Source organism: Nelusetta ayraudi, unplaced genomic scaffold, assembly GCF_046127955.1.
Source record: "Nelusetta ayraudi isolate G7.1 ecotype Tasmania unplaced genomic scaffold, CSIRO-AGI_Nayr_v1 ptg000136l, whole genome shotgun sequence".
Taxonomy (NCBI): domain Eukaryota; kingdom Metazoa; phylum Chordata; class Actinopteri; order Tetraodontiformes; family Monacanthidae; genus Nelusetta; species Nelusetta ayraudi.
The window spans coordinates 693,684-802,290 of record NW_027466186.1 but is presented as its reverse complement, the minus strand read 5'-3'; the positions used below and the strand labels follow the sequence as shown (position 1 = coordinate 802,290).

Genomic DNA, 108,607 nt, shown 5'->3' with positions numbered 1-108,607 from the left:
TAAGCATCCGGAAACATTTTTAGTTGTGTCAGCTGAGACAAAGAATACATGCAGCACATGTATTTATTTGCTAAAAAAAAAACCTTTTGATTTATCTCACGCGTCATCATTTTAAATAAATGTATTTTTCCTGTTGCGATCTCACTGCCATCATTGCGACATCTCTCCAGTTGGCTTTCAAAATGTTTGATGTAGCCTAGCTTGTTTTGATCCTCCATTCTCCTGTCTCAAGAACTGAGTAAAAACAATTCATACTGGAGCAGTCATTGTCTCTTTTAGTGTTTTCTGTTTTATTTTGAAAGTCTGGTCTCCCCTTGTATTTACTTCCTTCCTTTACTTCTGTTTTCCCGCCTTTTTTCTTGCCTCACGATTTTCACCTGTGTCTCGCTGCCAGGCTTGCCCTTGATTGTTCTCGCCTGTGTTCCCCTGCCCTCTTCTATAGTCTTTGTCTCGTTTGTTGTTTCATCATGGTAGTTACTGCTCAGTTGTCTGTATTGTTTCTTCTCATCTGCCTTGTCATGGTTGTTTGAATCTTTGTCCATCTCAGAAAGTCAGTTTAATTTTTTTTTGGTGTATTTTTTGTTTACCTTTCAGGACACCGTTAGTTAATTTTTGTTTATCATTTTATATCAATGGAATTCGGTTTCAAACTACCCAGAGTTGAATGCATTTAGGCCCTGCCTTCTTCTCCATATGCCACAAACGTTTTGAGATCGATTTATCGCCTCACAAGGAACCATGGACAAGTCAGTATCCAAGAAATGTCATGTAAATCAGGGGTCCATTCAAACACCTGGATTATGTAAACAAGTATGTTTAACCTGAAATTAAGGCGACTCAGGGTAATCTGTTTCCAGAAGAGAAATAACTTGCACTGAATCTGTTACCATGGCAACTTATGTGAAACAATTCTAGTCAAGAACTGGTTTACTTCAATGAACCCATTTTTTTTTTCTCTCACCTAACCATCAGACATGAAGAATCCCTGTTTAATTTTAGCATTCATTCAGTCATTCCAGGTAGTCAACGTTAACTTGATATAAAAACAAAAATGAAACAATTGTTTTCTGTAGTTTACCAGTTTTTTTCTGTAGTCTAACAGTTTGCGTCAAGGATCTTTGAGTTCAAAGTTTCAGACTGAAACTCCAGACTGATTTCTTTTTACATTGCTATTTTCAAACCTCAACTAAAACGGACTCAAGTGACATCACTCAGGGCAGTAGAACATTTATATAGTTCCCTCTGGACCCATTTACAACTATGTTTATTTTTCCCTACGTTTATGCTCGGCTTGTGTGCAAAATTAGTTTGAACATCCACCATCCAGCCTTAAAAGTAAAAAAAAATTTTTTAATCAAAAGTAATTGTTTTTTTTTGCTTGTTTTTTTATTTGCCAAAAAATTTTAATTTGAGAAAATCCATTTGCTTTAGTAACGATATGATAGAGTGTGATGTTCACTAAAGAAATTGTGATAATATTCATCTAAATGCACTTTTGTATGTCACTGATTTAATACTGTGGAGGAAGGCTTATATCACCCTGCAATGGAGAGACAAAACAGGAGACAAAATGCGGACTGTAAACACTCAAGTTATAAAAAAAAGTCATCCAAAATAGCGCTCTCAAAAAAAAAATCCCCCTCGTCCTTGTGTGCTGTATCACATACCATACAAGAACATGCGTGATCATCATTATCATCAATTTGTGATTAAGCAGAATGCGTTGCAGGTTCCCGTCCTTGCATCAATTTAACAAGAAGTGATTTATCGTGGGACCGACATAGTCTTCGTCTACTGCACAAGGTCAAGGCCAACTGGATAAAAAATTTGGGATGGGCTGCCAAGAGAGGAAGAACGCCACGATGGCCGCTTTCAATCTCAGTCACGAAAGGACATGGAAAATATGTGTGTAACGAGAGAGTGAACGTGTGTGTGTGTGTGTGTGTGTGTGTGTGTGAGAGAGAGAGAGAAGGGTGAGGGGACGGGGGGGAGGAGCAGGAGCGGGGATGTGATGATACACATCTGGTGGAAGGGAGAATAGGCAGAACAGTGTGTCGCTTTATCTCTGTGAAACCTGTCCTCACATGAGCAGTGAGGTGGACTGGAGCGGACGGCTCGTAAAGTTACACCTGCCTCCAAATGTGAGAGGAAGAGACACAGACCTGGGTGGCCCCGGACACCCGAGCAGCCTGTTATGGATGGTGATGGATGGTCCTCAGCGTGGGCGCGGATCCTGTGCGTGTGTGAGTGCGTGTGTGTGTGTGTGTGTGCGCGTGTCTATATACACTGTGCATAGAGGCAACAATACAGTTTTTTTTTTTTTTTCCAGCATGCTGATGAAATGTGGATATATTATTGTTCACACATATGACAACTTTTTTAAGTGAGCTAATGAGATTGTGAGATTTCTTTCTTCTTCTGTTGGTACGCGTTACCTTGAATGTCTGTCAGCACTCAGTCTAAATGTCTGGGTTGTTGTCTTCACCACACCACCACACCAGAGTTTCTGATTAGATATTTGCATTCAACATTCAGTTGAACAGATGTAGCCAATGAGTTAATCAGTGGTCTGTGTCTTTTTCCTGCTCTGGGAAAAAGATACAGGACAAGCACAAAAGACATCCAAAGACCTGCTGATGCTGCAAAAGTTTATCCACCCAAGACACGGTGGTAATGTGCCAACATTTCAGACATGCCAGAAACTGGCCCATTGCTGTGGAGCCAGATTGTCAGAACAGGAGTCAGATTAACCTTCATGGGAAGAGGATTCTGTTTATTGAAACTTTTCGTAAAAAAGCATTTCAAGTAAACTTAAAACATAAAAAAACATCCATAAAATATACTATTGCAGCCTCCCAGAGGCCTCTCGGCATGACAACGTCAACGGCAACAACATAAACAAACTGTGGCCGCCGTAGTCACAACTCGGGCAACACAGTAAAAGTTCCTGTTTTCAGCTGAGCTCAAGGTCAAAAGTCAGTGGAGAGGAGAGAAACAGCGGAGAGAAAGCTACCTATGCTCGCCAAATAGAGGAGCAGTGAGTGATGTTTGTGGGGACTGGATAGAGGGGCTTTTGTGCGGGGACCGTCACACCCTGGCGGGAAGTGCTCCCTCTGCACTCTGCTGCGGTGGATGGACGCTTACTGGTGGGAGCCGGCTTCAGGAATTTCATTAGTCGTGTTTGGGTGCACTGGATGAGACCTTTCCCACCTTTGCAGCAGGAAACCAGCTACCGGGTGCCGCCCTTCCAAAGAAGAAGTTCACAGAGTTTGAGACCAGCCACCCGGTCATAAGAATGTCCCACAACGCAAGTGGTAAAGTTCGTCTTCTGGAGTTATCCGTGTGGTTTACTATGAGAAAAAAAAAAAAAAAAAAAAACAGACTTGAGAGAGTGTGGAAACTTGTTTCTGAGACTTTCTCAGAGGCCCGTCTTGCTGCATACAGCAGCTGTACCCGGCAGTATACATTAAAGGCTACCTACTCCTGTGCACAGACCACACTAATAAACCAACTCAGAGGGCTGCTGTGACCCGCGGCTCACTTCCACAGGCTTTATTTTGACAACTGAATGGTCTCTTAGCTCTGCTCCACACTAAACAAGCCACCATTGATATGATGGGACTCTTTGCCGCACTGCTTCTATCTTGTGCACACACGCACAAACATTAATACAGTATATATAGTAAAAAGGTACATAAACAGTGAGGGGACAGTAGGCGCCTCACTTAGATCTACATTCGCTTTATATCCTTTTTTATGGCAAATATTTAAGTTTAAAGGTCGACCTTCAAAGAGGAGGCTGTGTGCGAAGAAAAGCCGGCTGAAGTCTCACGAGCTCATTTGAATGTTGTGCGTAGGCGAACAGGAAAATCAGTGCAAATTCAGTCTTTTATAGTAAAGGTCAAATCCCTGCCTTAAGGTGAGAGGAAAGAAATCACACAACTTTGGTTTTCATATGGTTGACTCTGGTGAACTGGTCATCATTGGCCAAAGTCAGGGAGCTCACAAAGTCTTGTCTCAGCTGGAAATAAATACAGTGCAATATACTCCAGACGAGTTACAGTTTATTGTCTCAACAATGTCCCAACACCAAGTTTGAGATTGATATTAACCAATTCTAGTTTCACCAATTGTTACAAGTGTTCTGTTAATGCCCCACAAGACGTTTTCCATTAACCGCAACACTGATTGTTGTCCTTAGCATTGTTAGCCGATAGCAGACGTACACAAGTATATCACATGACAACAGTTACGTAATAGCAGCATCCTTTTCTCTTCTGCGCTGTCACCTTCAGTCGTTAGCAGAGCCAAATATCTGCATCAATCTCACCGCATCCTCTCTGTCCTCTTCTCTTACGCCACCTGCCTTCATGTCCTTCTTTGCTACATCTATGTATCTCCTCATTGCTCTCCCTCTGGATCTTCTGTCCACTAGTTCCAGCCTCAGATTCCTTCTGCTGATATATTCATAGGACATCTCAAACCCATCTCAGTCTGGCCTCTCTGGCTCTATCTCCTAAACATCTAACATGTGCCATCCCGCCGAGGTCCTGATTTCTGACCCTGTCCATCCAGGTCACTCCAAAAGAGAAACTCAACCTTTTCATCTCTGCTACCTCTAGCTCGGCCTCCTGTCTCCTCCTCAGTGTCACAAATCTAAATGTGTAAAAGGTGGATGTTGCACAATGCAAATTCTGATGGTATTAGTAAACTTTAAAACAAAACCTCCTGGTTATAAAGTAGTATACCACTCCTGATGGATGGATGGATGGATGTACAGATGGATCATTAAAAAAGATCAATATAGTTGTTATATTTCGGGTGTTTCTATATTGTGCTGCCCTCACTGGAACAAGTGAGAGATCGAGATAAACCCCTTTTATTGTGAGCTTAGGGTTCGGCAACACAGCAGTCCTTTAAACATTTCACAGTGGAGAGGCGTCACAGTGCCCCTGTGGGAGTGAGGAATGGTTCGTAAACAGTGATTCACATGTGACAACAAGCCTACTGTGTGAGGGCTGCGACAGATACACATTACTCTTGATCTTCACATTTATTTGAATGCCTTTCTTTCTCTCGGCACCAACAGAAGGTCTTGTGATAGCAACTGTAAAGGAAACAAATCAAGCTATTTATAAGTATGTACACTGTATTTTTGAAATGTCATGTGGAGTCCTCACTGCTCTCTGATGAAACCTTAAAATAAGACTTACCCAGATTTTTTTTCATATCTAATAACATTTTTTTTCAAATATTTTATATCCAAGAACTTTGGAGAACTAGTTTGAATTATCCATGTCAAAAGGTCACAGCTCTGAACTGGAGCGTATGGGGCCAGACCTCACAGGGTACTGTCAAAAATACACAACCTGTGTCTAATTTAAATTGAGCTGGACCATATTTTAGACATTCAGCATGTTCTTATTGTGGGTTTTAAAATTGTCCAGCTGTTCAGTCTGAGCTCTGATTTATGGGGGCAAACAGATGGTTTCAGTTGTTGCTGTAATACCAGCTGACCAATGTAAGCCCACAGAAGGTCAGGGGATGCAACAGGTCTCTATGAATATTGTTAATAGGCAGTTAGCACTAACTTTGTTTACCATGCAGAATTTCCTGTGGCTGACTCAGCCTCTAGTAGCCATGAGCTAAAGCTGGCAAAAAAAAAAAAAAAAAAGTGTTATATCCAGTTTCTGGACAGAGCACTAGTTCAGTTTGTTTCGTCACATCTATTTTATCTTTTTTTAAATTCAAGATTTCATAACTTATGTCTAGTTAGTTAGTCACGAATGTATGGTGTACGGTGGTACATGGTGTCTCGTCCCTTGGTTGAACAGAACAGCAAGTATTCCTCTCTGATCATCTATGAATGTGTCTGTGTGTGGCCTGTTTACACAAGCCGTCCATAATCCCTTCCTGCAATAAAAACATATGAATATCCCCCTGAATCCTCTCTCTACTGAGAAAAACTGCAACAGGTAAGGAACAGAGAGCTTCATATGTCTTCACATTTGCCAGGGAGACTATTTGGACTCTTGAGGTGCTAAGCTGTGATTGATGATCTTGTAATTTTCACTGCGGTGGAGTAATGGTGAGTTCAGAGGCCCGCGAAGGAAGCGGCCTTTTTGGAGGTGAGCCTCTCTTTAAAATGTGGAGGCAAAACTAGACGTTTCAGTCAACGTTTTATTTCACTCAACCCTCTGAGGCCGTTGCGATGTTGAAATTCATTTGCGGTCACTGCAGTTTCTTTAATGTTCTTTCTCCTCATCCATCTAGTGTCGGAACACTGAGCAGAGCAACGAATGTGGCTTTCAAGGGAAGAGGCAAAACAAACACCATGCCTCATTCTCCAGCCAGGCACGGCAGTGTTTTCAACACGAGTTTGCCCACGATGACGGGCGACACGAAATCAGCGCCTCCGCTCTACAGTCGTTGTAACACTGCACGGCAAATATTTAGGTTGCAGATTACATCGTGGATGCGCCGTCCGATGAAAAACAATTGGCCGGCGGCGCGTTGCCCCAGAGGGCTTGAGGATATGCGTTGCGAGTGCACGGTGTGCATGGTGACCAAGATGTTTAGTCGCCCCCCCCCGAAACAAACAGGCTGAAATACGACATTCATCTCTGACACGAGCCTTGTTTGCAGTGAGGGTTTGGACAAGGGAGGTGTTTTCATTTCGCAAGGCGCTGCGGTGACTTATCGTGTGTAGAAGGAAGGAGAATAAGAGGGAAGGCGGGGGAACGTATTTACTCAAGATACAGCAGATTTTCATGGATAAGATTAAAAAAAAAAAAAAAAAAAAAAAAAAAGCTTAAATAAGCATGTGCTGCCGCGACCCTACCTCAAGTGGAGAACTCAAGAGGAGGAGCTTTGAAAAGCTGCTGCATCAAAGCCGGCCCGTGGTGTTCTGTATACATGACAGATGACAGACTTGGACAATTTCAGATAGTGAAAACACGTCCGAAGAGGAAACACGCGAACGCACGCGCGAGCGAATGTGCAAAACGAATGCGAGCTGTTTCGAGAGCCTCGCACAATGAGCGTGAGGCGAGCGCGGCAGACAAGCACCCCTGTGTGTTTGCGTGCCAAAAGACAGAGAGAGCACATATTCGGCAGGGTCAGAAAGGTTATATAAACACATTGTACGACTATGTTAGCGCACTAATCTCCGTCCCCTTCCCTGGAGAAGAAAGAGGGTTTTGTTGCAGCGCAGCGATGATGACGCCTCTTTGGCTCCTTCCGCCAAACACACTTTACCAGTTCAGCCGGCTCTCTCTGGCTCTCGTTGTGCAGGGCATCGTTTGGTTCTGTCTGGCAAACGCCGGTCATGCCTTTGTCAGTATGCACTGACAAATCCCACCTTGTTTTTTTTTTGTTTTGTGTGTGTGTGTGTATACACAGTCCTCAGGAAATGGGCCAAAACGTACGCGAGCAAGTCAAACACGCACTGCCTGCACTGGGAAAAGAAGGAAAAATTGTTTGACGGTATTATTTGGATAAACCGCTAGATGTTTCATTTTTTCCTCCTTCCACAATAACTGTTTACTCCATGACTTACGTTAAGCTTAAAGCCAAATGTGTGCTCTATGTGTGCAAACAGCATTTTGGCTCTAAGTCTGCGTGAGTACTTGCTATGCTTGGTCCCATAACAATTACAATGCTTGCAAGACATGCTTTTATTTTCCATAGAGTGCTTGGGCTATAACACAATAACCTCGGAAAAGAAATGACCCACCTTTTTTCTCCAACAAGCATACACATCTTTAGCACGATGAGTAAATTCCTACTTGTCTGTTTCTGTTTATGCAAAATGTGAACTAATCAGCCATGTGTACTAACACTATGGTAGGCTCCCTTTTACTCCCATAATCTTCAGCGCACAGTGCTGTGTTTGTTCCATTTTGTGGAAAGATAGAAATCTAAACTCAACACTCGTGGTGATTGCAATTTACATAACTGTTTATCACAACACGCAAAAGTCATTTTTTATGCACAAGTTTGTTTTTACTTAAAACAGCCTGATCTAACTCCATCGTCTAAAGTCACCAAATTGACGTCAGTAGAGTTAAAGTCCAAACTGTGGTCGTATGTCAATATGAAATTTCTGCGTTTTTCTCTTTGGTTTGCATGAACAAGGTGCTGATCCAACCCAAAACTTAATTGTGCTTGTTGCAAATACTCTAGAAAAAAAAAAAAAAGAGTTGATAAAATGCACTGTTTCCGCCCGGTCTCGAACCGGGGACCTTCTGCGTGTTAGGCAGATGTGATAACCACTACACTACGGAAACTTGCTTGTGGAGGGTGCCATTAATAGCCACACATACAGCTAGCACCTGCTGCCAAATGTCTTGATGTCAGCAGACGTTACTGTGACCCCAGTATGACATATATCAAATGTCTAACTCTGAAGTCACTCCCATTTGTAACATCTTATCCTTGGTTTAAAAACAAAAATTAAGTTTATTAGCAAGATGTCTACACATTGAGGACTTTCTGTCTATGACTTTCCCTTCAGAGTTGGCACATGTTGTATGTGATCCCACTCAGGGGGGAGGAGGCCCTTGTGGCCTTGTAGCCCACCGACATAGAGCAGAACAAACACAATATTTTGGTTTGACTTTTTGGGGAGGTGTTGTCAGTCTGTATTTGTTGCCATCACAGCCAACCCACACAACAGATTTCTTTTTAACCACCAAACTACTTTCAAGTGGTCCGTACAATTGTGTGTGTATTACCAAGTCAAAACAAAAATGTAAAAAAAAAAAAAAAAAACCAACAAAATCTGTCGTTCACTTCTAAAATCAAGAACATGCTGCCGTCTAACAATGTAGGAGTAGCTGCATTCCTTTTCTCTTTGACCTTGAAGGATGAAAGAAAAATTGTATCTATAAGCTTTAAGTTCTGTATGGTTAAGCACGGAACTAGCTTGCACATTCTCCTGTGCTTTAATGCTGAGCCTCAGAAGTACCTTACTACTACCGTACTTCTACCTTCCTCAGGATATGTTCAGGTACTCCCTCGACTCAGCCTGGCCTGCTCTGATCAAACTATTTCTCCAAGTACACCCATATCAACACAGCTCTCTCTAATAATGCAGGGCAGAAAAGCTGCCGCCTGAAGCTCTCTCTTCTCTCCACCTCCACAAATATCTGTGGGCTCAAACAGTGGGTCATTATGAAGGGTGATTGGTGAAAGGGCCCATTGATTTGCAGTGGGACTGGGTGAAAGTCATGTATGGGCTCAGGAAGCAGAGAGGGAGAGCAAAAGGAGCGGCAGGCATGTATGCATGTGTGTGTGTGTGTGTGTGTGTGTGTGTGTGTGTGTGTGTGTGTCTTTTGGGGGTACGCTTGGAAGTGTGGCGGTCCTCACGAACCCCTCCAAAACATCCACCCATTTCCTCTGCCGGCACTCACGGTGCTAAGCAGACCTGGCACCTCTCGGCTCTTTTGTGTGTGTGTTCTGTTCACGGTCCAAGCAAGTAATGGCTTCATAAAATTACCTAAAGAGCGGAAATGTTGCCCTTGTTCATATTTTCCACTGAAATGATCAAACCGTATTGCCTTTTACTCTGTGTAGAAGGTCGGGAATATTTGTTCTGTAAAACTTTGGACCCTCGACACATCAGCCAGAGTTGGCCCAAGGTAGTGATAATTAAAGAGGCTGAAAGGTCAAAATTCCTCCGCGGCCAAGGCAGGTGAATACATTTCACACGTGAGAAGGAACCGCTTCACCTCAGCCTCTTATGTTACCTTGTACTGTGACCTCTGAACCTGCAAGCTCAGTAACCTTGTTCCTTTTTCAACTCTATTTAAGTTAAGTTAACTCTATTTAAACCAATATTGTTCATAAAAACTCTGACATCAATAAAATAGTAAAATGCCAAACTGAAATATACCGGTACTCCTACTACATAGGACTGTCAAGAATAATACAGTATGTGTGCAGGAAGTACTGCACACACCCACAGAACAAAACTGTTGTGTGCACAGGTCTGGTTCAGCTGGTTTCTGGTCTAGGAAAGTAAAGAGAAGCCTTGCTAATCTCCACTAGCTGAAGTCCCTTTATTAGCATCATATTATCATTAACCATATGGCCTGGAAAAGGGGCTGCAAGAGGTTTTTATTATCACAAAGACATGACCCAAAGAAAGAGTTTCAATGCTGTTTGCCTCCTGTCACTACACTGTATAAGCACCTTCATCAAGGCCAGCCCTCATGGTATCTTTTTTTTTGATCTGGCAGTATTGTGTAATAACATTATAAAATGGTTCAATTTTGGCCTGGCAAGAATCCCCTTTGTTTTAATTATAAAAACAACAATAATAGTTTTGAAATGTTCTAAATATACCTGGAACTCTTGCAGGTTAAAAGCCATTTAATTACAGTTTAAAGGCATTCAAGTAGTTAAACTCACATTTGGCTGGCAGATTTAAAATAAATAAATAAAGAGTTGAGCTGAATATTTTCACAGTATTTAGGAATACTGTCAGCCTCCAAAAGCTGCTAATCAACCATGTCAACCTCCTTCTGTTTGTGCAATCAGTTGTTTTGGTTTCCCCTGCTTTGTGAAGTCTGACTGTAATTACGCTTAACAACCACCTTTGGGGAAGCTTTTCCATCAGCGAGAGCGCAGGATGTCCGGCCAGGTGTTACTCTCAAGTATGCAGCAGAATAAATGTCAGAAGGAGAGAAAAACACGTGGTTTTGTGGATGTTGTGATTCGGACTAATTGTCTCTGTCTACTTCGACCCGTTCTTCCAGACGAGGAAAAGTCCCACAGGGATAAACAAGAATCATAACACAGATGGGAAAATTAAAAGAATGTGCGCGATTCAAAGGACAAAAGGGCGGGCCTGTGCTTTCAGACTATTGTCCTACAAGTGTGGTTGGGTTCTCCCTGGCATAGAGGTGTAATAAGAGAAGGTTACATCAAGGGAAGATACATTTCAAGGGTCACGAAATTGCGATTAGAAGAGATAATACAAAAGACTAACGTGATTATCTAATCAAAGATCATCAACCTGTTATCCATTACACTTGATGTGTGGACAAATTTAATATTGGTGTACAACCTGTATTCGGTTTTATCATTTGATTTATGATCTCTTTATCACAGAGGTTCAAAATGACAATGACTGACTCAAGCCACCTTCACTCATCTCCACTCACGCACATTGATGACAATAAGTATTTCTGGAATCACAGAAGGGTATTGTGTGGCCTGTAAAGGTCACATGAGTTTAATTTCTTTTTTAAAGGAAATTTTATTGCTTACACCTTGTTGAAGTTTTTTGTCTTCCCTGGTATAAATGCTCCATATTAAAAGCCATAGGTGTTACAGAGCTCTGACAATAGGATTAATCAGATTTGACCCAGTTTCTTACAATTGTGTGACTTTAAAAAAAATATATATTTTAAAATTCTATTCGTAACAGGATCAAACAGCTACCAAACAGGCGTGTGCCAAAAAATAAAATATAAAATATAACTTGAGATAAATCCAGTGGAACCTATGATCATTGCATAAATTATAGTCAACTATTGTGTTAATCTTGCAATACAGCACATTTGTTGAAATTTCAAGTGTTAAAAGTTGCTGATCGATTTGTAACAGCTCCAATCCAAAGCTGCTCTTCATGCTTGCAAGCACGTCAAGATTGTGTTTCATTATTTTTACAGGGCTCCCTTTTCCTGATACCTGAATTTCATGGTGAAGCCTTGACTTGTACCCTGTGAGATTAGCTGGTCAAAATTCCAGAAGCAGTTGCAGTGTAAAAACTGCTTCACTGTCATTGTCTGCCTTTGGACCTGTGGCCTTGGTCAGAGGCTGTCTAAACACTTTGGCACAGTAAGTCAGCCTGATTAGACATGTGAAATATATGGACTGCAACAGGAAGATGGACTATGGTATGCGATTGCTTACTGAATGACTAAGCATCCAAAGCTACTTTGATCACATCTTTTTAGTAGACCAGCGGCGTTTCTCCAAACTCCCCGTGCATTCCTTATGCCCCTCCCACTGCCAACTGGGATCCCACTCAAAAATAGCTTATGATGTAGAAACAGGTGGCATGTGTTTACCATCCAAATACGGTCTGAAATTTTGATAGACCCAGAGACTGTCTGCAAACAATAACATTGGCGTTGGCAAACCATTTCTTCAGGGCTTTGATTTAGTACTCACATTGTGGAGCTACTGAATTGTAAATACCTGACAATTTTATTAGCGTAAAAAGAATGTATGAGTGCAGTGGCCGTTGTAATACAAACACAACTGTATGACAAAGTTATATGCTAATTTTGGATGTGCTCCACGGTGGAGAGAATTTAAAAAATAACTCCACCAAAACTTATACAAGGTATAACTTCACCACAACACGTTGCAGTCAATATGGTGAAATGCAATTTTGTCAACTTCAGCCCTACCTGGCTTTGCAGCCTGGCTAATTGGATTATCTTGCGAGAGCATAGCTTTGCAAGGCGTTGGTTATTGTGGTTATCGCATGAGCGTCCACAGGTATAGATCCAACATGACACAGTGACACAGACAGAGAGAACTGCATTCTACAAAGAGATGCTTATTCTTATTCTTCTTACTATACAACACAACAAAACAAACCCCTAGTGACCCCCTGTCAACCTCAACAGCCTGTCTAAATGATATTGCTGGCTTATATTTCTTGCTCCTGCAGAGAGGCATGCACATCTAGCAAAGATAATGATGTATTTTCACTGGAGCTGAAACTTGGGACAAAGCCTTTCATTCATTCATTCATTCATCCAAAACATGGACTCTGCTACGTTTATATCTCTCAGCAGAGATATCAGTCTGGTAGTGCGGCCAGACAAAATTGAAGTTCACCCACAGCGTGGCATGATTTGCAGGGGGCGATAGGAGGGAGGTCTCACATTCTTTCCAGTAGTTTAAGGGTCTGATGGGTCCATCTTTTCTTTTCCATTCAGTTCTGCAGACACACCTGACTGGCAGGCATTATCAGGTCACCCATCTTCAGACATCTGGCATGGGTTCAACCTCACTCTGAGTTTTCAGACAGGTTCACAGAGGGTTCAGCCCCCACTTATGTCACCAGTATGCTGACAGGGCGCTCTCAAATAAAAAGCAGCCCAGAAATAATTTAAATTTGGAGGAAATGTATATCCCTGTGATTCTAGAAGAAATACCAAAGTCCTCTCTGATAAAGTGAATTAAACAGACCAACATGTTTTTTTTTATTTTTTGTTTGTTTTGAGTTACCACACCAAAATAAGTCAAATAGACAGAAAGTTTTACCAATTGCCAGCCTGCTGGGGTATTTTCTGTAAATCAGGTCCCACTGACTAGGGTTACATAACTCTAACTGAAACTACAAGTCATAACTCTGCTGAACCTGAAGGTTGACCTTCGCCGTCATTTACCTTAACCCTGACCACAGCCCTGAGATACACCATGTCATAAAACAATCTGAGGTATTTGTAACCTTAGTAATGACTGGGGGGGGAAACTCCTAAGTCAATAGTTAAATTGACCAGGTACAGTATATCCAAATAACAAATGTTGTTGTTGTTGTTGTTGTTTTTTTTTAAAGGTATGTACAAAAGCAAAAATGACCTCCTCGAAGTTAGTAGGTTGAAGTTATTACATTTCACACACACACACGTGTTTCATTTAAATATTTAAATAACGCAACAGGGGAAATGAATGTTGTTTAGAAAATCCCAGTTGTGGTTTTGTAACGACCGGAACAGACAGATAGAGTGTGCTCACATAAAGAAGTCTAGTGTCTGGTCGTTTAATAGAGATACTCGTGTCGATAAGGACTTTAGGGCTCTTCTTAAACCGGGTCCAACAACAGGGGCAGAGCACAGCAGAGCTCTTCGGCGGTTCGACCTGCGCATCCACTTGTTGAGTTCACGACACTTCACCGCCGCTCTATTTAAAGAGGCAACAACATGGCACACGGTCTGGTCAGGCGGGAGTCGGTGGACACTGAGATGCATAAGTCCGGGGACAAGAGAAAAACCTTTGTCTTTACCAAGAAGAGGGGCTACGATGTCACCAGAAACCCGCACCTCAATAAGGTGAGTGGCGTCTCGGTTGAGACAGTAAACTCCGTTTGCAGCGGGCAAACGCTCAACAAGCTAGCGGGTGCCTTCAGGGGCTGTGGGAAACTGTACAACTGTAAACATACCGGCAACATACAGTATATCCTCAAGTGCCCCAACAGCTGATTATGATGGCCATGAGCTGTTACGCGACAACTCAACATTCGTTTCTAGAATTCTTTTGTCAGCTTTCAGTTTCTTAATATCAGCAGCGTTCGAACAACAGCTACTTGTTGCTAAGTGACTTGGCGTTAGCTGCTAACAGTTTTATCAACATAATTTCTTTAGTAAGCGTACAGGCTACTGCTATATTTTGTTTATTGATTGGACTGATATTTGTTTTTAATTACATACGTTTTCTTTCCGTCGGTCTAAAAAAACAACCCTGACCGAGTAATGAACGCAGCATTATCTGGAGGTTTAGGTATCAGCTTTAGCCCTGGTTATATTTAGATTTAAAGAGTCCAAACGCTGTGGTCAGACGAAGAGGGGCTTTTGTACACAGTGCTGCGTCATGTATTGCAACACGAAATGTACAGCAGTGCACTTTTTAGTGCTGTTTTAACACAATGAATGGCGAGTGAAGCCCACTGCCCCCCACAGTTGGTTCCCTCTGAATGTTACACGAAACTGAACTTGAAAGCTGATCTCCTGCCAAGTACCAAGCCAATATTACCTACAGCATGTACTGCATATTTCTTAGGTCAGAGCCTGTTGTTGTATTTTTTTTTTATACAGAAAAATGAGGAAGAAGGCGTGACATTTCAGTAAGCAGCGAAAAATGCGGAGTGGTTTCCTGGCAGATCACAAGATGAGCTGCTGACTTTGCATATTATGTGCGATAAAAACCCTGCCATTGTTTTCTGATAACACTGCTTCCACTCTTTCCTGTGGAGTTAGTGTCATGCGTGTTTTCCGAAGGCATGCCGAACAAAAGGCACACGCGTGGTCTTTTAGCCTTTCCAGTGCTTTCTGTGGGTTTGTGCGTTGGGATGGGGCCCCAGAGGTCAAGCCGTGGTGACTGGGACTCTGTCCATGGTGCTGACTGACCATCCAAAACGTCTGACTGAATTCACGGCCAAGCTAAAGTCAAGTTCGCCTCGACAAACAGCCTGTTGCATGACTGCCCTTTGTCAAAGTCAGTCTATATATAGAACACTTAACCAGTCTGTTTCTGCCCTCTGAGTTTTTTTCATGCTATGGTCGGGCCTCTATGTTTCTCCTCTGAGCAACAGAAAAACATGGGAAACTACAAATGCCCCATCGCTATCCATGTTGTAGACATCATTCGATTTTGTATCACCACAAACCTTTTTTTAAGAATAAAGCTGCCCTGACATGATAAGTGCGACTGAGAGCCTGGGTGGTGCAGACAGCCAGCTGATAAGTCACTCAGTGTGTGTGCGTGGAGAGAGGGGCGGGGGGCTGGCGACTTCAACAGAGGCCTATTTGTGAGGGCAGTTAATGACCCCACTCCTGAGACCTCTCCATACTGTGCGTCAGGCCCCTGTGTTTGTTTTCAAGTGTGCATGCTGTGATGGGGGCGGGGCTGCACACATGCAGTTAAAACTCCCTCTGCACTGTGTTTTATTGAGATATAATCTATAAGACATGAATGTCAGGCTTTGTTGCTTAATTGGGATGTGATGCATGAACTTCTTAGTATCAGTGCTGCATGTTGTATATTCTTTGATCAATCCCTCTAATCACTGTATGTTAATCTACATTTCCGTCCTCTGAATTTCTCCACGTGACAGTTTTGCTTTTTTGTTCGATGAATGAGGATGGACAACAGTGAAGCCTGTTTCTTAGAATTATAGTTTTGCAGTACAGCTAATCTTTTGAGATTTCATTAATAAATCCATCAAGTGTTGCATCCTTTCTGCTGTGATGAACACAGAAGCAAGTTTTCTCTCAAAGCCACATGTATTTCCCTGACTGTGATGAATATAGATTCTGTCTATCTGTCCTAATTTATATCTATTTTAAAAACATCACTGAATGATTTCCCCAATGACAAAATGTTTATTCTCTACTGCCATCTGGCCTTGAGAATTTCTACAGCCATTTTTCGAGATGTGTGCAACTTTTTAAATGAAGACGTGCTATAAGAAGTCTAATCTAATCTGCAGGAGTCATTTTGTGGCTGGATTGTGTTCTTTGGCATCAACCCAAGCGGCAATAATTGTCAGTAGAATATTGTACCATGACCATTTCAATTATTTGACTTCAAACGAAACCTCAAGCAACCTCTAAATTTGCTTTACAAATCACATTTTAAATTCCTTAAAAAAAAAAAAATCAGAAGGAATAATAATTTTAAGTGAATTGCAGATATTTTGTATCTTTTTTTTTTTGTACATATCTTTGTTCTCTTGTGAACCTTATCAGAATTGTTGGACTAGGTGACTAGGGTCTTGAAGATTAAGTGACTATATTAACCTGATATGTAAAGTTTTGTTCAAGCATGTATTTATACTTAATCTGCACCTTTCTTGGCACACTTCATGAAACGGGCCCCTGGGAGCAATAAACCTGGCACAGTAAACTGTTAGTTTACCTCTCATTTACACTTTGGGACCCTGAATGGACCCAGTGTACGACGTGGATGTTAAAGAGGGTCAGATACTGTGGGCTGACCTAAATGTTATGCAAAAATCAGATGATCAGGCACTTCAGATGGTGCATTTTAATAAACGTCTTTGCATCTTGAAAACAGGAACTTTTTAAAATTAGATTTAAGACAGATTTTCTTTGCCTCCAGCCAGTGGCATCTTTGTTCTTGCTTTACAACAAAAGCTTTTCTTCTCTCTGTAATGTCGGCTAGCCAAAATGAGGTCACAGTGTGTGTCATTACACCCAAAAGGGCTCTAAACTGGAATTGAAACTCTCAGCCACAATACGTGTCCACTGACCAATATGTTGCCTGCTTTGTGGATTATGGGGACGTGGTGGTGTATTTAAAAACACTGTCTACATCTTTTTACATTATAATGAACTACACATTTTATTAAGCACTTCAGTGCTGTCTTATTCTCCTGCTTTATTTGGTGACTATTTTTGGCTTGCCATCAGCTGGCTCAGGTGACCCAGAATGCAGGCACCCTTAAACACATACAGGCTAAAGACATGACAGAAAAAAGGGTTTCTTATGCAGCCAGGTGAACCGTCCACTGTCAGCCCTGTTCATGAACCGGACCAAGGAAATTAGAGGGGACGGTAGGAAATGACTGCTAAAGCGTGAAGCGACCTATCACAGGCAGCCTTCTGTGACTTGGGGATTGGCATATAGCTGCCCCCACCTACAGTTTTCAGTGAGCTCTGGGGATGAGGTGTGTTTACATCCCCCAGCTGGTCCACTTCAGCCCTAATAGGAGCCAGTCACAGCACAACCTGCTAATTGACGCCAAGGGAAGAGGCGCTGAAAGCCCCCTGTCCTCACGTCGACCGGCTTCGATTTCCCTTCAGCCTCACCCGCTGTCAGACCTCGCGCGTGCGGTGCTGACTCATGTGCGCAACGCGCAAACACACACACACACGTGAAAAGTAGACGTGACTCCCTCCATATAAAACGGGGGCTAGGTGGGATGGAGGCGGGACGGAACCTGGATGTTGTGGGTGTGTTTTTTAGTGCTTGCTGCGCGATAAAGCAACAAAGTGGGGCGCGACGTGCAGAAAGGGTTCTCTGTGGAGAGGAGTAAAAGTCTGGACACGCTCCACAGACGTCCTCTGTTTCCCTGCTTGATCTCACATTAATGAGGCATCTGTACGGATCTTGACCCTCAGTACGTCTCACTGACGTTGGTTCCGCTTTGAATAATAACAACAACAACATCAACGACCACCTTAAAAAAAAAAAAAAAATGCTCTTAAGCACACCAACCTGGATGCTGTTTCACACCAAATCTGGTGCTAACAGACACCCATTCAGTTATTTTGTTATTTTTTTAATGCGATGGTGAAGCTGTGAGACGTGCAGTCGGCGCAAGGCATTTAACTCACAAGCACAAAACACGTGACGCGTGTCCACTCCCTCGCGCTTTATCAAAACGCAGCCAAAATACCTTTGGAAAATTGCCGCCTTCTTGTGTTGTTGACCAAGCCCATTTGGACTCGACTCAAAACCTGAGAAGAGCTTAGCTGCAATCATGGAGTTTTTAATGTTTTTTTTTTTTTTTTTTTTGAGCATCAAATAACACATAAAAGAAGAAACGGAATTTGCTTGAAAAGAGTCAGGCAATGATCAAGACATTTTGGCGAGACTTAAAATACAAAAAGGTCCAGCTGGCCCCACTCAACATTCAGCTGGTGATTTCAATGGAAACAATAGCCAACACAATCACCATGAGAAGTGTGCTTGCAAAGCATCAACCGCAATAGTGGAGGTAAAAGTATCTGCATTATCTCTACAAGAAAACCCATACTGATCCTTTTGATGCCGCAGTCATATTGTACTCGTAGACATTTCCAAAATCACTAACATTTTGCATGATCAAGGCCCACTAGAGCTTAAATTAAGTACTCGTGCTGGGACGTCGCTGCAATTGGATGCCCCATTTGCAACCACAACTTCCTCATGTTACTTTGCGGGATGGTCTGTCTGATGCAAGACTGGAACCAGCCGTCTGTGTTCATGGCTTGCAAAGAACGACAGTGAATCTGATTCTGCGTTGAGGATGTGCTGGTGTGCCAAGTGGTAATAATCCTGATAGGCCTGTGCTGCAACTGGAAACCATTAGGATCTCATGTTAAATACACGCTGGTTTGGCTGCACCCAACTTCTGCTCTCTGGAAAGATTTCTTCTTGACCTGCTTTTCATTATCCTTTCACTGAGATCAAAGTGAATTTAGCAACAAACCAGCAACAACAACACTGACCCAAATGTATGGCCTTTAATTTTGAAATAGAAATGTTTGTGTTTGTGTGGTAAGGATTGTCCTCACTGGGCGTGTGCGAACCTTTTTGTTGGTTGCGGCATGGTGACTGATCCCATGCTTAGCATAATGAGTTCTAGCTTCCCTGTTCCACTCCCCAAGGCCTGATAAGTTTTTTTTTGCGGTACGGGCACTTGGAATTAGATTATGTCACAATTGGTAGAATGTGGCAGAGACAACACAACTTAATGCCCCGTCACTGAAAATAGACAGTGCAGCTCTGAACTTTGTTTCCCACTGCAGCAGACTGCAGTGACACAAAGACAAAGATTATTGTCTGCACAGTCATGACCAATAAAAGCTCTCTGGGGGGAATCGGGTTTTAAGTTGTGGTGTATCAAAGCAATTCATTTGTTTGTGCTGTCAGCTATGTTTCCCATGTGGCTTTGCAATATTTCCCTTTTTTTCCTTTGTCTCAATCTGCGTGTCACTATTCATGATATGACAATACACAGGATAAAGTAAACAATGAGTCCCTTCTGTTCCTAGTTCTAATTATGGTTAACCTACCAGTCATCACCTTTGCGTTTCATTTGATACTTTTTCTCAGAGCTAGTTCTCAGGCAAAATCTTCTTTGTTATCTGAGGAGAAAATAAGTTAATGTAGACTTTGCACACAAGTAGTCAGCCAGTACTTGTTAACGCTTGAGTAGCAGCATCATGTCAACGTTTCATTTTTACTCTGGAAATGGAAGCGAAGTTTCATGTAAAACTTTTATCCCAAATGTAAACTTCCCCCCGAGCAGTAGTGATCAAAGATGTCTTGTGGACGTTAATGTACAGCGTCACATTGTGTCTGATTGTTCCCCACGGGAAATCCTTATACTGCTTCTGTACACGTTTTTTTTTTTTTTTTTTGTCTTGTCTTGTCTTGTCTTGTCTTTTTTGTCTTGCGTGAAACTTTACAGTCCTGGCTTGCGAGTCGAGATTAGCACACCAAAACAGAACCAGGAAATTGACCCATTTCTCCCTGTTTATGTGGATATATGCTGTGACAGACATGCAAATCTTTAATTTTAATCATTCAGTTGATGTGGTGATGACGAGTAGTGTCTCCATAGACAGGGGTTTGGGGACGGACAACAAGCAGGGAGGGGCAGGGATATTTTCACAATGCCTCACTGTGTATTGGCCTATATTACAAGCTGTTCAGATGTGGATGACAGTGGCGAGTGTACGTGAGGTTTATCCTGATGATGTTGGCAGTCAGATTACAAGCCCTTGTTTAAATGAGCGCTAAAAATGGGACAAAAGCTTCTGTGTTTAGACGCCGTGCCGGGTAGTTGAGCTTGTCGGTTCCCCTCACTAAGCGGACCGCAGAGCTCCCCTGAATATATGCCTGAAGTGTGTGTGTGTGTGTGTGTGTGTTTGTGTGCACGCAGCCCCAGGTGTGGCTAGGTGTTTCACCGTAAGTGCACATCACTAGACATTCCTCTGATGGACTGAAGTGGATCAGCCAGACAAAGAAAAGGCACACCCTTGTTCCTTTCTAGCAACCAACCCCAACTTGAGCCTCTCTCTTACACACACACATACACACACACACACACACACACACATGCTCTATGTTTCAGAAAACCGTTTAAATTGGTTGTTAACCTGCAGCCCCTCAAGTGCTTTTATCAGGGTTGTTCAAGGGTGGCTGAAAAGAAACCTGTAATATGATGACTGCCACTGTCTGACACCCCCACCACACACACACTCACACACACAGACCACCACCGCATACACTCATTGTGTTGTTTATTCAGCACACTCCGAGGCTCAATTTAACGCCCCACCCCCACCCACGAGCCAGACAGTCTGAGCATCGTCACTTTTTCTCATGAAGATCATTTCAAGCATCCCACCATCGTCACCCATCTGCGGCCCAGCCTGTTTTCCTCAAGGATGCGTGTGTGAGTGATATGAAGAGCAGTAGGAAGCAGGAAGGCAACTCACTGTGGAATGTGTAGCAGAAACTAAAACTGCATTTTAATGGTCTCAAATAAGCCACCTTTGAGAAAAAGGGTATATGCAGTTGCAATTTTAGTGTCTTATAAGTCTAAGAAACTTCTAAATAATTGTCTAATTAAAGCATTCAAATGATTCTTAGACTGGAGAAAGCAGCCAAATGCAGCCGTTTACAAGTCTCCCTGTACAGACTAGAGACGCAACAACAATTTCACGTGACCGCGCAGTGAACAGATCTTTTTTTGAAAAACAGTGTTTGCAGGGACAGTTTCATGTATCTATTTACTTTGTCATTAATAAGGAAACAATATTCTGTCAAATTTTATTGTTGAATGACTACTGTTTATGAGAACAAGGTCATTAAGAAGAGACCTTGGCTGGGGTCTTTGGGTCTAAAATCCAACCGCTTATCTCAAGCAGGGCCAATACAAACACGAGAAGGAAAAACAGCAAACTTTAGGTGGCTGTTTTGTCTCTGAATTGAAAAGCTGTGCCCCTTATCGCTGGCTACAAGTTACAGCATCAGTGAAGACTCTGTTCTGGCTTTTCTCATTCACTTACCAGCACTAATGTTTGCTTTTTGAAGAAAAAGAAACTTTACGTTTTTAGTCTTGGTGTTGTTAAAGAGCTGCCATGTAGGTGGTCACTAAGACGGAGATTTTTATCATCGCAAATCTTTCAACGTGGCCCTCGCTTAAGGTTGACACTGACATTGAAAACTACTGGCTCCCCTGGTGAGGCCGCAGAGGCGTGAGGGCTAATTGAGCTATTTTGGGTCAACCCCTGAAATTGGATTGGCTCCTTGTTGAACTGAAAAAAGAGATTAAATGTAGACTTTCAGTGTTACGGCGGCGGGTCAGCCAGTGGACACGAGACGGAGTAGGATTTTTGTCTCATGGTTTATTGTTGTTTTAAGTAAGTGAAATCTTCCGATGACTAACCAGAAAAGTATTGTTTTTCCTCGGCTCCAGATCAGGGTTGCGCGGTACCTTTTGTCAAGAGAGTTAACAGTTCCTGTAAAGTCTTTGTAAAATAAAGGGTTTGTCTGAAGGTTTAATAGGTGCGAAAGATGGCAACTGAGACCCGAGGCCGAACAGTGTTGCCGCTGTCCTCAGATTTTTGGATGCTTTCCCAGCAACGCTCAGGCTCCTAAGGGACCGTGAGCTGACAGAATGAAAGGGCTGCCTCAAGGGGATTGGCTTTTGAAGAACCCCTGCACATCCACCACCTCCACCCACTAAGGGCTGCCCTCCTTAAGTCAACAGCTGCTCAGCTTTCAGGGCAGTTTGACCAATAAGTGTGTCTGTACATTCACAAGTTGACACCTCTTGATTTAAGGAGCCCTGTGCCCGCGTATTTGCTCAGGATGAGGAATTTAAGACCCGCTCTTTGGTGCGTGTCGGAGCTTAGCGTTGCTAGGTGGGGATCATGACTCGTGCAAGTGAGAGGGGAAATTAGAGGCAAAGTGTCTGTCTTGCCTCACATGGCAAGAGATGTTCTGTACTACTGCCATGAAAGAGTATCTTGCAGAAGAGAAGGGAGGACAACTAACAGGACATGTTTCATGAAAAGTTATACTTGGAATTGGACCTATGGTTTGTTGAAAATACTGCTGAAAGTGTCAAAAATAAAATTTAGTTTCTGAAGTCTGGATAAAGGATGACTCAACATATCACAATAACCTGGTTTTCCTATAAGTTCCCTATGGTATCCTTCTATTGGCTGACAGAGCTGCATTATTTTGTGTGAAGAATTTAGGAAAACTTACCCCATTGTTGTTTCACTGTGGTGGTTTAGCTGCTTCATTGATGAGTGTTCAATGTGTTCCCCCAGCAAAAAACATTTTTGTGTTTGATTTGTTCAATTATAAAGATAGTTTGTAATTGTAACATTTAGGGGGGGGAGGGAGCTTTAGGTTCCAAAAAAAACATAGCACATAAGATTAGTTTAGTTGTAATAGTGCTTCTTGGCAATACATTTTACACTGTTAGGAAGCTTATTTTCCTATGAAATCGTACAGATTTTGAAAGCAACACGCATTTGCTGGATTAACTGCGGAGTGTGTGAGTTGTGCCAATGAAAATTTAGCCAAATCTTATCTGCCAACTGCTTATTATGCTGTTGCTCTTGAATCTCTATTGCTCTTGTTTTGACCTCCTGCAGCCCCCAGGTACTGACACTCATGTGCCTGATTTGTCAGTGAGCTGCCTTTTAAAAACAACAGAAAAAGATAAAGAATAAATACAGGGAGCAATTTGCAAGACTAGAGGAGCAAAAATTATCTACAGGCATGTCAAAGAGTTTAACGTGGAGGTTACAACTGGCAGTAAAAGACCTGATTTCTGTACTTTGAATGCGAAGGGCAAAGACTTTCTGGTATTTTGAATGAATAATCGTTAAAAAATTGTTTTAGCATTTAATTGGCTCTTTACCAGATTTGTATGTCAATCAGATCCGATGGAAACATTCCATTGTCATTTGCAGTCTACCAGCTGAACTATTGCTGAACCCCTACATAACATCTGATGTCATTATTTGCAGCAATCAGACATGTTGATGGAGAAAACAACTATCTGTCTAATAGACGTGTATTGTCCCCGTAAACAAAGATTAAATGCCATCATCATCATCATGCTCGGCCCGCTAATGAATCCATTCGTTTCGGAATGCGAGAGTCCCTTACACGGCACATTTGTTGGGAGGCATTCGCTGGGAAAAGCTTAGTCAGTCTGCGAGATCCTGAAAAGAGACGGATGGGAGCTGATGCGTGCTCTTTCTCTTCCTCCGGAGAGGAAAGGATGGATTTAGAGGGCTTTTTTCTCAGGGCAATTGCTCTTGAACTCTGCCATGGCTGCCACTGCAGCAGGAAACAGATGGAGGGGGATCTGCCCTGTTGCTGAGAAAATGTACAGGATTTGGACACAGTGGGTCGATTTATGGCTTAATGCAAGAAACAAAGAGGTTCACCGGAAAAAGATCATGATGGTGAATGATGGTTTCAATTTTCTAATAAGAAAGGTGGTCTTAGAGGAGTCTTTTGACTCCATTGGTCTTCAAACATCCATCGGTGTGTGGAATGTCTCTGAAGTCCTATCATTATCAAGCACCAAAAGATAAATACACTCAGAGGCACGTTTGGTTGAGATTGTCGCCCCATTTCATAAAGAATGGTACAGTTTGTCCATTGGGGCTACGTTTCCGTTCTGCTCTATAAATTATTGACAGTGTCTTTGTGTGTTTCATGTAACACCCATGGCCTACAAATTCCTGCCCCTTTTCTTCATGGAAGATGGCCTGAAGTGAATGTAAAGAATTAGAACAGACTGTGTGTACTAGCCATACAAAGCATATGGCGTTTGGGTTTTTCAAACTCCATTCTAAATGCAGGCTTTCTGAGGCTTCATGCAGTTATATAGTTGATTTCTTCTGTCTGGTGCCGAAGGGATTAACAGGTGGTCTGGAGTTTGTCTCTTTGGCAGATGAGTTGGTTTAATTTCAGGCCTGTATGTCACTGTCACTGAGGATGGGTCATTCAATCATAAAATCAAACAAAATATTTGAGATGTTTCAAAATTACAATGGAGGCATGCCAAAAAAGAGAGGTGTTTCTAATGGCTTTCCTCCAACACTCCAAAAACATGAACATGAAGCAAACTGGGAATGCGAAATTGGCCATGAGATAGTAGGATTTCTGCAAGTAAAAATGTTAGTTTCAGTGGTTGTTTGTCTTTCTATGTAGCCCTGCGATAAACTGGCAACTACTCCAGGGTGTCACCTGGCCTTCCATAGACAGCTAGGATGCTCATGAGTGCAGGAGTAGCAGGAATAGAAAATGAATGAATAAACCAGTGCTTTGTTTATTTGACTGTTGGCTGGGAAATTGTGCAGATTTATTTTGTCAACTTTAAAAGGCAACAAATCAGGCAGTTACCACCTGCTCCCCTTACAGCTGAAAGGAACGGAGAACCCTCTGCCACTTCACTTTTTAACATTCTGGCCGGCTGAGAAACCTCGAGACTTCAGGAAACATCCTGCTGGTTGTGTTACTGGAAAAGTGAGGAGCCCTAAATCATGAGTTAAAAGAAATGTGGAAACCAGAGCAGTTTGTGTAAAATATGGGCACAGTGAGAAATCTGACAGTTCGGTCCAAGCCTAAGTGGTGCACTGGTATAATGATGACAGACATAGTGACATTTGCACACATGTGTTTAAGATTTAGTGGCTTCTATTGGTAACAGAGCACATTAGAAACAATTTTATTGTTAATCTTCCTGATCACATTTACTTACCATTGTACCAATACCTGCTCTTTATGTTGATATAAATGCTTATTATTAGAAAATGTTATTTTAAGGATCTTTTTCATGCTAGTAGTAAATTCAAACTTTTGTTGATGATTTCACACTTTGAATTTTTGAACAGTCTAAGTTCTGTTAACAGCTTTAACGGAACGAGAAGGGTTGTTTTAATGAAGCTATATCTGAACAGTTAATTGTTTGGACTACTGAATCACTGTGTCATTTATTTCTGTTTATAGATACTCGCATAAGTTAACATGTTTAAGATGTTAGGACTTACAACCCCTCACCTCTGACATGTGGCAGGTCTTCACGGCACGTTTTGCGTCACTCTGAGGTCGTTATTAGAGATACACTGTGGCCAGTTGGAAAGAATTTTCCTTCCTCTTGTGCCTGTTGAGACTGATCCCAGCGTAACTAGAGGGGGACTGGGCCATGGTGCACACAGTTTCTCAGACATGTAAATCCAAGCACTCAGTCAAGTGCACAACAGGTCCTATAAAAATGTACAATGCTTCAATGGCACACCTGTAGGCTGGCAGGAGGCAGGAATCCATAAATAATTTACTCACCCACTTCCTTTACTCAATTAGTATCAATAAAGAAAACATTCACTCTCACTTTATATTAACGGAAACACCAGACACCACTGCTTGGAATTCTAGTGCTCTGGATTAGGGTTCAAATCTTTATCCCTTCAGTGACACAGAAGTACTTTGATGCACTTCAACACTGCTACAGCTGTAGTATGTTAAAGAGAAAACCAGCGCTAGGTGTCTGAGGTCAAGGGTCAGCGAGCGTATGATTCCTGGCATGTGTGGAAATTCAGCAGTGAATCCAGGAGAGTTGGGTCATTTTGGGGTTTTTGAGTTTGCATTTCGGATGTGTGTCAGTACTCTTAGGAAAGAGCCTTTGGTAGATTTCAAGGTTATCTGTCACCTCTGGAGTTTTTCCACTCTTTGCTCTGTGGCGATTTACTTTAACAAAGGCAAAGCAGATGTTGTATCTTGATACAAATGGACATTTCAGACGCTGCTGATATGTTGTGTACATTTTATGAAATTGTGGGAGCCATGGGCTGACATTTGTTGGTGACTCCCACTGACAGATTTCAATGGGTTTAAGCTGTCTTACCTCACTGACCTGACCATCCAGTTTCAGACACATCGGTAATAGAGCCATTTCACAAAGCCAAGCTACACAGACAATACTCTATGTCATCATCCCTGCTGCAGGAGCAGTTCTAAGACCAGAGAGAACTGAAAACATTTGTAAGGAAGAAGAAAGTGGGTCAGAGAACCTAAGGTAGCTTGCTGTGGAGGTGATGAGCATTGATTTAAAGGTGTTTGGCTGCACCATGGCAGAAATTATGATATTCATTGGCAGGACAGGAGAGGTGGCTCTTAAGGTCAGTTCCAAGTTGAATGTGGGCCAGGAATTATTTATGCCTTTCAGCACTCGAGAGACACTACAACTTGGCTGCTGCCTGCTGCACGACCAAAGATTGAACTTTTCTTTGGGAAAGAGACGGACAGAGTGCCAACAGAGTAAGGTGTTGGGCTCAACAGTGATCACCTACTATATGTAATGAGTCTCATTATGTTCAGGTATTTCATGCCTTTTTGTTGTTGTTGAACCATTGAATGTAGAAGGTGGCATTATATAAGGTGGTCATTTGAGCTTCTGCTTTGAAATCAAGTGTTCATTTGATCTTCAAGGGCTTCTGTCTGAGAAGATGTTAGCATATCGGCAAGCAAAGAACTCAGAAAAACTGCTAGAGATATTTCAAATCATCAAAATGCACCTATAATGCACTACAATCTTTAAAGGGGAATTTAATTTGATTTTCTTCTGAATGCATGTAAACCCTTTTCCAGTAATTTCACCTTAAAGCACAATATTGTAGCCAGTAGTGTGCCACACCTACAACTCAGGGCCTGCAACCACAAAAAACACAAAAAAAAACTCTAGCCTTTTTAAAGGTCAAATGAATAAAAGATGTTGGGTGAAAACATATGGAATGTGTTCTGCGGCCACAGCAGGACGTCTCTGCTTCATGATGGATCGCCGTCTTGCCACTGTTTCCACTACACTGCCGATACCTATGGAGTTTGTAAGTATAGGATGACCACATCTGAACAATGAGTGCAGTGAAAGGTCTCTGTGAGACGTGTGGTATGATGCCCTCAAATGACGGGGTTTAAGGTTACCGTGAAACGTGGATAACATGACTCGCTGAAACCCGAGAACACGTACGGACGTCTTTGTACGGGCTGTCATTTAAATGACTGACTCTGACACTGATCCTGAGACCACCCATAGCATAATATTCTATCTTTCTGCGCAACAGACGTACTTGAAAGTGTACAAGTGCAGAAACACACACGCTTTCTGCTAGCCTGTCTCTCTAAGTGGTTAGAGATGGGAGATGTCAGAGGGGAGATGTCTGAAAAGCTTGTGATCATTTTTCTGAGAAAAGACAACTAAGTTGACAGGAGAATGGAAGATGACAGGCCAACAGTAGTCGAGGGGGTTTGTATTTGACAAGGACCAATTCAACCTTCAGTTCCATTTACATTCATGTCATTGCAGACGAGTGGATACATATGGAGAAAAACGGTGTTGAGTTCCCCCTTTCTTTTGTTCTTCCAGCTTCCACCTTTGGGCACTTGTAAGCTAATGTGCAATTTAAATATAGAGGCATGAAAGCACACCATTGTCTGTAAAACTGAGTTCCTTCCTGTTGTGCAACCAAAACAAATAGAGGATTGCAATGTAAAAATTTTAGTGCCTGTTAGTTTTTTCTTGTATCAAAAAACAACCAATATCTTGGGGAACACTTCCTGATATCATGCTGGTCTCCATGAGTTTCATCATTCTTAAGCCAGCCGTTCCTCAATAAGACATCTTTGACTGGGGCCAAAAAAATAAGCTTTTATTCACAGTGATGTTAATAACAGAATATACAGAACATAGAGTGTCTTAGGAAACTGGTTATAAGAACATTTTACACTGTCCTTAGTACTAAGGTCCTTCAGGTGCTACATTTAAAGGTATTTAATGTAAAGGCATAGTCCAACGCTAGGCCATTAACGGGTGCTCCATAGCAATGTTTGGCTGTATGTTTGACCCAGATGCAGACACATTGCAAACACCAGATGTAGAATGTAGAATAGTTAAAGTGGGCAAAGAGCAGCCAGCTGTTTGTAGAAGTGGGCTATTGAGACGGTGTGGAAGAGCCAAAGCCGGTCAAAGATCAGGGGAAAGAGAATTCCTCAGGGCCGAGCTTTGTCTGTCAGAAACACTGGAGAACAGTGGCAGCAGAGCCATAAATCTTCTTGAGAAGCAATTGCTACCATAGGTGTAGTCGAAGCCGCATAGAGTTCTTCTCTGGTCAGCGATGAGGTGAAATTAAGAACAGGTGCTCCAAACACTAGATCCCAGGGGAGAGGTCGCACCTAACAATTACTCATATACATTAAACAGTGATTTATATATGAAGGGGAGAGGAAGCAGTAAATAATCAAAGAAATGATTAAAGGAGGCAAGTCACTAATATAATAAGAAGCTGATGGCCAAGTTTTCTGTCATTTTAAGGACCCAGACATGACCCACCCACTAGTGAAAAGAGCAAATCACTTCCCCTGCCAGAAGATAAGCTGTGACGATTGAAGCTCTTATATATCCTGTTGATTATAACTCATTTTAGTCTTGGTCTCATTTTGGTCTCGGTTTTAGCCTGGTCATGATATCAGCATGGTTTGTCTCAGTCTCGGTCTTGACTTTAACGAGTGTCTTGACTTGTCCTCACAGTCTTAATGAAAATCTGCCAGTCCACATGAAACCGCATAGTGATAAAAAGTTTTAAAGTTTTCATCCAATCTCCAGCCTGCTTTCAACACATACACCCACTCCTACTTTCTCTGTATGATAATAAAAGCTACCTTTTTTAGTCAGGTTTTAGCTGTAATCACTGGAAGGGAATTTTACCAAATCATTTGCCTCGTCACGTTTAGGGCTTCACTCCAGCAGTCTTTAGTTGGCTACCCTTGAAGAAAATCACTCCAAGAGTTGGTGGGAACCCGATCAAGCTGGGTGACTCCCACGGCCAGAGAGAGAAATTGCTCTGGCTGGTGTGGGGGAAAGTCTCTTGGGCCCTAAAACTCATTCATCAAACGTTGTTTTCAATTCAAAACCTCTGCGTATTTTCACTCGTGTCCTTTTCAAACATGCATCACTGACACAGAGCATAATTTTTTTTCAAGACTTTGCTTTATGGGTACATTTAGCTGTTCTTGTTTATACAATATTTAGCTGTAAATCAGAAACAACAATAACAGAAATGTCACACGCACGCTTCATCAAAGGAGAACTCGGTGAACCATCGCAGGTTGAGTGTCACAGAAGTTTGGCATTGTACTTTGTCATCATTTCCCCCCCTTTATATTGTGTTTGGCCTGACTAGACTTGCAAGACAGTTTAGGTCTTGCAAGGTAGACTTCCAGTCTCAATCACACGTCTTGAAGCTCCCATTCACAATTTTCGATCAACAAAGTAACAGTGACTTTTGAAGAGAAAAGGGCAATGGGTAAGGTGAAAGTTAAGTTTAATAAAAAAAAAAGTTTTGAAACACGATTTGAAAGGGTTTGTGTGGTGATTCACCAGTGATTAAAGGAATTTGTTGTTTGTTAAGATTCAAACACTCTCAATCAGAAATAAACAGACTTCTCTGCGTTGGTTTATATTGGTGAACTGCTCGTAGTGTTGTGTGAAGAATTTGTACTTTGTGTACTTCATCTGTTTTTACAGCGACACAATAAGTGTCGTCTCAAAAAGTGCTCCCACTGCCGACAGCTAAATCTGACCAGGGCGCAGCCTCTGATGGACTCTCTCTTTCTCTATGTGGCAGCGCCAGTGAGATCCATGTGGTGGCAATGAGTGTTGTGTTGGTTTTGTTTTTATATAACCAGCCTAATTTTGCTTGTTGATGGCAACCAAAAACTCTGGCTCGGTCTGCATCCAGTCCTCCCAAGCAGCCAGACGCTGGCGGGCCGGACCGGTTTGTCTTTGACCTTCATGAAAGCGCCTCCCTGCTCCTCTTTCTACCCCCATTTCCCGCCCTTTACTTTGTTTGTGCCACTCTTTATCCCGCCGATTCTCTCATCTTTGGATCAAATCCGCTAATCCTCACTGTGATAACTTTGGGATCACCCCGTCATTCCACTGTGCGATCCACGCTCTTCGCCACCACCGTCTGTTGTTGCAGAGTCTAGACACACATGCCGCTGTTGTTAAAACAAGGGGACGCCGCGGTGTGCTGCAGGACATTGAGGACGTCACGGAGTGTGGGCCAGCTTCTGCGGCAGATCAAACAGATTTTTGTGCCGTGGATCAGGGTTTAGGGAGGCCTTTTGTGAGTAGAGTGTACCGCCATGGCGTACAGAGATCAATGCATCTCCGTTCTGTGGCAGCACAGGTGCTTGCATTTCTTTAGATATATTCCGATTGTCCTTCTGAAACTTTGGAATGGCCTCTGTGTGCGTCCTCGCACGTTTTTATCTGCGAGTGTTTATAAACACTGGGGCCAAAACGGAGATGCGTGAGTCACTTTTTCCTCCAGCTGTTGGCCAGAGTCTCTACTGCCGTCAGCCAAAGCAGCAAACTCATCTGGTAGCTTCCCGAGATAGCGCGTTTCAAAAACAGCGTCTGCTGACTCGTTGAATTATTATTGGGCTCCCACATGGACTCTGGTTTCCAAAATGGACTTGCTTTGCATGTCTGGGCCACGTACGTACCTCTGGGTCTAGAATAAAGACGCTTGAGTGTGCATGTTGCGGACCCCCGAGGCAAGAGGCCCCTTCAAGTTTGGGACCAGAGTAAATCCAAGTCTTACTGTTTGGCCTCTTATCTCCATACTTTTCTGCTGAATACACAGGAGTGATGAACTTGGATGATTCTTTATTCTGCACATCCACGTTAAAATCCGTGCAGTGGAACACATGGCAATGAGAGTGGGGTCGGGTGGACGGCGCTGATGGCTGTGTTTACAGGAACCTCAGCCTCAGCCGTCCTCAGTTCCCTGTTTGGTCAGCTGCAGAGAGAAGTTGTGACATCATCAGCAGAAGTGAATCCAGATATGCTGCTCTGTGGTGCAGAGAGTGTGGCTCACCGCAAACTGCTCCACATTGACCTTCTCATAGTCCTGTTGAGTGTTAATTTTAGCCCCCCCACAGTTTTTTTCAGAGCAGGTATTTAAACTTTTGCAGATGATGTTCTGACCTCTCACTGCCAGCATCTCAACGGCCTTTAATCTTTGTTTTGATCTACACAACAGTGTTGCACAATTGTTACTTTCACAATGTTGTGTAAATTTGACGAGTAAGCCACGCCAACTAAAACTGGATAGACTTCAAATATTTGTGTGCAGAAACTCATCTTTGTAAGGTCGTGTTTGACACTGATATCGAGAATTGCATCTACAACAAAGGAAGAGGTGCACGTTGCACGGACAGATTGAATAAGTGGAAACCGCCAAGATTTACCAGAATATTAGGCTTGAAAGCGTTGTATGAGAAATAATGACCAAGATTATAGAATGTGAAGGCTCACTGCAGCTGTCCTTTTCAAATCTTTGGCAGCTTTTTCAAGTAGACATTCCCCTTGTCATCCATGATATTCAGATGGACATGAACCAGGTTGTGATTTCTTTGATCACATTGTATGTTTGCTCTGCTCCATATAATCAAAGCAGCATATCGACGATACAAAAAAAACCTTTGAAAATTTAGAAAATGGAAAATATAAGGACTGTAAAAACAGTACAATCATACATTCTAATTATACTCCTTTTTTGGCACGGCATCTGAAAGTGTGCGTGGGGGTAGCTGGGGGAAGGGGGGGGGGGGTGGAATGTTTAGATTGCAAAAATCTGCTAACCGACCTCATGGAGGGAAATCTGTCCAGTGTGGTCAAACTAAATTAGATCACTACTCCAAAACAACTTGGCTCAGAGATCATTATTGATTATATGGCAGTAACACTTTTAAAGTGCACATTTCTGCTCACTGGTGCAGTGGTGATCATTCCCGTTCTTGCATGTTTTCCTTTTGCATGAGTTCTGCCCAGATTTCCCACAGTCTACAGACATGCTCATATAGGCTAACTGGCATCTCTCAATTATCCATTGTTGTGAATGTGGATGGCCGTTTCTCTTTTTGTGATTACCATTTGTTACTATCGGTCCTACTCACTACCACTCAATAACAACACTGTCATTTCTTCTTTCTATTGTCTATTTAAAGTCAGGACCTACTCAAGGTGTCTGCCTTCTTTAAAAAAAAAAAAAAAAAAAAAAAAGCAGATTTTCCTGACTGACAACCCAGTGCTTGTTATTGGAAACAGCTGGCTTACAAAAGCATGCTCACGACCTGCTCCAAGGTTAAAACACCCTGATGTAACTTAATTTAAACTAAAAACTGATTTGATTTTTTTTGTTCTGTTTTGACTGCCAGAAGCGTTTTTCACACACGCCGTGTTTGCACAAATACAACATAATTGCAAGACAAGATGAATGAAGGGGCAGCGTGAGATGCGATGGCTATCACTGTAAACCACTTTCAGCAAATTGTTATGCTGATAAAGGCCGTCTCTTGTCGTGTTTCAGCTCAGCCTCCGATGAAAAGAAAGCCCTCGCTCTCTCCCACACAGCAGTGAAAAGAGAAGTGCTCTGTGGCCACACACACAACCCTGGCCGGCCGTATCTCAGTGCCAAACATTTGAGCCCTCTTTCTACTAAGGGCCTGTGGGCTTTTGTCTCCATGTCTGATCTGCAGCCGTGGTTGAGGGCAGTTCAATAGGGAAAGGCCTCCCTGTCGTGTCAGGCTCAGGTCTCTCAATGGGAGCCGTTTCTGCCAGAGCAAAGGGCATCTCCATTGAGCCTGCAGCTCAGACAGCATACAAGGAGAAAAAGAGAGGGGTGAATGTTCAAAAGATTTTTTATTTGTAAGTGGGATTAGAGTGTTAGAATGGCAGAGAGCCATGAGCAGGACGGTCCTCAGCTCTTGTCTAACCTGGGAATCTTGCAGACTGCCGGATTTCATCATTTTAAAAAGTTTCCCAGAAAGCAAGAAAGTTCTGCTTTTTTGGCTCAGATTATTCTTTGTCAGCACATGGACAAAACCGTCTGTCCAAACCAGTTATTTAGCCACTTTGTGAGTGAGCCGCGGACCAATATATTTGTTGCACAAAAGAGAGAAAAGACACAGCTTAGGAAATTATTTCAGTTTCTTATACTAGGAAAAACAGATTTGAGCAAGATCTTTATTTAGGAAAAATGACAGTGGCAATAAAAATCTGAGACGTTGGGCTACTTTTATGTGTATCAGGCCATTGTTAAGGACTGACTTTTAATATTAAAGTGAATGTAAATGCAGCAGTACTGGCATTAAGTCTATGGGATGTCTTTAGATTAAATCGCAGTGTTTCAAACCCAGTTTGCTACGTCTGATTTATCTGCATCTCTGGTCACATATTTCAAAATGAAAATGTCAGACTTCTTTTACGGCTTTCACCAGAATTCTGGAGTATTTATATGTGAATTTGTTCAAAAGTTGTTTTTAGCACAAACATTTTCAAACCTCAACTCAATTCCCTTAAATTGTGTACATTACCTCTATACTCTGCGCCAACGTAACCCCTAATGGTTTGTGCAGTGAATGAAAACACATTCATATAATCACAACCGGGTGGGTGCTCACTTTGTTCACATTCTATCCTCACGTACCGTCATTTGTCAGAGCAGAAGCTGACAGGCAGACATCACGACGGAGTGTGATGATTTGTCACAGTTCAGCATAGGAAATTGCATCTCATTCCTGTAATGCTTTCCACACAGCTGGTGAAATGCAGGAAACCTTTTTGAAGATTGGCAGGGAAGCGTTTCAAAACACTTTTAATCCAGTCTTACTGCTGCAGGTGTGAGCTGCGGCGAAAGTCGGTGCTTGTCACCCTGAGGCGAGGACAAGTCAACTTAATGAAGGGTGTGGCTCTTCTGTGAGCTGTGTGTGGTTGCGGCACGCTGAAAGTAAAAGCCTGAGGCAGCAGAATGTTCACATTTCTTCATCTTGGAGCCGCAAATGTGGCGACAGACCCGCCCTTTTAAGTGTCCGAGGCCGTGCCGAGGAAAAGAGGCAGAAACGGCAGTTTATCAGGCTGGAAGGACTTTGTTCTTTCATCTTCCTTGTTTGGCCTTCGAGCGGACTAATTAGCTGTTTCCTCCCTAATGGGCTGGGCATGGCAGCAGCTAGAGGGTGAAGGGTGGCACTGGCCGGTGGGCAGATTACAGGTTTGGGTTGTTACCACGGCTTCTGGAACATGGCGCTGCGGGTATTGCATGTGTTGGCAACGGGTGCGGGCACTTGTGATGTGGTTGCAGACATGTGGAAGCTTTCTAGCGTTTATCCTGCCCAACCCAGTTCAGTGCCACTGAGCAAAGAGGTTTGACTGCTCAGCGTCAGAGCGGTCAAACCTTTCTGTTAAATCTGTGTTTAGGAAGAAACACACAACAATGCTTTGTGCGTATATTTCCTTGTGTCCTTGTAAGCTTTCATCTTTAGGTCCTGAGGCATGGACGCATTAACTTCTCGATCCTCGACCCTGCTTCCGCCTCTGCTCCTCAGTATCAGGAGGCAAATTTACTGCAGAAAAAAAGGTTCTCCAGTGGTCTAGTCGTAGAGTGTCTGCCCTGATACTGGTAGGTTGTGGGTTTGGTCCCCAGCCGGATCATACCAAAGACTGTAAAAATGGTACCCATTGCCTCCCTGCTTGGCACTCAGTATTCAGGGTTAGATCACCCATTGATTCCCCGGCGCGGCACTGTTGCTGCCCACCGCTCCCTCGGGGGATGGGTCAAATGCAGAGGACAAATTTTGCATCCTTCGGGACAATCAGTGGGACTTTAACTTTTAGGTGTGAGGGTCTTATACCACACAGAGAACATCAACTTTTTTCATGTGTAGGATCAGATGACTTGTCAAAGTTTTCTAACTGGAGCCCAACCGGTGATTGTTAATTGAGCTAAGAAGGTGATTTTTGCTTTTGGAAAAGCAAAAGTGTTGAAATAACTTTCAACACTAATTTTCTGCGAATATTTCTTAAAGGTTAAACTTTCTTGCTGTAATGCTGCATTAAAGTTTCACCAGTAATATGAAATGACAACATTCTTCCAAAACCCGAGTTTTCCATGTTAGGTTAATACCCAAGAGTGGCGCTTGATGGACATGTTGACTCCTTGGGAATGGTCCTAGGGATTCGAGAAGATTGGCAGCTCTGTTGGCGGGTCGAGGACGTGGGCGTGGCAAAGTCAACATTCAAGTTAAAAGTCCAAACTGCCATCAAAGGTTCCCACGCTTTTGTGCTAATCTTCCCCTCCTTAAAATGCCCACCCCTGCCCTTGTCTCCCTCTGTCACCACCACTCAGCCATGACCCAATCGACCGTATCTTCAATCACTCACCCTACAGGGCCGAGCTTTTCCCCTTTTGGATGGTGGGGCTCCCTCCTACTTTTCAGTGGGGGATGTTAATTGGTTATTTTTGGGCTCGACTCCATTGATGGTATCGATTTCACATGCAACAGTGGCAGCCTTTCAGTGTCCGTAGAGTTGTGTGGCTAATTATTCTTAATGAGGCATACAAAGCTTTCATGGGTCTTCATGGTTCATTCGTATACATTGGCTGTCATGGTATAGTGGATGATCACTTGTGGATTTCCTTAATGTAAGTTTCTGTTTTGTTTCTTTTTTTTTCACAAGGCAAATTGACTTGGAGCAGAGTTGCCCAAAACTTTTTCAGAACGAGCGGAAGCTCAATATAACGGGAACATTTGTGTTTTTATTGGAAATATAACTAAAGGGATTGATTTCAATTCCTTGTTAAAACAACACATAAAACAGAAATCCGTTTTAACAGGCTTTATTCCAGAATTGATTTTCCTTTTTATAAAATATCAGCCAACTCACCAAATGTGAAATTTGCTGACAACTTGCCAGATTGAGAAGGGAAAATCTAATACATTTCTAGAGTTAATGTGACTAGTCTCACACATGGAGCTTCGCAAAAGAACTTGACAGTGGGATTCTGGCAAGCGTATTTGAAATAATGAAAGAGCATTATTTTACAGTCTCATATTAGTCTCAGTTAGCCTCATGTATTTTAGGAATCTTCCCTATTTCCTTCTCGGTCGGCCGAGGCAGATGGCAAAAGCAGTGGTACTGTAAGGCCAGACGAGTCTGAAGTGAACAGCTGGCTCTCTTGAAAAATAGAAAAATTTTACTTGATAATTGAAGAGGGCTGCAATTTCGAGCAGCCTCTTTGGTCTGTTAAAGTACAGAGTGCAGTGAGGCGATCAGGACTCGACGGTCTAAAATAACCGATGCTCTTTTGAGACCCGCTCAGAAGATTTCTGACAGTTGTCCAAACAGCATCACGCCAACTGGTGACTCGCAGTGACTACCAGTATCATGTAAACAAACAGCACATTTCTTCGGATGTCCTGCCAAAAAGAAAATACTTTGCCTTTACGTGTTCGTTCTCATCCCTCTTGACAAACTTTGTGATAGAATTGAAATCAAATGTTACTCCAAGTGTGTTTTAGCTATGTTGTATACTTCTTCCTGCTTAGCAATATTGTGCTGTGTGATCAAGAACCTTCTTTTATTCCAGCCTTTTTCTTTTTTTGCATAACCAGCAACACAGAAAGTGTCACAGGCCTGGAAAGGCTGTAAATTGTGGTAGTCGAGGCCAATCACCCGTGGATATAATCCAAGTGTTTATGGCGTGGCCTTGCTTCTGTCCCAGTAGTCAGCAACAGTAGCTGGAATGTGGAGGATGAGGCGGGTTGGCGGCCTTTTATGAGAGGAGACAAAATAAAAAATGAGCATGCCTCACTTGAAGAGAATAGAGGAGAGCGCTGATCCCATTTTTAATAGAGGCTCAGCTCTTGTGCTTGATCACTGGACAAATCGTTCTCTCTCCCTGTTTAGCTCAGACTCTCACTATTTCCAACGCATTTTTTATTTTTTTTTTTTGGAGAGGTCGCATGAATGCACGGCACATTTCCTGAGTGAGATCATTGTTTCCTGTGTGTGTGAAAAACCGTCTCAGGTCAGAGGTCAGGTGCTCCCAGGTTACAGCCCGTGACGGTCAACGTGTGCTTGTTTTTTAATATTCCCCTGCAGGGGCCAGAGGACAGGTGAGAGATGAAAGCCAAAGCAAAGGTTATTAGTCTGGACTTTGGTGTGAGTGCGCGTTTGGGGATGCGTGTCAGTGACAGCCGCCATCGCACCCGCATGCGAGTTTCCCTGTGAGCCTCTGCCGCTTGCAAGTGAGCCCCTCTGACAACAAACAGGACATGTGCGATGCCCCGTTTCTCTCACCACTCAGGAATGTCTAGGGGGAAAAAAAGGACGAGGAAATATTTTCCTAATCATGGAATTGTTTAAATTTCAGAACTTTCAAAGCATGGCCACACACATGATAACAATTGCCAACGACGGAAATGAGCCACAATGGACATATACCAAAAATAGCCAAGGTTTCTTACATAATTTCCATGCTGGCAGGTAAAACCACTGTATTAAACCTCTTTCATAACTTGTCAAAGAAAATAGAATCACTCCCAAATACTGAATTACTCCATTTTTTCCCCCCCGTTTCTTCTGGTTCTCAATTCAACAGCAGTCTGACTGGAACTGTACTTTTTCAAAAGAGGACAAAACAGTCTGTCAGAAGCCTTGCAAAGACTTATAGCATTGTGTGTCTTCCCTGCACAAGTTATGTACACTGACATGGGATTTTCCACTATATATTGGGTTCCTTATGTAAGACGACTCATGCTTGTAATCATCTGTCTGTCTGGACATTCTCAAAGCTTTTCTTTTTTTTTTTAAATCCTACATTTTGTGTTATTTTAACTTTTCTTTTTACATTCACAAAAAATAAACAATTTACTCTTTCTGCCTTTGCAAGTCAAATGGAAGCTGGGGCTTTCTTTCCCGTTGATTCCCTTAAGTTGGTCTTTTTGAGCTGGCAGCCTTCTCTGCTATTTCAGAATCAAAATAGTTTATGATCCCCAGTGGAAATTGCTTTCATCACTGCAATCCTTTCAAATAAAAAAATAATAAAAAAAAACTATAAGAATATGTAAATAAATAAAACAAGACTAAAGAAGGAAACAAAAAACTAAATCCTCTGGGCAAAAATAAAATGGGCACTAGAGAATTCAACAGCGTTTCAACTGAACAGTCTTAAAGTAGTATTATTTTGCTCTTGGTGCACTAAGTATAAGTAACTATCACAACGTTTTTAGAATTTTGTCAGCACTTTGCTGCTAGACGATTATGACATCACTACCTGGCATAAAATATTTGTCTAATTTCTGGAAGAGGTTGGACAGACACTTAGAGTCCATTACGACGGTGAAGGTTGATGCAGTTTGTTTGTTTGTGTGGGTTTGCAGGGCATGGCCTTCACCCTGGAGGAGCGTCTCCAGCTGGGGACCCACGGCCTCCTGCCGCCGTGCTTCATCAGCCAGGACGTGCAGGTGATGCGGGTGCACAAGAACTACGCCATGAGGAAGGATGACCTGGACAGGTGAGGGCCGACATTCGGACGCTGACAGAAAACCAAAGTCCTCAGTGCGTCACCGGCTCCGGCTGAGCGCAGGTGAATTTCCCGCCGGCTCCCCTGACGGTTCCCCTGCCGCTGTGTGTGCGCGCACGGAGAGCCCCTACATCTGGAAGCCTTCAGAACACGAGAGGGAGATTAGTTATCATTCCACCGAGGGCCACATCCATCGCCGCACACTGCATTTTTCACTGAGTGATTCCCTCTCCCTCCACTCTCTGTTTTGCCTTCCATTTATCAGTCTCTCCGCCGCTCTCGGTCAGGACTGTTTTCACAACGTCCTCAGCGGCCAAATGAAAACGCTGGGTTTGCGTGCTTCATTAGACTCTGAGGACTCGTCGCTTTCACATGATGCAATCACTCTTCTTTGTGATAACATTTAATTCCTGGCTCTTTGATCAATGTGATAAGGAACACAAGGCGTAGCCCCGCTTACACTTGCAGTTGCGATGATCTCGGCGAAACAGCTCCTCGATTCATTCCACATCCGCCCACGCAGCTGTTCTCATCAGCTGACACTCTTAATGTCAAGAGTGAGTGACTTGCTTGTGAGTGTGGCTTTCGGGGCTACTGGGTCCAGACGGTCTCTTGGAAGTTTCCTCATTTGTCACCATAGCAACATCCCAACATCAACATGCAAACAGCCCTAATGAGCCCATCGTTACTATTTACCGTGCACTGTCAGTATCAGTCTGTAGGTCTCCACTGCCTTCCAAATTCAGCCTTCACTTCCATGGTTTAGTGCAGATGTGAACGAAAGAATACATTTGTTGCTATTTTGTTCAAAAATAAATAAAATGTTATAAGAAAATATGAACGGAACTGACCAGAGGTCTTGCATGAGCATCTGGATCATTTTAAACAGCTTTGTTACTCTCAGTATTATTGTAAACAAATTGTAATCAACAGTAGTTATAATCAGCCATTATTGGACATATACACTTAACAATAACCAAGTTTATTTTCTACATTTTTAATTTTCTCTGGACTGAAAACGTGCTAAACAGAGACCCTAAAGCCAAGATACTCTAAAATAATCTCCCTATAAATGATCCAGTTTTATATTTAACAACGCGACAGCATAGTTTAAATAGCCCCACTTTAAACAACAACAACAACTATAGTTAAAAAATAACAATCATATTTGAATTACTTTCAATAGAATGTGTGTCTTTTAATCACAAATATTAACGAGCATGTTGTGTAAGCATGTAAGAAGTAGAAAGTAGAGATACTTGTGTACAAATGTTGAGAGTGAAAGTAAAAAGTCATCAGAAAAAGTAATGCTCAAGTAAAATACTGATGGCTGGAAAATATACTTGGGTACAGTAACAAATCATTTGTACTTTGTTACTTTGCACCTCTGGTTTAGTAGCAGCCGTGTCTCGAGCCTGTCTGTTCCCATTGCTCCAAATACTTTCTTTGGTATTTGGACGAGACTTCTTCAGGACCATGACTGAACCTCGGTGCTTCCAGTTCTATTTTTCATCATTGATAAGACTTCCCCTCTTAGTCATGGAATTTGCTGTGTTTTTGACTCGCGTCGCCGTTAGCACGCGGTTTAAATGATCCGGGATGATGGAGCGTCTCACGCACCGACTGTGACTGCATTGTCAACAGAGGAAATGGGTGTTCGCAAGCCTTGCCAACTGAAACAGAATGTACACACAAGGGAAACTTCAGATGCGATGAGGTTGTTAGGGAGCAGTAACAAGCTGAAAACGGGCCAGCTGATCACTCTCGCTGTGAGAGATCAGGACGGAGATGGATTATGTCCCGGCTGCTTAAGTAGAATGACTTGGAAAGGAAACGCGGCTCTTAGAAAGTCAGCATGGATCCGGCTTTATAAAGCGGTGTGTACTGTAAATATTACTGTTTCCTGGGTGTGGGTGCTGTTAACACCTTTAAAGGGCAGGAACGGAGGAGGAAACCTCAATGTTTGCCAGATTAAAACAACTGTGACAGAACTTGGGGAATTAATTAATATTTTTGTTTCTGTCAACATGACACTGAGAGGTTCAGTCATCACATTCAGTCAGTTCAGCTGACTGCAGTTGTTAACCCGTAAGTGGGACTGTGGGAACTGGGATTGTGTAAAAATGCTTTACGGTATTATTTGAAGTGGTGTCTCTCCATGGTAATCATATTTTGTTTTGTTTGTTTTATTTAATTTTTTCAGATATGAATTGTGTGCTTTCATTCTACATTATTTTTTTTATTTCAAATAATTAAAGCAATAAGCTACATTTAGGTTATAAGACAAATTTTAGATTGATAGATAGATTAGATAGATTTCAGATTCTAGTAGCATTACCTGAAGTTGAAAATGATGTTGAAAACCCTGTGTGTGTGTGTGTGTGTGTGTGTGTGTGTGTGTGTGTGTGTGTGTGTGTGTGTGTGTGTGTGTGTGTGTGTGTGTGTGTGTGTGTGTGTTGTTCTGTAGTTTCTTGGTTTCTGGGTGGGCGTCTAATATTTAAATCTCCCCTTTGTATCCATTGGCCCTCTCCTGCTCCCGACACTGTCAGCAAATTACAAACAGTGGCAGACAAACACCATTTGGTGCTAATCATAACACAGCCTCCTAAAATGGTAGCCTGAATAAATAAATTACATTACAGACGAAATACCAAGAGGGGCCTCATCTCCCCTACTTTGTTACATATATCCATTAAGTCTTTTTTTTTTTGCTTGTTGGAGGTTCAATTCTCGCCACACCGGAGGCCACTGATGACGTCCAAAGAGCCAGTTTAAGGCTTCAACGTCTAGAAGTGAAATTGTTTGCTCATTCATTCCCTTCATCCCTGGGAAGCGGGTGCTAGTCTATCGCAGCTGTCTTCAGGCAGAGGCTGGGTTTCACCCTGGACAAGTCGCCAGTTTATGCATTGAAAGACTAACAACTCATACTCACTCCTACGACACCAATCTCGAGTTACCACTCGCCTCATGTGAAGGTTTTTGGACTGTGGGAGAAAGGGAGGTGCAGATACTCAACATTCTTCATGTGATGGGTGATGGAAGAAGCTCATTTTGGACACATTGTGGTGGCTGCACTGCTCCTGAGCAAGTGCCACTGCTGCCCCGCCTATAGAAAAGGGTGGCCTGCAGGCTTTCCACTCCTGCAACAAGAGGCACCTTGTGTTCTTTGGCTCGATGGAAACTGCTGTGATTAGGAATAGAGCTTCCTCTGGCTTCTTAATTTGGGTCAGATGTAAACTTCCAGCTCAATCTACAATTAGAGCAAAGGGCGCGTGTCGATTCTCCGAGGGGCTGAATTTTATTTCCCCTTCATCTGAAACACGAGCTCAACCAGCCTTCACAAACACATATTGTGAGTTTGTTCTCCCTCTTTTTCTTTTTCAACCCTTCCTCGTGCTTTCTCTATTCACGCCCGTTGCATCTCCTCAATAAACACACAGGGCTTAACATCTGACTTCAATAACCCCTCCTGCAAGAAGCAGGTCCGAGTCTTCAAGATGTTAAAGATTAAGGTGCTGTGTTTTCCTCCCTGTCACTCCCAGGTATGTGTTTCTGATGGCGCTCCAGGACCGCAACGAGAAGCTGTTCTATCGGGTGCTGTTGTCGGACATCGAGAGGTTCATGCCGATCATTTACACCCCCACCGTGGGCCTGGCCTGCCAGCAGTACGGCCTGATATTTTCAAGACCAAGGTGAGACACGTCTGAACTTTCGTTCTGAAAGGAAATACATTGAAAGTATCAACTTAAATAAGAAGTGTGACGTAAAGATACAGATCACTGGCTCAGTATAAATATTTTTTGTCGGTTGTTAAGAAAACAGGCACGCTCTCTTTTTTTGGTTGTTTTTGTGGTTTCAGTGCCTCCTGCTTTTTCAGCTTTGATCTAACTCTGCTTTCGGGAGAGAAGGTGGTTCTGATCAATGTAGGAAACACACAAAAATGTAGAAGTGAATCTGTCAAAACAATCACTCTGACTGTTTTCGCCATCCTCCCCACCTGATTCAAAAGCATGCATGAGTCAGAGTAAATCATTTTTCGACTGTTTGTGAACTTCAAAACTGGAACTTGGTGATGCTCAGAAATTGAAATTGAATTTGGCTGCGCTGACGGCCGGCCCGGTTGGTCCGCAAGACGCTTGAAGTTGTCGAGATCAGTTCAGGGTTCACGTGGAGGGAACGCGGCTCTGCTCGGAGTAGACAGGCACTCGTCGGTTTCCTCACGCACCTCACGATCCTGGTATCTGTTTACCTTTCGGATGGGTTCACCAGGTCCAGCTGGAACCAGATCTGACGCCGACAATCCCAATGAACGGAGGGATGTATCTTACAGATATAAAGTTGATCGTGTTTTCATTCTAAATGCTAGACCCGTCTTGACCACACGCTATTTTTCTTGGCCTTTCCTAGCCTGCAAGGTGAATTGCAGGCTGCACGCGTAGGTTTGGTTCATTTTACCGTAATAGGACTAAAAGGGGAGAAGACCACCGCGTTCCTCACTAGCTCCTAAGATCAGCAGTAAGTGCCTTTTGTTGGTGTAGCTGGGAGATCTAACAGGATATGAATAAGCCTATAATCCATGAGGCAACCTATTGTGATTAGCTCCAGTTCTTAGCCAGCAGAAATTTGAGTTTAACATTCAATGTTGGTTGTGATAATTAAACACACGGTTAAATAGTGCTAACTATTTAGCCGTGTTTAGCAATACTGATCCCAGTCTTTTCCTCAATTCTTTTCACTGACAGCTGTGCATCCCAACTTGATTCATCCGACCATGGATTTTTTTTGATATGCAATAAAACTGAGCCAACCTAAATTAGTCTGTCAGTCATTTTTTTCATCATTATATGTTGTTTGTTTACCTTGGGCACATTTGAATACTTGGGGGAAGAAATACTTGGACGATCTGCCTTGTTACCCAACGTCCCTGACTCTCTGTCCCTGCAGAACTATTTGGACACTATCCCGTGCATGCCTCACGTTCTCCCACACTAAGCTGGCGGAATCATTAATACACTCCCCTCTATTTCTCACAGTGCAGCAGGCCAGGACAGGCTGCGAGAGGCCTTGGAGAGCTTTGTGCCTCTGTGAAATGCGCGTCAAGGTGAATCAATGAGCAGAATACTTCTGTGTCAAATAACCAAGTCCCAGAACGATTTAGGTTTTACAGGAAACTATTTGGCTGATGATGCCTTTAAAAAAAAATGCTGTTGGCCGCTTCACATGTAGTTCTCGATTTGTTTTGTTTTTTTTGCTTGTGAAATTACAAATCTACTTGAAATAAATTTAAGACATCCGTGGTCCACAAAGAATGACGAGTAGCATCTTTTCAGCAACCCTTGAGCATATTTTTAAATTAAATGTTACCATGCTGCAATACCACTTGCATGAAAAGACACCTATTGGGGATCTTGTTGCCATCATCCTCTACATCACGAAACTGATGACCCTTCTAATAGGAGTCTGCCAGGAGTCTTGCACTCTTGTACTACCCTATTAGAAGATTAGATCTCTAATCACCGACTCTCAGGTATATAAAGACTTACTGTGTGGAAGTAGCAACCTCTCCTTGTCTCCCCTTACTTTAGCCACTAATCTGCCTAAACACTCCGACACCAGGCCCTGTACAAGAGGGCAAAGGTCAAGCACCATTACGTGTCAAAACAAGGTTAATTCAGTGATCTTTAGATGGCGCAGAGGCAGGAAGGAGCGCTGGAAAAGGGAACACATTCACATCATGGGAAGATTAGTGGACACACATGCTTACCCTACTCGGTTTGTACACCTATGAGCGGACACAGTGTTTAAGTGGAGAAAGTTGCTCTGTCTTTATTACGCAAAGTTTGTTTGTCTTTTTGCCCTAAATGTTGCTTTTGTATGTTGACAGCTGAAAGTACTCAGTTGTGACAAATGATAGTGTTGTACGGCAAAAAAAGAATGGTCCCATGCATCACAGGCAAGATAGTAGTTCTCGCTTCTCTGCTTGTGTCACTATGGTGTAGTTCTATGCACGTAATAGACCTTTTAGAAGCTAAAGCCTGACTCTTCAGGGGTCCCTCTAGGTAAGTGACTAATCCATCTTGCTGATGGAGATTGATGATCATTTGCAGCCCATTAGCGAATTCCCAGTCTCAGTTAACGGGACTCTGCTACTACAGCTGTCAGGTGGAAATGGGTAAGTGAGATGTGAGCATTCTGAAACTCTGTCGGAGTTGATAATCATCATCATCATCATCATCATCATCATAATACTGCCTTTGTTGCTTAATTACTGTATATTTTGTATCTGTTAGTTTCACTCCCCACCCCTTTTTCTTTTTGAATAGGCCTAATTAACATATGCCTTTTTTCTTCTTCTTTTTCTTTTTTAGCATTATCTTATAGTGACAAACAAAGTTAATTAATTTCACTGGGGTGATAGAGGTACATAGTTTAGTAATTTCACCAAGTCACAAGTGATTACTGGTGCATTTAAACAGGCAATTGGGTCTGAAAACAAACCAATACCAACTTTACGGGCTACATGGTATTTTAATGTAGCTGCAGTGTAACTTTTCAATCTCACATTCAGCTTCAAGGCATTTACCAAAAGCTACTCAGTTGAAATGAGGATAGCATGTTAGAAAACAGCTATTGTGTACATTTTCCTTGATCTTCACAAAGCGCAAATCACTACATAAGTGGTATTGATGAGAGTAATAAGATTGGTGATAGCCAGTGCTGCTTCTGCTTCTGATTTTGTCAACAAATCAAAAAGCCGCTAATGATTGTCTCATTAGCCCAATGATAAAGAATTTCTCCGATGTGTGCTTTTGCACAGTGTTACACGCTGCAAAAACACTACTTGTTGCTGTTTAAGGGTATAAAAACACACACTTTGAAGTAAACGACCGTTGGACTCATTATCAACCACATGAAAGCCAGACTGAAATATCACCTGGAACCCACCATGATTAGGTCCTGTAAGGTTGTTTTTTTAGACTAGACCAGAGGGTGTGCAGCAGGAGGGTATAAAGAGCCTAATGAAAGACATCAGCAGAAGCTGCCCCGGCCACCTCTAGAGTGCTGCACGTTGCATGATGAAGTGTTCCAACCTTGCAGATTAGGGGCTTTTGGAGCTGTGATCTCACCCCGTCCAGGCCCACACACAGTGAGCCCCTGTGCGGTGGAGGAACATTTTCATTCGGATTGATGAGCATCTAGGGTAAACAGAAAATTGCGCTGCCTTGTGAATCATAAATCCACACGTGATCACTGAACCACGGTGACCTGCTGAGAAGCGTGAATAAGAAACTACCGGTTGTTGCGCATAACTCAAGACTTTGCCTCTCCGGTTATGAATGGCTGAATGAGACTTGTTGATGTATTTGTTTGCCACATTTTTGCTGCTTCGTAGACCATAAAAGAAGCTCATATGCCAGCGCTGGACAAGGAAAGCTTTGGAAAATTCAAGTGGAATGAAAAGCCTTGGATTGACCTAATGAGACAAACGTGTGTTGCATTTAGGATTGCATTCAGCATTCACCTCTGGGCACCCCTTGTAACAACAATATAGAGCCAAGGTGGCTAACTGAAAGAGAGATAAAGAACGTGCTGGAGAAGCAGCTGTGAGATGCATGTTTTCAGGAAAGCATCCACTTCAATTCACTGTACTTTGAGGATTCCACTATAATTTTAAATGGTGTTGGATTATTAATTTAGGTTTTTAGGTGGCACATAGATGATGAATGTTGATGTTTCTTTACACATTTTTGGAGCATTGTCTGTTGGTTCACAAAGGGTGTCCCTGGCCAGAAGCTAATGCTGTTTGGGGGGCCATGGCATGGAAAAGTTTGGGACATTTCAAACCCAGACTGTCTGGCCACTCCACTCCCAGTTGATCTTTAAAGTGTTTGAAAGACTGTTTGCCACAGCAGTCAATCAAAGAAAACCCACTCACAACATACCCAGAGATCTTTCTTTCCCTGTACTTTAGTAGTAATGTGATTTCAGCTGGACAGGAGTTGTTGAGTTACCCACGAGTAAAGAACTCTACCTTCCTAGCAGCAGCAAAATTACAGGCAAAGTTTTGTTTTATTTCCACCCCCTGTCCACTAGTCAAATGTTAATGTTAGGTACTTTTACCAACCCACACTGGAAAAAATGACTTACCGATGGTCCCATGAAGCTTATCTTACTGTCCACGTGAGTCACGTTGAGTCTGGCTTGTACTTTGAGGTGTCTTCACACAAGATTTCTTTTGCACGTGTCAAGTGGGCTGACAACATGGACTGGAATTTTTTTTTTTTTCTGTTGATATTTTGTTATTGAAGAAAGATGAAAAAAGTACACAAGGATAAGTGGACAACTTCACAGTGCAGCTTTCAACTTTTTGCCCACTGAACTGTGGTCGAGCCGTCGAACACTGAAACTGGAGCGGTTAGTCAGTAAAATATGATGCCCTCTGGATTTACCTCATGCGTGCACATGTGAGCCACTTCAAATACTACATGCTTATGCCCGTCTTTGTCTTCAACAATGTTATCTTTTCTCCTCAATTGCTGCTGTGAAGGCCCCATAAATCAACTGGCAGGCTGCATTGAAGCTTTATATTTCTGTAGTATTGCTATCAAAGCAGAGCTGTTCCAAGGCACATGTGGAGGTTGACTTTTTCTTCAGCCATCTAGTCTATGAGGTTCGCCAGCAAGTGGAGCAAATGTGTGCGTGTGATGTTGCGCCGTGCATATGTATAGGATGTGTGCCAGGTCGAAATAAGTCAATGCGCTGTCAAACTGTAGATTCTGAACATTCACAGACATATTTCCAAGCACCAGGTGGATTATTTTAAGTTATAACCACCCACTAAGATTTGAAAGGGTATCAGAGTTTTCTTTGCATTCATTATAGACCTGATGAATCTAGTTGGACTGTCTGAATTAGCCAAGAATGAATGAAGCTGGACCAAAGTGGTTATCAAATATACTGTTTTGCTTCTTTTTTCCATGTATAAAACTTTATGCTTTAGAGTCAGATACAGTTGTTTCTGGAGACACAAGTAGACATTCATGACATTAATACAGTGGTTCTCAAACTTTCTCTGTCACGCCCCACCTTGGAGGAAGAAAATCTTTCATGTGCTCCCATCTCCTCACAAAGTGCAGAGCATAGCCGCGCTTTCAAGGGTCTTGTTTTGATGAAATTGACCACATCAACAACATCAGTCATGCCACAACATCACATTTTCTACCTGCCACACAAGTCATAATATCGCGCCAGTCGCGGCGTAGATCACGTACTGATGCAAAGGTGTTTGATTACGTTCTATCAGCGCTCAAAAACTGTTCACTGTCCTCTGGTTTTTTCGCCCGCGGGTAGAAAGAAAATAGACCAGACGCCGAAACGATCGCTGCGTGGCCGCAGAGGTGCACCCCGCTTCAAGTCTGGCGTGAACGACACCATCGTTCCGCAGCTACTCCCGGAACGATTCTACAGCCAAAAGTGGCCAACAACAAAGAACACTGGCCAGAGCCGGACTCCTGAATTCTTCTTTTCGTCCCTGTCAAATATTTGTCCATCCTGTGTGCCTGAGCAGCGTTTTTCTTAGCTACAACCTACTGAACACTTTTTTGTTAATTGTTCCGCCGTGGAAAAAGTTCTGACGTGAAAACATTAGTTCCCCCGGGCGCCCCGTCTCTCTCCCCCCCGGTGTTACGTGACTCTGCGCCCCCCCCCCAGGGCGACTTCACAGTCTGGTGGAGCGATGCAAAAGACAGTCGCATATATCAACAGCCTACCGTCACCTCGTGGTGCTCAGGAATGGCCTGATGAAGCTGTTTGGACCTTGTGGGTTGGTGATTATAATAGAGCTTGACAGTTTGTGGCCGTGAAGCCCAAACGAACCTTTGATTTGCTGTAGTGCTTGTTTTTCCAGGTGTGGTGCTCATGCTCAAGTTCCAGTTACAATGTTGTTGTGTTCCATTGCAAACAACTGGTCTGCCACCACCTGCGAAGATAACTGCTGCTTTAAGAAATTAGTCAGTTTTGTTGTCCAAGGTCATTGTGGTGAGCTGAGGTGGACTGAGTTTTGAGCTTCTTTCTTGGTTACTTTGGGATGTTTTAACTTTCATCCATAAAACTTCTTCAGTTCTGTTCTTGCAACATCTTCAAGAATGAAATGCAGCTGCCTACAACTTGAAAGATGCTGCCTCGTAGACGCTCCTTTATCAGAACTTGGTGCCAGTTCCATGTTTAAAGAGAGTAAATTATGCTTATGCTTTATTCTCCACTGGCTTTGTCAAGAATTTTGTGAAATACTACTTTGAATCTGATAGATCATGCAATCACCTTTTAAAACCTTTTTTAAGAAATAAAAAAAATGTTTTTTTTAGAGGGGGATCTTTGAACTTTGCCAGCTGGATAAGCAACATAAATTCAATTAACTTCAGAAAATGTTCCATCAGATGTGTCATGTTGAAAATCCTCAGACCATGACTGAAACTACTCTGAAACATATTGATAATAGACAGTCCCCCCTCTTCCCCTCCCTGCCAACGCGCACACACACACGCACACACACACGCACACACACACACCACTCTCTGTACTTCAGTCACTTCTCTGTAAACTTCACAAGTCTCTTTGGACACTATTAACTCATTTTAATTTAGAGGTCAAAACCGCCCTCTTCTTAGTTTATACATGTGGTAAGAAAGACCCGAAGGCTAATTTTTCTTTGTTTTGGCAGTTCCATCTGTTCTCCCCACCAGTTTCTGGCTGTGAAGGGGTGTAATTCTCCTGTGCATGCAGGATGAAGTCAGAATTGAAAACCTGAATCTGTCCGTCTCCAACAGGCTGCGAGAGCTTTTGGTTTGATCAAAACGCTTGCAGACGTTGTCTACACAGGTCGTTTAGCTCAGTCAGTATCAACACAGCAATGTGATTGATGGAAACAGACCCAATAATGACTGCAGACACTCTGTGTGACCAACGGCCAAAATAAATGCCTGGTCGTCACAGACAACGAAAACGCTCTCTCAGTGATTTTGGTGAAGTCGCAGCCCCTCCACCACTCTGACCCCTGCAGCATCAGGTTTGACCTCAGGTGACTTTCCTGCCCATCTTGATGGTAACCGGATAACTTATAATTAGGTCTCAGCATAACCTTCAATCAAGCTAGAGCTCAATTTTCTATTAGCAAGCCTTAAAATGCCCTCACCTTCTTCCTCTGGAATGCCTTGCAGATAAAGCAAAACAATGGAAATGAACTTCTGCTTAGATAAAAATCAATCAGGTGAGAAAGTGGTTTAAAGATCTGCACTTTTAAGGAATAGATGGGTATTTGTTGTTGTTGGGTGTCTGTTGGCTAATTGCAGTGTTTTGCACCCAGTATTAAAGCTTTTCACAACAGAGAAAGGGGGAATGACACCAACAGAATGGATTTTATAATTGCTAGATTACATCATGTAACCAAACCTACATTTGTGTACTGCCACAACAAGTTTTTTGTGCTATCACAAATCAGTTGTGAGGTTTTGAGCCACCCATGCGAATATCTGATCAGTAAATCATATTTAATTTGATGTAATTGTGGCTTTTTCTCTCAACAAGACGGCATCTTTGTCAAAAAAGATTCCAGGAGATGTTTCAGAGCAAATTACAACATCAGGTGCCCTACAGCAATGTTTCTGTAAACTGTAAACCATGATCGGGCCCTAATCACACGGTTATTAGAGTGACCATGATGACGATAGATGCTAGCCTTAAAAAACCATCAACCAGAACCGCAATGTTTCCGATGTTTCCAATCTTACAGAGCTCTCATTGTGTCTCAAAACAAAAAATCTTTCCTTCCAAACCTAGCCAAACCCTAATGACTGAATTACCATCACTCTGCAGAGCAAGGCTGTTCAGATGCCAAATTACATGTATTGCCTTCATTATCCCATAAATGTAAAGGTAGGTTCATATAGCACGGCTTAAATGATTTCTACCCAAAAACTAGGAAGAGCAGACTGTTTTCTGCGTGTTGTACATCTCAGCAGCTGTTTTGCTTGCCGCCACACCAGACATGCTTCAAACCATAGACACATTTTTAATGTGGACGTCATAAAGCAAGACAGTGGGCCATAACTCACACTCATCCACTGAGTGTTGAGGTTTTGAGAAGGTTTTCACATTTCTTCAACCCGCCTGTCTCCTATGTCTGTAAGAAATGGGAGCAACAAAAATTGTCCATTTGTCTCCTGCAGTGTCCTGAAGTCTCTTTTCTTGTGTGTGCATTTTGTGATTAACTAATACTACTCTATCGCTGATAATAAGCAGCATTCGCCAGTTTCTGGCCACAGCAAAATGCCCCAAATGTCAGGTTGTATGTGAAAAGGGCAATGGATGGAAAACCTGCTGGTTACAGAGGAGTGACAGCTCCCTCATAGCCAGCTGGGTTCATCAGGTCTGTGCCTCTGATTCATTTAGCAGGGCCTTTGTGCTGAAAATGGGACTTTCCTTCTGTTTGTTGCACCACCGGTTATGTAAGCCTGTCTGAAAGAGAAGTTGGGCATATCGCTTATTGGACACACGACTGTCTCTCTTGACACTTTGAGTGCTTGGGTAGGACCTCACGCTGTTTCTTGAACGCTGGTCTGTGGCTTTCTTACATTAGGCCGCAGCTTATCAACCCAAGTGATGAAAGGCTGATCAAATGGCCTTGACCATGTTCATTTTGGCTCAAATTCCTAAGAGCAGCCTCTCTTTTCCAAGTTTAGAAAAGCTTCACGAGGGAGGATTAGTTTCTGTGTGAAGGCCCAAGCTCATAGCAGTGGGAGTGCGGTGGAATGAAGTGGAGGGGAGGGGGTTGTGTAGGTCATGGTTTTCTGAGGCCACGGACTGGAGCCGGTTCTTCGCTCTTGTAAAAAGAGAGGGTGATTGAGGCAATGTGTTGAATACTTGTAATAGATGGAATCTTGTCAGTGTCTGAGCGTGGCTCGGAGGGTGGGAGGCAGAAGAAGAAGAGCGCATTGTCTCCAGAGACGAGAGGAGGGTGTCAAGGGGGAAAAAAAATAAATAACAAGACTGGTGCCACAAATTCCTGCCCATCACATTTCATTTCCAAGTGATGAAAGCTGAGTTGAACAGAATGCGTGACTACGCGCACTTCTGCCTGCTGACTTAAATTCTTGGAAGAAATAAGCACAAAATTCACCCCAAAGACATCTTATGGTAGAAGAGTTCCAGAGAACGTAATGCATCCATGTACTTAGGAGTGGTGGTGAGGTGGATTATGGCTTGGACCCCTGTTTGTTGAGCTGTGCTAAATTACTCGCCCACTATCTGGATCCCTTTGCTGCTTAAGAAAAAAAAAAACATGTTTAAACGGTCTTTCCCCCACCTTTTCCAGCAGTCTGTTACATATTTATATTCTTCAACTGTCATATTTTCCATGAATTATTTTGAACTGGGTGTAGACTATAACATGAGCCTGGTTATTGATTGGCACAACCACCCCGCACTTTTTTTCTTCTTCTCCACCCACATACTGCTGCCACTGCAGCAGTATGTACTGCAGTACTGGTATATTTGACACCAGTCGCAGCCTCTTTTCCTGACTTCAATCTTCTGAAATTAAGAAAAACCAGAAGAGACAACCTAAGTAACGAATGTCCTCTTCTGTCATTTGGATTCTTTGAAAAAAAATCAGCAATTTGATCAAAATTGTATTCTTTCCCTGAAAAGCCATTGACTTTAAAAATCAAATGCCGCTCAAAAAAGAAAATTGAAACCAGCAGTCTCATAGCCTAAATATTGTTCTCAGTCTCTGTCTGCACACTGTGGTCAGATACCACATCCAGTCAGAGAAGCCACATTGTCTCCCGATGACTGCACTGCGTCTATCTAGTTTGGTCCGTGTGCCGAGTTTTATGGTCCTCTGAAGACCCTCTACTACCTGACATTATGCCAGCCAGACATGTGGTCCTAGCAAAGGCTGACGTCAGTGCAGTGGTTTCCAAATTTAGTACTGACCTTCAGTTTGAATCCAAACAGGCAGCTGAGTGAATGTCGCAGTTCTCCTCAACTGGGAGTTTTCCTAATCACCAGTTTACTGTTGCCTTTAAGAAAGTGTTCTGCTTGGTGTGAGTATTATAAACAAGCATATCTATACCCATTAGTTCTCACTGGGCAGATTCATTGGATAAGTAGTATTCACTGAGCGGGGGGTTTTTCCAACTGTATCAGTCTGGGGGTCTCACGTAAAAACATGACAAGAGCCATTTGTTAACCACTGAATTGTGTCATTTGAGAAGAGAAAGGATTTGCAGCTATGCAGACAGTCAACTATACAGTGAGAAATCATGCAGAAAGCTGAGCCACTTAGAAATCTGCAGCAACTGTCATCATCAGCCATGACTGTCAGTCTGGTATAATGAACAATTTAAAAACATTACATGACTATGTCACTCCGGGGTTGATCTTTTGTACAACAGTGCCTCTAATTGTACATCACTTAAAGCTAACCAAGTCATTTGATTAGACCAGAGACATTGCATAAGTGCAGGACAGACTCAGGATACACACTGCTGTGCTTCACTGGTATTCCTAAACCATAATTTATTACACAGATTGTCTGGTTAGGGTACAATTTGTGTTGGAAGAGACAGCTACAAATCAAATAAACTAAATAATACTATACTGAACATCCTATGATCACCACATAACCACAGCAGTCTAGGTTGTCTGTTACTGGTGGGATCAGTCCAAATATCAACAATACCAATTTTCAAACACTGGTATGATATTGTTGGTATTACATTGATACTGGCATGGTTCTTCTTCATTGTTCAATAGTTTATATTGGCATCTTTTCAAAGAACAGCTAAGAGAACTTTTACAGATAATAATATTAAAGCAGCGTTGGTGATAGTGGCTCTGCTTGCTGGAATAATTAGATACCAATAATGATACATCCTAAAGGAGTTTGGCATTCAAATATATTTATTTATCCATTCAACTTCAAAAAGTATTCACACCTCACCTGATATTTTAATGCTTTCCGCATCCTTCCAACAATACAGTCCTCAAACTTTGAGTTGCTTTTAATGCCGTTAAAGCAGATCCCAAAACAGATTCTCGTTGATAAAGTGAAAACAATTTAAAATCCAAATGATTGAGAAGCAGATCACCACCCATCCCCCTCCCCCATACTGAGGAAATTATGCAATTCTGAATAATAATCACCCTGTAATGAGAACTGCATGTTGTGGCTTCTGTGGTGCCCTGTTGAACTTCTCAGCTTTAATCAAAATGAAATCTCAGATATCCCAGCAGCTGCTCTCCTCTGGCAGGATGACTTGCCGTCTTCATTTTGGAGAGATAATCTTTTTTTTTTTTTTTTTTGAAAAGCTGTGTTGTAACAGAGGAGCACTCCGTCCATCCTGATTTTATTCAGCCCAACTGTCACGCTGTGCAGAAACCAGATGTACGTCTGCAGGTTCACAAAACCAACTCTTCCTTTGCTGCAGACCACGAATCAGCTCAATATATGGGTCCCCCCCTACCCCCCCCCCCCCAACTGCTCGTTTGTGTCAGTGTGTTTATGCGTGTGTCACTATGCAAGAGTGACCTAGGGTTGCACCATATGGAGCACTGCATGTGTTTGACCATCTGATAGCCGCCGGTGGTTTTTAGTTACCATCAGCCCCCGTCTCGGAGACCTGCAGCTTCAAATGTCTTGCATAAGATTTGTTGTTGCATAACCCAGATTATGGTGTGTCACCATGAGGAAGTAATTAGTCCAGCACTGACAGATTTCTGGGCCGAGTGACTGCACCAGCTGGATGAGGGGTAGAGGAGATGCATGTGCTGCACAAGTACATATAGGCAACACCAGGCCGAGCGTGTTGTCAACACAATCTGTTGGGTTTTTTTTTTTTAGTGAAATGCAACATTTTTGCACTGTACACCTTTTGGAAAACTTAATGTCTTAATGTGGTTTCACCGTCACATTCTGCAGAATCATTGTGAATGTGCACTGTGCTAACAAATGAAAAAAGTAGATGATGATAAAAAAAACAAAGAACAAAATACCTTCTGCCTTTTCCAGGAAGTTTTTACAGTACCCAGGACTGTTATGACATAAATCAAACGCAGGATACATGCTGATGTGACCAGTGACTAACCTCCTCATTCATTTGACACTCACCTCTTCCCTCTGCTTCCAGTCACCAATAAAAAAAAAAAACTGCCCTATTTTAAAGTTCAATTAGTCGAAGAATTCTCTTAGTGCGTGACTGTGACCTTTAACACTATTTTCACACTGCTTTTCTCCGTGATTTGTGTCGACCGTGTCACTCCAACCTTGTGCGACTTGCTAACCGGAGGCTTCCAACACAATAAAGACGAGGCTTACGTGGTGGGGGGTGTTGGGGGTGACGAATGGCGGCTCGTGGTGTTTTCGGCTGACACGGGTCAGCGAAGGAGCAGCTCCCGGCGGGGCTAAGAGTGTTTTGGGGAGACATGGTGTGGAAATCGGCCTTTCCACCGGGCTGCACTCTCCACCCCCACCCCGACCTCCCTGGACTGTGTTTTGCGTCGGGCCTCAGGTCAGCGGTCGCTGCTGTTTCAGTGCCATCAGGTTGTTTTCTTTGCCCTCTCTGTTCTCGCCACACTCTCTTGCAGAACGAGCCACGCATGGCGGCTCAACGCTTTGTCGCCCTCCTCTCATCTAGAAAACCATGGAGAAAACAAGGCCACGGCTAACGCTTTGTGGCCGGGGTCGGCAGCGGCAGCCCCGACAAAAACACACATTTTGACTGATGTCGGTCCAAACTGCGGCACTGCAGAAAAAAGCAGCACCGTCACAATTTCCATCTTTCAGTTAAAAACAAACAAAAACACGTAGCCTCTGCACACTGTTCATGCCCTCGTTGTCCTCCGGTCCACCTCCCACGTGGCATGTTTGTTTTGACCTATTCCAAATGTTAATCTCTTTTTTTTTTTTTAGTCACTGCCTTCCACCACCAATAAACAAGCCACTGCCACTCATGGTGGCCGTCAGGCCCAGCAGGGTCTTTGCTGGCCTAAACATACTCAGAAAAATTACCGAAATTTTTTCTTGTAAATTTGATAATAAAGTTGTTCTCCATAGTCTGATTTCTTCATGTCATAATATCCTCTTGGTTTTGCTACTTTCATTGTTGTATATTACGGTAGAGTTTTTATCCAATCATATTTCAGCTAGCTTGTGTGGTCAGGTTCTATGAAATCTGCTGTAAGTGAACGCAGATCACAGTCAGTTCCGATCGCCAGCTATCAGTTAGCAGCTAGCAGCATAAGGCCAGCTAGTTCACTTACCTTACTATTGCTGAATTTGTCAACTAATGTCTTAAAATTGCCATTTATTTTAGAGGTTTGACCGTATTGATATCATGAGGTGTGCACGTTTAGGTAGGACTAAGTCAGTGAATGTCACGTCACTGAAGGCCTAGACGTGAAATGCACAGCCCACCACTGTTTGGTAGAGACAACTCTCCTCAGGATCCCTCACTGAAGACCATGAAAGCAGACCGACAACAGTTGAGTCCGGGTTTCTTTATACAGCAATCTATTTTTTCATGTTGCAATAGTGAATATAGGATACAGAGATGGAATAACAAGCAACTGACAGTTCAAATAAAATACACAGGAGAAAAAAGAACTCCATTCAAAGAATCCTGGACAAAGTAGACGTAGTAAGCGCTTGACTAATGAAAGCAGAAATGATTTTGGGCTCGTCCATTAATGGAACTTCTGTCAATGTGTGGTGGTCTTTGTCGTTTGGGAACACGTTGTTTTCATTTGTGTTACATTAGGAGCCGTTTTGTGAGAGGGAAGGCTTTCCTTTTTAATGCGAGGAGGTAGCATAATAGATTCCGACAGAACAAAATGACTTCATTTTGCAACAATTTGCTCCCCTCCTTTTTTTCATTGATGAATTTCCCTCTCTACCTAAGAGACAAGCGGACCTTGTGCACAGTGGACAGTCTTCCCGGCAGCTGGTGCAGGTTATCAGGGATTGAGAAGTTTTCTGCGTGTTGTTATTGTTAGCTTTCTTCTCCTACTGCGGCCCGGGTTATAATTGCCATTGGTGTGTTTGGTGTTTTTCTGTTTTGGCCAAACCCCTTGCAGCTCTTCTTCATTCTACCCGTTAGGTTCGAAGGTCACTGGGACAGTAGCTGCGCTGAAATTGCAAAGTGGCAAAAAAAAAAAAAAAAGAGGGTTGGACAGGTTGAACAAATAATTACGAGCGCCATTTCCAGTGACCCTTGTGTTGACAGGGATTAAGTGCTGCAGCCGCCCTCCCTGTCTGCTTCGATCCATCTCAAATAGTTGTCCTCCAGCCTTAAAAAAAAAAAAAGAGTCGGGTCAGGCTTCAAGACTCATTTACAGTCTTCTTAGCTCGCTGTGGCGCTCTTGGCTTTGGCTAAACTCTTGCAGCTTGCATCACTTTGTCTTTTCTTTCAAACCTCCAGTTCTGAGACACAAATTCACCATTACAGCCGATATAGCCCTTCGTTTGCACATGGGATGTGGAGATTTTTGTCTTTAAAGTGGAAGAAAAATGAAAAGGTAGGAATAAGGCCTGATGGCCTGCGGATGACCTGCACACGGAGAAACCCACATCCCTTAAAGCTTAACAAGAGTAAATCCACCTTAATCACTCATGTCTGTCTACTGTCTGCACTCATTTTTTTCTTAAGTCAAAGTTGTAATATCAGGCACCCTTTTTCATAGATTAGTCTCTTTCTTTTCAGAGTTAAGTCTTTAGTTTTGCCTATACTGATATGTTTAATTGGACATTTAAACCCAAAACTGAAATATCCATCCATCCATCTTCTATGCCCGCTTATTCCAATTCAGGGTAACGCGGGGGTCTGCTGGAGCCTATCCCAGCGGTCTTAGGGCGAAGGCAGGGTGACACCCTGGACAAGTCGCCAGTTCATCGCAGGGCACTGAAATATCCTTTTTTCTTTTTTTTTTTTCTTTTTTGTTATTTTACAAAACAAAAGTGAAAAATCATACAGCGTCCGTGTCAGTAAATCAGGGCTCAACCCATGCATATTTGTACTGGTAATCGGACGCCTGGAGTAAGAGCACGATTCAAAGACCAATATGCAGAAATTATTTCCAGATGATCTTGCAATGTCCCTTACTTCCGCAACTGGAACTTTTAGGTTGTTCAAACCAATGCGACGTAAGAGAACCAGGCACGGAAGCAATCTTTATACTCTACATTCAAATGGCTTTTGATATGTTAATGATAACTATTCAATATTAAAAAAAAGAAAATCCTTTTTTGAACATTCCAGTTGCTCATTTTACCCACCAGTTTGGCTGTTAGCTACTGTTTGCTGTAAAAAATTTCAGCTATGCACTTTAGCCAAGACTAAGGCAAACAATTCAGTGATCCCAGCTTTTGTTTTTTTGCTCTTCATTCAATTTCTTGTGAGTTATGTGTCTCATGTACTTTCTGCCATTTTGCTGTTCTGTCTATTTGTTGCCAGGCGTCTGCCAGACTCATGTGCACGCAAGCATAAGGGAGATGCATTTATCTCACGTATCCATCTGTTGAAGAGCTTTACAGAAATCATTTGTCAAAGGGGAAAATGAGCCTTGCGTGGTGACTGGACTGATTTTCCGACTAACAAAAATGAAAGCAGACTAATCGAAATTGTCGTCACTCGTCTTTTTCGCTGCACGGGGTCACATTAGCCACTCAACAACACCCTGTCGATCCTTCCTTTCTTTCCTTCCTCTACTTCCTTTTTTCCTTCCTTTGTTCCTTCCAACAAACACAAAGCTGATTTTTAAATGTACAAAAATGTTAGACAGAGTTAAAGTACATTGTGTCGATGGCCAGGCTCCATTTCGAACTTTTAAGCGTTCCACAAAACAACGAGAATCCAACTTATCAAAGGATTTTTTTTTTTTTACGGGACATTTTCATGACTCTCTCTTCATCTCGCTATCTTTTATACTTATGTTAAACATGTGTTGTGCCTTTTTTTCCTTTTGACGTGCGCCTTCGACATTTGACCCTGCACAGGTTTTTACTTTATGAGCAGATTCTTACAAAGAGCATTGCTTTTACTGCCACCGGCACATGGAGGAGGTGTGGCCCCTAGAACTTTAACCAGATGGGTGTGTCAAGTAGGATAGATGTGGCAGCTGGACCCTCCGCATAGAGGTGATCTTTTTATCCCAGGATTGTCCAAGGTGTAAGGACATTAACGCAAGAGAGCAAGGCAAGGAAAGAGGTAGGCTTGCTAGAAAGGGTTTTGGCGCAAGACGCCTGAATATTTCAGGAGCTTTCACAGTCCTGGCAAACTCCTTGCAGAGGCTTTGAGCCTTGGGATGAACATGAAAATCCCCTGTGCCATCGGTATCCAATAAAGTCTTAGTCAGAAACAAGAAAGGCACAACAGTCGCAGCAGCTCAACTTCAAACAACCTCAAAGTTGGAGCTTAGAGCTATTTTTCTTTTAAATCTTGAAGGTCTTTTAAAGTACCAAGTGGCCATAAGTTATTTGGGTTTTGTGTTGCCATTGTCATTATAGGATTATTCCACTGACTCATTTGTCTCATTAGGGTCAGGCATGATTACAGCCCAGCAAGTGAGGACAATGGGCCAGTGTGCCTTTTAATTCTTTGATATTAAATGATATATGGTCTGATGTATCTGTTAATAAAGTCTCTTTCTGTCTGTGTTTCAGGGGCCTGTTCGTCACCATTCACGACCGTGGCCATATAGCAACAATCCTCCAGAACTGGCCAGAAAAGGACATCAAGGTAAATCCTAACACGTGAACATGACTTTCATATTTAGTTCTCCACAGCGGCATACCAAACATGCCATGTTTGCGTAACATTTGCATGAACCTCTGTTGTTTTAAAAGACCTAATATGGTCTATAACTATGTTCATTTCCCATGTTTGTTCTCATACGGAATAAAAAGTGCTTGGAGTTGATAAACAAATACAGGAAGTGAAAGTACCACTGAAAATGCATCCTTTCTTACTTGTTGATATAGCTCCATTTTTTGGGGAGCTGGGAGGTGAGCTGTTTTAAATGAGCCACTTAACACAGCTAACACACAAAACCTGCATGACTCTGAAAAACAAACATCCCACACAGTCACTAACAACATCTGTTGCTATGATTAGAAAGACATAAATCTCTTTTATGAAGCAATGCTTATCGGTTGACTTTATCTAAGCTACTTTCGCAAGCTTAAGATAAGCCATGTTGATTGTAAGCATTCAATACCTCTTATCATTACTGTAAGAAAATGATGAATCATCGGCCTGTAATCAGAAAACACATGCAGTTATTTTAAAACTCATAATTTGAAGCATCCTTTTTTTTAAAAAAAAAAAAGAAAAGAAAAGAAAAATATATAGATTTCATTTGGAAGTGTTATGTTAAGTGGCGTTTTTAAGCATTGACCTGTTGAAAAGGTGCAACGAAATAGCTAGCATTAGCCGCGGGGCAACCAACAGCAATGCTAGCATTATGGCAAGGTAGACAGTAAAGAACCTTGTCTGTCTCTAAGCACCAGTTAGTGCCCTGAGAGATGTCAGTCTGATAGCATTTATAGTGTCAGCCAGAGATTTAGCTTAAGTGGCTAACGGCTACCCCGTCATTTACCACCCATATGCTTAAATAGAAGTACCTTTTATCCCTTTTGTGCTAATTACGGCAGATTTCTAGCTGTTGTTTTCCAGAAGTTGAACTTTTGATTGAGTTAAAAACCTTCTTCTTCCCACCATCCATCCTGAGTGGCTTCAGCAAGACAAACACTATTGCTACACAAGTACCACTTATTTATCCTATAGCCTAACCCTAACCCTATGTCCTATGTCATATCTATATGTAACATATTACACATTGTCTCGCCAGCTCAAAATGTTAATCATATCTTTTGCAGAGAGCAAATATGCCCGAGTCAGCATGACGACACCAGCTGGCATTCCTGGCATGTGATATTTACCTGCAGCAGCCTCCAGCCACCTGCTAGCAGCTGTCAACAGCAGGGCATTTAGCTTGGCGCTGACACGCTGCCTCTCTTTTGTGGGGGTGGTCTAACGGTACACCTTGCTCCTGTGCCTTACTTTTTTAATATTTCCACACTGCAAGGGCAAACTGGAGCTGAGGTCTTGGTTCTGCTGATAAGCTCTGGCAGCCTCTCCCTAATATATGGCCAATAATGGCTGGAAAAATTGCAGCTGGTGTAAGTTAAGTATAGTCATTATAGATTTTATACATAGAAATGGGAAAACTAATGACAAGCGGTCAGACATGAAGAGGGGACACGGCTTTAAAAGTCTGGTGCCAGCCCTCTCTGTCATAGTTATGGTGGAAAAAAAGAAGCAAAAGCACTTTTTCTGCATGGAACGTTTACATTTACGCACAATTACGCAGTTTTGCAACTGATATTAAGCCACTGATTTGTTTCATGCTGTGGGAGTCGACCAAGAGGAATTTGTTTTGCGCCAAACAATAAAGTGACTCGTGAGCGGAAAGTCAGGAGGGTGTAGAACCTGGCCCAGTCTGAGGAAAAAGAAAAGCATGTTTCTGCTCGGGGTGGACCTGATTTGTCGGTTTAAGTCAGACCCTGCGACAGCACGGAGGCAAAAGTAAATGTGAGTGGTTCTGTGGCTCACGGTTTGTGTTCCTTCACAGGCTGTCTGTGTGACGGATGGGGAGAGGATCCTGGGGTTGGGAGACCTGGGCTGCAATGGGATGGGCATCCCAGTTGGCAAGCTGGCACTGTACACAGCCTGCGGGGGGATGCCACCCCAGCAGTGCCTCCCCGTCCTGCTGGACGTGGGCACAGATAACGAGGTAAGATGGTAGAAGCAAAACAGGACACACGTCCATACATGTTAACAGAATACATGTGAGGCCATGAGAGAAGCAGTTTAACAAATTTTGTACTGTTTCGCTTTAGATTCTTTACGTAGTAGCGGTGGGGTTAAACATTTTTTCAGTGATACATTTTTCTCCAGTTTTTTTCCTTAAGATTTCCTTAAGCTCAGTTTGTTGTGTTTTATTTACTTTTTATTTCTAAAGTCAACGATGTCAACCAATCGCGGCTAGACTTAACGGGAAACAATACAAACTTGGGGGTAAGTGGGAATCACACAGAACTATGAGGGAGCATAGTGCGACATATTTTTAACCTTTTATTGTTGTTGAACAAAATACCTTTTTTTTCCACAATTGGCATAATTACATTTCACTTTAATTAGTTAGTTTTGTGTGAACCTTAAAAGGTTAGAAAATAATATATTATTTCAGGTGTAGGTCCTGAAGGAAAAATCCTTTGCTAAATGTTTTTGTTGGTCCACTCAGAGGCCAGCTCTCAGAGCAGCTGGGGCTCGGAGACTTATGAAACTCATGGCTTATTACTTGAAAATCAAAGAAACTTCATTGTCCCTGCAGCGAAATAAAATCTTTATATTCGAGTGTATTAATGTCCAAAAGTGCATGGTCGTCACCTTTCAACCGCTGTGCCACACGGCCTTAAAGGCAAAAGCCAAAATATTTCTTATGACTCTTCGGGGTGAATGATATAGGTAGGTCTTGGCTCAAATGTCATGCTTTAAAATGAAAACAGATCCCACACGTCACAACCAGGAAAACCCTTTACATAAGTAAGCAGCTCAGTCGCGGTTTGCCAGCTAGGAAAGCACCTCTCTCCTCTGCCAGCCGGTTGGCGAGGGCAGCCACGGAGTTCCATACCTACACCTCACTGTGTGCTCTCTGTTCTCACCACTGGTGTTTCTGAGAGATGCTTCAAACCCAGGCAGGGCAGGGACGCACGTGTGTCGGAGGCCTGAAGCAGGCTAAAATTACCCCGTGCACACTTCTCTATTTATATACACAAGTTTCATTCTGGGCCAAGGGCGTGGCAGCCTCGGATACCCAACACAGCTGAGCTCAGTCTGTCTGTCGGTGCCCCTCGTTTGCCAAGACGCTCCTCGTGTGACTCATTCTCTGGTGTTTGGGAAAACGTCTAGGCTTAAGTGTGGCTGAGATGGGCTGCAGAAGTTGGACGAGTCTATGAAATTAAGTGATCAAGAAAAATCAGCCAGAGGAGGAAAGCGGGTTGAGGTCTTACTGTATGCAGATGACATCATTATTTATTGCCCAGTCTCCTTCCGTTGACACCACTTCCCACACACACGCATCATTAAAGTTCATTGCACTTATCCTGTGCATTATGAGAGTAGAAACTCTGCTGCCCTCCAAAAAATGGCTGCAAAAATTATTAAGTTGCTGCATTAGACTTCCTGGTGCCGCTGGAGCGAGAGTTATGACTTGCTTTGCTTCCTGCCAACTTCTCCACCTCACCTCTTTATCTTTGCACTATGCACTGGTCCATCTTTTGCCATATTGCTGCACTTTGGTCCTGCGTATGCAAAGTTTCCACATTCACTCACTATATTTGACCAGTCCTGGTTTTTAGAGTGTCAATACATCTGCAGTTTACATCCTTGTGCGCACTGCAGCAGTTTTTGACATTATTTAGACAGTCTAACTTTCACAGGCTGACTTCATGCACGCATCAGGCAGCCTCGTAACAGCTGCCAAGATATGCAGCAAATAAACAGATTTATGCGTTCACATGTCAGTAAGTGTACATGCAGAATCCATGCTCAATCAATTTGCTGGCACAGCGGAGGGGCTGTTGGGACCCAACATCGTTTTCTTAGGAATGACTCCACACATGCACACTTAATTGTTTTTCGGCCAAAGGTTTCAGTAGATTGAAGTCACTCCCATGCCGGAGTCTAATGTGTGAAACTAGAGTTCATCCAAAATTTCCAATTGTTTCCCAACATCATTACACTCACAAATTACCCACATTGAAAATTACTAAATGTGTGACCTATAACACAAGTTTAAAATAGTATTACTTGCACCTACACATGTACTGTATATCTACAATCTTCATTTGCAAAAAAAACAAAAAAAAAACACAGAATAATACAGAGCAGTGGTCAGCTTTTCAAGTTTCTACTGTTCTGAAGAGATGACAGGGTAAATAAGTTGTAATGGCATAGATGAGGTGCACGTGTGCATGTGCAGTTTTTCAGGACTCAGTTAATGTGTGAGGAAGATTAGCTGGTGGCCATGCAGCATGAGGCCTCACTTTGTGGTTGTGACTGCGAGGAGGGTTGCAGATGGTGGTGGGAGGTCATGAGGTAGCACCATTGGGCAATTATTAAAATTACTGGTATAATAGGAGGATATTTGTCCTTGAGTGGAAATGGGACCAAAGGGAGGCCGGGGCAAGTGGGCAGACGTCCAAAAGGGGAAAGCAGTCAGACCCCCTGACCTACATTCTTTAATCAAGAGTGTTTGAGTTTGGTACAGAACCAGCTAGCCCAGAAAAATACAAGACCTTTGTGAAAACCTTGCAAGGCAGCTGAATCACGCAGATTGAAATTGAGCTTATTCATCAAGCCCTGCTGGAATACACAATGTTTTTTCAACTGGTCTGAAGATTTCATCGGGATCCATAACCATTCAGCTGGTGCACTGGTGAATAGCGTGGATGCTATATTAACGGTTTTGTTGGAACTGGGCTGTATTTTCACATTATGAAACATTTGTATCACGTAATAATGGTATTGAAAGTGGACAGCAATCATTTCTATGTACCGTGAAATGACTTGGGGACACAACAGTGCATCAAGATCGAGCTACAGTGTGCACTGGTGACATGCCTCTACAGCTGCATAGTAACTAATGATTTGTCTGCTTCACTGTGACAGACAGATGGTTTCTCTAATCACATTCCAGGGTTTGTCTTCCATTCTAAACCCTCTCTTTGCTTTTGACTGAAAGGATTTATGATGTGTTCCATATGAGTATAAACATCTGAGTAATTTTGCGCCATGATTTGCGGGCTGAAGCTTTGCTTTTTTTTTTTGTTAACCAATCTATCTTTTGTCTTTCCCTCTTTTTGTCTTTGGCTCTCTATGTTCCTTTCTTGTTTCCTATCTTCGCTCTTTCCACTCCTGCCATTGTCGCCATTCAAACTGCACGGTATTAGTTTCTCCCGTACTCTTACCAAGAATGTGAACTAACATTTTTTTTTCAGCTGAACTATGCCTTTAATCTCTTATCAGATTGTTAGTGGGAGAGGCTGGGTGCCTGTAAAATGTCTGCTTAGCTGCTACGTTTGTGTCAAGGAATGTGGTAGCTGTGTAAAATCACGTGAACATCAGCAATAAACCCACTGTCGGCCTGCGTTTATCTAAGCGCACGCGGAACACTGATATATTGGATCTTTTTTTTTTTTTTTTTTTGGGTTATTTTCACCGTTATTCTCTTATCTTCCCAGTGTTTATCTGGCTGGTGTTTTCCTGGGTTTGCTGTTACCCTGGATAACCTCAGTAGGCAACCTGAATGTAGAGCAAATGATGTCATGGTGGACAATGCACTGTTTGTGCACCTGGACTGGGTGGGCATCGCCAGGTGTGCTTCGCCTCAACAGCTCCACACTATTCTTTATCTTTGGCCATATTCCACAGATAAAGTGCATTTTTCATTAATGCTGCAGCCGCATTTTTTCTTAAATCATTATTATTATTTCTTTTATCACATGTTCTACTGCCCGGAACAGGCCTAAGCTGTTAGACAGTCATCCACCTGAAAACAGCTGAAACAGTGAAAACTGAGATTGTGTTCTCTTGTGATTGCCGAGTATAAAGCCATACACGAGGTTTAATCCCCTCTCAATGAAAAGGGGCCGTACAACGCGGCCAATCAACAGCAGATAATCTGGTACAGAAAGACGAGTCATTTCAGCAGTTCAGTGCAATGTCAGCGGGGTCATTCCACTCCAAACTCACCCAGGCATTAGTTTCGCCACATCTCGCTCTCGAAACCTCTGTAATAAATGTAAAATAGCTTTTCCTGCTCCTTGCACTCTCTTTCATTTTTTTTAGCTTTGTAACCCAGAGCTCTGTTTAATGCCAATTTACTGCCCGTGGGATGACATGACAACTGCTAGCTTGTTTTGGTTACAGTGAACTTGGTCACTTCTGTCGTATTGTCGTCCCTTGAAGAGCTTGCCAGGAAATGATTTGTCATCTCCAAATAAATGTTGTCTTAAATAAAACCTCTGAGCTGTTCTTGGACATGGCAACCCTTGACCCTGCCACTGCAAGGTGGCCGCTGCCTTCTGAGCGCAGCTCATCTCAGTGGCAGCCTCTAATTATCTGTTCCCAGAAGTTAAACTCTCCTATCCCAGTGAAGCACGTCAACGTTCATGGTTTTGGTTTCAGACTGGAAGACACCGGTCATAAAAGTACATCTGAATTAGCCTCCTTCTCAAACAATCACTTACTTGTGAAGATTTATTTCTAAAAGGTGTGTGAAACTAACTCTTGAGTAGCCCCACATTATTTTTTTTTTGTTTACCTGGTTGCCTGCTCAAGACAATTCATTGGTATCTGCCTTATAAAAGGCATCAACATGCAAACCTTTGAGTCAAAGCTTCTAATTCGAGACTTTATACATCTTGTCATGACCTACCCTCTTGATTTATGTATCAAACAAGCCACAAATTCAATATTGAGTAAAGAGAGATCATGCAAAGAAGCAACTTAAGCACTCAGAGCCTCAAATCAGCCTCACTAATAATCATGCATACTTTTTATTGCTATTTAAACAAGACGGTTTATAAAAAATTCATTAGCCCTAACGGCCATTTATTCTCTGTTTATAAGACTTTTGGGTACATTTCGGGCCGTTAAATATGTGAGTGAACTATGGAGACCGTGTCTGAACCCAGTTTCAGGTAACCTTTCAGGGAGTTGGAAAAAATATGGCCCCTCAGGGGAAAATAAAGATTTCTTTCCTTATTTCAGATTCGAGACCTTGTTTAATTTTCTGCAGAAGTGTAATTACCATAGTTTTAATAAGGTTTAGTTAGACTTAAGAGTTCCTCGCTTCAGTGAAGGACTGAAATAACCAACTATACCAAATTTGACATGGAAGTACTTTTAGGGATCCCGAAATGGTACCCGAATAGGTGTCAGAATTACAAATTACACTTTTTTTTCTTTCACTTTTGCATACGCAGCTTCTGCAACCACCAACGATTTGAAGATAGAAAAAGACTGTGGTGTGGAATCTATAACACTATGCAGACTATCAATATAGTTTACACTCTGGTTTTTTGCTCGACTGAGACCCGTGCAGCCTTGGATAATCAGGAAGTGCAACAAGACAGAAATCAGAGGGGGGAAAATAATAACGACCAAGTCTCTAAGCAATCTGTTGCTGTTTATGGTTGATTTATTTTCACCAAATTCACCCTCTGTCTTTCATTCCGTGTCTGCATCTTTGTCGTATACACATGGCTTCCTTCCAACCTCTGTTTTCAATTTCCTTTACATTCCTCTTACACATTGTGTCTTTACCCCTAAAGAAACAATAATGTGCAAAGGTTTACTGCTCTCAACTTTATACCGCTCTTTATCTTTTCCTTAAAACTCTTACATCTATAACTCTTCTGCTTGTAAAGAAAATGTAAAACATTGTTTTTTCTTGTGAGGCATCTGAATAGTGGCAGAGGGGGGTCTTACTCTGGATCCGATTGAGGTGTATTTTGGTTTTGCGATGCCCTACAATCAAACATTGGCAGTCCCAGCCATGTGGACTGAAGCCTCTTTTATGTTTGGCATATCTTCAGCATTTTTCCGCTTATTTTGGAATTGAGGAATTTGTCCTGATATTTGCAAGAGATTTACAGTTGCAGAGGAAAAATTACAGTAACAATTGAAAGCTTTACTGTGTAAATATACACAGTGGCTCAGTCCCTGCTGGCATGTAGAACAGGGTTGCGTTTCCACTTAATAAAACTGAGGAAAGGCAATAATTGAGCATCATTTGAAATTGAATTAAAAATGTGAGAACTATTTATTTTAGACATGTTAACAATTTGTCACTCTGAGCGTTCTGCTGGGAATCACTGTCATTCATTTTTAATTTAACTCGGAGTAAAGGAGAGAACTATTCCCGATGAGCAGATGAGTCCCAGATGCTGGAAAAATAATGTGTTGATGGGACTTTGTTTGCTGCTAAAATTTAACTGTTTGTTTGTTGTTTCATATTGTATAAGAGGCCTTTACACTGGTGTGCATGGATGAGAACATGTTCTCATTGTATGAAAATCACACTGTTTTAACATTCTTTTTAAGAGGAAACCACATGCAAGCTGTTCATTTATATCCTCCTGCATTATGATGGGGATGCGCACATACCCATCATAATGCAAGTGACGCGCATCAAGGGCTCGGCCAATAAAGCTGAGTGAGAAGCACAATTTATACTTATTCTGAAAGTGTCCAGTCTTGTGAGGGAACAAAAAAAGAATTCTGCTTTAGTCGTGCAAATTGTGCTGGAAGATCCTTGAGTGTTGTTCATAATGAAGGCTCTAATGTTGATTTGACAATTACCTATTATTAACACCAGGTTTAGGTCATAGAGAGAGCTGTCCAGAGTCAGTTACTTGCTACTAGTCATTCAGCCAGCAATGATTAAAGTTTAAGTTTGTAATTTAATGAAATTCTCATGGGGCTTTATTTACAAAGGAGCTTAACAAGCAGCTGTGGCCTGCTTGCAGTCATTACTTGACACTCACACTTCATTACCACAGTAGCAACATCTACTATAGTACCATTAAGACAATAATCACACTGTTAATTGTCACTTATTAACACAAATACCTGATCAGCCAATCACATGGCAGCAACTCAGTGCATATGGGTATATAGACGTGTTGAAGACAACTTGCTATGGTTCAAAACGATGCATCAGAATGGGGAAGAACGGGGATTTAAGTGACTTTGAACGTGGCACTAGTTGTTGATGCCAGATGGGCTGGACGGAGCGGTTCACAAACCGCTGATCCACTGGGATTTCTTGCTGGCCCAACCTTCTCTCGGGTTTACAGAGAAAATATCCAGTGAACACTAGTTGTGTATAGGAAAATGCCTTGCTGCTGTCAGGGGTCAAAGGTCAAATGGGCAGACTGGTTGGAGAGCACAGAAAGGCAACATTAACTTAAAATGTATGTAGGGCAATATGTCCCAACAGTGACATACTCGGCCACGTGACATTGGCCACTTTAATAGGCACCCGCTACTCTATGCATTCAGTAGAGATGAAACATTATATGCAAAGTCACCTCTCCATGGCAGTGTGTTTCCTCCCCAGGTCATTTCATTAGTCTCTGCTTTTGTGTGTTTCTGCAGACGCTGCTGAAGGACCCTCTCTACATCGGGCTGAGGCATAAGAGAATTCGAGGCCAGGCCTACGATGAGCTGCTGGATGAATTCATGAAGGCGGTGTCAGACAGGTACAGTCGCGTTAGTCTTCATTTCATGCCCGTTTTCTGCATAGCTGCCTGCTTTTGTCATCCGTAACTCAAACACATGGCGTCGGGAAGAGAAAAATGTTAAGCAGTTTAGCATTGTGTCCTTGCATGCCCCGCGCCGGAGCCAAATCTGCGACTCAGAGGCCTGGAACTTCAGTCACCGTGCCTTTGAACTAAGCTGTGGTTGCCAGGCGATGTCAGAAGCTGCTTCCTGTGCGAATGGCAACATGAGCTTATTGGAAAGTGATCAGAGAGGCCTGTTAACCGCAGTGGCTGGACGTTATAATGGCATAATTCTCTCCAGGTAAAGTGGCTGAGATCACAGCCATTCAGATGACAGTGGGCCGCGGTCGGCGGCTGAACTCAACCCTTGTCTGTTTTTCTCTCGTGGCAACATAACATGGTCGGCCCTAAAAAGGAACAAACGTGATCGGGCACGCTCGTTTTGCAGCGGTTCAGTAGCTTGAGCCACGAGTAACAGAAACAGAATGGCCCTTTTTTTTTAAAATTGGAACAAGAATTTTAAAGGTCAAGTGCGTCGTATTTGGAGATTTTGAGAAGAAACAGCGACGTCAAGTGGTTACATTTCAGATTACAGCGCTCTTTCGCTCACCCTCCCTCTCCCAAGCTTGCCATTGAACTACGGTCTTCACACACAAACCTGGTACTTCGTCTACCTTCTTCTTTGTTGGTTTATTTGAGGACGGAGTTGTACAATAAAATCGACATCAAAATGGAATTATCTAAATCTTGCTAATTTCACCAAAAATGTTTCCAATGACCAATGCGACTTAAGTTACTTTAATCTAAAAATCGAATGCCTTTTCATTTCCATTATGAGACACATTCTAGCATCCCTGTGTCAATCAGTCAAGCCTACACACACAGACCTGGCTGGGGCTCTTCCTATCCCAGACCGATTAAAAGTGCAGCGGGGGAGTGTAGGTGCTGGGCCCCCTCCAGCTGGTTACAGGAAGCCCTCACTCTAATAACTGGGTGGCTTCTCAACTACAGGGAACAGAGAAGCTTTTTCCTCAAAGGAGCTGGATTGGCGGAAAATGAGTAATTATGGGCTCAGAGGATTGAATGAATGCTTACGGCTCTCTTTCTCTTAAGTAATATTCACGTTTCATTTTCTGACGGCACCAGACGTAAGTAAATACCTCGGAAACGGCTCGGCTCCAATGAGTGGCGAGGGTCGCGAGGCGTCCATTACTTAAGATTCTTTCAGCCGTAGGAGAGCGCATAATGATGATGCAACCGAAGCCCTGATTTCAGAGCGGCTCCACCGTTCTCCAGCTCCCCCAGCTCCGCTCATTTGGTTTAACCAGCAGGTGTTGTCCGCCGCCGAGAGCTAAATTATCCCTCAAATCCCTCTGCTCCTGCACACGCCCACGGCGTCTTATTAAAGGATGACCGAAAGCTCTCCCAAGTTTTTAACTTTGCCTCGGGATTGTGTGCCAAGGAACCACCTCCCCGTCTCGTTTCCAGCGACCTTTGCGGGTTTTTGTTGGCACGCTCAGCGAAAAAGTAACAAATCAATACCAAAGGGGTGTGCTGGGTTTTTGTTATTAAATGACATGAACAATTGAAGCTATACAGCCGTGGCACAGGGACATCGATGCGTATGGTGTTTATAAAGACACGGTGATGCTCTTTTCATCAAGCTTGACACTTGAAGACTCGGACAAACTGCTCAGTCCTTTTTTTTCTACTTTAGCATTAACAAGCACCTCTTGTTATCAACGATATTGAACATTTCCTCTTAAAAAGAAGTCGTCTGTTGCTCTGCAGTAACATGGCAAAGCACTTGGATCAGACTGAACCTCCAGCCTGAACCAATTCCAAAACCTTGCATCTGAGTCATTTTAAGTCGATGAGACTATGAATAAACAGTTTCACGGGGATGTCGACAACAGCTGTGCGTACTATCAGGCCGCAGTTAGTTAACGGGAGGCTGTAGCCACAGTGCGGTTTCTTCGGTGACTGCAACGTACAGCCACTGGACAACATTTGAGCATCGGAAGAAGAGCAGCAAACAGCAGTGAGTTGCAGTTTTCTCCTCTCCTTCCAGCAGTTTTGCATTAGAGTTCAGTTCGTTTGCTGTCGTGCTATGTGGCAGTAAAGTGTGTCATGTCTTCGAACCAGTAGGAATCATCCAAGCTCAGGATGTAGAGCGGCTCCAATCCTACAGCCAAGGGGTTGGTGGATATATGGATGTGGAGGAAATCCGCGTTGCGACACAAGTTTACCACCACCAGTGTGAATGAATAACGGTTTCAATGTAAACTCTGTTAGTACCTGGTAAAGAATTGCAATATAAATCCAATCCATCACAATTGATTGTTACTTCCCAAGCCTTTTTGCCATTTCCTCATGTTTTCAACAGGCTTTTACCCGGATACATTTGTGAATTAAACCCAACGGGTATGTGAGAGCCTCCGCCTGGTATGTCAGGTTAATAGTGCAATAGCTTTCAACAGAGAACGGAGGCTCTGCTCTGTAAAGTTCTGATCAGCGTGCACTGGGTACTGGGCGCGGAGGAGCAGAGGAAGAATGCGGAATACATCCTCATCTTTAATGATGGACGAGGGGACTTGAGAAATAACGTGTGCTGAGAGACGCCGGCCCTCTGGAGAGAGCGCGCTCAGGATTTATTAGGGCTCAAGCCACCAAGCCCCGTGGGGACGGTGCTACAGCACACAGGCGGTGTGTGTGTGTGTGTGTGTGTGTGTGCGTGTGTGTGTGTGTATATACACAAACACACATCTATGCACACAGGTTCGACAGCTGTGTTTGGACAGAGAAACCTTGCCTGTGACCTTCCCTGCGCAGGTCCACCAACTCTTTACGCGACTCGTGCATTCCCCCTCCGCTCGCCGTCGCCCTCCCGAGAGTCTGGAGGACGCATGCGCCGCCCAAATGCAGTCTATTAGCCGCACATTCCGATTTCATCAAGTCTCAGATGAAGGCGGATTGCGCCTCCCCGGGGGGAGCCGCGGCACTCGGTAACAAATCAGACGCAACACCGAACGTCTGAGCGATTCGCCACATGGGAGAGTGTCTCATGTTCTTTTTGTCATGCTATCAAACATCGGGGAACCATATTAAGCCAGTTCACTCGCGATGTATTCGACAGGTTTTGGACGGCGAGCAAGAAATAACATTCGGCGAACCATCCGGAAAACAATGAGGTGTTTGTCATTCATTCTTCCGTGTAATATGATGGCGGGTCAGGATGAAGTTTGGAAACACAAGGGGAGCCTTGTGTCACACCGGTCGGGTTTCCCAGATGTGTTAAAGTATGGCACGGGAAGCAAGGTTAGCGGCTCTTCAGCAGGTGTTTCGAATCTCAACCCCAGTGTGTTATTTTTCCTCGCTGAGGCTACAACAAGCTTGAGTCGTCACACGTGGAATATTTTCGTTGGTTTTGGTGGTTGTGGAGAGGGCGCGGGGTATTGTTTGACTATTAGAATCAGATCCATATCCAAAATAAATCCTTCTTCACTGCTAAATAAAGAGTCGCTGACGTAGAACGCGGCTCTACTCGAGATCGAAAAATGGGCGATTCTTTCTTGGATTTAAACGGTCAGTGCAGGAGAGAGGGCATGCAAAATTTGGTGTCCACATGAATTTGTCATTATGACCATGACTTCATGCCCTATTACGCAGGCGATCTACTCTCAAAGTGTTATTATTTATGGAAACCATGACAGTAAATCGATGTCTTTTTGAATCCAAAAACAGATGAATAACATTTACTTCCATGATGCAGTTTGACACTCCAACTCTTTTTATCCTCAGCCTTGTCGTTTATGTCCAAAAATGAACTGGCCTGATCGCGCGTTCACCTTTTTCCAAACTGTTTTGTCCGCTGCTAATTTTCGGTTCAACTGAAAGCAACCATTTTGCATCTGCTTCACCGTGCGATTGGTAATAACGATGATGATGATATTGCATTGCCTGTCATTACCAAACAAAGGACGATAAAAAATATTCGTCTTCTAGTCTGCAATCTTCACCGGGCACCTAGCGACTCGTTCCAAAACCTACATGTACGCTGTGTAGTAATGACACCACAGTTTGCAGGCTATGATTTGAAGTGTTGGCAAATAAACTTTGGGAAACCGTTTATCCACCCGCTATCGGGCCAAGACGACTGAAGGTAACGGGCCCGTCATCTGTTTAGCAGCTTTGGCTTGTTTTATGAGGGAACGATCGTTCTCCCTCTTCGCGTCCCCAGTCCTACGCCTCTGGAAGGTTACTGGAAATTTTCCCTCGGAAAACAGTCGGAAGTACGATCAGAGTTTTTACTCCTTTGGGTGCGCCCTCTGTAGTCAAGGCTTAGGCTGCGATACAAAGGAAACACCGCACTGTCTTTAGGTGGGGTTTGATCTTTTCCCACTGTCCACTGGAAAACAGTCACGTTGTCAGACGATCGGAGTTGTCAAGGAAAGACAGCAGGCTCTGAACGTGAATGAGCTCCAGGAGCTGCTTTTGTCATGACAGAGGACATCAACACACACACACACAAACACTCCTGACACGTTATGAAAACCCTCTTCCCACCTCTGGCTCTGCAGCTCTCTACACAACCCCAAAGTCAGTTTGTAGTTGCAGAGTGGCAAAAGTTCATGATAGTTCATCCAAATGGTGACTCATGAGTTCTTTAAATTAAAAATCAAAAAAAATAAACCATTTGACAAAAGTGAATTCACCATAGTTATTTTTGCACAGATCCTTTTCCATTGCCTCAGATCGCTCCCTGCACGAACTGGTTTGACCTCTCCAGTAGTGGGCAGCAGCGAACCCGTAACCAGAGGCCCGCTGCATTGGCACAGGGACAAAGGCCACATCTCTCCCCCGCCTGTCGCCTGTCTGCCGCTCCTGGAGCTCAAAGACAATGAAAACTTTATAGATCTCCTCTAGGCCTCGTTATTCATACACTTTGCACATGTCTCTCTGCGATTTAGCGCCGCTCTCTGCCTGATAGAAAACACATTTCTTTCCTGGGCCGCCGTTCTGCTGGCAGCGAGTCACTCGGGGCCGCCGCGCTCCGTGTCAGGAGTCTGTGTTTTTCACTGCGGCGGCGAGGAAGATAAGGGCTGAGCCAGCGCTGGCAGAATCCCGCTATAACACAAGAGTTTTTTTTATTGGCGTTGGACTCTGGGGTTGTTTCTTATCCTGCAACCCTCTTTCCTGTCCCGCTTCCGCTCCGGCTTCAAGTGTGAGGAGTTTAGCAGCCACTGTAACAAGCGGAAAATAGCTTCAGTGAATGGCAGAGCAGATTTTAAACAGGGAGCCTTTTCCTTATTTGGGGTATAGGTGTTTTTTTTTTTATAAAAAAGTAATAAAATAGAAACATGAATTTAGTTTAACTTTGGAATGGGAAAAAACGTCTCTTTTGGCTTTCAGCAGTTAATCCACCGAGTGAATGGGCTGCAGGTGTTCATTCCAGGGAGGGGGCAGGGAACAGTGGCCCTATATTGCTGCTCAAAGAAAGGAATTGCTTATACGGACTTACGTATAAGAGAGGAATCGTCACAGGCAGTTTTTTTGTTCTAAGGAATTTAATTTATAAAGCCCATGAACTCTGGATGTCTGTGGAGGTTTTTGGATGACAATCATTCAAGCACAACTGATCCACTATAGTCTCAGATGAAAAATTAAGATCAAAAAATGGGTTTAAGATGGGACCTTTGGACTCTGGATTTTACTGGCACATCGATGAAAGGTTTAACTCTGAAACGCTGAAAGCCCGTCTTCCGCCCTGGAGATGAAGCAGCAGCAGCAGCAGTTGCTCTGCACAAAAAAAAAAAAAAAAAAGCCCCCAGTAAATTCCTGGACAATAGTTTGTGTGCTGAAAGGCGCGGAAAGTGGGAATTCCTCTTTGTCACGGCCAAATCTAATTTACGGCCTCATAACTGTGGCTTATTTTCATTGTATGATGTTTTCGCAGGCGCTTATTGGGATGGGCTCCTGTGCCGCGTGTGGGATAGGTGGTCTTGTAAAGCAGAGCGCCGCTGCTTAACGGGGAGGCCGGGTGGGCTCTGTGTTATTTTTTTTTTTCTCCCTCCGCTGAGCCGTGTCTTTGTGCGACGCCGCTCGCTCTCTCTCTCTCTGACCTCCCCGGTCTTTTTGTGACATGTCGTCGTTAAAGTTGGGGGTAAACAGGTGTCGACTTGTCAAATGTGTGTCAAATAAAACAGGTGAAGCTTCCTTTAATTCCCACTTCTTCTTTTTTTTTTTTTTTTTAACACGGATTTCCACTAAAGGTCACATGAAGGCTCAGCAGCGCTTTAATATAGCTGTGCGCCTTTCGGAAACTTTGGTGCGCCCCGATGCCAGCAGCGTCGCCTCTTTTCCAGAGTGCGTCACAAAGGGAGAGAGCGCCCCCTGTGGGACTCGAGGTGCCGAGTTGCAGCCTTTGAAAGCTGAGGCTCCTCACTCTTGACTGTTCAAGCGTGCCCAAATGTCTCTGTAGTAACTTAACCCTCGTTAAAATCAATGGACTGTGTCATCTCTCTCTCTCTCTATATATATATTTTTTTTTTGTCTCTCCTCCCCCTCGTCGGGCCCCGTCAGATTAAACGCAGCGTCTCTGATTCCAGGTACGGGATGGACTGTCTCATCCAATTTGAGGACTTCGCCAATGTTAATGCGTTCCGTCTGCTGAGCAAGTACCGCAACAAGTACTGCACGTTCAACGATGACATCCAAGGTAACCCAGCACCTCCCTCTCTCTCTGTGTCTCACATACACACACACACACACACACACACACACGCACACACACACAGGACTGACAGTTCAAGGGGTGGCCAATCCCTGTTTATTATTATAGATTATTAGTATAGATATACTAATCTAGATTTACATGTATTTATGGCGCAGAGCCATCCCAAAAAAAGTCCCATATCATATCGTTTAACAATTGTTATGCAACCTTGTGTATTTAATGCCAACTCAATAGAAACATCCAGACTTAGACTTTGTTGTTAATTTTGAGAGAGGCGTCAGTACCCTTTGTGACATCACGATAGGCTAATTTCCCATTGTGCTTTGTTGTCGTGGCGTTAACGGCCACTTGAGGATAAATATTGGGAGTCGAAAAAAAAACCCAAAAAACACATGACATCAGTTGCACATCAGCCGGGGGTTTTTACTTCACACTGAGCCGGCCCTCAAAAACAAACCAAGCACTCACTCTCACCAGGTATTAAGTCACAACAAATGCTCCAATTGCAGTTGGATTGCCAACGATTGCTTCTCTTGAAATGAAAGGGGGCCTTCATTGTTTTATAGTGAACAAATTAACCTCCCCAGACTCTCTTAACATTGCACCGAGTGTATTGTTGACGTCCAAGAAACGTGTTGGTTGTTTTTCCTTCTCCATAAAATGTGTGAACTTCTTTAGGAATAATTTCACATAGTTTAAATTGCTGTTAGTTTTATTCTTTGCTGCCTTTGTTGTGACACAACAGGGATTTTATGTTGTTTTTACATTGGTACTTTTACACGCCATCCTCTAATTTAAAGGAAGAAATGTGTAACGTGTATGCGTTCGTTTGTGGCAGTTCATTCATCCCTCATTTAACCCATTTACTACTCAGGTATTTTGATAAAAATACATTATCTGGTCACCACCAGCATATCTTGAAGAAACAAAAGGGTCCAACGTCCTGTCAAAAAAAAAATCTAATTTCTCAACTCTGTCTTCCGATGTTCCTCAGGCACCGCTGCAGTGGCCGTGGCTGGACTCCTGGCTTCGCTCCGCATCACCAAGAGCAAGATGTGCGACCACACCATCGTGTTCCAAGGTGCAGGCGAGGTGTGTGCATGAGGCGCGTCGACAAACTGCTCGTGTTGCCTGAACATCTGGCGAAGCAAAGGGCCATTTTGGAGGAACTTCGGATCGAGGTCAAGGTTGAGATTGATTTTCTCTTTCTTTCCCTTCGTGTGCCCCTCCAGGCAGCGATGGGGATTGCTGAGCTGATCACCATGGCCATGGAGAAGGAAGGGCTGCCCAAGGACGAGTGTATAAAGAAGATCTGGATGGTTGACTCCAAGGGGCTGATCGTCAAGGTGTCAAACTGCCATAGTTCGCCATATATGAGGAGTCGATCCTCTCGTTATTTTTGCTTCTTATTTATTCACAAACAATTCAAAAACAAAGAGGTAGGGATTGGAGTAGAAAAAAGCAAACTGAGGAAAGAGATACTGGAATGAACAAGCAGGTTTGGCACCATAAGACTATTGGCTGATTTTATGGAACTGTATCCCAAAGTTCTTTCCCAGGAAAAAAGTCCCTCCAGAAGGTGAACAAGAACAGATGTTGTTCATCTGTTTTGTCCAAAGTAAACATGCCATCCGCCTTCTCTTCCACCTCAAACTCCCCCATCACCTCCTCTTTGGTATCATCCCATTCTATTTTGCTCTCCATCGACCTTCCTTCCACCAATCGGACCTTTAACTGGAGTTAAAACGTGTCTTTCTTTTGCAGCAGTTGAACCGGGTCGACAAAAATAATCTCCCTCATGAAGATGCCTGCTGTTTTTGATATGTTTTTTTCACGTCCTCCTCTCCTTGTCTTCAGGGACGAGACAACTTGACCCATGAGAAGGAGAGGTTCGCCCATGAGCATCCGCCCATGAAGTCGCTGGAGGACGTCGTGAAGGAGCTGAAGCCCACGGCCATCATTGGTAATGAGACTGAATCCTGAAGAGATTTTCCAGGTCGATGTGGTTGGATGAGTGACACTGGAAGATGGGATGCTGGGCATTCTTGAAATTAAATAATAATGTATTGCAATACAGATTTGGATCTGTCATCCTCCATCCATGTCCTTTTCTGTGGGGAAAATGTGCACGTTTGAAATTAGAGCGTAATCCTCACAAAAGGCCTGCGTTGTCCTGCGTCGCTTTGCATCTCAGGAGTGGCTGCAGTGGCCGGAGCCTTCACCGAGCAGATCATCAGAGACATGGCCTCCTTCAACGAGCGCCCAATCATCTTCGCGCTCAGCAACCCAACCAGCAAGGCCGAGTGCACTGCTGAGCAGTGTTACACCCTCACAGAGGTACTGCCCCCAACACACTTTGCTTGATATGGTGTCATCTGTTGCGTCTTTGCAATGAAAAGTCGATAACGTTAGTGCTCTCCCATTCTTTATCTAACGTAAGCATTTCAGAACAGTTTGGCTTGGCTCACTGAACGGTCCTAAGAGCACCGTTTCAATGCGCTACTTAACCAATCAAATGGCAGTATACGAAACCTAATAGCCAGTGGCCAATCACGAGTCAGTGACTTAACTTTAAGAATTACACTGTCAAGATGTAAATTTGATATCAAAAACAATTTTTAAAAAAAGGATTCTGCATTGTTTCAAACTCATTAGACACTATCATAACGTGTAGAGCAGCATAGCTGCATGTGCTTGCAGTGTTTTTTGTTTTTTTTCATGTGACACCACATACTGAAGAAGTCTAGTTTGTTTTGTTTTGCTATGATAATATGACAATGATAACAATACCAGCTAAAATCCAAAAACACTCAAGATATTAAAGGCCTAACTAAACATTTTAAAGTCTAGCTGGAACAACATTGGAAATGCATGCCTAGTTTCTAGCTAAAGATACATACTGGCTATGAGTCACTCACGGCAACTTGTTTGCAAGGAGGGGAAGTAATACCAAGTTAACCTGCACTGTTCCTGTCAAGTAAGCGAAATATAATGAAATGTGCTCCGTGGTGCCGCAGGGTCGAGGCATCTTCGCCAGCGGCAGCCCGTTCGACCCGGTCACGCTGCCTGATGGGAGGACCCTCTACCCCGGCCAGGGGAACAACGCCTACATCTTCCCGGGCGTCGGCCTGGGGGTGATCGCCTGCACCGTCCGACACATCGGCGAGGACATCTTCCTCACTGCAGCAGAGGTAACCTGCTCTCACGCGCACGCGCACGCGCACGCGCGTCAGTGACTGTGCACAGTCGGCTCAACATTCGTCTCTTAATTAAACAGCTGTCTGTCCAACGTCCTCCCATGGTCCAAAAATATACATTCGAGGCAAATTGAGAACTTTAAATTGTCCGTATGTGTGAGTGCAAGTGTAAAGGTTTTAACTTTAAACTTTAAAACAGTCTGTAAATAAACTTTGTTTTGAATAATTCTTCCACAGCATGACTTATTTATATATTTGAAAAAAAATATGGACCTAATTTTAGACATTTCTTGTCAATAAAGCCCGGTAGACCCGTCTTACATAAGATCATCCATGACTAACTGTATTGTGCTCACAATAGGATCTGACTCATAAACTTTAACAAGAACAGTTACAGAGGTTCCAGGTTTTATTCCCGTCTGTTCCCGTCTTTTCCGTCCTCCTACCGAATTTACCATCACTTAAAACAATCGCCCTCCACCAGCCACTTCACCCCTGTTGGAAACTTAGGGAATAATTAGGCTGCCGACCCATTGGCTCCTGTTTGTTTCTCCCCCCTTCTTGGCAACAGGCTCTTGCTCAGCTGGTGACAGAGAAGGACCTGGATGAGGGGAGGCTGTATCCTTCCCTCTGTTCCATCGGGGAGGTCTCGTTCAAACTGGCCGTCCAGGTGAGGTTGGATCGGCGCCGCATGCGCAGCACCTTGTAAAAAAAACCTGCCATGAAACCGACCTCAAACACCCCTCTGCTCCCTGTGTCTCCCAGATCATGGAGTACGCCTACAAGCACAACCAGGCCACGCTTCGCCCTGAGCCGTCCGATAAGGAGGCGTTCGTGCGCTCGCTCACCTACAGCACCGACTACGACGAGTTCGTGGTGGACTCGTACCGCTGGCCGGAGGACAGTGTGACCGTGCAGTCGTGCAAACTTTAAAGCACTAAAGAACTTTAAATATGTTATGCGACAGGGGATTTTTACCATGTTTTAAAGTCTCTGTGTACGACTCCACCCTCGTTATTGTATGACAGAGAGAGACAGAGCACTTCCTGGTTTACCTGCACGCCTCATCAGTCGGAGGCGAATTAGATTTTAAACAGAAACCTGTGATTAAACGTACGGGAAGGAAGTAGCTTGCACTGTTGTTTGGCAACGCATCTCATTTCTACCTAATATAATGAAGACAGTCATTCACTGGTTCCTTTAAGTTGTACTCTAACAGTCACGTCCCAACAGTAAGTTGAGACGTGACTGCGCAGACTATGATCTAAAACTATGTGCAATAAAAATAATTTTCAGTTAAGATCCCCACGTCTCCTCTCTGAGTAAATCAACTACTATGAAAAAGTAATACTCCACTGTCCTGGACTTATGAATCCACCTTCTTATGCTTTAGCGCCCTCCACTGGAGAATTTGCCTCATAGCAATATTTAATTTCGGGTCACTTTTTTTTTTCTTTTTTTTTAAATTCCAAATATGATCTTTATTAAGTCACTTTCAGCAAATAAATATCTGCTGTTTTTATAACTTTAAATTGAAATAATAATCTTACACAGACATGGTTTTGTTTGTAATCGTCATAACAAATTGTGACACACACACACAAAAAAAAACACACAACCAAACTGTTTTTTGTCAAAGCAGCAGGTTGTGGTTTGTGTGTGTCCAGTGCTGTCTGATTTAAACTGGGGACGATTTCACATTAATGAATCGATGACTGGCCAGACAGTCGGGACCACAGGCCTTGTTTGGCCCGGTGCCCTTCCCGGCCTCTGGGATCAATAGAGAAGCAAGCAGACCAGTCAGCTCTCTGCGTTCAGCGTCTCTCCTCGGGCATCACTCTGAGAGGCAAACATTTGTTTTCACAAAGCTGCGCCCGGGGCAACCAGAGTGCTGCCACCAGGATCAATAATATGGTCTCAACGTCAACACCATCCAGTCGCCAGCCATGCACGACATTAAATGCTGGATGAGGATTCTGACAAAAACGACTTTGTTTTATCAGTTTTATCAAATATCAGGATAAGTAAATGAGTACAAATAATGATGAAGTGAGTATAACTTGTTGTGTGTTTGGTGAAATGAGACCAAAGAAATTGTAACTATATGTTTAGAGCTTCTGCAAAGTGACGTTCTCCAATAGACTTTGTGAAAGTTCAATGTTTTGGGTTTTTTTGACTCTCGAAGGGGTCTCCAAACAGAGGGTTAAATGTGATTTTTTTTTTTTCTGCTGCTCTCTGAAAGTTTTTGGATGCAACACAAGTCTACTGCAGTGATCCGAGCAACATCTGAGTCAAGCAGGGACCTTTAACCATAGCCATGCTGTCCCAATATTGCCATTCCCCTGATGGATTTAAAGAGGATCAAAGAAATACAGATGCAGATCGAGGTGTCATAATAAGCTCCACTTCAGCCCTCACCAGTGCAAATTGAACACTGCTGTGTTCGCTGCTGTGCAGTGTGAAGTCCTCGCGACTGAGCTGATGCCGACTGTGGATCTTGTTGCGTCCCCGCTGCGTCCCTCCTCCGCGTCTCCTTGCTGGTCCCACTCGGGGGCCCAGTGACCGGCAGCTGTGAGGCCTCGCCACTCTGACCTTGTTTACAGTCTCGCCATTAAATGGCACATTGCTGAGACCTTGTGGTCAGTGCCAATCAGTGGAGGCCCCCGAGGGAATGTCGCCCCTGTGAGTCTGTCTGCCCATCCTCCCCGTCGCCTGTCTGGCGCGGAGCCCAAAGACCCTACTCCAATCTGCCGACCACCACCACACCCTGCACGGCCTACTTGCTAAACAGCATGAACCCTGCTGCTGGGTTCAGGACACACGAAGCATCCTTCCCCCCCCCCATTGCATTAATCCAGCTAAGGATTTTTATTCATTCAATTTCTCTAGAAATAATCTTGATAGAACAGTGCTTTTATTTTATTTTTTATTTAATCCCATTGCGCGGGTGTCGCGGAGCTAATGCATTGTGCAGCCACTGCCTTCTGCCAGCAGAGGGTGCTGCAACATCGTGTTGACAGGAACCGCACGGTACGATGGAGAATCTCCGCGTTATTCTGGAAACACAAATAATCACGTGTCGTGAACGGCACAGCTTTGCATGATCATTGCCTCCAATTCACTCCGTGTGCTTGAGCTGCTGATGAATCACACCACAGTGACGATCCGTTCAGTCACCAGAACAACCGACTCGCTGCAGGTCCCTCTGTTGAAACAGGCACTGGAAAATACCACAATCGTGACAGGCTCTTGTGTAGGTCTGCTTAAACTGTATAAGATGAAAGGCGATATCAGAAGATGTTGCGTCACAGAGATGTACTGTTGAGACGATGACTGGAACCTTAATTAATTATATTTTATATTTTTTTGAAAACATAACTTGGACATAAAACATTATTAAGGAATTAAAAAAATAATAATTGTTTGATTGTAATTAAATTTGTCGAATTAATTTGTGCAATTTGTCCTGAAAGTCGTGAAGTATGAAATCATTTAGCTGGTTGTCAAATACTACATTGCAGGAACTTGTGGTGGATTGTGATGAGGATATTTTTACTAAGCGAGATCCAGAGCCTTATTTATTTAAAACCAGCTAAGTATCGACGGCATTGTCTGAGGTGGCACTGTTATCACTTGGCCAGTGGTTCGCTCAAGAAAATCGTAATGGGAGTATTTTCTTCATGAGTTGTAATATTACATAATTATTATACATCATTATTTCAGGTGGTGAATGTGTAGGTCACAACTTGTCCAGAGAGCTGGATCACCACAACATTTTGAAATTAAAAATTATTATGACAATGATGACAATTTTTTATTACCATTATTATTATTTCCCACTTCAGCTGCATGTGTGGTATCATTCTGCAAACTAATTTAGTTAGCAGAATGATAAATATAAGATCAAATAAAAAATGAAAAAAAAAAAAGCGCCAAAATGTGTTGGGCACTGCTGCTGAAAACTGAATGTATTCAAATGCAGCATAACAAAATGTATAAATCAGCAAACTGTTTAATTGCATTAATAAATAACAAAGTATAATACTTACCTGACATGAGGAGTGCTCCACACTGGAGTCTCCTAAAACCGCACAATGCCGGCCTCAACCCTGACCTTTGACCTATCTATGGAAACCATTCAGCACCAAACAGCCAGTGACCTTGCAGACTCAGTAATGCAATAATGGGCCGCCTCACTTAAAATAGCTTGACTCCTGGTTTTATGCAACATTTCCGAGGTCAAGACTCCATCTTGACCAACGGTTATCCCCCGGAGGTTGACCGTGTTTATCGGCAAAAAGTTCCTCCACCAAGTGACCTTTTCTAGTCCAATTTCTCGCTCCGCCTTGCTGGTGGTGGACTGAATGAGGACAATTATAAAAAGAAGGAGAAAAAAAAAGTGCCTGAGTTCAGCAGCTTTGCGCAGGTTTGCCAGTCGTGCCGATGAGCCTGAGAGTAATGCGACGGGATGTCTGTGTTGGGCCGACAGTTTGCACGTCACGCAGGTTTTCGCCTGAGAGGCAGTGGTGGGCGCAGGTTTCCGACAGCCTGTTGTTTACCAGGCGGGTACCACACGCGGATACCAAGCGGGAGCGCCGGCGCCTTGACAACTTTTCCATAATTAGACGGCGCCTCGCACTCAGCGTGTGGATCCCTTTGCCGAAATCTAACGTGACATGTGTGATCACGACCCAGAGTCGCGTTCAATTAATTTCGGTGTGTGACGAAGAGCGCGTGGACATCTTCCCCCGGAGCCTCATCAGCGGAAAAAAAGCAACTGAAATAGGCCACTTTGTATCGCAAAAAAAAAAAAAAGTCGATTTTTGCCTGGCTGAACCTCTGTTGTGATGAAAAACTGTTTTTCCCTCCATTATTTGTACAGGACGCCGTTTAACCTTTCATCAAACAATTCAAGATTAGCAGAATCCGACGTGTTTCAGCGACGCGGCCCTCCGTTGCCCTCAGCTGCCGAGCATGTCTTTGCCGCCTTCTCCATGTCGGCACATGCTAGCCTGTCTTGTGCTTATTATTCCGCTGCGAGCTCCAGATGGATCAACACATGCTGAAAATATTACGGGCAAGACATTTGCATGTGACCTAAATCCCTCACTTCTGCTCCACCATGCAAACAAGTCAGTGCAAAGACATTATTAAACGAGCTCGCGTCGCACAGCACGATGTGCGTCGTCGCTAAAGTTGACCTTTGAAAATTTTGCCCGCTGGTGTCGGGTAAAATGTTGCATTTCCTAAATTGCTGCCCCTTTTTTTTTTATTTCAACACCCCAAATCCTGTATCATTGAGAAAAATCTAATGAAATTACATTAAGTAAGAGATAAGGAGATGATGACAAATAAATACACATTCATAGGAAAATAAAAGCAACAATCACATAGACACGTAAAATAAAAAACTTAAAAGGGGCAAAAGTCACATCAGAGTCACCTGCGTCACTGTACAGTTGTCTGTAAAGTGCATTAGCAAGGTGGGTGGGTGACGAGAGTAGCATTGGTCGTTCATATGCTCTGGCACTGGACCCCACATCCAGGAGAATGCTTTGGATTTTCCTCAACCAAGTCTCAATTTTGACAGCGAAATCAGACTTACGCTGTTTCTGGATGCATCTCTTACCAATCATCATACCTTAAAACAAAGCAGCCCGCGTGTTACAATCCAAGTTTTTCAAAGTACCATAGATGAGCGTCCCAACAGAGTAGTTTCAGGATCAGGTGTTATAATAATGTTAGACGAGGCAAAACATTTGGAAAATGACAGACCAAAAGTTGGGTGATTTCGGGCACGTCCAGAGGAGATGTGCAAGAGTCGCTTCTGCAGTTTTACATCTATAACGTTGTGGAGCAAGAAAGGGGAAAATGTTTAATCTCGTGTTTTCGAATGATGTACTCTACAAACAACCTTGTACTGGATCAGTAGCGTTGACTGAGTCAGACTGAATACTTTATTATTAGTTAATACTTCATCCTATGTTTCATCCACAATCTCAATACCAAGCGCTCCTTCCCAGGCTTATTAAATTTTGGTATATTCTCAAGAATCTAGAGTATTTAAGAAGTAACGAACCAGATTGAGACATAATGTCTGAAAAAAAAGTAAAAAAAAAAAAAAAGAGAGAGACAGAGAGAGAACATTTTTGAAAGCGACAGTATGGTATTGTTCAAAGCAGTGTCGTTCAACATAAAGGTCTTTTAAAGTAACAATACCCATACAGCTCCACTCTTTAAGGCTATGTCTGTAAGAGATGGAAAGGAAGCAGATTGGAGCGTGTACCGAGGTGTTTGGGGGCACAAAACATTTTCTAATTTGATTCCAGATCGCCTGAGTACTTAACAGAACAAAATTATCCTTCCTATGGTGGTCCTTGAGGATGACTAGAGGGGAGCAGGAAGAGAAGTCTTACAGGTCAGGCTTTTTTCAATGGCAAGCCAGTCCACCATGACATTGGCAGCCCGGTAGTGCTGTTAAAACATGGCAGACCCAGGCCTCTACGGTGATTTTTGAAGGTGTTTTTTAGAAATCCGACATCTTTGTATGGCCAAACAAACGGCATGATAGGGAAGTTGAGAAGTTTAAAAAAAGATTCAAGAATGAAAAAATACAGGGACATGCTGAAATAAATATGAAATAAATATAAATGTAAACCCTTGGTAGTGAGACCACCTTGACAGTGTTTACGCCCCCCAATCAAGGACATAGGCAATGTTCTCGATATTTCTATGTCCTCCATGAGTTTAAGTTTGAAAGGGGCGCTCGGGTTTTGGAACATTCTAATGCTAAGATATTTCACATTGGCAGAGGTTATTTTAAAATGTGTAGAAAACTTGATACAAGCTAGCTCTTCTGCCAGTTAGTAGTAGTAGTAGTAGTAGTAGTAGTAGTAGCTTATCTCCAAAGGTTGATGAGCAGGAGTAAGTGCAGTGTTGATTGTTCAGGGTCGGAAACAAAAAGGGCCACGTCATCTGCATATAAAGAAATCTTATGATTAAGATTTCTTACAGGCAAAATGAGGGCATACCCACTCACGCTAACTGCCAGGGGTTTAATGGCCAGTGTGAAGAGGAGGGTGATACTTTTGTTGAAGATTTTGTCGAAGCTTCGACCTGCTTAGAGGGGCGATAAAATTAGGCATCAAGGTGCTTTTTATCATGGGGCCAGATACACATATCAATGTCACATAATATCAGCAAACTAAATCATTTCATAACACGGGACCTTTAATGAAACCTGCATGCATGCCGGCCGTTGTTGTGATATGAATGGGTGTTTTTAAAGGTTCTCACGTAGGGATCATGGTCCAGAACAAATAGAACTGACCCACTAACAAGGAAAGGTGAGCCCACCATTACACTTGAACCCTCGGCAGTCGAGTCGTGACCACTGAGAGCGAGTCGACAATGGGCTGGAGCCCACTCCGAGGTCCTCTCTGTCGTCTGAAATCACATTGAGTATGCATGTGTTTTCATCTATTAACATGCATGTGTGTGGGACAATAGCCCGAGCCATTGTTTTTGCGGGACTTCATTAATTCTGTAATTGTTCGCCGCCAGTGATTTACTGCCAAGTTTTGTAAACATCAAAGCATTTGGTTCCTTTTTTTTTTTTTTTTACCCCCTTACCCTCCCAGAAACCATCATCCATTAAGTTAACATGCATATTAGATCTTGAGCTGAATAAGTTGCCTAATTAATTGTGAGAGGCAGCAGCAGCAGCTTCTGGTTGTTATGGCTATACAAGGTTGGTACGTGTGTTTGTTCTGCTGTGCTCGTGCACGAGTGTGCGCGTGCTGATTATTAAGGAGGGCAGTGAGGTGCATGTGATGGTAATGCAGCCTCCAGTGCTCTCCTTGCCCATTAATTACCTGGTCCTCTTTGATGTGGCCACGACCAGCGAGGTGGCCTTTTTCTTGCATCAGTTACGGCATGTAAATCCGTCAGCTGTGTTATCTCCTCGAGCTGCTCGAGGGTCCGCATGAGTTTGTCCACGGGACAGATGGATTGAATTACAAAGAAAAAGAAAAGAAGCAACTTCCGAATGCCGGTTGTAGCTGTAAAATCCTTTTTCACCGTAAGTCGTGGTGCTCTGTACTGCACCGCCGCAGTGTGGCGTTCAGACTACAATGTGTCATGGTTACAATTGCATGCAACTGCGCAAACAGCAGCTTTGATTAAAGCCTACAGTGGCGTGTGCGCGCACACGCACACACACACACACACACACACACACACACACACACACACACACACACACATTAAAAGTGTGTCAGAGACTTTCACACTTGTGAAAATGACTTGAGCAAAACATCTTTCCCCCATTTTAGAAATTTGTAATAATCATTAAACAGCAAAGGACTTTAAAACATGTTGAAATCACTTTTTTGATGCTTTCAGTATAGCTTTCATGTATTCTCTGGCAGGTACATTTTTGTTTACGTGGTGGGAACACCTGGTCAGCAGAGGGCCCTGTGTGTAAAAGGTCTCAAAAGCTGACACCGCTCACTAGCAGAGCAAGACGTCACAGCGCGAGTAATATTGACAAGCACAGATGCCGAGGGCTGATATTTGTTTGTTGCTGTTCCTACAGGTAAGACGCACAGACATCATAACTAAAATGCAATATTGAAGTGATATTATGTGTCAGGGCCTTAGACTGTGATTGTGATGTGGAATGATTCTGAACGTGACTTTGAATGGAGAGGAGTGAGTTCATTGTAATTCAATATGGCCGGCGTTGCGATCTTAATCCAATGTGGCCGATGACGTTAATGAAATTGAAAACGAGGAAATAGCGGTTTAAAGTAAAGGGTGAAATTTGTCAACATTTATGTATGGTTTGAAATGTTTAAAAAGCTTTATTTTAGTGTGAGTAATCCACAATTTTGTCCCAGTGTTTCTTATGAAGGCTTTTAGTTCTAATTACAACTGCAGTAGTCTACACATTCAGAAAAAGTGGGACCTCAGTGATGCAACATAGGCAACAAATTTTAACTTCTTTTTTTTTTTTTTTCTGCCGACATGCTGTACACAGTGGTGCATAATGGACATTTGCAGCACTGGTCAGTGGATGCCTCGCATCCTTGTGAATAGCACCTGATTGGCCTCTTAACCTTGTGCTGAATACTCCCTCTGTGCTCCACGCTCAGCCAAACGTTCAAGCCCACGCCGACAGAATGGCGTTCAGGTCCTATTATTTGATGAGAAATGCATGAATAAACCCAGACAGACTAAATCAATCAATACCGAGTGAGGAAAACAGTGGCGGAGTGGCTGTGCACCTTCCTCAGCTTGTGCATGTGTGTATCGGCTGCACGTAGGAGGACAGTTGTTGTTTTTTTCCCACTGGCTTCAGGCACAATGGACTCGAAGGTTAAGCCATTCTGTTACTGTGATGTTTTCTTGTTTCTGTACGTTTGGTTACGTGTGCTAAAACTGTAAGGTTCAACGCCTGCTCTACAATTCCCCATTAAAAAGGAGAAGAAGTGAAAAAAAAAAAAAAAGCAGCAGTATGTGATCTGCTAAAACTCTTACTGAGTTGTATATGCACTTTGGAATACAGCTGCTGTTGATAATCACCTGGTTTTGTGACCATAACACCCCCAAAATGCATCAAAAGTGAAATAAAGCTTACTGTTAAAGGTGGATGCATAGTACAAGGTACAGCAGGGAAATTATCAAGTTTTACCCCGTGTGTGTTTTTTTTTCTCGCGCTTTCATCCGTTGCAGAGATGTTGTTGAATGCGTTTATTCTTAGCCATATATTTAGCTAACTGTACACATTAGACAGATTAGCCAGCATGAAATCTTAAGTCGGACATTATACACCATTGATTTGCAGGCCATCGGCTCACTGATGCGTTTAGGTCCCACGCTGATTGCTACCGAGACGACCCTCGCATGAGCCCCTGGGCACTGAAATCGGAGATATAATGGCTCTGTACAATTTCAGATGAGGCTTATATGGAGCCTAAATGACGTAAACAAGTTTCGAAACGTCCCTCATTTAGGTCAGCGAGTCGACATCCGTCCATCACCTCCACCCACTAGGATTTTCTACCACCCAAAAGGGTGGGGGGGGAGGGTAGTTGGATCTATAAAAAGAGCTCCGGGTTGCTCATGCTTGGCCGCTTGTGGTCTGAGTAACGCTAATCCAATCAGATGAAAGACTAGTCAACATACAAGTTTTTCACTGGATACCTCGGCCTCTGCGCGCCCACCACAAACTCACTAGCTCCCTGTCAACTGGCTTGCTTCCAAGCTCTGCCATGGCACACCTAATTAATCTGACGCGGTGCTTTATGTGCGTTTTTCTTTTTCTTTTCTTTTTTCTTTGACGACTGGGCTCAGATTCAGAAGTTTTCTTTCACGCGAAAAAAGAGCGTGGGCCTTGTCCCATCTCCGTTCCGCCACACAATCTTTTTCTCCCTCGGCAAGCGGCTGCAATCTTCTTATCCGATTATTCCTTGTATGGTGTCGTATCGTGAGCCAGCATCCACGCGCTGGTTATCGACGTACGCTGGCCTCTGTTGCTGGCCCTCTAGCATCCTGTCCTGAAGGTCGAAAAAGAGCAGCAAGAGAAATACTATAATATACTGAGGATCCTAGTATCCTGCAGGATGCAGGCTGAGTAAGAGGTACCGCTTTAAGCCCCATATATACACACACATGTGTGTGTGTGTGTGTGTGTGTGTGTGTGTGTGTGTGTGTGTGTGTGTGTGTTTTAGGAGCTCCAAGCTCCAGCTGTTTTGGCTCCTGACATGTTGGCTGTTCTCTTCAGGGCTTGGTCACAGCCAATCATCTGCCTCCATCTAAGCCAATCAATTGCATCCCCTCACTACATCCATAAACTGCCTCTTGCACACAGGAAAGAGATAGATTACTTGAAGGCAGTTCAGGACCTTGCAGAGTATCCTCCCGGTAAATAAAGACCATGGCAACCACTGTAAGACGAACTTCTGGACACACAAAGAAACAACGTTCATGCTCTGACCTTTTGAAGTTAATGTGTGTAAGGAAAACACACATTTACTTAAATCCAAGTGGAACCTGCTACATGCACTTGATCAGAAATGTCCTTTTCTCTATTACATGCACACTGGGGCAAGACCAGAAGTCCGTCTTGACTGATTAGCTTAGCTTAGCTCGACTACTCCGCACATGTAAATGTACTGACTCGTGGAGATGCCCACCACATGTTCCGGAGGCCTGATCTTTGCCTGTTGTAACGAGGAGAGGTCATCATGTGTCTGGCCATGCTGATCTTTTTAGGTCGGTCAGTCGTCCTCCTACTTGGCCGCTGCTGTTTCAGTTCCTTCGGGGCACCGAATCTGGTCAGCGAGGCTGCACGACCTGAGGCTATGTGTAAACTCTGGCAGGTCTCGGACCCAGAGGTGCCGCCTCACATTTGCAGTTAGTTGGACTGAAGAGCTTCTGAGATGGCCTGAACGTGATCACATCCGAGTAGCACTAATCCACTGGGCTGGTTGAGGCGGGTTGGAACTCTGGTGTCCCATTAAGTTTGGCCTGGAGGATCATAAGTCTGGGCTGGCTTCGGGTGACATGATCGGACAGGCCACGGCGCAGAAATACTCACAGGACTACCGAGAAAGAGAAACGCTATTACACTATCAGAGTGACACACAGACACGGAGAGATAGAGAGAGAGAGAGAGAGAGAGATAGAGAGAGAGAGAGAGGTGGGAGGCAGGAGAATGAGAGCCGTCTCTATGCCTGAAAGTGCTCATTAAATGACTCAAGAGAAAGACCTTAAAAACCTGTATGGTGAGGCAGGTGACTGATACTGTTAAGTGTGAATAATGTTAACAAGTATAGATCAATAGCAAGAGAAGTTGTCATGAAACAAATATCCAGTCCTCTAGCTAACCAGGTAACAACCCATTGGGAAGAGTGACTTGGCAAAATCACCCATTCTGTTTAGTTTGGAGCACAAAAGTAAAAATGCATTCAAACTTTCAAGGAAAAAAATAACAATTCAGCTGTTTTAAATGTGCACATAAAATGGAGCAGTCATTCAAAAGCACTTTTTGCTTAATATTGACATGAATTCCTAAGTTACCGATTCTGTTAAGCACGGCCCTGTGTGTGTGTGTGTGTGTGTGTGTGTGTGTGTGTGTGTGTGTGTGTGTGTGTGGCCGTGAACGCCTCTCAATCATTGTTTTTTGTAGTTATACTGCACTATGGATATAGAAGATTTTTTATTATTATTATTATTTTCCGGCAAATCTGTGTTAAGTGAAAGAGAGGCAGGCGCCCAGACTTCAGTAATACTTTGTAACAAAATGTCAAACGCAGTATGTCAAAAATATCAGAATGTTTTACTGGACCTTATCCAATTTAGCAGTGCAGAGGCATTGTGTTAACAGGTCACCGCGAGGAGCGGGTCGAGGAGATGACACTGCAGAGCCCGCTCTTGTTCGCAGCCACCCCCATAACTGTGGCATTGTTGGTTTTAACGACCAGACACTGGCGCATGGTGACGGCGAGAGAGGGAACAATGGGGAGATGAATGCACAACGAACGAACCAGTGAAGACTAAAAAGGAATGGCGCTGAAAAGAGGATTGTGCTGCAAAGGGGAACTGAAGTTGATGGTTAAGGAGGAGCTGATAGTGTGCAGTGTAATAAGCTTCAGCCAGAGTATAATAGGCTGATCAAGCACAAGTGAACGCGAAGCAGCAGAATGCAGAATGAAATGGCAGCGAAGCTCTTGTTTTGGACTATACACTGCTTTTTGTTGTTGTTTATTCAAGTAGGAAAGGACATTAAAGGACCCATGTTATACCTGTACACGCACATTTATTTGTCAGCTCAGGCTGAAGCCAAGCATCACCAAATTATCCAAATCGCCTGATTTTAGCTCGGAAACGGACACAAACAAGCAGGGGGCCACGGAACGGTATCGGAACCAACACTTGGCGGAGTGTGTCGCAACTCACCAGGGAGTTTTCCAGAACCGCGACACACACTTGAACTGAAGCATGTAAAAGAGAGACGGCTCTGCTTTTGGAAGATTCATTGACATGTTCACGCAAACTGTTATAAAACAATGGTAAATGAAGTGGTTATAAAAGGAAAGTTTACAAAACCTAGGAAACGAAGTCCAACATTTCACAGTTTAGATGGTAATTGTAAACGTTATCTATGTTTTGGTGCTTCAAGGCGACTTCTCGTGGAATCTTTGATATTAATGTTGTACTTTTTTTTTTTTTATCAAACGCATCTGAAGTTAAATAAGTTACCAGCTAATCTAGCATATATTGGTAAAACAAGGAGAATCACAGGTGAATAATCCCGAATGAGAGAATGTTTAGGGATTAAAGGCTCTTCTTCTTTCCATGCACCTTCAAGATAAAATCCTGCCCCTCAGGCGACGCTGCTCAAGCTAATCTGATCTAATCAGATTTAATTACATCCACAGAGAATGTCCCCGTTAGCTTCCCATTTCCCCCTCCTGTTTCAGGGTTCCGCTCGTGACGTTAATTTATTGATTGAACATGACACACCAAACAGGCGCTGCCTTTTTATCAGTGTTACGAGCGCCACGTACAAAACTGGGAGACGCGCGAGGAGGGGGAGGGAAATGAATAATTTATATTCAATATTTGGTCGGTTAATTTGGCAATTATGGTCAATTAGACAGCATGTGGGAACGTGTGAAAATTCTAGCAGTCCGTGATCGTCAAATGAGCATTTTGACACTGTGACCCGTTTTAGCCTTCAGGCAGCAAAAAGATGTTCACGCACAACCCGTGAAGTAAGAGTTCTTCCGCTGAACAACGTGCATTGAGATGTGGTCTCAGTCACCGTATTATCAAATAAATTCTAATTACAACAAACTCCTTGTTTGCAATCTTTAGAATAGATCTTCAATGTGACGAAGAGAGAATCATCAGGTCACGCAAGAGGGCTGTTAAACCACAACGTGAAATACAGACAAAAGAAAAAGCGCAAACATGTCAAAGTGCTCCTCTGTTCTCTGAACGGAAAAACATTCAAAGGATGATCAATGTAATTATCTGAATCAGCATGAATAGCAACGGTGTATATAACATTAGTGGAAGGCAAGCCAGAAGCAGCGTGAACTACCTTTGACTGCCAGCCAGACACTTAAGCTGTGATACGCTGGGAAAACAAAAAGCCATTGAATAATGTCACGCAGTCCTCACAGCCCAGTAAAATGTTTACAATGTAGAATGCCAACAAATGATGTGTTTTATTTATTCAGATGTAGTAAATCTCAATGACATTGAAACCAGGCAACATGCTGGCGTGTCACTTCTTGTTGTTTTCACAACAAGAGGGTTGTGGGTTCGATTCCGGGCCTGGGACCTTTCTGGGTGCAGTTTGCATGTTCTCCCTGTGTTCTCTCCACGTTCTCCGGCTTCCGGAAAGGGTATTGAAAATGGATGGATGGACGTTGATACCAAAGAGTCCCATGTACACTCATCCCAAAATAGAGGTTGATGGTTCTCAAAGGAACACGATGCCTGTGTGGCGAACATAACCTGTTGGTGGAGTCTGTTTGTGATGGAGAAGCTCAGCCCGACGACCTGCCGTGAGAGACTCTTGTTGTTTCAAACGTATAAAGCCCTCGTATGGCTCAGTCGCCATGGAAAGGATGAACACTGAATGCTCCACTTCCCCGCAGTAACAAGGGAACGTTAAATAGCCGCTGACAGGGCGACAAGCCAAGTGAATGTGCGTATTGAGATAAAAAAAAAAAAAAAAAGAAAAGGAAGGAAGAAAGAAAGAAAGAAAGAAAGAAAATAAGTAACAGGCTGCGCATTAATTCCTCTGTCTTTTGTACTGGCTGGGTTTGCTCTGCCTGACGTGTGCATTTCTCACAAGTCGAACCAGCAAGTCAACAAGTCAAAGTGCTTCCTTATTGCGTAAAAAAAAAAAAACGATTCTGTGTCCTCTTCAGCATTAAGGCGGAGACCTGGAAGACACGAAGCGAACCGTAGCTGTACGTCCTGTTAGGGCCCAGCTAGCGCTAATCTCAGCAGCGGAGATCTGAGGCAGCAGGGACATTCAGCCTGACAGAGGCAATGCAGGGCGGGATGTATAGCCGTCTCTCTGCGCTCCGGCCCTTTGTTCCTCTATTTACACCAGCTACCGGCCTCCTCCGCCTCCCGATTCAAAGGTTTTGGGACGCACGGTCCGTCAGGTAAAGTGCCTGCCCTGTCTCCTCAAGGAGGTTTTCAGGGAGGTCAGAGCTAAATATTTGGAGAGAGGGCTGACGCGGCCATTAGTGGTTGACAGATTGACGAGAAAAATTCCGGTGGCAACGGAGCTGAAACCCACAAACTCCTTTTTTTCCCCCCAATGCTTCCACATATTTGCACGGTCTATCTGTCCTTTTTTTTTTTTTTTTTTGCTCATCTCACCTTCCTGACAACTCTGTATTTAAAGCGGCTGAAATGCTGCAAGGTCAATTGTTAATATCCCCCCCGCTTGTGGTCAGAAATGTCTGAATGCGCCTTTGCCCATTGGTGATGTTTTGCTGTGGCACAAACCTTGAAGCAGTGGTGAGCTTTACTTAGATAAAAGGAATACTTGTATCCAAACAGCACAGTGCGACCTCCTTTATAGCCCCATGGACTGATTCCATTCAGAGGCAGAGAATTATCAAGGCTAGGGTCAATTGTTGGAAAAGTTTCCTTTTTTTTCTTTTCTTTTTTTTTTTTTTTAACAACTGGAAACTGGGAAAAAAAAAAAAAAAAAAAAACATTAAATAGCGAATTTGCCTTGCAATTTCTAAATTCCTGAACAAAACCTGTCCGCACCACCGTACAGTCCCAGCTTCTGTGTGTCACGCTTCAACAGACCTGCGTTTGTGACTCTGGCAGTTCCTGAGGTCGTTTGCATTGCTGTCTTGTTTAATTCTTCTGTTCCATCTCCTTCACTATTCCTTTTTGCCTCGTCCCGTGTTATTTTTGCTAATGAGTGATTGCCAACAGTGAGCTGTCACCTTCGTCCTTTTCAGAGGTGTGAATGGGGGTAATGACACCGCACATCGGCTGGCCTCGTTAGAGAAAGTAACTCCGTGTGGCCCCTGCGCCCCGACCTCCGTGGCCCCCCGCCCACCCCGCCAGTGGCCATGAAGCGCTCGTCTGACGCGACTCTTCAAACCCCGGAGGCAGAGCAGTGACAAACGTTGGACTGTTGACTCAGTGGGCGACACAAACACCGAGACAAGCTTCAAATGGACGCGCAATGTGCTTCTCCGGTTCGGGATGTATTTGTTACTGCTGTGTTTCCATGCATACATGTATGTATGTATGTGCGTATGTGTATACACACATATATACACATATATTCGTTCAAAGAAATACTTTGGTCAACAAGGTAAAGCATTTACGGGCTTTCTTACCTGCTTTTGGCCTCTGTCAGTCTTCAGGCTCAACAGAGCCTGGCATCTTCTGGTGGAACCTTGTCTCCACTGCAGACAGCCTGTGTTGCGATTCCATTATGTATTGTGACCTTGCAGGCCATTAGAGTCTGCTAATATGCTCTCAAATGAAGATCAGCATGAAATTAATCAGCTGACGTTCCTTTGTGTCAACTGTGGAGGAAACTTTTGGGCCTGCCTCTTTATCCAAACTGCCCATCCAATAACTGAACGACATCTCACATATATTACTTTTGTTCACAGTACAAAGCCCATTTACCTTGGTGAACCGTAACCGAAAAACATCTGAAAAATTACACCGTGCATCCGTCTTTTCTGCACTAAGTAGGATGACCATTAGGTGTAAACAGAAATCAATGAATTCAGCTCGTATTTGGGTTGAACATAGGGAATAAACCTGTTACAGGGACATGGGTGATCTTAAAGAACTCTGAGTCAAAAGAACATGATTCTTCAGAATCGCTATCAGTGCTGCAATCACCCGCAGGGACAGAAAAATACAGCTACTTGATAAGGCTTCCCAACCAGGCAATCAAGATGAATGACAACCATGGGGACCTCGTGAGGGCAGCACTTTTCTTAACTCAACAACGTGAAAAAAATAAATCCTGTTTTGGAAAAAAAAAAAAAAAAAATGACTCAATTCTGTATGAGATCGAAATTCTTTTAATTGGCTCAGAGTCCCAGATATCACGGTACGCTACGGCGAGACCGTCCCGGCTTGTCGTCGGGGCATCGGTGTCGTCCAATCACATCAGCTGATGAGCCAATTATAGTGATGAGACACAGGTTGTAAAGCTGGTTCAAGTTCGAGTCGTGAAGCGTCGCCTTATTTTGAAATTCCTGCGAGCTAGAAGACTGGAGAACCAATTATCATAACAAGGTCCTTCCCGGAGATAGCAGTGGAAATAATGACAGAGAGGCTTCCCTCGGCTTTATTCCACTTGATTTAGCTGGTTTGCTGAGGCCGAGATATTCAAAAACAGCGCTAGTAGCCTTAAGCAGTATTATTAATTCACAATGAAAAATAAAATAAAATAATAACAATAAGAGAGAGAACACAGGATGCAAAGCTCTGGGACAATGTTTCCTTGAATGTGCATTTCAATCCAGTCCAGTGCGCTTTTGCACCGTGCGGTATGCATGTCTGAGTTCACAAGTCAATCCTCCCTCCAGGTTGGAGAACTGCACTGGCCTTTCACAGAGCCCAGGGCAAGGCATCCAGATAGCGGGCGCGTCGCATATTAGACACATATGGTGCCGAAACAGATTTACGAAATAAGCTGTCATCAAATAATCAAATCATTCATGTTTCAGAGAGCAATAATGGAGGTATGTGAGCAGATATGTCCAGGATCTTTTCTAGTGGGGCGCCTTTGTGTGCGCTTGGTGCGCCCGTGGACAAAGGGACGACCGCCATCTCGTCTCTTCCTCCTGCCATCACCGAGAAAATTACGGCGGGAGGGCTCGATCCTGGTAGGGATCCTCGTAGATGGGAATTAAATGGATTGTATCGCAACATTAGGTCATGTTGTAAGTGACCTGATTCAAAATCTCTCAGGTTGAATTTAAAAGTTTCACCAGAAGAGAATTCAGTGACCATTAATAGAAAACCACTTTCACTCTCTTCCTTTTGTTTCTGTCATTTTCCGTTTTGCGTTTTTGGCAATTGTTTGTCTCCTAAAATGAAGTGCCTTTTGGGGTGGTGCTGAGTGACGTCCATGTACTCCTCATTTTAACAATTGGGGAAATCAAAGTTTAAGCCAAAAGGAGAGCGCTTTCTAAATAGAAAGAACGCCTCAAAACACATTGATTTTAGTTTTCTCCATTTGAGCGAACCGCTCCTTTCAGAGCTACAAATGACTAATTACTGAGTCGACAGTCTTGCCACAAACCTTGAGAAACTTCTTTGTGAGAAGTCAGTGATTTTTAATTTAATTTAACTTTTGAGCATGGAGCAGAATCTTTACGTTCCACTGTTACTGAATACTAGTTAGACGCAATGTTTCTGAAAAACATTAAGGATTTATTTTTGGACCGTCTATGACATTCGCCGCCAGTAAAGCCAACTCGTAAGTAGTTCAAGCTTTCCTGTTGATACGCATGGAAACATTACACAACCAGTGTAGGTCAACAATAATTGCCACATTGTACTGAATAAGACTCAGTTTCCTTTTTTTTTTAGAAAAAAACCTGAAAAATCCTTTGACGCAATTTGTCGCAGTCATTTGGTGAAAAATTCCAAGGGGTTCAAATCAAACTGCTATCTCTTTGCATCCATGCTATTGTCTTCCATAGCAGCCATTATGCACAAGCTCACAGTTGCTTCTTTCTTGTTTTTCTATGGTCTCGAGGCGTCATTCAGCTCAGTCCGTCCTTGACAAGTAAAAGGAGGCAGGCTGGTCGGTCACACAATGCAAAGTCAGACCGAACGCCTTTTTGATAAGCAACTTTTCAATGGACGGATGACATTTCAAAATTGAATTGATTGAGATCCTGCTGCATTAAAGTTAACTAGAGACGACAAAATGTATTTTGAAAGGAAGTTTGACCCGAGGATGTTATTTGAAGATAGCCGCAATTTTCATCTTAACTACATTATTTCAAGTCATTTCGAGATTTTTACACATTACTTCCACCAAAATGACTGTATTTTAGCGTGTGCTAGTTGTTACAGTCGATTTTATTAATGAGGTGGATCGCTGTAGGGCGAAACAATCTGTAACATTCTGTATTTCTAAACACCATTTATCATCCTATGCACATTATATACAGAATACTTGTGTTTTTAATACCCCGAACATGCAGTGGTTCAGTTCCATCGGTGATGTACCAACACACATCACACGAGCACCGGCTGAGCCGCTGTTTTTCTCCCAGTCATGGAGTCGAGGCCAACGCTGATAAACATGACCGCTGATCAATTCCCAGTGGTCCAGATAGGCGCCTAAATGAATTAATTAGAGCCTCAGCCGAGCGGCGGCGGGATACGGCGCACACTATGCAAGCACTAGAAAAATACAAGCCGATGCTTCCTGTGCCCTGTCGCCACTCATCCCCGTCAAACGTCGGCAGACCGCGGCGTCCTCGCCGAGAAAAACAAGCCGGCGCGGAGGGAGAGGGGGACGAGAACACGCACCACTCCGCCCACCAAACCCCAGGCTCTGCTTTTTTAAACCCCCGTGCCTCCGCTCCAGCCCGTGCCCCCCACCCCGCCACTCCTCCTCCCGCCCCCCAACCCCCAACCCCGCTCCGACTCATCCACCCTGCGCTCGCAACCCTAGGCCATGAGTCCGGGCTGTGCATGACAGCTCGCAACATCCCCTGCCACAAATGTTTTCCCAAAGCATCCACTTTCGTGACCCTTTCAGCGGATGAAGAAAAAAAAAAAAAAGAAAAACCTCCCTGCAACCCTCTGACGGAGTGCGCCTCTCACTTTTCTGAATGTGTCAACAATTTCTGGCTGGCTGGCCAGACACGGCGCCCTGGCGATGTCTGCCGTGTGTGTGTGTGTCGTCTGTGTGTGTATGACTGTTGCTCTCTGCGTATGTGTGTGTTTATCCCTCGCTTATGTGTGTTTGAATATATTTACGTCTTTGTGTTTTTTTTCTTACCCCCCCGCTCTCCTCTATCTTTTCCCCTCTACGCGAAGCAGGAGGAAAAGGGCCATGTCATTCTTGCACAAGTTAATCAGGGGCTACACACAGGAGAGGGCTGCCGCGGCGCGGACCTCCCTGATCATGTTAATGAGGTCCCCTGGCGACGCAGTCATTGAAGTATAATTGACTTGTTCGTCTCTTATCTCCCTAATAGACACTCTGACCCAGAGCACGTTTGTTTCGCTATGAGAAATGTCAAGAAGGATTGGAAGTTTCCTCAGCGCGCCCATTAAAAACCCAAGGCATGCCACCCTGTCTCCGGCCAGTCGGGGCTGCCATTGGCTCCCTGCCTCATTATGCAGATGCCAAACGTAAATAAATGATTTGCAGAACGCCCCCCACCCCCCACCCCCAATGCCTTCCTCCCAAAAAAACGTGGCCTTAAACCCTTCTTCCCGCAAGTGGAAAAGGAGGGCAGAAGGGAGGAAGAGGCAAGCATGGCATCGTCGGGGAGCACCATGACGATTTGTCTCTCTCCCTCGCCGCCCCCCTCTCCTGGAACACAATAAACAAAATCTAGGTAGTAATTATAATAAGACATGTCCCTGACTTGAAAACCTGGCGAAGCGCATTGATGTTATTACAGCTGCGTACGTCTCCCGGCTTTCAGGGCCCATTACAATCAAACGGTGGTGGTGGTGGGGGGGGGGCGGTGAGGATGATGAACAGCCTGGCTGAGCTTGTGATGCAGTGGGACCAAAAAAAGGGCCGGCCGGGCGAGGGCGAAACCAGCGGCCGCGGTCACACGCTCGTGGATGTGAGGGGGAACATCTGTGCAAAACAGCAGCGCGTGGCGCCGCCCCCCCCGCGTGTCCACCACGGCGTCTCGGGCCAGTCGCACCATCAGGGGTGGGGGTTTGGGGAGGAGGGGGGGGTTGTTCAGTTTGGTCACAAGGTGTTGCTCGCTTCAGCGTGTTCTGGCCTCCACCTCAGACAGATGTTTGGTGGTCACACAGAATAGCCTCACAAGTGCTGCTATGAATGACCAATGAGGGTGACGAACACTGTAGGTAAAATAGCAACGTGTCGGTTATAAAAGAAAACACTAATAATAATACACACCGTAGCTTTGTCTATGTTGTTGTTTTTTGCTGCGTTTTCTGAATAGCATTAATGCTGATTGTATTTGTTGTCTTAATTTTGTAATCAATAAAGTACATGTCTCCGTCGGCAGTTCACTCTTACAATGCTTGCACTGAATTAGCCACCTTTAGTGAAAGATTGCAGTGGAATGGATGATTTGAGAAGACATGCAAATTGACCTGCAATGAAATATTGAATATCTCAAATAAGATTTCTACTGATTAGAATTAAAATTATAATTTCTAATTAAACAAATTTTTATTTTTTTTTGCACCATTCCAACACAGAAACCTTAGATAAGGGTTCAGCTCTGCATTTTCTTCCCCCTTGATTTAGCATGTAAGTGAATCAGTGATATCTCTCACACATCTAAGTAGGGCTTATTAAATGATAACAAGCAGTAAGGCTGGCCAACATACTTCAAGTTAAAACATTTTTTCTGCTATCCAGCCACTATCAGGTGACCCTTTTATTTTATTTAAAAATTCATATTCAGAATTTGTAGGTGAAAATACAATATATATTTTCAAATTTCCTTGAAAAAGATTAATTAAACTCTTTTTCTAAAAGGCCTGCTCACATGAAAACAACCACACGCTGCTTTATTTGTCAAGATGCTTTTATTCCCAACACTGTCATTCTCTCCGCTACAATAAGAATGTAGCTGTCTACCTCCCTTCATCGTTGTGAGGACAGCGCAGATCTTTCTGTCATTTCCCCCTATTTAGCATGCTTTAATGAGATGACTGTGGCCGCCTTGTGTGCCCCCTGAAATTTTTATTTTCTGATCAGCTCCTGTGTGATCGCGGCACTGGCTGTGCTTCGACTCGGAGACATCATTATAGTAATTACCACAAGCTCTAGTAGTTGCAGGCAAATAATTCTGCCGGGTTCATTCTTTTTCCTCCCCTTTTTTCTGGAGCTCTACAGAAGAGGGGAAATTACATTTTTCACCAAGCCTCTCCGTTGTGTGTATTGTGACAGCGGTCATACTCCATCACGTAGTCCCTCTCTCAGCTGTGAGTATTCCACAATCGGAGTAATGGTGAAAAGAGGGGGGGGCGGGAAACAGAAGAGGAAACAGCCTATTTACCGCACAATCCTGTACCACCTTCAGTTTTTGAATAGAAGAATAGGTTTTTAGTACAGCTACATTTCATTTTCATTCTTCTCAGTCGTAGTTCAAAGATCAAATTTTAATTAAAAGAACCTGGAGCTATAAATCTTGCCATTGTTCAAATTTTTCTTTCAATTTGCCCATTAATCACTAATTTAAAATCTTTTGTTTGCTGATTTCGTATGAGAGTTCAAGGCTTCTTGCTTTTAGATATACCTCCGCGGCTGCAGTAACGCACGTGACCCGTTTTAACTTGATAAAGGACAATTCCGTTATTTTTCACAAAAAGGCAGGAAAAGTCCAGCTCTTTTAATTTTTTTTTAAAAAACCCTTCATGTGTGAGCAAAGCAGAAAAAAAAATTTTATGCGATGCACTCGCCGAGAATATTATGGCATCTGCAGAGATTCTGATCTCGGTCGAGGATGTTGCACATGGACACTGGTTGGACTAGTCTTGAAACGACATACTGGCTGTTCGCTCTCAATTATATCTATTTTATCTACGATAATGTATATCATAACTGGACAAAGAATATAATCATGAGGATAGATTCACCTCCACTGCTCTTCCGGCCTTCCTTTTGTCAGCGGCCTTCATTCTTGCTCAAGTCATGCAACTCATACATTTTATTCATTTATTTTATTTTATTTCTTAAATGACCTGATGGCTTCCTCCTGCGTTGAAGTGCAAGCAGAAGCTTAGGGGCAACATTAATGGAGTGTCATTGTCATTTCACACTTGCTATACACTCGCTTAACCATAGCGAGATATGCAATTGATGCAAAGCAAAAGAAGTACTGCTGAAAACCCACTGATCAATAGGCTGCCGACATTCTAGTGGAAAAACACAATATGTGGGCCTGAACATCAATCTCCCCTTCACCGTCAAACCCACGACTACCAACCCGGGAAACACAAACACACAGTCCCACGCTTTGCATCCACAGTCAAAGATATATATACAAATTGAGCCTGTCCTCTCAGATATTCAGGGCGAGACTTTGTTTGTCAAAGCTGACAGTAATTTGGGAGTGCGAGCTGGGGTAATCTCTCCACTCCGTAATTAGGTATTCAAGCCAAGGCCGAGCTAGTCATTGTCCACAGCTTCTGTTCTAATTAGGCCTAATTGAACAATTTGTTTCTCTTTTCAGAACTCAAATCATCCCCCATTTTAACAGCCATTTAGAGTCGCAGGAGTGACAGCAAGTGACACCTCTCCTCATAACACAAGCATATCAAAATTATGGCACTGATGATCCTCCGCTGAGTTAGAATGCGCCGCAAGGTGTGTTTGTTGTGGACAACAACTCCGTGGCCCCCAAAGGGCTTTTCTGCTTCATTTTTTTTGTTTGTTTATAGTTCACTTGTATAACGTGGGACACTTTGCCGAAGATTCGCATAAGATTGTCCTGTATCCCATGCGGCTTATACAGTTTACTATGTATCTCTCTGTTTGGCTCCAAAGACTATTCAGTAAGATAGTTTCATCATTATTTGAAAGGCTTTTCGTGCTTTTATTTTTTAACCAAAGTCAGTGTTAAATAACGAAAGAAAAACTAGATTTTAAGCCTACTTCACTTGATGACAATTATGCCTTCACATTTCACTTTGTACCACGAGGATTTCCTTGCAGTTCAGAGCTGAACTACAGAGCTCATTAGGGGACAAGAGGAGAAAAAAAATTGAATAGTAAAAAAAAAACAAAAAAAAAAACTTGTTTTGTGAGATCTCACAAATTGGGGTGTAGTAAAAAATAGACAAAGTTTGGCATTCTTTCAGGTCGTGTAGAAAACGCTCCAAATCTTCCTCTGTCACTCTTTTTTTGTTTGCGTCTACCCAAATTTTAATACCTGCTTATTCCTGAACTTTTATTCCCCGACCCCACTTTGCAAGATATCGCAAAATGTTAAAAAAGAATTTAACCCTTCTACATTTTTTTTATTCTTAATTTTTCCCCTCATGTCCCCTAAGGGGTTCAGTTTAGGTAACTTGGCAAGTTCAAGTTAAAAAGTGCACTTTGTGGTTCGCACAGGTTGTAAAACGCAGGTTGTTCTTTTAATGCAGCATTGACGTTGGATAAATTGAATAAACAAACAAAAATTCGTAACACCTAAACCAGCATTTCACGTTTTTCCTGATTCCAAACGTTGCCTTTGTACTGCATGAGAAAAGAAATTGCAACGTGTGTGTGACGGTGATCTTTGCCCTCTCATTGATAATCCCAGAGTCGTACCACTGGTGTTGGCAATCACTGCTCAAACACTCAGCAAGTGCCTCTCTGTAAAGACTGTGTTTGTTTCTTTTTGTGCATCTGTGTTCGCATGTTTTCATTTGTGTATGAATAGATTATGACAGTGGGGGCGCACGTGTCCTTGAGTGTGTGTCTGTGTGCATGCGCGCGTGTGTTAGCGGCAGCGTGAGTTGAACATGTGCTGGCGTTCTCAGAGGAACAGCAGGGCTCTAATAAGGACTAGTCCTGGATGGCAGCTGGTAAACTCTGTCTTCAGAATAGGTGTCCTTTATTCACGCACAAAGGAATGCAAATTAGTCCCAGTGCCAAGTGGACACTGAGAACGGATCCACATGGCATACACTCTCACTCTTAAACCCGCATTCATTGGGATTTGCGCTGCAATGCGACTTCCTTAAAGAAAATCAGACCGGCCTAATGACACAGCCCACCCGTACAGCTGTTTCATTTGTTGGGTGGGTGAGTGTGCTTGCGTGTGTGCGTGTGAGTCCAAGCACGTGTGGCTACACAGGATCATTTTCTGCAGTGACAATAAAAAGTTTAGGCACAGAATAGAGAACCAAAGCACACACACACACACACACACACACACACACACACACACACACACACACATAATAGCATTTGATAGACACACAAAGAGGCACAGAATGAAAGTAGCTCTTTTAAAATTAAAAATAAAAAACACCAGAGGGCTAAATATGGAGCACCATGGTGATCTCATCACCGCTTTTAAGGGTTCTTTTTCAAATGCCTCTCATACTTTTTAGTGCACTACTGCTGAGATGGTAGATAAATATCTTTTATAGATTCAAACAACAGCCTTCAGCTTCACTTTCCAGCTCATATAAATATCAAGTACGTGACTTTCAGAGCAAGTAAATACACCCTATTCTATATAGAATTCAATCTGACGGAGGTAAGAGCTTGTCTTTGTTGAAATGGGTCTGATTGTGTGAAACAAAAGCTGCTAAGAGATCATTGAAGAAAAGTATTTTCTTCTGTAACCTTTTGAGATTTTGCAGTGTGTGTCTATGCGCTCAGCCTCTCTGGAGATCTGTGGAAACGTACAGCAGCTGTGCCTTTCAAGAAAATAAATAGTATTACTCCATGTTTGTTTGTGTTAATTGTCGATGTCGCTTGTGAAACAGCCAGTCATGATTTTAAAACAGGTTACATGAGCTGTGACTGATCGTAAGCTGGTGGTGAATTGACGCAGGTGGCATGGGAAGCTGCTGACCAAACCCCTACACACCAAGTAGTGTAGGTGAACTGGAAATGTCTGGAGAAATCTGTTTCTTTGGGTTCTTCAACCACTCCCTCCAGCGTTATATGCATCCAAGGGGATGTTGGTATCCATTGTGGGACCAGTGGTCAAGAGTGGAGGTCAGAGGTCAAGGAGACAAGAGGTAAACGGAAGCCATCATGGTGGGGCTTGAATGTCCGGAAGGTCTCGGTACTGCTTGGCCAAGATGGCTGCAGGCAGGGCTGTCTTTAATGCAAAGACTGAACTGTAGAAGGGAAAACCCTCAGCGGGCCTCCAAATCAGGCAAACCCTCACTGGTCGTTTACATGGGTGTTGGAAGGAGAACTTTGAGGAGCTTCTGAGCCCATCTTGGCAAGAGGCAAAGTCTTTGGAAATGAGCTGTTCACAAATCTTTCACCAAATAATAAGGTAGTTGTTTACATGAAATGGAATAAATGCTAAATGCACACAATCGATTTGTTACTTGTAAATAGCCATTGTTTCCATTTCGATATGACGAGCGGAATGAGTCTCCAGCAGACCCCACCGTCAAAGAGCAACTTGGCGCTCCGAGAGCCCATCTCACTTTTTAGCTGCACGGGAGCAGCACTGGAAGGCCAAGGTGGATATTTGGCGCATGGTGCCATATAGAAACTGATTTCAGTGTCCTGAGAAGAGGCTGAATAGACACGCTGTCAGATACAGCAGTGAATGTGACCCAGCGCGAGTCCAGTCAGACATCAAAGGGTGCCAGCTGTTTCCTCGAACTGAGGGAGGGGGTTCGAGGAGAGGAACAAGTAAGGCTGAAAAGGATGATTGAGATGACACGTTGGATCTCCGGGAGTGTCACTTTGTGTAATAGGTGAGTGGCGGGTATTCATCTGTGAAGAGAGGGAGAGGGGGGAGACCGCCCCACATGGACTTCAATGAGACTTCGGTAATTACTTATTACTGCACATATGGATGAGATGGCCGATGAGAGGACTTGAGGCGTGAGCGACTCTTCCTCCATCTGAAAACCACCTCGGGGGTGACTTCAAGAACATCCCTGTAATGCTCCAAGACAAAAGTCTCATTACAGGTAATTATGGACTGCCTATATCACCCCTCCTCTTTTTTTCCGCCAAAGCCCCTGTGCCTCACCCGCACTACTTTTATCCTCTCATTCAACAGGAAGAGCATGGCTGCATGGGCTGGAGAGGGGAAGAGGGGCTAGGGCTATTACCTGGGAGCAGAGAGTGATCATGGCCGCTGACGCTTTACTGCACTTCCATTCATGTGGAGTGGCTCACTTGTGGGCAGCAATTACAGACCAAATGATCCCAACTGGGCCTTGTGATGAAGTGGCTGGACTGACTGAGTGACTGGCTGCACTCACACTGCTTGAGCGCATGGTGTTGCCCCATATGGTTGAAACAGAATAGGGCTGCCAGATAGGTTTCTCCGCTAAATGTGCATCTGTGTATTCTTTGCATGGATGGGATGGAGCACACAAGACTTGTGTAAATTGATATATGTATACATATAAAAATATATATATATATACATATATATATATATACATATATGTATATATATATATATATATATATATATGTATATATATATATATATATATATATATATATATATGAAGAGGGCAGGAGAGAGAGCTAATATGTAAAATTACATATAAATGTAAAATGCAAATAAACAAGGTAAAAATGAATAATAAATTTATAGATAAATGGTTTACATTTTAACAATAAATCGGATTTGGCTTTCAGATAATGATATCCCCCCCCCAAAAAAGTGGGAAAAGTGTTATTTGTGAAGCATTTTTCAGTAAGCCGAAGCCCAGCAACACAACTGGGCCCCGGCACGGCCTGTCTGATCCATGCATGCGCGCCCTGCTCTCCTCACACCATGAGCTCGCCAGTGTGGAGCTGGTGCAACAGGCAGGGCTGTCACCCACAGATCAAAGGCAACAATGGTGCCTTCCTTGGCCGCCTTTGAATCTGTCACTGTGGGAACAGCATAATCAACCCCATGTCACCACCAGCTGCTCCGTCCAGAGCACATTAAAATAAACAACAGGCAAGGAAGAAGCGGAGGTATAAAAGAGAAACGAGAAGTGGGACGGAAAGAAAGCAAGCATCTACCTACACTCGCCCAGTCCTCCAACCAATGGAGAGATGATATTGTTCTGGGCTATCTGGCCCAGTGTCAACAGTGTGCTCCATCTGAGACCCTGGTTAATGAGATCCAAGAAGCACAACTTAAGCTACTAATCATCAGCATTGTTTAATAATCTGAGCGCTGAAGCAAGGCCTAATAAGCAGAAACACACCAATGAATTATTTCTTTCATCATGATATTTAGTTATTACTGCTGTCTACCTATGTGAAGTCTTCATCCTGGACACCTAACGTGAATGTAAATTTTTCTCTTCATTATGGGGGATCAAGCAGATTGACGCAAACCGTTTGGGGGAGACACTGAGCAAGGATATCCTTGGACGGACGACAATTCCTTGACGAAAGCAGTACAAGCACCACGGCCCAAATCACCGCCATTGTTCTTACTGCTAGAAATTCCCAACCGAGATGTGAGCAATGACAATGGGTTGACCTTAGAGAGCTGAGGCAGACAAGGACAGAAATTTTCATTATCTACTGCGACAAAGGACCAGTTCTATCCATGCTCTCAGCTCATCAACAGTCAAACCCAGGGTGACCTCAAACAGGACAATGTAACATGTTGAGTGACCTTGTCTCCAACCTGGCAACAGTCCATCTCCCAAAGTCGTCAAAAGCCTGAACGTATCAAAGTCCACTTGCAAAAACATTGAGTGAGCAAAGTTCCCCACCACCGTATCCCATAGGCTGTAAATTAAATCCAGCATAGGTTGTGGGATGCATATGGCGCTCTCTATTCATCCAGTTTGAAGTGCCCCCTCTCACTAGCCAAGCTCTCTTCTCATCTCCAGTACCTGTGAATTATACAAAATGATGTGTTCGCCACTGATTTTATCAGTGCACTGTAGTCGCTAGTAATCCCATTATAACATGTCTGTAAGTACAATAGCCAGCTATGGCCTGAATAAAGGAAGCCTTTCTTTGCGTTGTCAAAGGTAGGCTGTCTTCCAAATTACTTCTTCAGAAGTTAAAAGGCCCGCTGCCTAATCAGTCTATTATACCAGACTAATAGATGACCAGTAATTGCAACTAATAACTTATTACTCATCTACACAAATATTCTAATAGCACGTATTTAGAAGCCTTTTTTTTTCAATGGACAGAGGAAAAAGAGGGGGTCTTATTCACAAGCCAGACAGACAGCAACACAAAGAAATACTCACACAAAGGAAGCTGAGAAAGCAACCTGTAGCATGTTTTTTTTTTTTTTTTCCTTCTTCTCTTCGCTGGATTAATATCTAACCTTATTCATGGGGATGTGAAACCTCAGCTTCGTCTTCATCTCCAGAGCTGTCTAGCAACAGTTCTTTGTTTGCTGTCTGGGCCCCTTTTGAGAGGAAGACGGAGCAG

General features: G+C 43.3%; 1 protein-coding gene and 1 non-coding gene across 3 annotated transcripts; one reads left to right on the top strand and one right to left on the bottom strand.

Moving 5' to 3' along the window:
* Positions 1-8,215: 8,215 nt before the first annotated feature.
* trnav-aac (transfer RNA valine (anticodon AAC)) lies at positions 8,216-8,288 on the bottom strand. The gene has a single exon. It is a non-coding gene; the product is annotated as a tRNA-Val (tRNA).
* Positions 8,289-13,729: 5,441 nt separating this feature from the next.
* On the top strand, positions 13,730-103,454 carry me1 (malic enzyme 1, NADP(+)-dependent, cytosolic). 2 transcript variants are annotated; one of them, XM_076012886.1, is made up of 15 exons: positions 13,730-14,078; positions 38,803-38,936; positions 42,488-42,637; positions 59,662-59,737; positions 61,632-61,793; positions 69,227-69,330; positions 75,960-76,069; positions 77,082-77,179; positions 77,320-77,433; positions 77,945-78,050; positions 78,282-78,424; positions 79,105-79,278; positions 79,856-79,954; positions 80,050-80,223; positions 103,445-103,454. In XM_076012886.1, exons 1-14 carry the CDS (start codon positions 13,950-13,952, stop codon positions 80,215-80,217), a joined length of 1,767 nt encoding a protein of 588 aa, XP_075869001.1. In that variant the 5' UTR covers positions 13,730-13,949; the 3' UTR covers positions 80,218-80,223; positions 103,445-103,454. The 2 variants fall into 2 exon arrangements, with proteins under 2 accessions (XP_075869001.1, XP_075869000.1); XM_076012885.1 differs by lacking the exon at positions 103,445-103,454 and having other exon boundaries at positions 80,050-80,582.
* Positions 103,455-108,607: the final 5,153 nt, after the last annotated feature.

Coding starts and splice junctions, on each gene's coding strand:
- me1 (XM_076012886.1), top strand. CDS start 13,950: ATGGCACACGGTCTGGTCAGGCGGGAGTCGGTGGACACTGAGATGCAT. Junction 38,937..42,487: donor AGGAAGGATGACCTGGACAG/GTGAGGGCCGAC, acceptor TGTCACTCCCAG/GTATGTGTTTCTGATGGCGC. Junction 79,279..79,855: donor TCTTCCTCACTGCAGCAGAG/GTAACCTGCTCT, acceptor TCTTGGCAACAG/GCTCTTGCTCAGCTGGTGAC.